The 144,179-nt window shown below is 36.5% G+C and overlaps 1 protein-coding gene and 1 pseudogene across 3 annotated transcripts; one reads left to right on the top strand and one right to left on the bottom strand.

Annotated features, from left to right (window-relative positions):
* Positions 1–23,963: 23,963 nt before the first annotated feature.
* On the bottom strand, positions 23,964–125,861 carry RB1CC1 (RB1 inducible coiled-coil 1). 3 transcript variants are annotated; one of them, XM_046010459.1, is made up of 24 exons: positions 125,487–125,861; positions 104,048–104,163; positions 102,767–102,876; positions 101,417–101,543; positions 101,077–101,247; positions 95,818–96,020; positions 94,044–94,470; positions 88,652–88,822; positions 79,652–79,836; positions 79,301–79,487; positions 79,134–79,215; positions 78,811–78,872; positions 77,346–77,449; positions 76,724–76,850; positions 74,735–76,635; positions 53,114–53,279; positions 50,631–50,739; positions 50,293–50,533; positions 41,866–41,920; positions 40,817–40,864; positions 31,508–31,566; positions 29,271–29,407; positions 26,245–26,315; positions 23,964–25,442 (listed from the first exon to the last, which is right to left on the bottom strand). In XM_046010459.1, the coding sequence occupies exons 3-24, from the start codon at positions 102,835–102,837 to the stop codon at positions 25,365–25,367; spliced, it is 4,782 nt and encodes a 1,593-aa protein (XP_045866415.1). In that variant the 5' UTR covers positions 102,838–102,876; positions 104,048–104,163; positions 125,487–125,861; the 3' UTR covers positions 23,964–25,364. The 3 variants fall into 3 exon arrangements, with proteins under 3 accessions (XP_045866415.1, XP_045866416.1, XP_045866417.1); XM_046010460.1 differs by having other exon boundaries at positions 29,280–29,407; XM_046010461.1 differs by having other exon boundaries at positions 53,114–53,258.
* LOC123927877 lies at positions 86,174–86,327 on the top strand (annotated as a pseudogene).
* Positions 125,862–144,179: the final 18,318 nt, after the last annotated feature.

Genomic DNA, 144,179 nt, shown 5'->3' with positions numbered 1-144,179 from the left:
TCCCAAAGATATGGAAGTGTGGAAAAACCAGATATAAGGGAACAAATTGGCCCCTCCTGCCCTAGCATCACCCAGCCCTAGCATCACCCTGACCTAGGTGTGAATGGTGGGTGTCTTTTTTATGATAATCATGGTTTATTTTTGATAATAAATTTATGGTAATCTGTGACCAACAAAGAATAACCAGACCCTATAAAGGAAGTAAGCCATTGAAGGTGTTGTCACTAGTCCTTGCTCAATGGTTATCAATAGAGATGTTAAAAGGATTTAAGTTCCTTGTTAGCTTCCTATAAAAGACCAGCCCTAAGTGCCCTCATTGGCAACCCTCTTGGAACCCCTTCCACTCTTGAGAGCTTTTTCTGTATCTTCACTATAAACTTCTATTGCTTTACCCACTCTTCACTGTCTGCGAGATTCATTCTTTGACTCCATGAGACAAGAACCTAGCTCTCCAGCTTAACTGTGTCCTTTGGCCCCTCATTGGTCTGCATTCTTTACAACTTTCAGAGCTTCCTATGTTTGTTTTATCTATAATGCAAAGGGGTTTTAGCCATACTTTATGGTAGGAAAGAAATGTGTCTACTCTACCTTATTCCAGAACAGGAAGTTTGTGTGGTATCATTTTAATCATGCTATTGTCTCAATTTTTTTCTTAAGGTAAACCATCAAGAGGGCTAGTAATAGTATGGCTACAAGATCCACTTCTGGATTTGAGATTTTTGTAATTTGATAGCAAACAGGCAAAACAAGACAAAACTGTTATGCATTTGATTTGAGAGTTTCTCTAAATTTGGTTCTACTTATCACTAATAGTTCAAAGTTATTCACTGCTTCATTATCTTCTGGTATAATTTGTTAAGCTGATGATTAATTCAAAGCCCTATTTCCTAAGAGTTCATATTTTACCATATTTTTAATTTTTTTAAGACTTTATTTATTTATTTGACAGACAGAGATCACAAGTAGGCAGAGAGGCAGGCAGAGAGAGAGAGGAGGATGCAGGCTCCCTGCTGAGCAGAGAACCCAATGCAGGGCTCGATCCCAGGACCCTGAGATCATGACCTGACCCGGAAGGCAGTGGCTTAACCCACTGAACCACCCAGGGACCCCCATATTTTTAAAGTTTTAATAAATAAGTTCTCAAATAATCAGTTTTAAAAGTACCTGCTTCCAAAACTCTTTTATATTTTAACTAACTTCTGGGGTGCACATTAAGGTTTTCAGAATGCCCTAATATGCATTTTTTTCAATTTTTCCTCAGCCCAGGAAATTAAGCCTTGTATAAAGTTAAATTATATATCCAAATTAATGGTGAAGTTGTGATGCATGAGGTAGTTTGTCTCCATATCTGAAGGTTTTCATTATGGGAGATTGTCCCATGAGAGAGAGGTATAAGCAAAACAATCTCTCACTGTCGAAAGAGTCACAAGACTGAAGAAAATGGCCAACAGGCCCAACTTGTTGAGAAATGTTTATTAAGGGGATTTAGGAACAGAAGCAGGCCTAGGGCAGCCACAGGACAGATAGATTTCCACAACCCCACCATCATTAAGACCTGTTTTTACAGCCCTGAAAGCTGGAGAATATGCTGAGCGATCAGGCTGCAGGAGAATGCTTGAGGGTAAGTATGTGCTAGAGTCCTATGTGCAGAGCAAATAAGGATGTTATTACTTAAGGGTGTGGTTAAACAAAAGGAGAGAATGGGGGTGGGGGCTATGCTCTAGAAGGTTTCAGGTCACGGAACGGTCATCATGGCCAGTTTGTCCAACATGGCATTGGTCTGGTTCACACAGAGGTGTATCGGAACTGCTCTGTTTGCCTTCAAGAAGACCACTGGATTTTCATTCCAAGGAGAATATTTAGGAATCAAAGATTATGCAACGATAAAATGAACTGCCCTGAGTGGTAGTAACTTTTTCCACCTCTGGAGCAATTGAAACATCACCTGGATGTTTCTAGGGAATTCGTATATTTTTGCAGATGAGATTTAAGCGTTGCTTAAGTTTGGTGATGAGGCTTTTATGGTTTCTGGTATTTTGTGACTTCATACAACTCTGATGATTTAGAATATGTTTGAATTCTAGAATACTGAAGCCAAGGCAAATGTTTGAATTCATGCTTTGCATTTAAATCACAATGGAAGAGATCATATGCCATTCAAAGAAATCTTAAACTAAATTTTGATTTTCCTGAGAAGTTGCCTGTTAATTAAGAGAACAGATTTGAAATTGTTAATTGCAGGAAGACTCCATCAAATATTTATTGTATGAATAAAGTCTGGATAATTAAACATGTACAGAAAATACATATTTGTATTAGATTTTTCATTCATTATTCCTCACCTTACAGAGACATTTGGGCTAGATGTATGATAGAAGCTTTGCTGTACTCTGCATGTGAGTATTAGCCAATTTTAAGAAAATAGGGTTAATTTCATTTCCTCTTTTGGTGCCCCAATTATTATTATTATTTTAATATTTTACTTATTTGACAGAGAGAAATCACAAGCAGGCAGGGAGGCAGGCAGAGAGAGAGGAGGAAGCAGGCTCCCTGCGGAGCAGAGATCCTGATGCGGAGCTCGATCCCAGGACCCTGAGATCATGACCTGAGCCAAAGGCAGAGGCTTTAACCCACTGAGCCACCCAGGCGCCCCTGGTGCCCCAATTATTAAAGCAATTGCCACTTTTATAACTGGTACTCGTAGATGTTAAGTACAAAAGAGGAAATAGAGTATCATAAACTTGATTACCAATAACTGAAACACCACACTTACTTTAGCAAGATAATTATTGTGGTTTTCAGTGGGACCATACTCTGACAATTGTGAGGTTTTGCCTAGTCTCACCTTCTGCCACTAGGAAACACGTCCAGGCATATTTTAGAGGAGCAGATGGGCAGTAATAATACATGTTTCCTAAGTAGATCACTCAAAATCTAAATGTTCATTCACTTATTTATTTCCTTAGCGTACTTTACAGGAGTTTAGACGACTTGAGTATTGTGGATAGCTCTCTCAATTACTTTTATGTAAGGCATCTCTCATCCATGGGATACAGTTTCAGTCATTCATATGGGACTTATTTTTTTTTCTTTCAGTAATTGGTGTTGAGACTAATAGGTTGACATACTTTAGAACGTATATTTAAGGTCTTTTTGTAAATTCGTCCTCAGGTTTTATTAGAAATTAGAATGAAAGGAAAAGGACCTTAAGCACTAAAGGTAATTTGGTGTGAAAATATCTTTCAGTCGTGATTTATCTCTGTAAATTAGATGTTTTGTCATTACTTCTGGTAAACTAATTTTATTTAAGTATTTTCTCTAAATTAAAAGAAAACTTTAATAGAACAATTTGAATATGTTTGTGAACACTAGCTTGAAAAACACTGGCTTATTATAATTTGTTTTAAAACATCTTTAGGATCTTTTAAAAATGTTTTAAAATGTTTTAAACATTTTTACAAATGTTTTAAAAATGTTTTAAAACAAATAAAAAATGTTTTAAAACATTTTTTAAAATGTTTTAAAAAATGCATATTTTAATGGGTATATAGCTATTGTTTAAATCATGTTTCTTTAACACAAACTTGTGAATATTAAGTTTAATAAAGCAAAACTGAATTTTTGAGACCATTTTCCATTGGCCCTGAGGGACAATTTCTATTAGAACATATTCTTTTTAAAAAAAAGATTTTATTTGAGAGAGAGAAAGAGAGAGCATGATGGAGAGAGGGGCAGAGGGAGAAGCAGACTCCCTACTGAGCAGGGAACCTGATGCGGGGCTCAATCCCAGGACCCTGAGATCATGACTTAAGCTGAAGACAGATGCTTAACCAACGGGACTAGCTAGGCACTCCCTATTAGATCATATTCTTAATTGATACTCACAAGTAAAAAGTTACTAATATAATCACTAAGAGGATTAAGCCACTAATGCTATGTATGAATGCAGAGTAATCTTACTAAAATATATCACAATTTATTCCTTCTATTGTCAATATATAGGAATTTGGGGGTAATGTGCTAATTATAGGAAAGATGAAGACATATTAAAATATGTACCTATGCTTGCATAAAGGAGGTGCATGTGGGCATAGAGTGATAGTAGCTAACCACATACCATGTAGATGATTTCAGCATCTTCCAAGCACTATGTATATAACAACTTATAACCTCACAGGCATGCTTTGAATTGTTGATATTACAACTATTACAACTATTCACATTTTCATTGTGTAGAAGGAAAAGTGAATCATGGAGAAGGTCACTGGTCCAAAGTCAGGCTCATACTTACTTGGCTGAGGTAGGACTTGAACTGGGTAGTCGGCTCCAGACTTCATGTTTTTATCTCTCAGATGATACTCTGTTAGTTTCTTCATTCTTCATTAATTTATTTGCTGAACATAATCATTGAAACCAAATCAAATTTCACTAGTTTTGCATGTCAGGAGGGTTCTTTTTCCTGATGTGTTTTAGGATGGTATTTGAGAGATTGTTATTAATTTGACTTTCCTGTCTACAGACAGTACATTTGCATCTCTGCAAAATTAGCAATTAGTACCTTGGCTTGGCTGCAAGCATTTTTACATAACTGCTAAGATAATAAACAACTCCTACTTTTCCATAAACAGAGTTATCTGTTGGAATGCAACAGCCACAAAAGGGCCAAAATGTTGAATGGCTAGTGATCATCTAAGAAACAGTATTCATCCATAAGGGTCCTCCCCCACATCCTGCAGGCAGGCAGGCACTCAGGGTCATTGTGCATGTCCCCTGTCCCCTGTACTGGGGCATCTGGAGCCACTTTTACTGAAAGCCAGTATGCTCTCCAGCCTGCTAGGCAATCACACTGGATGTTAAAGCATTTTCAAAATAATTTTTTTTAAGATTTTATTATCTGACAGAGAGAGACACACAGCGAGGGAAGGTACACCAGCAGGGGAGCAGCAGAGAGAGAGGAGAAGTAGGGTTCCTGCCGAGCAGAGAGCCCGATGAGGAGCTTGATCCCGGGACCCTAGGATCATACCTGAGCAGAAGGGAAATGCTTAATGACCAAGCCACCCAGAAGCCCCCTGGATGTTAAAGCATTTATGTGAGTAATGTCTATTATATTTGTTCCTGCCCTGAAGATGCTGACAAGATAATATTTACTGATGGCATGGTTTCTTCATTTAAAATTTTTTCAAAATTTTAGTCTTCCAAACATGTTAATTTAAAAATTGTTCCTAAACAGAATAGGACATATAGATGACAGGCAGTCCTTCAATGTTCTCATTAGTAGAATGTTCACATAAAGCTCTCTTCAGTGATGCGGGAGGAACAGACATAGGCTTTTCTGATGTTTGGTGTGAGGACCAACTCCTCTCTGGGCCACTGCCTAAGCCTCTGAGAGCTGGAGCAGACCACTTTTGTTTTCTAGATCTTTTACTCTGGGAAGTGGCAGTCAATTGCAAATGTGAATTTGGGGAGACATAATTAGTCTGGAAGGGAAGTCTAGGGCTGAATTTCCAAAGATAGAAAGCAATGATGGGCCTGGATTTGGCTCATCCATCAGTCTTCTGGATGTGCTGCCCAACATGCAGGAACATGAATCACTGGAATTCAGTTGAGAGGGTCTAGGTCCTGGTGCTGGTACTCTCAGTTTTGATTCTTGATAAAAGGCAGTTTCCCAAAACCCTTCAAGGATGATGACCTAACAAATTGTACAGCACTCATTAATCCAAGGTTGACGAGATTGCCAAAAGATTGTTGAATTTAAGACACCTAATTATACTTTTTGCTATCCAAACGAAGGTTCAGAGTTCTGAGATTGTCCAGAACACAAGCAGTAGTGCACGATGTAACTTTGTACCTGTTGTGCTAATGAACCAGATAGCTCAAAAACACTGAGCAGGAAACAGAAATGCATAGATTAGGAGAAAAAAAAACCCATAGATGAAGGTGATGTGGTTTTGGAATATAGGTGAGGTTTGTTGGGGGTGGAGTCCAGAGTCCATATCCAAGAAAGAATTCTTGAGACATCTTTGTTGTGAAATGGTGGTTTATTAAAGCACAGGGAAAGGACCTGTGGGCAGAAAGAGCTGCTGCCCCAGGTTGTGAAGAGTGGCTGATTATATACCATGGGATTGGGGCAGGTAAGGAAAAAGGGAGGTTTCAAAAGGATTTTCATATATTAAAGAAGACTCACAGGATATGGAGACCTTGCCATTGTTAAGTTAAGGTTGTTTTTCCCTCTAGCAAGACATTAACATGAAGATAGTTGGGAACTTCCTGGAGGAATGTTACACTCTGCCTGCTTCAACTATCTGTCAGTGGACTGCCAATTATAAGGACATTGCAAGGACAGAAAAGCTATTGCTTTTGTAAGTAAACTGAGGGGGACTCAGGTCTTGCAGGACTGTGGTCTCTATAAGTTAACTGTTCTCCCTTTAGGGCAGCCAGGAGTGCCTAAGGAATGTCACATATATCCCATGGGTTGAGGGGAGCGTTGTGGGGTGTCAGCTTCTGCTTTGTCCTCAGCTTGCCTTCTGTTACCTCATCAAAGGGCAAGCTTGAATCTGTAGGTAATATATCATGATTACTGAAGGTTTTTAAATCACAAACAGAAGTAAAACTAAACATTTTGATGTAACAATTTTGATGCTACTGAGAAATTAAGTTTCTCCTGGAAGAGAAATTGAAATCCACTAAGAAGTCAGTGGAATTAAAACTAGGAAGGGAACCATCAGAGTAAACAGTCTGTGATTTAGCCCCTGAGGCGCCAACATTTTATTGCTTTAACTTTCTTTTTTGATACATCCTTTTCAAAAGTTAAAAAAACAAAACAAAACAGGTTCCAGTGTGTTTAGAGAATTTCCTGGCCTCTTTTGAAGTAATTTGACCAATTCATCTATTGATTTTCATAATTTTCTTATTAACCTATATTTATTTTTAGTTGTATAAAATAGTGAGCTTTTATCATCATTATAGAAATAACATTTTTTGGTGAGCTGTTGACCATTTTATTTTGGTTTTTACATTCATTGAAGGTATTTTTTATTAGCATTGATAGGGAAAAACTGGACTCTAAGATGGCTGACCAAACCAGCAAGGGAATTCCAGTCCCTGTCTCAAAGCCCTTCTGGGTTCTTCTTTCCTACCCCGTTTCCCACACACATGCTAAAAGTACCAAGTATGCAGAAGTAGAAGGGTATAAATCCCCCTCCCTGCTTGTGCTCGGGCCTCAGACCTTTGGAGAACAACCTCTTCTGAGCCCGCAGGTGTTAAATAAACCTCCGATCCTGCAAAATCTCCAAGTGCCACTTGGTTCTTCTGCCAGGATCCAATTCAGGTCCCACAACAGCATAGGGCAAATATATCCTCTTTTCTTTATAATTTCTTCTCTCTGTAAGGTTACAAAATCTTTCGTCTTGCAGGGTGGGGACAAGTATTTAACTGCATTACTGCTTTTGTTTTTAAATGGTGTTTACAGTTTCTATAACTCATCTGGATGCAATTTTGGGTGAGAAACTTTTTTTTTTTTTTTTTTTTTAGCAAGGCTGCTGCCTTCTCTGGCTTATTTATAATGTGTTGATTTGGCTAACCTGGCCTCTTTTCTCTGCTGCTTTATGAAAGGATTCTGTGGATCCAGGTTCTTCATTTCTAGGGTGAAGGGTTCAGTGATGGTTTGACCAAGGGTAGAGAGAGGGGCTGGTGGGCTTGTCTGGGGCCCAAGAAAGTGATGCAGTCTGAGGTGTACTTAGGGTTTCATCTCGTGCTACCACACACCCAGACTGTGGCCCAGAGAGCCCCCTGTTGTGTGAAGGATGGGGGTGCTGGTTTAAGGACCCAGAATAAATCACCCACTCCTATTAATCTTTTATGGTTATCAAAAATATGAAACTGCCTTCCTTTTCATGCATACACCTCCTAGGCTACAAGCTACATCATGTAATTTGATTTAACTTGAATTTCAAAAAAGGACAGATCATTTGTTCTGAGCACTGAATCTTTTCTAAGGATGTTGTTAAGCATTGAAGCAAAGCACTTTTTTAAAGTAAGTTAATCAAAGCATGGCTTTCCCCTATCCTTTCATTTAAATTCCTTTTTTCTGCCATATTTATCCTGTGAACAGATATAAATGAAGGGTTCTGTTGTCTAAACTTGCATCAGAGGGCACCAGGGCGGTTCAGTCATTAAGCATCTGCCATCAGCTCAGGTCATGGTCCTGGGATTCTGGGATAAAGTCCCACACCGGGCTCCCTGCTCTGAGGGAAGGCTGCTTCTCCCTCTCCCACTCCCCCTGCTTGTGTTCCCTCTCTCACTGTGTCTCTATCTGTCAAATAAATAAATGAAATCTTTTTTAAAAATGATGAAAAAGAAGTAAACTTGTTTTGGGTACCTCTGCCAGGCACAGTTCTTGCCTTTCTGGAACTCATATAGAGTGATAGGCAGAAAACATAGGACAATAATTGCAAGATAAAGACACACAATGACTTGGGGTATCTGGGGGGCTCAGTCGGTTAAGTGTCTGCCTTTGGCTCAGGTCATGATCCTGGGGTTCTGGAATCAAGTCCAGTGTCGGACTTCCTGCTCAGTGGGGAGCCTGCTTCTCACTCTGCACCCTCCACCCCTTGCTCTCCCTCTCTCTCTAGCCCCCTGAAAGATACACAAATACAGACAACAAGTTTAACAGTCTCAAAGACATCTTCCATGTATATTGAATATTTTAAGATACTGGTTCAATATGATGTTTATAGTTTTTGAATTTCAGAGATCAGAGGGAAGATGAGAACAGTCAGATGGGACTGGAAAGAGGGAAGACTGGGAGACAGCCTCTCCACACCTACCCACTGGCCCACAGTGACTTGCATATAGTAGATAAAGAGTGAGGGTGTGAATGAAATAACACCGCTTATGCTGGAATGTGCAAAGCTGGAAATAGGTGTCCATTTGAGATGAGAGAATTTCCATCTTCCTGCAATAGTTGGATTGGTAATGATGGAAGTCATGGTCCTGATCCTGGGCTAGTCTATCCATCTCTCTAAGCATCTAACATAAGTGTCCTTATGTTATCTAGGGCGCAACAGATGTTACTCAATCAGAGAGCTGAAAACCAGCAGCAGAGGGGTCGTGGGGGAAGGGACACAAAAGGGAAGGGATATGTTTTGTTTTGGAGAACCAACAGTTCCAGCCAAGGAGATGACTTGCTGGGAGTTTCACCTGAGAGCCCTGTGCTACGTGTGTCTCACCCAATAATGAGCCACCCCAACTCCATAGGTGAGCCAGTTTGAGTGAGATTGGAACTGACAACCTGCACAGAAGTCCCCCTAAATTGTACTGAAGTTACCTTTTATTAATTAGAATACTAAGATCTCCTTCTATGGATGGAGTTTTCAAGCATTGTTTGAGGATATGGATGTATGCATTGGTGTATTAATGTGCTGGGCATGAGTAATTGAACCAAAGTGCCTAATGAAATTTGTTTAAGCTCCATAACTGTTGTGCATTCTCTCTGCCCTGGGACTAAGACATTGAGTAGAAGCTTCCTGTACTACCCCATAGGGAGACAGTGCTTTTGAGAGCTATTTCCCTGTCTCCTCATTTGTCACAAATAATCAAAAGTTCTTTGGTTTCAGCACTTCCTCTTCTGTTCAGAATTTGTGTTCAATTTAATGCACCTCAAGTGATGTGGTTTTGGAATATAGGTGAGGTTCAGTGGAGTGAGGTCTGGAGCTGATGACCAAGAAAGAATCCTTGAGATGTCTTTGGTGCGAAATGGTAGTTTATTAAAGCATAGGACAGGACCTGTGGACAGAAAGATCTGCTGCCCTGGGGCTGTCAGGAGTGGCTGATTATACACTCCGGAGTTGGGGGAGTAAGGAAAAAGGAGGTTTCAAGAGGGTTTTTGTATGTTAAAGAAGACCCTCAGGATACTGGAGGCATCAAGCTAAATTTGTTTTTTCACTCTGGCAAGGCATTAACATTAAGATAGTGAGGAGAGGTGGGAAGGAGTCAAGATGCAGAGGAATAGAAGGGTGAGATGACATCAGGTTGCAGAAGTGCTGTTAGATAGTTAACAAACCATTCTGAACACCTGCAAATCCAACAGGAGATTGAAGGCAAGAGCAGCAGTTCTAGAAACAGAAAATCAACCACTTTCTGAAAGGTAGGACGTGCAGAGAAGTGAATCCAAAGTGATAGGAAGATAGACCATGGGAGGAGGGGCCGGCCCCCAGCAAGTGGGGGAGCAATGGAGCAAAAAAATCAGAACTTTCAAAAGTCCGCTCCACTTAGGGACATCACTCCAGAGGCTAGGGGTGGAGCTCTCTCGGCGACAGCGTGGTCTCAGGTCCCAAGGAGCACAGAAGGATCGGGGTGTCCGAGTGTAGCAGAGCTCACAGATGCTAGAGCAGGGAAGCCAGCTACAGAGACGGAGCTGAGGAGTGAACTCTCAACTAGGTATTAACTTAAACTGTGATCCGTGGCAGTCAGGCCACTGCTCTTTGAGCAGGGATCCCACAAGTGGTAGATCCAGGGAGCCTCACCTTCCTTCTCTGGAGGTAGGACTCTGCTGGGTTTGGAGACTCCAAACAGGACTGTATGCCAGAGACAGAAATGCTCAGTCACAGGCTGGCTGGACTCAAAGCACTGCTGGAGACCAAGACAGGAGTAATTGATGTCTTTTCTCCAAGGGCACACTAAGGAATGGGGCCCTGAGCTCTTGGCTCCTTTGGGCCAGAGACTGGGAGGCTGCCATTTTCATTCCCATCCTCTGGAACTCTATGGAAAGCCTTTAGGGAACAAAAGTTCCCGAGAGCAAATGGAAGGAGATTACTTAGCCCGGCCCCTGGCAAAGGTGGTACAATTCCACCTCCAGCAAAGACACTTGGGAATCACTACAACAGGTCTCTTGCCCAGAAGATCAGCAAAAACATCCAGCCAAGACCAAGCTCACTGATCAAGGAGAGCAGTGGAATTCCAGAGGAGGGGAAAGCAAAGCATGGACTTCATGGCTTTCTCCCCATGATTCTTTAGTCTTGCAAAGTTAATTAAATTTTTTAAATTTTATTTGTTTTCTTATTCTATTTTTTTAAACTTTTATTCTTTCCTCTTTTAACGTTTTTTAACTAGTTTATCTTAACAATACCTTTCTTAAAAAAATTTTTTTGAACCTTCATTATTATAGTCATATTTTATCCTTCATTGTTTCTAACTCAATTTTTTCATACATATAGGGTATTTTCTTCTAAAGATTTTGGGATACAACTTCTTATAATAGATCAAAATATACCCTAAATCTAGCACAGGGCTTTGTTCTAGTCTCCAGCCAGAGCAAATTTTCTTCACTTTCTTTATCTTTCTTTTCCCACCCAACTTATCAACTCCATATATATATATATATATATATATATATGTATATATATATATATATATATGGAGAAAGAAAAGGGATAAATATATAAATATATATGTGGAAAAGAAAAGGGGTAAAAAGTTCAAAAAAATTTAAAAAAAATTTTAACATCAACAACCACAACAAATATATATATATATGTATACATATACATATATATATATATATATATATTTGGGATCTCTTCTGATTTGGTTAACACATATTTTTTGGGGGGGGGTCTTGCCACCCTTTTAGTATTTTATTCTCTCCTTCATATAGTCTTACCTGGATAAAATGACAAGGCAGAAAAACTCACCACAAAAAAAAAAGGACAAGAGGCAGTACTAAAGACTAGGGACCTAATCAATATACACGTTGGTAATATGTCAGATCTAGAGTTCAGAATGATATTTTTCAAGGTGCTAGCTAGGCTTAAAAAAGACATGGAAGATATTAGAGAAACCTGCTCTGGAGAAACAAAAGCCCTTTCAGGAGAAATAAAAAACTAAAATCTAACCAAGCTGAAATCAAAAAAGCTATTAATGAGGTACAATAAAAAATGGAGGCTCTTACTGTTAGGATAAATGAGGCAGAAGAAAGAATTAGTGATATAGAAGACTAAATAATGGAGAATAAAGAAGCTGAGCAAAAGAGATACAAACAACTACTGGACGATGAGGGAAGAATTTGAGAGATAAGTGATACCATAAGACGAAACAATATAGAATAATTGGGATTCCAGAAGAAGAAGAACAAGAGAGAGGGCAGAGGGTATATTGGAGCAAATTACTGTAGAGAATTTCCCTAATATGGCAAAGGGAACAAACATCAAAATCAAGGAGGCACAGAGAACCCCCTTCAAAACTGATAAGAATAGGTCCACACCCCATCATCTAATAGTAAGCCTTACAAGTCTTAGTGACAAAGAGAAAATCCTGAAAGCAGCCTGGGACAAAAAGTCTGTAACTTACAATGGTAAAAATATTATATTGGCAGCAGACTTATCCACAGAGAGCTGGCAGGCCAGAAAGAACTGGCATGATCTGGGGGCGCCTGGGTGGCTCAGTGGGTTAAGCCGCTGCCTTCAGCTCAGGTCATGGTCTCAGGGTCCTGGGATCGAGTCCCACATCGGGCTCTCTGCTCAGTGGAGAGCCTGCTTCCCTTCCTCTCTCTCTGCCTGCCTCTCTTGTGATTTCTCTCTGTCAAATAAATAAATAAAATCTTAAAAAAAAAAAAAAGAACTGGCATGATCTATTCAGAGCACTAAATGAGAAAAACATGCAGCCAAGAATACTATATCCAGCTAGGCTATCACTGAAAATAGAAGGAGAGATAAAAAGCTTCCAGGACAAACAAAAACTAAAAGAATTTGTAAACACTAAACCAGCTCTACAGGAAATATTGAAAGGGGTCCTCTAAGCAAAGAGAGAGCCTAAAAGTAGTCAACCAGAAAGGAACAGAGACAATATAGAGTAACAGTCACCTTATAGGCAATACAATGGCACTAAATTCATATCTCTCAATAGTTACTCTGAATGTTAATGGGCTAAATGCTCCAATCAAAAGACACAGGGTATCAGAATGGATAAAAAAGCAAAACCCATCAATATGTTGTCTACAAGAAACTCATTTTAGACCTAAAGACACCTCCAGATTTAAAGTGAGGGGGTGGAAAACAATTTACCATGCTAATGGACATCAAAAGAAATCTGGGGTGGCAATCCTTATATCAGATCGATTGGACTTTAAGCCAAAGACTATAATAAGAGGTGAGTAAGGACACCATATTATACTCAAAGTGTCTGTCCAATAAGATCTGACAATTGTAAATATCTATGCCCCTAACATGGGAGCGGCCAACTGTATAAACCAATTAATAACAAAATCAAAGAAACACATCAACAATAATACAATAATAGTAGGGGACTTTAACACCCCCCTCACTGAAATGGACAGGTCATCCAAGCAAAAGATCAACAAGGAAATAAAGGTCTTAAATGATACACTGGACCAGATAGACACCACAGATATATTCAGAACATTCCATCCCAAAACAACAGAATACACATTCTTCTCTAGTGTACATGGAACAATCTCCAGAATAGATCAGATCCTGGGTCACAAATCAGGTCTCAACAGGTACCAAAAGACTAGGATCATTCCCTGAATTCCCTGAATTCCCATTCAGACCACAATATTCTGAATCTAGAACTCAATCACAAGAGGAAATTTGGAAAGAACCCAAATACATGGAGGCTAAAGAGCATCCTACTAACAAATGAATGGTTCAACCAGGAAATATTAAAGAAGAATTGAAAAAATTCATGGAAACAAATGATAATGAAAACACACCTGTTCCAAAATCTGTGGGACCCAGCAAAGGCGGTCCGTAAGGAAAATATATAGCGGTACAAGACTTTCTCAAGAAACAAGAAAGGTCTCAATACACAACCTAACCCTACACCTAAAGGAGCTGCAGAAAGAACAACAAAGAAAGCCTAAACCCAGCAGGAGAAGAGAAATCATAAAGATCAGAGCAGAAATCAATGAAATAGAAACCAAAAGTACAGTAGAACAAATCAATGAAACTAGGAGCTGGTTTTTTGAAAGAACTAATAAGATTGATAAACCCCTGGCCAGACTTATCAAAAAGAAAAGAGAAAGGACCCAAATAAATAAAATCATGAATGATAGAGGAGAGATCACAACCAACACCAAAGAAATACAAACAATTATAAGAACATATAATGAGCAACAATACACCAGCAAATTTGACAATCTGGAAGAAATGGATGCATTCCTAGGGACATATAAACTACCACAACTGAATCAGGAAGAAACAGAAAACATGAACAGACCCATAACCAGTAAGGAGATTGAAGCAGTCATCAAAAATCTCCCAACAAACAAGAGCCCAGGGCCAGATGGCTTCCCAGGGGAATTCTACCAAACATTTAAAGAAGAATTAATTCCTATTCTCCTGAAACTGTTCCAAACATAGAAATGGAAGGAGAACTTCCAAACTCATTTTATGAGGCCAGCATTACCTTGATCCCAAAACCAGACAAAGACCCCATCAAAAAAGAGAATTACAGGCCAATATCCTTTATGAACACAGATGCGAAAATTCTCACCAAAGTACTAGCCAATAGGATCCAAGAGCACATTAAAAGGGTTATTCACCACAACCAAGTGGGATTTATTCCAGGGCTGCAAGGTTGGTTCGACATCCGCAAATCAATCAATGTGATACAATACATTAATAAAAGAAGGAATAGGAACCATATGATACTCCCAATAGATGCTGAAAAAGCATTTGAGAAAGGACAGCATCCTTTTTTTTTGATCAAAATTCTTCACAATGTAGGGACAACCAGCATAAGGTCACACATACGCCTTAAGGAAACGTGCCAATATATACATTGTATGTAAGTAAGGCTGAGGCTCCTCTTTGTACAGAGATATTAGTATTATACTGAGGTAAAGGTCATTGTTGGCCATGCCAAGGGCCAATCATTGTCCATCAGCGCAGACAAGAGTCAGGGGGTTAACTCAACACATCTGGGTGGTCTGGGCCAAGTGGAAGTCTCTTCAGGGCAATTGCTATCACCTGATGGGTGGTTTCTGGTTTCATCTGCCAGAGTTAATAGGCAAGTCATAAAGAAGTGCTTAAAGAAAAATGTTAAGACAAAGGTTGTGAATACAAGCAGTAAAGTGAGTACAGGAAATCAAGGTCAGGTCTTGGGGTCTAGCTGGTAACACTTTGTTGGAGATATGCATCACAAATATCTTCTTCCAGTCTGTGACTTGCCTTTTTACTCTTTTGGTGGGGTCTTTTGATGAATTATAGTTCTTATGTTTCAATGAAATGTAAGGTTTCAATCTTTTAGTTGCTTTTCATGGGTCCAATTTAAGAATTTTTTGTTTTCCCCAGGGGAAGAATGGGTATTTTTCTGTTTTCCTCAAAGATTTTTATTATTATACCTTCCACATTTAATTTCATGATCCGTTCCAAATATACTCTCCGTGTTTCAAATGCATTTTGTGCATAGTATGCAGGCAAGGTCAAGGCTCACTTTATTTTTCCATCTGGTAACTTTAAAAAAAACCATCCTTCCCTACTGAGTTGCAGTAGCTTTTTGGTAAATCAGGTAACTGTATATATGTGAATCTATTTCTGGACCCTGTTTTCTTTTCCATTTTATTCTGTGAGCAGAAACCAGGACTGTATTTGTGAGGCTATAGATAGTAATTTCCCAACATGCTATTTTTAGATTGAGACATGAATGTTTTTGCCTTCATAGAGTTCTTTTGATTCTTTTCCCTGACTTACTTTCCATCCCTTTATAAAGACAAAGATGGCAGTGAGCTCCAGGACATGCACTGGCAATGGTGACCCCAGAACTTTTTTACTATAAATTTTATTATGTTTACTTTTTCTAATAGAAAAAAAAATTATGTTCCTTAACCCAATACAGAAAAAAAGTACAATAACATGAAAGGAGCCTTTATTTTTCATTATTTATTATTCATTTTCCATATTCCTGACTGAATATGAACACCAACTAGAAATAGTTTACAAATGTTTTGAGATCTCAGAGAAAGTGTTATAATCCAAGATTTGGCTTTTCCTATTACGTGTAAAGAAAATATTGCATCAGTTTATCTTTAAACTTGGCATTTAATATAATAATTAGTATAGATATTGATGCAATCTCCATATTTGCAATATATATTTAAAATTATCTTTTAATTAGAAAGGTAAATGCTTAATTCTTGCTTATGAATGGAAACATTAAGTACAAGAAACAATATTTTTACATATTGTGGCTGTCATATTTTTATAAAATGGAATTCCATATATTCTTCATAAACTAACAAGTACAAAAAAAAAATCCCCTGATGTAAGTATTGATCATAGTTTCTCTGATGCATCCAGTGGAACTAATATACCAGATTGAATTACCTGTAAGTCCTCAGTCACTGAACACTTGCTATTTATGAAAAAAAAAATTTTAAAGATTCTATTTATTTGACAGAGACAGAGAGACAGTAGGCAGAGAGACAGGCAGAGAGAGGGGCAGAGAGAGAGAGTCCGATGCGGGGTTTGATCCCAGGACCTTGGGATCATGACCTGAGCCGAAGGCAGAGGCTTAACCCACTAAGCCATCCAGGCGCCTCTTATGAAAATCTCTTAAGTGTATCTCACTATGTACCTGGCTCCCCCTAAAAATATGTTCAGCAATATGTGCAGCTTTAATTCTGAAATTATGGATTTCTCTTTTCTCTTCCCTCTAGATTCACTTGTGCTTCCTCAAAATATTAGGTGAGCTTTTCTGAGGTCCCATATAACACCAAAACTTATTGATAAATGACAGCTACCTGAATCATGAAGTTTCTGTTAAGAGAATAAACTTAGAATTAGTGGTCATTGTCCCACAGAATCCAATTTTGGCTAATTTGTACTGTGAACAATGTGCAGTTTGTTTGCATTCACAACATATAGAAAGTAAAGATGAAGAGGGAGCACTTTGTTGCCTGAGGTCTTCAACAACTTTAGTGAAGGTAAGCCAAATAGAGCTAGAGGAGACACATTTGAAAGAAGTGATATAGCTCATCACTTTTCCAGTTCAGTGATTTTGAAGCATGTAAACTTATGTTAAGAAAAATTAAAAAGGCAGTTTTGTATCAATCCCGAAAGGGCTTATTTAAATTTCAAGATGGTTAATGAACTTCTTTTGTATGGAAATGAAAAAAATAAATCTAGACCAATATATATATATATATACTTTATTCCATTTACTGTGTAATATGATTAGTTCTCTAACATCTTTAATTCCTATGTCAAAAATAATTTTTCACATCATGTTTCTCATGAAAATACTTCATTTAGAGAAAAACAGAATTGTCAAAATAAAAATGGCTATAGCTAATGAATGATTCAAACTAAAATAGGGATCAAAATGTTTAATTTGTTTTCTAAAATTTTCTAGAAATACATATTCTAAAATTACTTTAATATACAAAATATGGATATTAGGTCATTTTTAAGTGCTTCTATACATTTTATTGCCTTTTTTTCCCCAAGCTTTTTGATTTTTGTTTGTTTGTTTTTTAAGATTTATGTATTTATTTGACACAGAGAGTGAGATCACAAGTAGGCAGAGAGGCAGGCAGAGAGAGAGGGGGTAGCAGGCTTCCTGCTGAGCAGGGAGCCCGATGGCAGGGCTCCATCCCAGGGCCCTGAGATCATGACCTGAGCAGAAGGCAGTGGCTTAACCCACTGAGCCACCGAAGCTGCCCCCCCCCCAAGGTTTTAGTTTTAGGTAATCTTTACACTTAATGTGGAGCTCGAATTCACAATCCTGACATCAAGAGTTGCAAGCTCTACCAATGGAGGCAGCCAGATGCTCCAAGTGCTGTTCACATTTAGAATGGGAATTAAAATTTTTATCTGCAAATTCTATGTTAAAATCTTTATCCCAAGGAAAAGAGGGAAGAGAGCAGAGATAGTTTTTAGTGCCTCTTTGTATCCTTAAATGCATCAGAGATGTCAGTTGCTACTTCCATCTGAGGTGCCACAGTTTAATTTTTGTGGGATTTTGGTGGTGGGCTGGGATTAGGGTGGGGTTATATGCCTTTTGTTTGTTTGTTTTTTAAAGATTTTATTTGGCAGAAAAAGAGAGAGCACGTGCACAAGCAGGGGGAGAGACAGGCCGAGGGAGAGGGAGAAGCAGATTCCCTGCTGAGCAGGGAACCCAACATGGGCTAGATTCCAGGACTCTGGGATCATAACCTGAGCTAAAGACAGACACTCAACCAACAGAGCCACCCAGGTGCCCCAATAATAGCACTGATGTAGAAACCTAGGAAGATCACCACCCTGCCATCCTAATTAGTGTTTTGAAACCACTTTTGAAGGTCTTTCTAGGAATGCATAGATATTTGTATGGCAATACTTTCACTTAATTTCTCTCATTGTGATCACCACAACAAGCTGTAAAGTTAATTTCTTACAGATAACAGAAATTCCTACAGGGAAATTAAGGCTAATTCTAACCCTTATCAGAATGTCACATTGTATCATATCTACAATTCTAAGCAGGAGGATCTGTGTAAAACATTGGAATTTTCCAGAGGAAACAAGTTCCCTAAATGCTTATATTAAAAGACTTATCAAATGAATAAGGATGGCTGTGTTCAAGTCATGTATCTTTGAGCTTCCACTGTAGATAATGATGATTTGGAGCTAGAGATAAATGTGGGTTGGGAGCAGTCCTGAAATTCCAACATGAAGAGAAAGTAGCTGACTGCAAGCACCTGACTCAGGCAGCTTATGGTACTCTTGGAGTGCACCGTCACTGGAGTTTTATCTTGTTAGAACTCAGCATCCCTGTGGTCTACTGGTTCACCCTATTGGATAAGGTTCGGAATTTTTCCTTGGAGTAAAGGTATATTTCTTTCAAGTACAAAGGCTGGATTCAGATAGACCATCAAAGTCAACCTTTCGAACTCTTGGTTTCTTGAGCATTATCTTTGAAAATGTGGACGGCTTCCTGTAATAGACTAGCAGTTCATACTATTGTAAGAGGCTTCCTACAGAAGGTAATTATTGACTAAACATACTCTTTGTTGCTAATGAACTATATCTTTGTGCTGTCTTTTAATTTGTAGAACTTTCTCCAAGAAAGGGCCACAGGACTGCTCATCACTTTCAGTAAGATCCAACTTTGTTATTATAGTAATCTTGAGTATATGGTTCCCCCCAAAATTTTGAAAAGAACTTGTGAGAAAATACTGTGCGAAGTAATGGTAATAAATTCATTGATATTAGTCATCCTCCATTTCACAATGTAGCCTTTTAAGGTTTTCTACAAATGCATTAGGAGGCATTTTGCTTTGACTCTTCTAATCAAACTTTTGAAGTTTACTACTATGTGAATACACAGAATCATCTTGATGTCACACATTATTTAATGAAGATTTTCTGAATTTCATTCTTTTTTAAAAGGTCTTATTTATTTGACAGAGAGATAGAGAGCACAAGTAGGCAGAGCTGCAGGCAGAGGGAGAGGGAGAAGCAGACTCTCCAGTGAGCAGGAGCCCAATGTGGGGCTTGATCCCAGGGTCCTGGGATCATGACTGGAGCAGAAGGCAGCCACTTAACCTGAGCGAGCCACCCAGGTGCCCTCTGAACTTTATTGCAATCATAACCTTGTAATTACAAGCTCTGTAATTAAAACGATTAGACATAATATGGTAGCGATCATTGAGGAGGTATTTTAGTATGTCTAAATTGCTGGAATTTTCAAGATTTATATGAAAATCTTGGAATTTCCAATTCTAGTTTGGCATATTCCAATAAACACCACAAAGAACATATGCAGAGGGAAACCAGGTACCACCTAGAACTTGAGTAAAATGAGAAAATTTTAAAGAAATAATTTAATAGTCATCTGGAGAAATAGTCCTAGAGGCTGTGGATGTGTGGCAGGGATTTTAAAACGATTAGTCCAATTAGACAAGAATTTGGTTATAGTCTCATGGAGACATGACTAGAACTCCATCACACTTTTTAAAAAAGCTAACACCTGAACAACTGAAAAAGGCAGCGTTGACTACAGGGGGGATGGGAAAGGTAAGCTAGGAAATGCAGCTGCGGGAGACTGGTGAGTAGCATTGAGAGGCGAGTCCCCACCTTGGACTCCCACAGCTGAACTGCTGTGGCCACCTGAAAGCCAATTTCTGGCTCAGTGGGCTACATTTTGATAATTCTGCTTCCAACAAGAGGCAGAATTCATGTTAGTATACTACATTCCCTTAGCAATCATATTACTGCCACAAGTGACAATGGTTTGGGTTTATACCAGAATCACACCCCAGTGACATGGCCTACCTTCATACAAGGATTCATTCATTATTCATTTATGGGAAAACAGTTTGAGTGAAGATATTTAGAATACAGAGCAACACAGGCATGCTTGTGAGGTAAGTCATTCAAATCCTAAGAAGACAACTTGGACACACTGTGAAAGTGATTTCTTGACATTCCAGTTACATCCACAAGCCTGTACCCACCCACCTCTTAACATTATGAACTAGGAATTATCATGAAGCTCATGGGGTGAGATTTCAACTAACTCTACTGTGAATACTCTATTGATAATGGTAAATAGCCAGTTACTCAATTAATCAAAACTTTTTTTGAAAAGCCTCTCCAATGTTTTAAGGAGTGCACAATTATTCAACACAGAGGTAATTTGGGAAATACCAGGTACCAAAGTTGGAAGGTGACTTGTCCAGCATCGTGAATCCACGCAGATGTTGAGATCAGAGTGATGACAGAATTCTTGTATAATTTTTGAATGCTCTTATTTCCAGGGTCCAGAATAGGCCACCGTTGTAAATGTTGCTCACTCATGTTTTCTTGCACTCTTCAATGCTACAGGCTAAAATATGTTGCTTTTAAGGATCTACTATGTATATTGTTGTATATGAAAACATAAGGACAGAGTATACATTACTAGATCATGTATAAACTTTTAAGTTAATACCTGCATATATGGTGACAGCTCCAGAAATCATACTTCTAAGCAGGTTGAAGAAATAAACTTGTACGTAACTGAAATTGATGAGGTAATTCAGGCATCATATATACTTGTGGGATTAGGCTTTACACTTATAGGAGTTAGCTCATTCTTTAAGAAACTAAGCAGTTGATGTTAGATGTTAGTTGATGTTAGTAGACATCCACTGATACAGAATTTCAAAGAGAACACAAGTGACACCTATGTGAGTTATTCACTCAGTAATATTACTGACTAGTGGAGGAATTAACTGATGGCATTTCTAAATCAGTCTAAGTATTACAACATCAACTGGGAATTAGACTGTCAGAAGCATTTTTGCTATTAGTTGTAGCACTTTTGCTACAAAACGTCTTGTAGAAGCAACATAAAACATTTATAAAAATAGCCTCTGAGAGTGCTGGAAATTCTTGGATTGTCCATTTCAAGTGATAGTTCAGTAAGAATGGGGGGATTTCTCCCTCTAGCAGGTCTAGCACCTGCTCTGAAGGGAAAAGATTGGGTGACATCTGTTAAAATGGCTGAACAGCACAGTATTTTAATGGGGGCACAGACACTAATAGGCATTGCTAGGTATATTATGTGATGCATACAATTATTGCTTTGATGAGAGCACATGGAGAATTAATCTTGCATTTTGTACCACTGAGGTTTGCCACTTCTTTAACAGGGGGACTGATAATGCTAGTAAGTCTTATTTAAGGTAGGAATGGAATAGGTGGAGCTTAAATGAAATGGTATCCAAGTCTGAGACACCTAAGAAGTATGTAAACCAAATAGTTTACAGCTGACTGTAGTCTCATTACCACTATGTTGAGAAGTGTTTGAAAGAATTTCCATCTTACTCATAAAGATAATAATTATAGAAAGCATTTTCAAAATTGGCCAAAGATGGCTTGTTTATATTCTGAGACTATGACTAATATAAAAGCTATTAGTGGACAATGACATTTTTAACTGCTTCCAGTTTTTACTACTAAGTAAAATTCATTATTTGTGGAAAATTATTTTAAACATTGAATTTTGTGGCTTTAGACATCATTAAATCACATTCCAGTCTAAAAAAAATTTCAAGTATCTGTAACGATTTCTAAATATCAAAGGGTAATAGCTACTTTGCATCTAACTTGAGAAAGAATTGTGATGGTTTAAAAAAGAAAATTTTTATACCCTGCTACTCCTTTAAATGTGAGTTGGTTCTGTTAGTTTGACCAAAAGACAAGTGACAAAATTTGATTTCCAAGCCTCAGACTTCTGCTATTTCTCTTTCAGGAATGCTGCATTGCTTAGAAAGCCAGGGTATTATGATGGAGGCCACACAGGGAACCAAAGTATCCCTGGTGACAACCCCAACTAATCTTTAGACACTTAAGTGAAGGCATTATGGAGCATCTAGCCTAAACTGAGTAAACAGGTGACTACAGCCATGTGAGCAACTAACTGTTTTGAATGAACAGTTACACAATAAGCACTTGATACAGAAATTGGTACCAAAACTGTGGGGCTGTCATAACAAAAGCCCAACATTTGGCACTGCCTGACCAAAGGCCAGAACAGCGAAGGAGTTGTCTGTGAAGGTTGGGAAAGTAGAGAAACTGTTACTGGAAGCTGGAAAGATGAGGACATATTTTGCAGTAGCCAAACAAATGGCAAAAGTAACAAAATGTGTGCTTCTGGCTAAAGTTTCCAAGAACTGTTCAAAGTGACATCTGATTCATTTTAGCAGTGTATAATGAGGCATGGGAGAGATGGTTTCAAAATGCAGGTCTCTGGGAAATGTGACTTGATGAAATAAAATACGAAAAAACATTTAAAAAAACCGAGGCTCTGGCAATTATACAATAATAGCACAAAAAGAAAAAAACAACAGAGAAGCTTCAAATAGACTATGGGCTGTACAAGGAAGGAAATGTAATCATAGCTCAGGACTTGGATCAGCAAACAGTATTTAGAGTCATGACAATGTAAATGCTAGTTGAAAAGTAATAGTAAATTATTGGAAAGAGAGCAGAGTTCATTCTAATGAAATAACTAAAATTTCATATAACAAAGTAAACTGATAACAAATTATCAAGTAAATTGCAGTATAGTCATATGATTTGGCATGTAAACTAAAAGTCTAAAAAGTAAAATTTTACCTCTAGGTGGTACAACTGGGAAATAGGACAAAGACTTAGGGGTGTATTAATTTTTTTGAAAGCATGTACATGTCTTATACCATGAAAATTTTAAAAAATGAAAGTGAAGGTTAAGATAATTTTTGTTCATTCTGTTCTTAGCACATGCAGAGGTATCTTTGCAAAAAGAAATTACCCACACATTTCGCATGTGCTTGAATTTTACTTGCAGAAAAATATGATTTAAACATTCATCCCTGGAATAAAGCTACATTTCTATTAGAGTCTGAGTAGTGAATTTAACAGCTTTTGACTCTGCAAAAAATCTTTACAATAGCTAATATTTATCCAGTATTTAATGTTTTTGAAGTTGTTCTACGTACCTTGTATTAATTTTCATCGCTTAACCTTCAAAATAACCTTAGGAGGTAGGTCCTAATAGTATACCGTTTTATACATGAGAAAACTGAGGTTCAGTTTAAGTTGCCCAAAGTTAAGGTTAGATCTAGAAATGGAACTCAGGAGTTCTGATGCCCCAAAGCACAATACACATTGACCATAACCATATAAAGGTAAGAACTCAGTGAGTTCTGACTTCCAGGTTTCATTTTTCTTTTTAACTAAGAAAATTGCATTTTCCTTACATGTGTTTTATAAAGGGATACGTGAACACTGATAGGATGGATATAAAAGAAGAAAAACTAAGAGCAATAAAATCCAACATTAAAGAGGAGCATTCATGAAACGATGGCTTTCATGTGTCAGGCCACTTTGAATCCACAGCACAATGGCCACATATTTATGTGTATGACGGGCACCAAATAAGTCAACGTAGTCCATCTGGCAGATTCATTTAGGCTCAACCAAATCTGTTTAACAAAACCATTCTGTATATAAAGTAGTTTATTGCTTTGGTATTTTTTGCATTGAGATGTCATGGAAGGATTGAATAGAAACATGTGAAATCATTTGCTCATTTATTCATTAATATCTTGTCAAATTCAGTTTTCTATACACTATGGTGTTTATTCCATTTTCTGTACTATTAGATATACATATTTAAAAAAATATTTAACTTATTTTTAAGAAGAAATTAAATATTTTCTGAAAAAGAATCATTTAATTATTGTTCTCTAGCAACAAACCTGAAACAAGCCTCATCCAACTCAAGTAACTCATTTAAATACCTTTGCTCCATAGCAATTTGTCTACATACCTAGTTTACACAATTCTATTCTACATAACACTGTTTTACCCTGTTACATAGTATATAGTTAAAGAACATTTTTGTAATAAACATGTTTCTCTTTTGATTTGATACAGGACAAGTTTTTTCACACTTCCCAGCAATCACTCAAATATATTAAAAATGTATCCTTCTTTAAAAGGCACACACATTTACAGGTTCAAATTTTTATTGTTTTAAAATTCTACATGTCTTTTACAATACAATACTTTGTTATTTAAATGACCTCTAAATGGTTAATTTACAATGAATATGCTTTTTCTGAAATCAAACCATGAATTACGATTTCATCAATATGACTATTCTAAACCAAATAATAAAGAGGTTGGGAAGTCTCCAGTGCTGCCTTTGAAACTGTTGATAGCACAGACTCTTCCCTTTAGAACCCAGGTGACCATTGTTGAAAGTGCTTTTGAAGATTGCTGATTATGGCTGATCTTAACATCAGTCACTCAAATTAAGAGTTTCTTTTTGTTCTGAAACACCAAGGGGCATTTAAAAAAATAAATGAAACAATTTGCTTTAGTAATTTACAGAGGCAAACTCAAAGTTATGATTATCTGCATGCAATAACACTCCTCTTTAAATAGTTTTGAAGAATTTATACATTTTATAAAGAATGTGTTTTAAGAGTGCAAGTTTTCTTCTGATACTGATTTCACAAAAGGACAAATGCTGGTAATAATAACTAACATTTAATATCTAAGTCCAAGCTAATGTATATGTAACAGGCAATTAATATGGCTAACCATAAGCCACAATGCAGGGTATGCCCTTTGAGAAAATGAACTAGTTTGGTCCGCATTTCTAGTTATTTGGGTAAAAAAACAAAAACAAAATCATTTTAATTCAGCCAAGGGTTTTGATGAATTTATTGTTCCTAAAACGTAGCCAGTTAAAAAGTAAGTGATATACACCAATGAAGTATATTGTCATGGTGACTTTTGTATAAAAAGATGGCCTGCTGTTTTTGGAGTGATGAATAAGCACTGTAGGACAAATCAGAAAAACATCACAGAATGTTTAATTTCTTCCATAAATTATACTTTCTTATTCCATGACACAGCTTTCACTCTGTAGAACTTTGTCCCCAAAGGAACTTTAAATCTGTTTTGTGCCTAAGAAGAGAAGAAAAAGAATCACTTAAATGGGTAAAACAAATTACAGAGGTGCTGTCCTATCACACTACTCAATGCTAGAGTACTGGGGGCTGAAAAGCATGGGTAAGAAGAAGTCTTTATAAAATTATACAAAATCCAGCCCTTACACATGAGAGTATACTGAACCACTAATACTGATGGAAGAAAGAGCTGGTAATCACTGCTCAAGAATATAGTACAAAGGGAGACATATGTCATGATTTTAAGTATCAAAGAACCCTCAAAACACTGTTTTAAGTTTCATTAGTGTTTTGGAGCAGAGGTGCCCCAAATTATAGTGAGTCAGGAAAAATGCTCATTAGATTCCATTGATTCTATAGCATTGACACTGTTGACATTACAGTCACGTACATTTTTAGTCATCAATTTTTTGCATTCTTTCTTCAATAGGGATAGCATATGAAAATCAGAAAAAACAACTCTACTACAAAGAGATTCACTTTTATTCACCAGTTATGCTGTGTGGTTTTTTTTTTTTTTTGCACAAGAAAACATAATGGTTCTAGAACAGAAACTTGCAGTTATTTTCATGTACAGGCTGACGAACTGTTGGTAATCTACCTACATCCACTCTTTAAAGATAAATAACAGATATTTATAAAATTGGTGGTTCGTACTCACAACTCATTAAATTCAAGGTATTAATGAAATGAGCTAAAGGACAAACCACTGCCCTACTAACAATTTCTATGTGAAGTAGTATGTGAATCTGAATCTTCTTGATAGTTTCTAGGTTTGTATCTTTTGACGTAGTTTTTACCTTTTTGGCTTGACAGTATTCCTTTTCCATTACTTTTCCAAGTACCCAGGGTCTTCTAGATGCACCTGAAGCTGTTGAATGAAATTGTTAATTTCTTTTTAAAAGTAAAGATATAATCACCCATGAAAATATAACTGCCAGAATCAAAACAAATGAAGCTCTCTTTTAAAGACTTTTAAAACATAGACTTTTGAAACAAATCACTAAAATACAAAATGATCTGTAAATCAAAAATGAATTCCTTTTACTCTTCAGCCATAATTTTGGCTTTTCTCACTAAATATAGATTGTAAATCTCTATCACAGAACTAATAGAGTTCAAGAAATACAAATCTAAGTACAAATCGTGAACAAATAAATCTAGGAATTCTAAGTTAGCTCAACAGTGCCATCTACTGAAACTGCTAAGGAAGATGACCATGTCCATTTCTGAAAGCAGACACTTACTCAGACAAAAATTTCTTTTCTAGGTTCAAAGCAAACCACTGCCCTTCTCTTTGGTGTTGGGGTGGGGAGGTGCTTTGAACACCAGTGCTCAAGGGCAGGAGTTGCATCTGCCTGGCATGCCTGGCAGCCTGGCATGCCTTGACATGGCAGTGCTTATGTGAAGGGGAAATGAAAAATGTGGGAGGAGACAGGCTGAAAACAATAGTCTTCATAGAGCCAAAGAGTGACAAGCTAAGAAAAGGAAAGTATTCCATTTTATTTTAAAATTCAACAGAAGATAAGTTTTTAAAAGAGTGGATTTCAAAAGTATTCGGCCAGTAAATTATCTGGTTAGGCTAAAGCCTTTGAGATTCCTAAGAAAAGACAAAACTGATTTTTATTCTGTAAACATTATTTGGCAACATATAAATGAAAGATATCACAAGGGGTGCCTAGGTGGCTCAGCTGGTTGAGTGTCTGCCTTCAGCTCAGGTCATGATCCTAGGGTCCAGGAACTGAGTCCTACGTTGGGCTCCCTGCTCAGCGGGGAGTCTGCTTCTCCTTCTGCCCCTCCTCACAGTTTTGCGCTCTCTCTCTCTCACTCAAAAATAAAGAAATAAAATCTTTAAAAAATTTTTAAAAAGATACCATGAGTAAGCTATTTGAAATAAAAATATAGAAATGTATCACATGATAGAAAGATAAAAGCCCCTAAGCCACAGGATATGGAAAACATTCTCAAGAGTAATATAGCACATCACAGACAATCCATGATTTCTGGAAAGAATGACCTAAAACTAAACACTTACGTTTTGTTTGAGGTGTAAGTCTCACTGTCATGGGCAAAAAAACACTCAATAATCCCCAGGGCAATGACAGAGGGGTAAGGGTAGCATCATCCCAAATTGGCATCCTCTGTTCTGTATTTCTCAAAAAAAAAAAAAAAAAAAAAAAAAAGGAGGGGGTGGAGGGGAGAGAAGGCTGGAGTTCCTTGGTAAAGTAAGATTGTTAAATTCTTTCCTCCAGACCTCTGAGAACCTTTAAAATGGTAATGTGCACTATAAATCTCTAAGAGTATATAATGTTTCTTAGATTTATTTTCATTTCATTATTTATTTTTAAAAAGATCTTATTTATATATTTGACAGACAGAGACACAGCAAAAGAGGGAACACAAGCAGGGGGAGTGGGAGAGGGAGACGCAGGCTTCCCGCTGAACAGGGAGCCCAATGAGGGGCTCGATCCCAGGACCCTGGGATCATGACCTGAGCCGAAGGCAGATGGCTTAATGCCTGAGCCACCCAGGAACCCTTCATTTTTTAAAGATTTACTTATTTGTGAGAGAGGGGCAGAGAGAGAGAATGCAAGCAGATTCCCCCTGAGCTTGGAGTCCAACACGGGCCCAAGATCACAGCCTGAGCTGAAACCAAGAGTTGCACATTCAACCAACTGCATCACCGAGATGCCCCCATGTCTCCTAGATTTAAGCACTAACTCTCCTATTCTTGGGAAGCATATTGAATTATTTAAAGATCCATGATATAACTTAGGCTCATATGGTTCCAGGCAACAAAACAAAACAAGCACCCATTTGTGTATATTTATGTGTTTATACATTTAGACATACACATGTAGAATAAGGCAAATGGGGCAAAATGTTAACAACGAATCTGAGTAAGGTGTATAGGTCTTCTTTTTTTGCTCTGTACTTACCATGCAACTCTTTGGTAAATTTAAAAATCATTTTCAAATAAAAAGCTTAAAGAAATGAGACAAAAGAAACCCATAGAAAATCGAAACAATACCAAGTTCACTGTTTTCAAGATACAAAACCAGTAAGCTGTAAGGTTATCTTCTCATTTTTCAAAGTTTTATGAAAACTATACAAGTCTATGGACATTCACCAACAGCCATGATGGACTGATTTTGTGACACGGGCCTAGTTCAAGAGTTGGTATTTGCCCATGTTGGTTAAGTCATTCCGAAAAAAAAATCAATGTAAATGGACATATATTCTTGTATTTTAATAATTCTATTTAAGCTAAGTATCCCAAGGTTTCTATTCTTTTACGATCAAAGTAATTATTATAATTACTTTGATCGTAAAAGAATAGAAACCTAGACATTGTAATTTAGTAAATCTTAACAAAACTATTTTTTAAAAAGCCTTAAAAAATTAAGTATTGACAAGTTTAATGAAAAACAAGGTAGGAACATAAGATGATAATAAATAAGACATTTTACAGTTGGAGAGACTATTTCTTCTAAAAGCAGTCTTTTTTGCCTTTTTAAATAAGTGAGTGTGAACTAAGCTTAAATAGTCTGCATTTTCATGGGAATTCTGACAATATAATTCTACTTTTGCTAGGGTAGGAGGTACCTGACCCAAGTGCACTAAATATACTCTAATCTTGAACTGTCCAGAGTCCAGGAAAATAATCTGTTTAATACTGATTTTATAAAAAACAAACAAAAAAAAATTAAGCAGAGTTCCTTCTTAGTGATTTAATTCTGTTATACTCAAACAAGAGGGTAGAAAAATCTTTGATATATTCTCTATACTCCAGGTTTAATATTTTAGTTATGGATGTGACACTTACCACCCTCACCTGGTTTGAGATCCAGGGCAGGCAGAGACTCCGAATGCAGAAAATACAAGGTTGGACTAACAGTAAATAACACATAATTGTCATGGCGCTCATCTAGGATGATGAGTACCAAATCTCCAACCTGAAAACTGAATAAAGGAATATAATTTATTGTCCTCAACAGTTACTGCCACACTCTTCTGAAAACTTTTAAGTATATATTCTGCAATGTTCAACTCTATATTCAAATATCAATGCATTATTAAAACTCATATTAACACATTTTTTTTTTTTTTTAACTCTACTCTGCTCCCAGTGGGAGTGCTGGTCATACATAGCACATGTTCAAAGGGTGATGCCCAATACACTCAAAGACCAAAATTTTTAAATTTCCAATACTATTGTTTAAAAAAACAAAAGTAATGCTTGGATGAGGGGGAGAAAAAAAACACTATTATAGTCACCAATCACAGGAAGAAGATATTCATCTTCATCTTCCATCTTAGAACATGAAACAAATTCCAAGAGAACTTATTTACAGTCACAGTGGAAAAGAAAGACTACATACTATTTCTTCTGTCTCCAGGTATAGAGCTCTTCAATTTGAAAGAAAAACCTACTGTGCTCAGTTCATGTACTTAATTAGGTTTCAACAAGACAGTGAAAATTAATGCTTTAGGGTGAAGGCCCGAAAGAAGGAGCAAGGAAAGAAAGAAGTGGGTACAACTGCACGTATAATTGGTTCTGTGTCTTCAGAATCATTTTTAGAAATGTTCAAAATATGAACAGGCATTTAAAGTTAATCTTTCAACCTTACTGAATTTATCAGTTCAAGCAGTTTTTTGATGGAAGCTTTGGGGTTTTCTATATAGTACCATGTCATCTGCAAATAGTCTAAGTTGTACTTCTACCTTGCTGATTTGGATGCCTTTTATTTCTTCTTGTTGTCTGACTCCTGTGGCTAGGACTTCCAACACTAGGTTGAGTAAGAGTAGTGATAGTTACCAGAGGGGAGGTGGGTACGGCAATGGATGAAATAGGTGATGGAGATTAGGAGTACATTTATCATGACAAGCAGTGAGGAACATACAGAATTGTGGAATCACTATATTGTACACCTTAAACTAATGTAACACAGTATGTTAACTACAGTGGAATTAAAAGTAAAAACTTAAAAAAAAAAGTTAATCTCAGATTTCTTAGTTGTCAAGATAATTTAATTTAGGAGGTCCTATACCTGAAAAATCATCAAAATCACTGGGAAAGCTTTTAAAGGATAATAACTTTTTCCTTAATTGCTCATCCTACAAATACCTGATGCCTACCTAACAAGATGTGGCAGGAATGGTTTTGGCTAAATACCAGAACATCTTCAAAAAGGCAGACAGGGGTCTCTCTTTAGGCAGTTAATTTTTTTTTTTTTTCTTTTAAAGCTCATCTCAAAACTTGATGATTTGACATACAGCTGATACATAAAAGCGGATACCAGCTACCTTTCTAACATCACTGAGAAAAGATAAAATTCTAATTAGAAGTTGAAGGCCAGAAACCACAGATGTCTGACAACCAAAAATTTAGTTGACAGACCTATTATAGACAAAAATAAACGGTCTTGTAAAAATATTTAGTTTACTGATTTTTGTATCTGTCCTGATAGGTATAGGATAGGTGCTCTTCATGTGTTCATGTGCTGCTGACAATGCTTTTGGAAAACTTTATTACAGAGATCCTCCTTTTAAACAGTCCATGCCAAAAACCAACATATTATGATGGGTAATGGGGTCCTGGAAGACTGTCTATGAAATTATTCAACTGATAAATAGCTTATTATGAATTTGTAGTAGTGTATCAATAAAATGAAGCCTGAAAAATAAAATGAGGAAACAGTACAACTTAAAAAAAACTATCTGACTCGCCAACCTAAAATGTAAAAAGAAATAGGATGTAAAAGAGGTGGCATTAGCTGAAAAGTAGAGTCAAAAGGAATATTTGTGTATAGTTGATAATAGAAGCTGTAATGACTTTGAATATAACGCTATTGTTCCCAAGAATAATTTAGAAAAACTATGCTTTTTAATAAAAAATTTTTAATACCAATGGGTACAAAACACTCAGCTCAATGCACTTGAATTTGAAGGATTACAGCCACTGAAAAATATTTTCATTAATAATTAAATAAATCAATAAATTTTAAAAAATCAATAAATTTATTTCACATGGAAAACAGAAAATATAAATATAATACTTACTCTCTAATAGCTATCTTTTCAGAATGCCTTGAGGATACTGAAGACATGCTCTGAGACATCTAAAAAAAAAAAAATGAATAAAGCTTATACAATTAAAGCACCACATATATTAGGTCCTTGTTCCAAAAATTTCTTTTGATGTCACACACACATCTGTGCCACAGCTTTTTTTTTTTTATTTTTTTCAGCGTAACAGTATTCATTGTTTTTGCACAACACCCAGTGCTCCATGCAATACGTGCCCTCCCTATTAACCACCACCTGTTCCCCGAACTTCCCACCCCCGACCCTTCAAAACCCTCGGGTTGTTTTTCAGAGTCCATAGTCTCTTACGGTTGGCCTACCTTCCAATTTTTTTTTTTTCTTAATAAACATATAATGTATTTTTATCCCCAGGGGTACAGGTCTGTGAATCGCCAGGTTTACACACGTCACAGCACTCACGATAGCATGTACCCTCCCCAATGTCCATAACCCCCTCCCCCTCTCCCAACCCCACCTTCCCCCAGCAACCCCCAGTTTGCTTTCTGAGATTAAGAGTCATTTATGGTTTTTCTCCCTCCCAATCCCATCTTGTTTCATTTATTCTTCTTCTATGCCCCTAACCCCCCATTTGCATCTCCACGTCCTCATATCAGGGAGATCATATGATAGTTGTCTTTCTCCGATTGACTTATTTCACTAAGCATGATACCCTCTAGTTCCATCCACGTCGTTGCAAATGGCAAGATTTCATTTCTTTTGACGGCTGCATAGTATTCCATTGTGTATATATACCACTCCTTCCTTATCCATTCATCTGTTGATGGACATCTAGGTTCTTTCCATAGTTTGGCTATTGTAGACATTGCTGCTGTAAACCTTTGGGTACACGTGCCCATTCAGATCACTGCGTTTGTATCTTTAGGGTAAATACCCAGTAGTGCAATTGCTGGGTCATAGGGTAGTTCTATTTTCAACATTTTGAGGAACCTCCATGCCGTTTTCCAGAGTGGTTGCACCAGCTTGCATTCCCACCAACAGTGGAGGAGGGTTCCCCTTTCTCCGCATCCTCGCCAGCATCTCTCATTTCCTGACTTGTTAATTTTAGCCATTCTGACTGGTGTGAGGTGATATCTCATTGTGGTTTTGATTTGTATTTCCCTGATACCTAGTGACGTGGAGCACATTTTCATGTGTCTGTTGGCCATCTGGATGTCTTCTTTGCAGAAATGTCTGTTCATGTCCTCTGCCCATTTCTTGATTGGATTGTTTGTTCTTTGGGTGTTGAGTTTGCTAAGTTCCTTATAAATTTTGGATACTAGCCCTTTATTTGATATGTCGTTTGCAAATATCTTCTCCCATTCTGTCAGTTGTGTTTTGGTTTTGTTAACTGTTTCCTTTGCTGTGCAAAAGCTTTTGATCTTAATGAAATCCCAATAGTTCATTTTTGCCCTTGCTTCCCTTGCCTTTGCCGATGTTCCTAGGAAGATGTTGCTGTGGCTGAGGTCGAAGAGGGTGCTGCCTGCGTTCTCCTCAAGGATTTTGATGGATTCCTTTCTCACATTGAGGTCCTTCATCCATTTGGAGTCTATTTTCGTGTGTGGTGTAAGGAAATGGTCCAATTTCATTTTTCTGCATGTGGCTGTCCAATTTTCCCAGCACCATTTACTGAAGAGGCTGTCTTTTTCCCATTGGACATTCTTTCCTGCTTTGTCGAAGATTAGTTGACCATAGAGTTGAGGGTCTATTTCTGGGCTCTCTATTCTGTTCCATTGATCTATGTGTCTGTTTTTGTGCCAGTACCATGCTGTCTTGATGACGACAGCTTTGTATTAGAGCTTGAAGTCCGGAATTGTGATGCCACCAACTTTGGCTTTCTTTTTCAATATTCCTTTGGCTATTTCAGGTCTTTTCTAGTTCCATATAAATTTTAGGATTATTTGTTCCATTTCTTTGAAAAAAATGGATGGGATTTTGATAGGGATTGCATTAAATGTGTAGATTGCTTTAGGTAGCACAGACATTTTCACAATATTTATTCTTCCAATCCAGGAGCTTGGAACATTTTTCCATTTCTTTGTGTCTTCCTCAATTTCTTTCATGAGTACTTTATAGTTTTCTGCGTATAGATTCTTAGCCTCTTTGGTTAGGTTTATTCCTAGGTATCTTATAGTTTTGGGTGCAATTGTAAATCGGATTGACGCCTTATTTTCTCTTTCTTCTGTCTTGTTGTTGGTGTACAGAAATGCAACTGATTGCTGTGCATTGATCTTATATCCCGACACTTTACTGAATTCCTGTACAAGTTCTAGCAGTTTTCGAGTGGAGTCTTTTGGGTTTTCCACATATAGTATCATATCATCTGTGAAGAGTGATAGTTTGACTTCTTCTTTGCCGATTTGGATGCCTTTAATTTCTTTTTGTTGTCTGATTGCTGAGGTTAGGACTTCTAGTACTATGTTGAATAGCAGTGGTGATAATGGACATCCCTGCCGTGTTCCTGACCTTAACGGAAAAGCTTTCAGTTTTTCTCGATTGAGAATGATATTTGCGGTGGGTTTTTCATAGATGGCTTTGATAGTATTGAGGTATGTGCCCTCTATCCCTACCCTTTGAAGAGTTTTGATCAGGAAGGGATGCTGGACTTTGTCAAATGCTTTTTCAGCATCTATTGAGAGTATCATATGGTTCTTGTTCTTTCTTTTATTAATGTGTTCTATCACACTGATTGATTTGCGGATGTTGAACCAACCCTACAGCCCTGGAATAAATCCCACTTGATCGTGGTGAATAATCCTTTTAATGTACTGTTGAATCCTATTGGCTAGTATTTTGGTGAGAATTTTTGCATCTGTGTTCATCAAGGATATTGGTCTGTAGTTCTCTTTTTTGGTGGGATCCTTGTCTGGTTTTGGGATCAGGGTGATGCTGGCCTCATAAAATGAGTTTGGAAGTTTTCCTTCCATTTCTATTTTGTGGAACAGTTTCAGGAGAATAGGAATTAGTTCTTCTTTAAATGTTTGGTAGAATTCCCCTGGGAAGCCGTCTGGCCCTGGGCGTTTGTCTGGAGGTTTTTGATGACTGTTTCAATCTCCTTACTGGTTATGGGCCTGTTCAGGTTTTCTATTTCTTCCTGGTTCAGTTGTGGTAGTTTATATGTCTCTAGGAATGCATCCACTTCTTCCAGATTGTCAAATTTGTTGGCGTAGAAATGCTCATAGTATGTTCTTATAATTGTCTGTATTTCTTTGGTGTTAGTTGTGATCTCTCCTCTTTCATTCATGATTTTATTTATTTGGGTCCTTTCTCTTTTCTTTTTGATGACTCAGGCCAGGGGTTTATCAATCGTACTGATTCTTTCAAAGAACCAGCTCCTAGTTTCATTGATTTTTTTCTATTGTTTTTTTGGTTTCTATTTCATTGATTTCTGCTCTGATCTTTATTATTTCTCTTCTCCTGATGGGTTTAGGGTTTCTTTCTCGTTCTCCAGCTCCTTTAGGTGTAGGGTTAGGTTGTGTACTTCAGACCTTTCTTGTTTCTTGCGAAAGGCTTGTACCGCTATATATTTTCCTCTCAGGACTGCCTATGCTGTGTCCCACAGAGTTTGAACCGTTGTGTTTTCATTATCATTTGTTTCCATGAATTTTTTCAATTCTTCTTTAATTTCCTGGTTGACCCATTCATTCTTTAGAAGGATGCTGTTTAGTCTCCATGTATTTGGGTTCTTTCCAGCTTTCCTCTTGAGATTGAGTTCTAGCTTCAGAGCACTGTGGTCTGAAAATATGCAGGGAATGATCCTAATCTTATGATACCGGTTGAGACCTGATTTGTGACCCAGGATGTGACCTATTCTGGAGAACGTTCCATGTGCACTAGAGAAGAATGTGTATTCTGTTGCTTTGGGATGAAATGTTCTGAATATATCTGTGATGTCCATCTGGTCCAGTGTGTCATTTAAGGCCTTTATTTCCTTTTGATCTTTTGCTTGGATGATCTGTCCATTTCAATGAGGGGAGTGTTCAAGTCCCCTACTATTACTGTATTATTATTGATGTGTTTCTTTGATTTTGTTATTAATTGGTTGATATAGTTGGCTGCTCCCATGTTAGGGGCATAGATATTTAAAATGGTTAGATCTTCTTGTTGGACAGACCCTTTGAGTAGGATATAGTGTCCTTCCTCATCTCTTATTATAGTCTTTGGCTTAAAATCGAATTGATCTGATATAAGGATTGCCACCCCAGCTTTCTTCTGATGCCCATTAGCATGGTAAATTGTTTTCCACCCCCTCACTTTAAATCTGGAGGTGTCTTCGCGTCTAAAATGAGTTTCTTGTAGGCAACATACTGATGGGTTTTGTTTTTTTCTCCATTCTGATACCCTGTGTCTTTTGATTGGGGCATTTAACCCATGAACATTCAGCGTAACTATTGAGAGAAATGAATTTAGTGCCATTATTAGCCTGTAAGGTGACTGTTACTGTATATTGTCTCTGCACCTTTCTGATCTACTACTTTTAGGCTCTCTCTTTGCTTAGAGGACCCCTTTCAATATTTCCTGTAGAGCTGGTTTGGTGTTTGCAAATTCTTTCAGTTTTTGTTTGTCCTGGAAGCTTTTTATCTCTCCTTCTATTTTCAATGATAGCCTAGCTGGATAGAGTATTCTTGGCTGCATGTTTTTCTCATTTAGTGCTCTGAATATATCATGCCAGCTTTCTGGCCTGCCAGGTCTCTGTGGATAAGTCTGCTGTCAATCTAATATTTTTACCATTGTATGTTATAGACTTCTTTTCCCAGGCTGCTTTCAGGATTTCCGCTTTGTCACTAAGAATTGTAAATTTTACTATTAGGTGACGGGGTGTGGACCTATTCTTGTTGACTTTGAGGGGGGTTCTCTGCATCTCCTGGATTTTGATGCTTGTTCCCTTTGCCATATTAGGGAAATTCTCTCCAATAATTCTCTCCAAAAGACCTTCTGCTCCCCTCTCTCTTTCTTCTTCTTCTGGAATCCCAATTATTCTAATGTTGTTTCGTCTTATGGTGTCACTTATCTCTCAAATTCTCCCGTCGTGGTCCAGTAGCTGTTTGTCCCTCTTTTGCTCGGCTTCTTTATTCTCTGTCATTTGGTCTTCTAGATCACTAATTCTTTCTTCTGCCTCATTGATCCTAGCAGTGAGAGCCTCCATTTGTGATTGCACCTCATTAATAGCTTTTTTTATTTCAACTTGGTTAGATTTTAGTTCTTTAATTTCTCCAGAAAGGGCTTTTACATCTCCCGAGAGGGTTTCTATAATATCTTCCATGCCTTTTTCGAGCCCAGCTAAAACGTTCAGAATCTTCATTCTGAACTCTTGATTTGACATATTACCAATGTCTGTGTTGATTAGGTCCCTAGCCTTCGGTACCGCCTCTTGTTCTTTTGTTTGTGGTGATTTTTTCTGCCTTGTCATTTTGTCCAGATAAGAGGATATGAAGGATCAAATAAAATACTAAAAGGGTGGCAAAGACCCCAGGAAAATGCGCTGTGTCCAAATCAGAAGAGACCCCAAATTTGGGGGGGGGAGAAAGGGGATAAAAAGAGATTCAGGAAAAAGAAAAAAGAAAGAAAAAAGAAAAAAAAATTAAAAAATAAAACAAATAAGGAAAAAATATAAAAAAGAAAGAAAAAGTAAAAAATCTATTTAGATAAACTAGTCCGAAAACGTTAAAGAAGGGTAAAAGTTTTAAAAAATTTAGTAGAAGAAGAAAAAGGAAAGAAAAAAAAATTGAAAAAAGAAGAAAAAAAAATTGAATTAACCGCAAGACTAAAGAATCATGGGGAGAAAGCCATGAGTTCCGTGCTTTGCTTTCTCCTCCTCTGGAATTCCGCTGCTGTCTTAGGAATTGAACCTGCTTTCCTTGATAGATGAACTTCTTCCTGGCTGGATATTTTGTTGATCTTAAGGGGCAGGGGCCTGTTGTAGTGACTCTCAAGTGTCTTTGCCCGAGGCGGGATTGCACCGCCCTTACTGGGGGCCGGACTAAGTAATCCGCTCGGGTTTGCTTTTGGGAGCTTCTGTTCCCTGAACACTTTCCGTAGAGTTCCAGAGGACGGGAATGAAAATGGCGGCCTCCTAGTCTCCAGCCCGGAGGAGCCAAGAGCCCGGGGCCCCACTCCTCAGTGAGTCCCCAGAGGACAGCACCCAATCACTCCCATATCCCCAGCCTCTAGCTGCGCTCCGAGCTCACCCAGCCCGCGACTAGTTCAAGGTAACCCCGAGCTGAGAGTTCAGTCCTCGGCTCTGTCTCTGTAGCCGGCTTCTCCGTTCTAATACCTGTGAGCTCTGCGACACTCCGACACCCCCGATCCTTCTGCTGGCCCCGCGTGGGCTTCACCCCGGTTTAGCCCCTGGAGCAATGTCCCTCAGTGGAACAGACTTTTAAAAGTCCTGATTTTGTGCTCCGTTGCTCCGCCGCTTGCTGGGAGCCGGCCCCTCCCCCGCGGTCTATCTTCCCGTCGTTTTAGATTCACTTCTCCGCCAGTCCTACCTTTCAGAAAGTGGTTGATTTCTGTTTCTAGAATTGCTGTTCTTCTTCTCTTTGATCTTCCGTTGGATTTGTAGGTGTTTGCAATGTTTAGATAAGCTATTGAGCTGATCTCCTGCTACCTGATGTAGTCTCAGCCTGCTACTTCTCTGCCATCTTGACTCCTCCCCTGTGTCCCAGCTTTTAAGAGTCCAAATATGATGTTCACTAATGTAATTGCTTTCCTTCAACAATGACTTTCAGTGGACAAATTCCCTTTTTTACATATTAAATTTTTACATATGGTATTTTCTTAATCAAATTTGGCTGCATTAAAAACTTTAAATATAGAATTGTAGTTTATTTATAATTACACAGTTAATATTAAAAATATCACAGAATAGAGACTGACAAGTTTTGGAGAAGCATTTGTCAATTATAACACATCAGTTTCAAATCTTTCATTTTGGTAAAAGAACAAACCAAAAAACTCTTTAGCAAAATCTTATTCAAAGGTCCAATATCTAACTAGGAAAAACAAATATAATACTCCTGTGGTTAAAATGGGGGTGGGGAAAAAAGTCCTGAGAGTTGGTAAAGTCCCTCACTTACCACCAACAGAACTTCTGAGAACTTCAGTTTAAAAACCCACTATTCCCAGCAAGGGCTAAATAATGTGAAGTGTGACTGTCCTCCATTTCCTCTCCTGATGAGCACAATGGAATGGGACATGCTAGCTGATGCAGTGTTGCCGTAGCTCAGCTGGGACTGCTTGCTCTTCAAACAGGCTTTACCTCATTATTTATACCATCACATGATACATAGGACATGTGTCCCATGGTCTTGGGGCCTGAAAGGATGGCAATGATGCCTATATTTCCCAAGCAGAGTGGGTCCATCACACAGTTGTACAAATCAAGGACAGATAAATAAATTTCTCTTTGTTTAATAAATCTAATTCTGATGCTCAGAATTTCTTCCATTGCCCTCTGAACATTATCTGGAACGATGCAGGGTCTCATTAGCATTTGGAAACAAAATAAAACGAATAAGAAATTGTAAATAGAAAGGCCTAAAAGTGTAGTAACTTATTATCAGAATCATCCAAATGGTCTATATGCTGCCAGTGAAGACAAGTTTGATTGTCCATTTTCCAGACCATATTCAATTTTATTTTGATTTTAAGTTTCTCATATATTTATTATAAAATAAACGAGGGCTTAGATTTAAGAAAACACTGTGTGAAAACAGCTGTAAACTGATATGAAAGTATGCTTTACACTGAGTTACCTCTTTGAGTGGGAGTGGGGTACTCTTTGGATCTGAAGGGCAAAAATCTTTCATTCATAAACACTTCCCAAGTATCAACTATGTACCAGCTACTAGTCTAGGTGCTAAGAACACAGAAAATTGATTATAATCCTTGCCAGACACAGCTTATATTCTACTGGAAATACTGCATAAAACAGCATATTAAATGATGTCTGGGATAGGCAATTCTTCTTAGTCTTTGTGAACAACAGTTTGCTCTACTTACAAAAAATAGCAAATAGCCTTAAGATTATCTCAGTGATAAATTAATAATTGACTAGAATGACTACAGACTAACTGACTATATGACCAATGACTGTAGAATTAAGATGTGATTTACACTGTTTGAGTTGGGGAAGAAAGGCATATGAAAGAAAGCAGATGATTCCCTATAAGACACAATTTTTTTTTTTTTTTTTTTTTTTTTACTGGATATTTGTAACCATGAACTTTTTTTTTTTTTTAGGTGCAATAGTATCATTTTATTTATTTTTTTATAAACATATAATGTATTTTTATACCCAGGAGTACAGGTCTGTGAATCGCCAGGTTTACACACCTCACAGCACTCACCATAGCACATACCCTTCCCAATGTCCATATACCCCCTCCCCCTCTCCCAACCCCACCTCCCCCCAGCAACCCCCAGTTTGTTTTGTGAGATTAAGAGTCATTTATGGTTTGTCTCCCTCCCAATCCCATCTCCTTTCATTTATTCTTCTCCTACCCCCCAACCCCCCATGTTGCATCTCCACGTCCTCATATCAGGGAGATCATATGATAGTTGTGTAAGACACAATTTTTAAAAAGCTCAATTCTAATCAGTACCTTAAAACTTTTCAAAAGTATTGAACACAGCCCTTAGATTATTCCTATTTTGTTGTAAATTACAATTATTAGAACTTGAAAAATGAAGTAATTCCTTTATTAAAAATGTAAGATCAACTGTATAACTGTTCAAGTAACTGGTTAAGTTTGTAGGTGACAGCAGAGCCAAGATTAATTCAAGACCATATAGTCTCTCATGCAAGGTGTCAAGGTCAAACAGCTTAAGTTAAATTAAAAAAAGAGAAAAAAAAGAAAAAAAGAGGAAGGGATACAATGTATTAATTATTCACACTTCCGTGTGAACATGTTAATTTTCAAAAGGCCTATGAAGAGTACCTCTAACTTTGTTAGGGACTTAAGAATCCTAACTTCCTGTTATAAATACACATAATTATGGAATCCTAAGTGATCACAGCTTTTAATCAGAAAACTGCCTTGATTTTATTGATTGATTTTAACATTATATTAGTAAGGTAGTCCACTTGGTCAGTTCTATGGCCACAGATAGTAACTCTGAAACAAGGTCATCACTCTGAGAATCAATTCATTAATGACCCACATGGCCCAATGAAACTACCAGAAGTAAATTAATCAAGCCATACATATCTCTGATGATATTTATAGTGAAAGATAATGCAAAACATTTTGAAATGTTAATATCTATTTGGCAAGAAAAATAACTTACCAGTCTTTGATTTAACCGCTTGTTTTCTTCTTCTTTCAACTGTAATGTCTGCAGGAGAAAAAAAAGACCCCTGTGGCTTAATCCCCTATACCTTCTCAAATTGAAACTTAGTAATTGTCAAAATTTCCTGAATCTTCACATTAATGTTCTGATATACTATGAAAAAATAGTGAGGATATTCTTTTTTATGGGTCTTTTCCAACTGTTTTAATTATTTACAGGCTTAAGAAAGAGTTAGAATAATTTTAGGTACATTTACCTAGGCCTAGAGTTCTCAGAATTTAACATGCATTAGAATTACTTGTGACACTTATAAATATGCAGTAAGTAGCTGAGATCTATCCCCAAAGACTCTGTAGGGAATAGATATGAGACAGCGATAGGAATAGGTATGGCCAAAGAGAAGGATTCTGTAGTTGTAACACACACACCCCTGATTCTGACAAAGGTGATCACACAACCCTTTAATAAAAAAAATGTAGAAAATCTCAAAAGCTTAAGGAATGAAAAGTGGTCTATGAACAAAGATATGTTAACTTTGAATCAAAATTACATATAACCTGGTAGTACAACTAGGCGGAAACCACTACTGCCAATTTTTTTCTTGTTCAATTAATCTCTTAAAAATCCCTTTTCTTCTTCGTTATTCATATTCTATTTTTGCCCAATTCTAGAAAATATCTACCTTGCTTTTGAAATATATTAAGTTCATAATTATAATGTTCTGTGCATTTTGAACTGTTACCGAATAAAACCATTATTCCATATATTCATTTTATAAAGAACACCAATCTTTCTTACTGAGAGAGACTTCAATTATTGGGAAGAAATGAAAATGAAAGGACTGAAATACTACTGCCAAACATTTAGCCAGTTGGGATAAAAAAAAGAATGACAGGATTTCTCAAAACGTTAACCATTAAAGTTACCATTAAAAACAAGATTAATTTATAAACACAACTGTGTATGTTTTCAATACAAGGTTTATGTAACTGCATCTCCGGAGTGAACATAGCAAACATTGTATTTCAAGAAAGCAATTTACTTACTCGTTCTAACAGCATTATTCTCTGTTTTTCTTCAGATAGCATATGAATATTTTCTCTAAAAGAGAATGATTTATTTTAGTGTAAGTTGTTTAAAATTCTGAACTTTACATTTTCCAATAAGATTTGGAAATTTTACACTAACTTTAACGATTAACACAGAGCATTTAAAATTTTAAAGGTCTGCACTAAATTTTCAAAAGCAGCCTATTTTTCAATGGCATATATTCTTTGTACCAGGTCTTGAATTTAGGTCTATAAACTGTTTGAAATTATAAGCAAAACTTTGTACATGCATTTTTCTAGAGATAAGGTCTTCTAAATTTTAAGTGTCCCTCCCCCCCACTCTTCTTCCTATTTGTGGGGTTAATCTATGTTACCAATCAAGTGGTACTTCCTGGGTAGCTTCACCATTAAAACTAGAAACAAAACAAAATGCTACACATCCTTGAGTAAGCTACAGAACTTGTAAAATAAAAACTTAATATAATATAAAATTTGTAAAAAGTTTTATTTTATAAAAAATAAACCAAATATCAGAAGTATTACTAAATGGCTATAAATGTGCCATGTGTGAATCTGCCCATCACACTAAAATACTCAAAAATTAGAAAAGAAAAAAAGGTAATAGGGTGTGGGCTTGTATTTTTATTTCTACTATTATTGGGAAATAAAATTGTGAGACATTCAAAGTATAAAATATGATTGTGAAAGCAGATCCTCCACTGAGTTAACTAACACCTCCATCACTTACCTTTTTTGCAAGGCAGGGAGAACAATGAAATTCTACTCTGCTATCACATTTCAAATATACGATAGTGTTTCACTTACTGTATGTATGTGTGTGTGTGTGTATATGTATGTATCCATATCTATATCTATATCTACATATCCTCAGGTCTTATTTGTAACTGAAAGTTTGTACCTTTTCCTCCACCTCCTGGCAACTACTTTTCTACTCTATCAGTCTGATTTATTAGTTAAAGGTTCTTCATATGAGGGATACTATGTAGTATTTGTCTTTCTCTGCCTGGCTTATTTCCCTGAGCATAATGGCCTTCAGTTTCACCCACACTGTTGCAAAGGGCAGGACTTCCTTCTTTCTTATGGCTGAATAATAATCCATTATTATATATATTTTATTCACCATTTTATCTATTCCTCTATCAAGGAATACTTAGGATGCTTCCGTATGTTGGCTACTGTGAATAATGTTGCAATGAACATGGGAGTACAAGAATCTCTTTGAGACAATGGCTTCATTTCCTGTGCATGTATATAACCCAAGATGAGACTGCTAGATCATATTGTGGTTCTACATTTAATTTCTTGAGGAACCTCCATAATGTTTTCTATAGTGGCTGTGCCAGTTTACATTCTCACAAATGGTACATGAGGGCTCCTTCTTCTCCACATCCTTGCCAGCATTTGTTATCTATTGATTGTAATAAGAGACATCCTGATAGATATGAAGTAACTTATCTTTGAAAAAACATGTTTTTTGCCCACTTTTTAACTGGTTTGTTTCTCTGCTATTGAGTTTTGTGAATTCATTACGTATTTCAGACATTGATAATTTATCAGATATATGATTTGCAAATATCTATTCCCACCCATGGCTGGACTTTTCATTTTGTTGATGTATACAAGCTTTTTAATTTGATGTGGTCCCACCTATTTATCTTTGTTGCCTTTGCTTCCAGTGAAAAAGCCAAAAATCAATGCCAAGGCCAGTGTCAAGGAGCTCACCTCCTATATTTTCTTCCATGAATTTTACAGTTTCAGGTTATGTTCAAGTATTTAATCCATTTTGAGGTGATTTTTGTGTATGATGTTAACACAGGGATCTAATTTCATTCTTTTGTATGTGGCTAACCAGTTTTCCCAGCACAATTTATTATTATTTTTTTAATTTTTTTTTTTAAGATTTTATTATTTATTTGACAGACAGATATCACAAGCAGGCAGAGAGGCAGGCAGAGAGAGAGAGAGAGAGAGAGAGAGCAGGAAGCAGGCTCCCTGCCGAGCAGAGAGCCTGATGCGGGACTCTATCCCAGGACCATGAGATCATGACCTGAGCGGAAGGCAGAGGCTTAACCCACTGAGCCACCCAGGCACCCCGCCTAGCACAATTTATTGAAGACTTTGTCCTTTCCCCATTAGTTTTCTTGGCTACCTTGTCAAATTTTAGTTGCCTAATATGTGGGGATTTATTTCTGGGGTCTCCATTCTGTTCCACTGAGCCACGTGTTTATGCCACCTGTCTGATTACCATAGCATTTTAAGGCAGTTTGAAATCAGGAAGTGTGAGGTCTCCAGCTTTGTTCCTCTTACTCAAGATCGCTTAGACTACTCGGTGTTTTGTAGTTTCACATGAATTTCAGAATTGCATTTTTCTATTTCTGTGAGAAATGCCACTGGAATTTTGATAGGGATTGCATGAAATCTGCATACTGCTTTGGTTAATAGACATTTTAAACAGTGTTAATCTTGCAATCTAAGAACACAGGATACCTTTCCATTTATTTTTGTGTCTTCTTCAATTTCACCAATTTGTTATACTTTTCAATGTACAAATCTTTCACCTCCTTGGTTAAATTTATTCCTAGGTATTTTATTCTTTTTGATGCAATTATAAATGGGACTGTTTCCTCAAATCTGTTAGTTCACTGTTAGCATATAAAAACACTAGTGAGTTCATTCCTGCAACTTTACTGAATTTATGATTAGTTCTAACAGTTTTTGGTGGTCTTTAGGGTTTTCTACATATGTCGTATCATCTGCAAAAAGAAAATTTCATTCTTCCTTGCCTGTTCGGGGTTTTTAAAATTTTCTTTTCTTGCCTAATTGCTCTGGCTATGACTTCCAATGGTGAGAGTGGGCATCTTTGTCTTATTCTTGATCTTAAAACTTCCAGTTTTGCACTAGTAAGTGAATTTTTCATATGATGTAGGTTTCTCATATATGGCCTTTATTATGCTGAGATACATTCACTCTATACACCTAACTTTGTTAAGAGTTTTTATCATGAAGGGACACTGGAAATTTTGTCAAATGCTTTTATTCTTTCATATATTCCAATGACTAAATGATTGTCATCCTTTGTTTTGTTAATGTATTTATCACACTGATTTGCAGATACTGAGCTACCCTTGTATCCCTGGAATAAATCCCACTTGATCACGATGGATGCTTTTATTTTTTATTATTTTATTTATTTATTTGAGAGAGAGAGCAAGTAAGAGAGATCATGAGTGGGATGAAGGGCAGAGGGAGAAGCAGACTCCCAGCTGAGCAGGGAGCCCGATGAGGGACTCCATCCTGAGACCCTGGGATCATGACCTGAGATGAAGGCAGACGCTTAACTGACTGAGTCACCCAGGCACCCTGTATGCTCCTTGTAATGTACTGTTGAATTCAGTTTAGTAATATTTTGCTGAGGATTTCTGCTCCTATTCATTAGGAATATTGCTCTGGATTTTTCTTGTCCTTCCCTTGTCAGGTTTTGGTATCAGGGTAATGCTGGCTACATATAATGAGTTCAATGGCGTTCTTTCCTCTTCCATGTTTTATAAGAGTTTCAGGAAGTTTGGTATTAGTTCTTCTTCAAAAAAATGTTTGACAGATTTCACCAGAGAAGCCATCTGGTCCTGGACTTTTCTTTTCTGGGAGGTTTTGATTAAAGATTCAATCTCCTTAACTATTAACTGGTCTGTTGAGATCTTCTCTTTCTTCATGATTCAGTCTTGTTTGGTTGTATGTTTCTAGGAACGTATCCACGTCTTCTAGACTGTCCAATTTGTTGGGAATAGTTGTAATCTCTTATGGTTCTTTGTAGGTCTGGTATTAGTGGTAATGTAGTATTATAATTTAATGTTTTAAATTCTTTTGCATGTGTAATTCACAGATTACATTTTAAGCAACCTGACTGAGGCAGAAATTCTATCTTCTAAATGTTAATTCTTGTAGGAAGAAGCTTTGCCTAACATAAGGTCACAAAGACTCATAATTTTAGCTTTTACATTTAAGTCCATGATCCACTTTGTTAATCTGTCTTGTAAAGTAAATAAAAGATCCAATTTCACTCTTTTCATATGGATATCCAACTGTCCCAGCACCATTTTTTAAAAAGACTATTATTTCTCCATTGAATTGTTGTATTGGTAGCTGTGACCATAATGCAAGGGTTCAACTGACTATAAGGGCTTATTTCTGGGCTCTCAATTCTATTTCAATGATTTATAAACATATACATTCACACAGATATAGATGAGGCTACCACCACTATCTTGATTGCCCTAGCTTTGTATTAATTTTTGTAATAAGGATGTGTCCACTTCCAACTTCATTCTTTTTCTTTGCATATGGTTTTGGTTATTTTGAGTTCACTGCATTTCCATATGAATTTTAGGACCCACTGTCCACTTCTGCAAAAAAGGCATACTTCAATAGCAAATATTGTGCTGAATCTGCATGTCACAAGAGTACTGCTACCTCTACAAGATGAAGTCCCCCCCCCACCCCCGCTTTTAAGATTTCATTTTTAAGTAATCTCTATGCCCAGTGTAGGGCTTGAACTTACAACCCCAAGATCAAGAGTAGTACGCTCTACCAACTGAGCCAGCTAGGTGCTCCAAGATTAAGTCTTCTAATCAATGAACATGGGATTTTTTTTTTTTAGGTCTCCAATTTTGTTCAACAATATTTTATAATCTTCAGTGTATAAGTCTTGAACTTCTTTTGTTAAACTTATTAAGTATTTAGACTTTTAGTGAAATTCTTGGGATTGTCAATAACAAGAATATGTTATAGATACAAATAAAGATAGTTTTATTTTTTCCTTTCCAATATGGAATGGATGCCTATAATTTCTTTTCCTTGCCTGAGTGCCCTTTATAGAAGAATGGATCTTTTTCTTCTTAATTTTTAGGGGAAAAGCATTCATTCTTTCATCACTGAGTACGATCTTACTTGTGGGTTTTCTTATATGCTTTTTATTAAGTTAAGGAAGTTCTCTTCAATTCTTGCTTTACTGAGTGTTTAAATAAAGTATCTCTTTATTGATACTGATAGGGCATATTATATAAACTAATTTTTAAATATTCAGCCAATATTGCATTCCGGGGATAAACCCAGTGAGAATCCCCTTTATGTATTGTTGGATTTGGACTATTAGTATTTTGCTGAGAATATCTGAATCTACAGTTATGAGATATTTTAAGTTATAGAACTGAATTCGATGTGGAGTTTCTCATTCAGTAGGACTTGGAAGGGTTCTAAGATTTTAATTCCTAAGGAGTTTAAGGCTAGTTCTGATACTGCTTATTTAGAGAAGGAACCTGAAAAGAATGACTGTTAAACTATCATTTTTAATTTTTCTGAAATAAGCATTTAAAGTTATTTAGACTTTAGAAAGTCTAAATAACTTTAGAAACACAAACAGAAAATTAAAGGGAAACTCCTAAAGTTGGCTGAAATAAGTAGAAACCCAGCATATTTAACAAGCCAATTAGAAAAGGACCAAGTTGGCATTATTATCCCTAGCTTCAATTTTCTTTCTTTTTCTTAAGTTTCACTGAGGTCTAATAATTGATAAGCAAAAATCTGCACATACATTTCATATACACATCTTGATGGGTCTAGACATATGCATACACCATGATACCACCACCACAACCAAGAAACCAGATATATCCATCAAATTAAAAAATTTCTGTGTGTGTGTATAAGAGAAAGGAAGAGAGAAATTTTAATGTAACACTTACTAGTCTTTTCCTCATGCTTCCCTACTCCACATTCAAAGCAGTCTACTTTAAGAAATGCTACTATGTTAAAAAAATCTTCAGTCTTTAATACATCTGTAGTATTTTTTGGTATATAACATAAAATACAGGTTACCCTCCACCAAAAAGTAACCAGTTATTACTCCAATGTCTCACATCTTCTTCCATACTCATTTAAAATGCCATTAATTTCCATACATCCATGGGTTTACTCAAGACAACCAAATCTACTAAGCTATTTACCTGTGACTTTATCAACAATATATAGAATTATCATCTATATAGATTAAGACTGCATCTTAACATCCAGCAGGATAAATTCTTACTTGCTGATATTTTCGAAAGTTATCAACTTCTTTTTTGCACATTTATTTTTCTATATGAATTTTAACATCCAACATCAAATTTTACCTACTTATCCTGCAGAAATTTTAAATGGGTATAAATAACTGAATAAATCTGATGAAAAAACAGTATCTTTATAACACGATACTTTCATCATCTTTAACTATCAAGCCTTTAAGTACCTTTAATATAGTTCTACAGCTTTCTCCACAAGGGTCTTGCATATTTTTCGTTACATTCATTACTAACAAATTATTTCCTTATATTTTCATTGGGATCTCATACACACACATACACACACACACATATTCAGATCAGCTTTTGCTGGTAAAGAGATGCAAACTGCTCTATTTTGATATATTTAAGACACACACTCTGATGCAGTCTTATTACTTTTAATAGTCTGTTAGGTCTATGTGGTTTGAAAAGGATATTACCATGATATCATGACAGTTAAGACTTTACTTGCCAATTTTTATTGTTTATTGTCTTGCAGAAGGGTGTTGGTAACAGCTGGCATTCTGGCATTCTTCCTAAAATTATGGAAAATGCTTCTAAATGCTTCAACATTGAATATGTTTGCTATGTCTCATGTATACTCCTTCAAACTAACAAAGCTCACTTCTATTCATAGTTTACTAAGTTTTTAATTATTGCATTCCTGAAATACTCCACTGAGTCATGATGATCATCTTAATACTCCATTTTATTTGAAATGCTGGAATTGTCTTGTGGACTTTTTACACTTGTATTAACAAACCTTTATCTTATTCTGTATAATTTTTAAAACCATACCTGCAGTTATGGTTCTATTCATTCCACATATTTACTTGTACCTACTTTTTGCTTGATATTTTATTTATCATGTCTCATATACTTTTATCAATTTCATTTTCTAATACATACACCTGAGATCATGTAATTCTTCCAGTGTTATCGCCTTCTTAGTATCTCTCATTTTTTGATACTTTTGTTTAGATTTAAATAACTAAATTTCCATTTTCTTATCAATACCTATGCTGAATATACAGGTATTCAGATTTCGAAATGTATAAACTTCTATGTTTGTTACTGATTTTCAATCACTTATGTTTAGTGGCTGGAACTGTATCAATATTTAGACCTTTGAGACTTCCTTTGTGACCTCGTATGTAGTGAATTTTCTTGACTGTTTCTCTATTGTTTTATTTTTTACTTCACTGTGCCCTGAGGGGAAGCTCTACTGTTAATATGGCTCTGAAAAGTTCTCATTCTAGTTTTGGTTTTCTTTTTTAAGATTTTATTTATCAACAGACAGAGATCACAAGTAGGCAGAGAGAGGGAAAAGCGGGCTCCCCACTGAACAGAGAGCCCGATGTGGGACTCGATCCCAGGACTCTGAGATCATGACCCGAGCTAAGGCAGAAGCTCAACCCTCTAAGCCACCTAGGCGCCCCTCTCATTCTAGTTTTAATCCATTTTTCATTCATATACAAGTGATCGAAGTTACATTTTCAAACATCTACAAGTTAACAATGAATTGCTTATGGTAAAATTGTGCCCTCTAAATATGAAAACTTCATATTTATAAAAAGTATTGCTTTGAATAGATTATATATTTTTCCCCTTATTTTTTTTTAGGTGCTTCTCATATGTAGAACTGGATCCTTTTTTTCTTTTTTTCCTGAGGTTTTTGTCATTAGGTCAGTTAACTTTCCATATATTTTGACTTATTTCTGTCATTTACATTTTCTAATTACCATGGGTTCTTTAGAGGTTTGTGCCTTGCCTTTTTGAATTAGTTCATTTGCTCTATTTTTCACATACAGTCTTAAAGCCTTATATCTTTCCAAGACTCAAGTTAACCAGTTTCTACTACCTTTTTTTTAAACCAAATGGAAAGCTGCTTTTTTACTTTTTAAAAAACTCCTCTGCCTTCTCCCACCCAATACACACTCATCAAAATAAATATATTTATTACTATAGTAATGCCTTTTCCTCAAGTTAATGGGCCTCAAAATTTAAACAGTTCTATAAATAAAAATAGTCTGACACTACTGCAATGATCATTATCTTGGAGGCCTATGAAAAGTCTGGTGCACATAAAAAGTATGATTCATATACACACAATCAGCAGTATTAAGATTATTTCTCACATCTACAGCTTAAACGAATTTGAATGGCACAACTTTCAGATATATGGGCTGTGGGCAACCAGTAGTGCTACACATATTTCCTATCTTGAGTGCTTTCAGCTTAGAGAAGTGCACTAGTGCTGTAAAAGCATGTATTACTTAAGGCAGTTGAAAACATATGTACTTACTGTACAGACATCATGCTTGTCTCCATTGCTGAATCAACTTTTCCTTCATCTTGTGTTTCCATGGCTGATCTCTCTGTTTCACCTGGGAGTTCAGGTGCACAAGCTCCATAAAGTTCTGGGGCTGCAGCTACATATGCTGAAGGAACAAAACTGCTACTTCGCAGCTTACTGACTTCTTCTTCAAGTTTTTTCTTTTCCTCAAGCAAACGAGCTCGATCTTCAGATAGTGACTCTATCAAATCTGAAGGCCCCCCAAGTTGAAATAACATTATAAAACATTTCATGTGATTTTTTAATTTTAAAAATAAACTAAAAATATATTGTGAAATATTACTAACCTTTATCTCGCTCTTGCTGTTGCATTGTACTTTTCAACTTATCACTAAGATCACTGATTATGTTTTCTTTTTTCATTTTCTCTCTTGTTAAAACAGTGTTAAAATTGGTCTGGAACAAGAGAATGACAACTACTTAAATTACCTGCATGTACACAGCAGCTAGGGCTAAAGAAACTAGCAAATATTTTTGCATGGTGCATTTGTATGTGGAAAAGATAAAGTGCAATTCACAAATGATGTTAATTTTTGATAAGAATGTCCTACTGTGGTAAAAACAATGTCACTGGCTTGTCATGAGGTTCCATATTAAGATATGCTCCAATTTAATACCTTAAAAATGAATTTGATTTTTTCATTATTATCTACATATCTATTGTCAAAGGAAAAGCGTTAGCAGATGATTTTAAAATTGGGAAGAAAGAAAACAAGTGCTGTTATCCACTTTACTTTTTAATAATCTTTCTGCTTCTGGAATCTTCCTTTTGTCTTACAGCTAAGTCTGGATTACCACAGTAGTATTTTATAGAGATGACTTTATCCCATCTTCTTCTCCTTTCTGGACATTTGCAATAGCCACTGCACATGTAGGTAGTAATAACCGGATCTGTTACTCCTTTAATTTTTTTTAAAAACTTTCCTACTGTGAAACTCATGTATATCAAAGTGCCTACAAAGATCGCATAAGCCCATCTGGCAATTCTAACCACAGTTTCTTTTATAAAGATAACTGAATTGTTAACAATTTCATTTATAAGATCTGCATTAAGATCTTCCTTAAACTTAAAAGCAATAGCTGAATGGTAAATGATCTAAATTGACTCTTCCCATCTGCCCAGCATTTCCAATTCCAAATTTAATAATCTATGATCTTTCAATCAATGCATAATGCCAATAATGCTAAAAACTGGGAGACGACTTAATACGGCATTTTTATTATTTATTTTTATTTATTTTAAAAAAATATTTTATTTATTTATTTGAGAATGAGTGAGAGAGAACATGAGAGAGGAAAAGGTCAGAGGGAGAAGCAGACTCCCCATGGAGCCGGGAGCCCGATGCGGGACTCAATCCTGGAAGTCCAGGTTCATGATCTGAGCCGAAGGCAGCGGCTCAACCAATTGAGCCACCCAGGCACCCCGTATGGCATTTTTAGATCAAAATTAGTTAATTCATTAAAGATTGAGTTAAGTATCATTTCTAGCCAGAAAGCATACATGAAGATGCCTCGAACATTTATGATGCTAAGCCATTTCTTTTGTTAAGCCATTTCTCCATATATTATGTATGTATAGAAAATTAACAAATATTTATAATAGTGTTTCAGTTAATTCATCCCAAATATTTATAACAGCATATTTCAGCCAATTAATCCATCCCTTATTTACTAATCAAAAATTTCATATTAGCTCACAAAAGAGCACACAGAGGAAAAGTGAATGGAAGATAAAACATATCTATATATAAAATATATATAAGATACATATACAAAGGAATTTTTAAAAACAGAGACATCACTAATGATCTCTTCATTGGTAATTCTTCCTTAAAACAGGTTGCTACTCCACCTCCCTGAACACTTCATTTTGTTGGCTTCCATAAAGCCACACTTTTCCTTTTTCTAGTTATTTTTTCTTATTCTCCCTTTCAGGCTCTTCTTTCTTTCCCCAGGCCTAAGACTTAAAATAGAAAGTTCCTACAGGTTTTGAACTACACTTCTACACTTTTCTTGAATTCTACAAAGACCTAAATGTAATCACACCACTACAGGAAAAGGAAAATACCACATATATTGAACAAATGTGTGTATCAACTGCAACATGTTACCTGTTTCAGAAAAGCATTCCTTGGGGTAAAAAAAGCAGGTCATTATTCTCCCTGCCCTGAGCTGTCACAGCAGACATCCACTGTCCCCACAGCTGCCCGTGTCTGGCAGTTCTCCACTCTTTCTCCCCGCCCCAGTAGTACAAATCCAACTGTGGATTTCCTTTTCTCTCCAGGTGCCTGAGGTGAAGCACAGCTCTCGAAGAAGGCCACCACCTAGTCCTTAGTGGTCTGTGCCCGTTTCCCACATAAGCTTTACCCTCTCACCATTCCTCAATATTATTAATAAAGTGAATCAGAAAAATTCAACAGTAGGCTACGATTATGTACTACTAGCCTGTCACATGGATAAAAATTATAGAAAGCCTAAGAAATTTGTACAGATCGGCATGTAATTTAGAGTAATAAAATCTGAGAGCTTGGGGGAAACATTTCAAATATCATGTGTGAAGTAGTAGAAGCACTTTCATTTTACAAAAAAATCTAATTTGAATCGAAAATGCTTTTATCATGAGGATATTTAATAAGTATGACAGGGTCAATGCAGGAAAATTAGATCTAAGATATAAGACGCCCTGAGTTACACAAAAAAATTGTATTTGTTAATTTATGTTTATCTTCTTTAGACCTAAAATAAATGAAACAAAGGTTGGGGAACATACCTGTTGTTCAGCAATCAGAGATGTTCGAACATTTTGCATTTCTTCATTCTTTCTTTTCTCTTGCTCTTCAAGTTGTTCTAGAAACTTTGCTTTTTCTTCCTGAAGCTTTTCTTGAAGTTCAGCAACTAGGCTTGAAGAATCTTCTCTGGTAGATTCAATGGTAAGACTTGAAAATTACATACAGTATTAATTTTTTTTGAAAATAACATATAATCATAAATATATCAATTATCACAATTAGTTGGCATCAGAGAGGCTATGTATCTTCCTTAAACCTAATAGTAATTAATTACTGTTAGAGATAATTCTATGTAATCCTCCACCCTTTTTATCTACTAAGGAAAGGGAAGCAAGTGAAAGCGAAAGTTTAACAGAGGTTATATACTGACACCAACATGATAAATGCCTATAATGATTATATTTGATAAATTGAGGATAACTTGCTTCTACCAGCACTGGGAATGTTTTCAATATAGAAAATCAATATGCCTCTCAAGAGCTCTGCTTCAAATGTCAGTTCTGCTAATCCCAGAACTGTAATGCACATGACAGAGAAAGAAGAAAACAAACACATATGCAAGGATCACATACATTGAAAAGTCCTTCTTAATTTTTTAAATGGGTTTTGGTTCATTTTGTTAACTAGAGAACAAATAACACAAAACTAAAAGGGAACTTAAATGTTTACACAGCAAATCTACATATTGATAATTCATATTCACCTCCCTCAAAACTAGCTACCCCCTAAGGGGTTGCGGACAAAACACCAGAGGTAAGAGAAGAGAACACGCCAAGGAGAAAAAGCCCAAACACAAGTTAGTAAGTATTGTAATTTCTGATATAGAAGTTAATTTTATCTTTCAATCTAATAATTTTTAAAATTATTTTTTATTAACATATAATGTATTTTTAGCCCCAGGGGTACAGGTCTGTGAATCATCAGGCTTACACACTTCACAGCACTCAACATAGCACATACCCTCCCCAATGTCCATAATGAAACCACCCTCTCCCTACCCCCCACCCCCTAGCAACTCTGTTTGTTTTCTAAGATTAAGAGTCTCTTATGGTTTGTCTCCCTCCCGATCCCATCTTATTTCATATATTCCTTCCCTACCCCCCAAACACCCCACCCTGCCTCTCAAATTCCTCATATCAGAGAGATCATATGGTAACTGCCTTTCTCTGACTGATTTATTTCGTTCAGCATAATACCCTCTAGTTTCATCCACGTCATTGCAAATGGCAACCTAATAATCTTTTACATCAAAAAAGTTTGCCGGGGCGGCTGGGTGGCTCAGTGAGTTAAAGCCTCTGCTTTCGGCTCAGGTCATGATCCCAGGGTCCTGGGATCGAGCCCCGCATCGGGCTCTCTGCTCCGCGGGGAGTCTGCTTCCTCCTCTCTCTCTCTGCCTGCCTCTCTGCCTGGTTGTGATTTCTCTCTGTCAAATAAATAAAATATTAAAAAAAAAAAAAAAGTTTGCCCATGAAGTAGATAATTAATCCCACCAAAGGAGTTATAAATATGTTAAACCACAGGAAAGAGGCTGCCATGTTAGCAAATATTCCTTAACTATTTTAGTGACTAAGTCAACTGATTACTTTAAATGTACATTTACACAATTTAAAATTACATTTTAATGTTTTTGGAATCAGGAAGCATAAAATTTATTTGAAAGAGAGAGAGAAAAAAAGAGTGGGGGAAGAAGCACAGGGAGAAGGACAAGCAGACTCTGTGCTGAGGGCAGAGCCCGATGCAGGGCTGCACCCCATGAGCCTGACATTATGACCCAAGCTGAAATCAGGAGTCTAATGCTGAACCAGACACTCAACCTACCGAGCCACCGAGGTGCCCCTTGGAATCAAGAGGCATTTTCTAGACAATGTGGATACTGAAATTATTTGCTTATATTTATTCCTGAGGTAATTTCGTAATCTATAAAATTATCATACTATTAATATTATAGTAATTGATAATCATACAAAGAATTGTTGTGATTCTTTTATTCACTCTTACAACTTAACTGATAAAATCTAGCAATTCATATCAATTTGTTGCCCATTTTCCTCTAAGGGATGGTTTTAAATGGCCAAACATTTTTTACAGAAAGATTTCAATTGGGAAATCACCTAATCCCTTAGGCAGTAGAAAGGATAAGGTAAAAGATTTGTTTTCAGAGTTCTTCCTTTAGGGCTAGAGGAGTATGGAAGGTAAAAATTAGAGCACAGATGGAAACCTGACAAGCTACATAAATCAAGGTGTTACTCAGGAACCAGAATACAAATACGGACTCAACATACTAACAAAGTGTTAAGGATTCAAATTGGTATAGGCAGGGTTTATGTATTAGGTTTTCTTCAACACTGCCTAATGTCTACCTTTGGCAAATGAGAGTTATACTTTGAGGAATTATCCCTACAATTATAGGATAGGTGAGTTGTTACGGGAAGAACAAAAAGCCAGGTTTCAGGCAGGTAAGCAGGGTGACCACAGTGAGGAATGAAGTTAGAGAAGCAGGGGTAAGCCAGATCACGAACAAAAAGTATTTTGGATTTTCTCAGCAGTACAAGTCATTAAAGAATCTTGTCTAGAGAGAATGACAGAATATAAATTTAGGTTTGTCAAAGACTGTTATGAGGATTGGTGAGAATACGGAGCACAGTAACGAAGAAAGAAGGAGAGATTTCAGCACGAGAAAGGATGCTAAGAATCCTGTAAGAGTGTGGTGTGTGTGTTTGTGTGTGTGTTATGCACAAAGATGGGTAGTATCTATAATTTCTAGAGGTCTTGTAACTTTGGCCTGCCTGATGCACCTTTACTTCAAGTGTCAGTGCTGTGCTAGGATGAGGCAACTAGGGGAGAAGACAGTTCTAGGCATATAAGAATGTGGAGACATCATTGTCTCTTTGCACTTTTTTTTAGATTTAAAGATTATTTATTTGAGAGCGAGTGATAGACAAAGACAGAGAGAGAGCATGAGCCGGGGGAGGAGCAGAGGGAGAGGGAGACGCAGACTCCCTGTTGAGCAGGAAGCCCGACATGGGGCTTGATCCCTGGAATACAGGATCATTACCTTTGTAAATATAATCATTCCAAATAAATGATTAGGTATATTAAATGATTATATACTGATTCATAGGGTAAAAGACTTTTTTTTTTTTTTAAAGATTTTATTTTATTTATTTGACAGAGAGAGATCACAAGTAGGCAGAGAGGCAAGCAGAGAGAGAGGAGGAAGCAGGTTCCCTGTGGAGCAGAGAGCCCGACGCGGGGCTCGATCTCAGGACCCCGAGATCATGACCTGAGCCGAAGGCAGCGGCTTAATCCACTGAGCCACCCAGGCGCCCCTAGGGTAAAAGACTTTTGATGGCAAAAGCAAATAAAGGTGAGCTTAAGGCACAAAGAATAATAATCCTACTGTGTTGGGGACAGGGGTTTCTTGTGATTATATATGCTGTGTCACATTGAGGCTCCTGTTAGAAAAGGTTCCAGGGAACTGTTAGTCACATCATTCTGCTGTATTTTATACTACTCTACAACCTCAAATGGCTCTGTCATCAGGGGGAATTAATCCCAGCAATGGAATAGTAACAGCTAAAGTAAATTTTGTTTTTTGGTTTTTTTAAAGATTTTATTTATTTATTTGACAGAGAGAGATCATAAGTAGGCAGAGAGGCAGACAGAGAGAGTGAGAGGGAAGCAGGCTCCCTGCTGAGCAGAGAGCCCGATGTGTGACTCGATCCCAGGACTCTGAGATCATGACCTGAGCTGAAGGCAGCAGCTTAAACCACTGAGCCACCCAGGCGCCCCTAAATTTTGTTTTTTATAGCACCACAGCCACACTTTCTTTGGGGAGTAAGGAGATACATGTGTGCTGGGTCCCCCCAATCTAAACTTACATAATCCTGTTTTATACTAATACCCAAAAAAGGCCTGGAAATTAGAAATGAAGGAAGCAGATACATTTGTTATCAGTTGGAAGTTTCCATACTCTTACATATAACCTGAAATAAATAATTTCTGGTTGATAGGTTACCCCACCATTAATAAATTAGTGTATGCTAGCCAAAAGATTCTTTTATACCCAACATTTCTAGGAACTAGAAAATTTGCATTGAATACAAACTAGACTGTCATGATGCCTGAACTATTTCCTATCATTAACTATATTAGATTTGGGCCTAGTACACAAATATTGTTTACTGTGGGTTTTAAACGTTTTTAAGATTGTCTGTAAAACTGAAATGCTCTTCTTATACTCACCCAGATCTGTATCAACCACTCCCTGGAGGCACAGCTATAAACAGTATAGTAGGCAGATTTGTAACCACAGACACACACACACACACTCATTCTCTGCACTCATTTTCTTTGTACATAGGTGTATGAGAAAGCCCCTTCCCCTATTAAGAATAATGTATACTACTGATTTAATTTTTCCCTAGTTATATGGGAAAAAAATGTATCTTACTTTAATTTTGCATTTCCTTAATCCCAGGTAGACTAAAAACTATTCACATATTGGCTATTTGTATTTCTTCATTGATCTGGTTATTCACATACTCTGTCCATTTTTCTAATGAATACCTTGCCTTTTCCTAACTGATTTCTGGGAGTTCTTTAACATTACAGATACAATTAATACTTTTATTTATATCTTGCTGATGCTTCTCCCACACAGTTGGTCTCTTCTTACTGCTTCTGGCATCTACACAACCAACCAAGTGGTGGAAAGCAGGGAGGTGTGCTGGATCATATCATCATCCCAGCATCATTTCTGCTCAAAGATTTCCACATTCTTTTTCAAGTGTTTGTCCTGCATGACAGAGAAGTCTAGAAACTTGTCAACTAGAACCCCCTTCCCAGTAAGCTTGGAGTTCAAGTTTGCCAATGAAAGATACACACACAAGATCTGGAATGCTAAGGAAAAGAGGGAGTTTGTCATTCTGTAGAAGTGGCTATGACCAGCTATGTGGGCTATTCAATTTATGAGGGGTTTTCAAGTGAACTACTTGCACTGGTGTTACAGTAGACAACTGGTGGACATCTCCAAGAAACTGTAGCAAGTTTCTGACTAGCTAACCACTTCTGGTGCTTCAGATGACTTTGAACCTACAGATTTTCAGGTCTTTGGCAGCAATTCCTTTACCACGTCCCTCCCTCAGAACTTCTATGAGTTTGGGAAGACCTAATTCTAATATTAAACCCTTTAATCCTGGAACATTTAAAAGAGATTCTGTTTTCTAAATTCAATTCTGACAGATACAAATATGATCCTTGGGGGAAAAAGCATAAAGACAGGAATCTGGAATTGATTCTCTGATCTGCTTTGATCTGAAGGCAGTAATGATCTGTCAGTGCAAAATAGAACTCTGGGAGATTAGGGCATTCCATGGCAGAAGAGCTGATACCTATGCCTGTGTGGATCAGGTGATAAAGGTGGCAAGGTTTTAGAAATGCCACAGCTGTCCCTAACAATTCCACCAAGTCTTCCTTGCCAACAGCAACAGCCATTATTCCTTTATCTGAAAAGATTAGTGCCAGTTTGCCTGAGGATCCATCTCAACAAGCTGATCCTTCTCAACTGGCTCCCCTACTATTTAATTATTTCTAGATCCATCTCTACTTCCAAATCCCAGATCCCAGGGGAGTTGAACATCTAACCAAGGAGGAACTGCAACTGGAAAATTTTTCATTTATTTTGATAGAAATATAGGAAATATGTATAGCGATAGAGCCAACAGGAGTTAGAAAAGGAAAGGCAAATGTAATGGTAACTTGGGCCAAAATTATCTGTATGGATACAATAATCAGAGACTCCAGATTCAATGTTAACAGACTGCTAGATTTATTGCCTGAAACCTGGAAGTGATGGCCCACATTAAAGAAAATAAGATGTAAAGACAAGATATGCTAGACCATAGGCAAACAAACAATGGCCTGCAGGGCAGATCCAGCTTTTAATTTGTTGGGTAGTTGAACTTTTACTGCAAAACTTATTTTACTGCAAAACTTACTTTACTGCATTCATTTATATTAACTCACTTCTCTCTTGCTAGTTGAGTAGGATGGATAGAAACTATATCACCTGCAAAGCCTAAAATATTTACAATGTGGTCCTTCACACAAAGTTTGCCAACCAATCTCTGTATCAGTGATTCTCAAGGTGTGATCCATAGACCTTGGGGGTGACTAGAAACAGTATCAAGGGATCAGTAAGATCAAAACGATTTTCATAATAATACTTAGATGATATTTGTCTCTTACACCTTGTTGACATTTGCACATATGATAAAATTGCTGACACCTAAATATAAAGACAGTAGTGCCAAACCGTACTTTTAGTCATTGTTTCTTTACACCAAAGCACCCAAAGTGGAAAAGAAAAAGGCAGATTTATTTTGAAATATCCATGATATAGTAAGAATTATTATTACTGAATCCTGACCACTGACTATACCCTTTATAGTACTCAGTGTGATGAAATGAGTATATATAAAGTCCTTCTGCCACTTACAGAAGTATGTCTATCTCACGGAAAAGTACTTGTATAATTGCTCTGGTGTGTGCTGAATTAGCTACTTTTTCATGCTGTACTATTTCTATTTGAAAAATGACACTCTGGGGCACCTGGGTGGCTCAGTGGGTTAAGCCTCTGCCTAAGGCTCAAGTCATGATCCCACGGTTCAGGGATCAAGCCCCATATTGAGCTCCACATTGGGCTCTCTGCTCAGCAGGGAGTCTGCTTCCTCCTCTCTGCCTAGTTATGATCTCTGTCTGTCAAATAAATAAATAAAATCTTTTAAAAAAATAAAAATGACAATCTTTGGTTATTTAGATTTGAGTTTTCAACATTTTCTTAAAAACGACCAATGTGAGCTTATTAATGTCAATGAACAAATTGCAATTTATTACCAATGGTTAAGATGTGATGCTTTAAAAATAAATTAAAATTTAGAAACCCTGAGGTGCCTAGCTAGCTAAGTTGGTAGAACATGATTCTTGATCTCAGGGTCATGAGTTCGAACACTACTGGGAATAAAAATTATTTAAAAATAAAACTAAAAAACCAAACAGAAAAAAAATTAGAAAACTTGTACCTGCCACTATGGGCTTGAGAATTTTGCGGACTTAAGATCTTTCTCATAAAATTGGTAGGTATAGTAACACATCGTATTTTTCTTTCAATAAAATATGAAACTATTTACAAGATCTGCATAACTCAGTGAACCTGTGTTTTTCAAATGGACAATTCATTGTGCTACAAAATAATGCATGAGTGAAATAGCCAAAGTGTAAGACAGAGTTCAATAAATATTAGCATAAAGAGCGTGAAAAAAATCCATCTGACAGTTTCATATTTCCTCCTGAAACTAATGTCTAAGAACTTATCATTTAATGAGAGGGAGGAGTCAAGATAGCGGAGAATTAGCAGACTGAGATGACAACAGGGAGCAGGAGATCAGCTAGATAGCTTATTATAAAACCATTCCGAATACCTACAAATCCAACAGGAAATCCAACAGGAGATCGAAGAGAAGAAGAACAGCAATTCTAGAAACAGAAAATCGACCACTTTCTGAAAGGTGGGACCGGTGAATAAGTGAATCCAAAGTGACGGGAAGACGGACCGCGCGGGGAGGGGCTGGCTCTAGGCAAGCAGCAGAGCAACGGAGCACAAAATCAGAACCTTAGAAGTCTGCTCCACTGAGGGACATCACTTCAGAGGCTAAGCTGGGGTGAAGCCCATGCGGGGACAGCATGGTCTCAGGTCCCGCGGGGTCACAGAAGGATGAGGGGTGTCTGAGTGTCACAGAGCTCACAGGTATTAGAGCCGGGAAGCCGGCTACAGAGACGGAGCAGAGGAATGAGCTCTCAACTCGGGGTTACCTTAAATTGTGATCCGTGGCACAGGCCACTGCTGTGTGAGCAGGGAGCCTACAAGATCCAGGGAGATACCCCTGGAAGAGCGCAAGGATCTGCAGGACTTGGAGATTCCAGGCGGGGCTGTGTGCCAGAGAGAGAGACGCTTGGTCACAGGCTGGGTGAGCTCGGAGCGCAGCTAGAGGCCAGGGAGAGAAGTGATTGAGTGCTTTTCTCTGAGGGTGCATTGAGGAGTGGGGCCTCGAGCTCTCGAGGAGCCCGAGATTGGGAGGACGCTATTTTCATTCCCGTCCTCCGGAACTCTACAGAAAGCATTTGGGGAACAAAAGGTCCAGAAAACGAACCTGAGCAGATTACTTAGCCTGGCCCATGGTAAGGGTGGTGTAATTCCGCCTCAGGTGAAGACACTTGAGAATCACTACAACAGGTCCCTCCCCCAGAAGATCAGCAAGAAATCCAGCAAAGACCAAGTTCACTTACCAAAGAGAACAGTGGAATTCCAGAGAAGGAGAAAGCTAAGCATGGAATTCATGGCTTTCTTCCCATGATTCTTAAGTCTTGCAAACTTAATTAATTTTCTTTAATTTTATTTTTTTCTTATGCTAAAATTATTTTAATTTTTTTAACTTTTACCTTTTCCTCTTTTAATGTTTTTTAAACTAGTTTACCTTAACAATACCTTTCATTAAAAAAATCTTTTATGAACCTTCATTATTATAGTCATATTTTATCCTTCATTGTATCTAACTTTATTTTTTGGATACACATGGGGTTTTTTCTTCTAAAAAAATCTGGGATACAACTTCTTCTAATAGATCAAAATATACCTTAAATCTAGCACAAGTCTTTGTTCTAGTCTCCAGCCTGATCAAATTCTCTCCATTTTCTTTTTCTTTATTCTCCCAACCAAACTTATCAACTACTTTTTTAGAAAATTTTCTTTTTAAATTTTCATCTTTATAAGTCATATTCCACACCTGCGTCATGTTTACCTTTATATATGTTTTTCATTCTTTAAAATTTTGGGAGGTAGTTTCTTCTAAGAGACCAAAATACTCTCAAAATTATGTGGGTGACCCTGTTCTATTTACCAGTCTAATATATTTTCTTTTTTATATCTTTTTAATTTTTTTTTTTCTGAACTTCTTTTTACCCCCTTTTTTCCCCCCACGATTTGGGGTCTCTTCTGATTTGGTTAAAGCACATTTTCCTGAGGTCTTTGCCAACCTTTTAGTATTTTATTTCCTCCTTTATATATTCTTATCTGGACAAAATGAAAAGGCAGAAAAACTCACCATAAAAAAAAGAACAAGAGGCAGTACCTAAGGCTAGAGACCTAATCAATATGGACACTGGTAATACGTTAGATCTAGAGTTCAGATTGATGATTCTCAAGGTGCTAGCTGGGCTCGAAAAAGGTATGGAAGATATTAGAGAAACGCTGTCTGGAGAAATAAAAGCCCTTTCAGGAGAAATAAAAGAACTAAAATCTAACCAAGTTGAAATAAAAAAAGCTATTAATGAGGTACAATAAAAAAAAATGGAAGCTCTTACTGCTAGGATAAATGAGGCAGAAGAGAGAATTAGTGATATAGAAGACCAAATGGCAGAGAATAAAGAAGCTGAGCGAAAGAGAGACAAAGAATTACTGGACCACGAGGGGCGAATTCGAGAGGTAAGTGACACCATAAGACGAAACAATGTTAGAATAATTGGGATTCCAGAAGAAGAAAGAGAGAGGGAAGCAGAAGGTATATTGGAGAGAATTATTGTGGAGAATTTCCCTAATATGGCAAAGAGAATAAGCATCAAAATCCAAGAGGTGCAGAGAACCCCCCTCAAAATCCATAAGAAAAAATCCACACCCCATCATCTAATAGTAAAATTTTCAACTCTTGGCAACAAAGAGAAAATCCTGAAAGCAGCCAGGACAAGAAGTCTGTAACATACAATGGTAAAAATATTAGATTGGCAGCAGACTTATCCACAGAGACCTGGCAGCAGGCCAGAAAGAACTGGCATGATATATTCAGAGCACTAAATGAGAAAAACATGCAGCCAAGAATACTATATCCAGCTAGGTTATCATTGAAAATAGAAGGAGAGATAAAAAGCTTCCGGGATAAACAAAAACTAAAAATATTTGTAAACACCACACCAGCTCTAGAGGAAATATTCAAAGGGGTCCTCTAAACAAAGAGACACCCTAAAAGTAGTCGACCAGAAAGGAACAGAGACAATATACAGTAACAGTCACCTTACAGGCAATAATATGGCACTAAATTCATATCTTTCAATAGTTACCCTGAATGTAAATGGGTAAATGCCCCAATCAAAGACACAGGGTATCAGAATGGATAAAACACCAAAACCAATTGATAAGCTATCTATAAGAAACTCATTTTAGACCAAGACACCTCCAGATTTAAAGTGAGGGGGTGGAAAACAATTTACCATACTAATGGTAATCAAAAGAAAGCTGGGGTGGCATTCCTTATATCAAATATAGCCAAAGACTATAATAAGAGACGATGAAGGACACTATATCATATTCAAAGGGTCTGTCCAACAAGATCTAATAATTTTAAATATCTATGCCCCTAACATGGGAAGAGCCAACTATATAAACCAATTAATAACAAAATCAAAGAAACACACCGACAATAATACAATAAGAGTAACATCCCCCCCTTAAGATCCCCCTCACTGAAATGCACAGATCATCCAAGCAAAAGATCAACAAGGAAATAAAGGCCTTAAATGACACACTGGTGTAGATGGACATCACATATATATTCAGAACATTCCATCCCAAAGCAACAGAATACACATTCTTCTCTAGTGCACCTGGGACATTCTCCAGAATAGATCACATCCTGGGTCACAAATCAGGTCTCAAATGGTACCAAAAGACTGGGATCATTCCCTGCATATTTTCGGACCAAAAGGAACTGAAGCTAGAACTCAATCACAAGAGGAAATTTGGAAAGAACCCAAAACATGGAGACTAAAGAGCATCCTTCTAAAGAATGAATGGGTCAACCAGGAAATTAAAGAAAAATTGCAAAAATTCATGGAAACAAATGATAATGAAAATACAACTGTTCTAAAATCTGTGGGACCCAGCAAAGGCGGTCCTAAAAGGAAAATATATAACGATACAAGCCTTTCTCAAGAAACAAGAAAGGTCTCGGGGCGCCTGGGCGGCTCAGTGTGTTAAGCCTCTGCCTTCAGCTCAGGTCATGATCTCAGGGTCCTGGGATTGAGCCCCATCAGGCTCTCTGCTCAGCAGAGAGCCTGCTTCCCCCTCTCTCTCTGCCTCTCTGCCTACTTGTGGTCTCTATCTGTCAAATAAATAAATAAAATCTTTAAAAAACAAACAAACAAACAAGCAAGAAAGGTCTCAAATACACAACCTAATCCTACACCTAAAGGAGCTGCAGAAAGAACAACAAAGAAAGCCTAAACCCAGCAGGAGAAGAGAAATCATAAAGATCAGAGCAGAAATCAATGAAATAGAAACCAAAAGTACAGTAGAACAAATCAATGAAACTAGGAGCTGGTTTTTTGAAAGAACTAATAAGATTGATAAACCCCTGGCCAGACTTATCAAAAAGAAAAGAGAAAGGACCCAAATAAATAAAATCATGAATGATAGAGGAGAGATCACAACCAACACCAAAGAAATACAAACAATTATAAGAACATATAATGAGCAACAATACACCAGCAAATTTGACAATCTGGAAGAAATGGATGCATTCCTAGGGACATATAAACTACCACAACTGAATCAGGAAGAAACAGAAAACATGAACAGACCCATAACCAGTAAGGAGATTGAAGCAGTCATCAAAAATCTCCCAACAAACAAGAGCCCAGGGCCAGATGGCTTCCCAGGGGAATTCTACCAAACATTTAAAGAAGAATTAATTCCTATTCTCCTGAAACTGTTCCAAACATAGAAATGGAAGGAGAACTTCCAAACTCATTTTATGAGGCCAGCATTACCTTGATCCCAAAACCAGACAAAGACCCCATCAAAAAAGAGAACTACAGGCCAATATCCTTTATGAACACAGATGCGAAAATTCTCACCAAAGTACTAGCCAATAGGATCCAAGAGCACATTAAAAGGGTTATTCACCACGACCAAGTGGGATTTATTCCAGGGCTGCAAGGCTGGTTCAACATTCGCAAATCAATCAATGTGATACAATACATTAATAAAAGAAAGAATGGAACATATGATACTCCCAATAGATGCTGAAAAAGCATTTGACAAAGTACAGCACCCTTTCCTGATCAAAACTCTTCAAAGGGTAGGGATAGAGGGCACATACCTCAATATCATCAAAGCCATCTATGAAAAACCCACTGCAAATATCATTCTTAATGGAGAAAAATTGAGAGCTTTTCCGCTAAGGTCAGGAACATGGCAGGGATGTCCATTATCACTACTGCTATTCAGTATAGTACTAGAAGTCCTAGTCTCAGCAATCAGAGAAGAAAAAGAAATTAAAGGCATCCAAATTGGCAAAGAAGTCATCAAACTAGCACTCTTTGCAGATGATATGATACTATATGTGGAAAACCCAAGACTCCACTCCAAATCTGCCAGAACTTGTAAAGGAATTCAGTAAACTGTCAGGATATAAAATCAATGCACAGAAATCAGCTGCATTTCTGTACACCAACAAGACAGAAGAAAGAGAAATTAAAGAGTCAATCCCATTTACATTGCACCAAAACCATAAGACACCTAGGAATAAACCTAACCAAAGAGACAAAGACTCTGTACTCAGAAAACTATAAAGTACTCACAAAAGAAGTTGAGGACGACACAAAGAAATGGAAAAATGTTCCATGCTCATGGATTGGAAGAACAAACATTGTGAAAATGCCTATGCAATAGACATTTAATACCTAAAATTTAATACCTAAAGCAATCTACATATTTAATGCAATCCCTATCAAAATCCCATCCATTTTTTTTTTCGATGAAATGGAACAAATAATCCTAAAATCTATAGGGAACCAGAAAATACCTTGAATAGCCAGAGGAATATTGAAAAAGAAAGCCAACATTGGTGGCATCACAATTCCGGACTTCAAGCTCTATTACAAAGCTGTCATCATCAAGACAGTATGGTACTGGCACAAAAACAGACACATAGATCAATGGAACAGAATAGAGAGCCCAGAAATAGACCCTCAACTCTGTGGTCAACTAATCTTTGACAAAGCAGGAAAGAATGTCCAATGGAAAAAAGACAGTGTCTTCAACAAATGGTGCTGGAAAAATTGGACAGCCACATGCAAAAAAATGAAACTGGACCATTTCCTTATACCACACATGAAAATAGACTCAAAAGGGATGAAGGATCTCAATGTGAGACAGAATCCATCAAAATCCTTGAGGAGAACACAGGCAGCCATCTCTTTGACTTCAGCCCCAGCAACTTCTTCCTAGAAACATTGCCAAAGGCAAGGGAAGCAAGGGCAAAAATGAACTACTGGCACTTCACCAAGATCAAAAGTCAAAATGGATATGGATGAAAGACCTCAACATGATGCAGGGATCTATCAAAATCCTAGAGGAGAACATAGGCAGTAACCTCTTCAACATCAGCCACAGCAATTTCTTTCAAGACATGTCTCTAAAGGCAAGGGAAACAAAAGCAAAAATGAACGTTTGGGATTTCCTCAAGATAAACATCTTTTGCACAGCAAAGGAAACAGTCAATAAAACTAAGAGGCAAGCCATGGAATGGGAGAAGATATTTGGAAATGACATTACAGATAAGAGGCTAGTATCCAAGATCTATAAGAACTGCTCAAATTCAACACCCAAAACCCAAATAATCAAGTCAAAAAATGGGCAGAAGACATGAACAGACAATTCTTCAAAGAAGACAGATGAATGACTAACAGACACATGAAAAAATGTTCAACATCATTAGCCATTAGGGAAATACAAATTAAAACCACATTTAGATACCACCTTACACCAGTCAGAATGGCTAAAATTAACAAGTCAGGAAATGACAGATGTTGGAGAGGATGCAAAGAAAGGGGAACGCTCCTACACTGTTGGTGGGAATGCAAGCTGGTGTAGCCACTCTGGAAAACAGCATGGAGGTTCCTCAAAAAGTTGGAAATAGAGCTACCCTATGACCCAGCAATTGCACTACTGGATATTTACCCTAAAGATACAAATGTAAAGATCCGAAGGGGCACGTGCACCCAACTGTTTATAGCAGCAATGTCAGCAATAGCCAAACTATGGAAAGAACCTAGATGTCCATCAACAGATGAACGGATAAAGAAGAAGTGGTATATATATATACAATGGAATACTATGCAGCCATCAAAAGAAATGAAATCTTGCCATTTGTGACGACATGGATGGAACTAGAGGGTATTATGCTTAGCGAAATAAGTCAAGCAGAGAAAGACATCTATCCTATGATCTATCTGATATGAGGAAGTGGAGATGCAACGTGGGGGGCTTGGGGGGTAGGAAAAGAATAAATGCAACAAAATGGGATCGGGAGGCAGACAAACCATAAGAGACTCTTAAACTCACAAAACAAACTGAGGGATGCTGCAGGGAGGGGGGTAGGGTGAGGGTGCTGGGGTTATGGACATTGGGAAGGTATGTGCTATGGTGAGTGCTCTGAAATGTATAAACATGGCTATTCACAGACCTGTACCCCTGGGGCTAATAAGACATTATATGTTAATAAAAAAATTAAAAATTTAATTAAAAAAGAAATTATCGTTCATTGGACTTTGACTTAGTTATCAAGGAAATGTCCACAAGTACCTGAAAGTTATTCAAATATTCCTCTTTTCCAGTTACATGTAAGTAAGAGGGAAATACAAAATGATAGAAGTTGGCGAGAGAGGGAGACAAAGCGTAACAGATTCTTAACCTCAAGAAACAAACTGAGGGTTGCTGGAGTGTAGGGGGTGGGGAGGATGGGGTGGCTGGGTGATGGACATCAGGGAGGGTATGTGTTGTGGTGAGTGCAGTGTACTGTGTAAGACTGATGAATTACAGACCTGTACCTCTGAAACAAATAATACATTATATGTTGATTTAAAAAAAAAAAAAAAAAAGCTTCTCTGTAGTATTCTGCAGGACAGGGATAGCAGAAGGAGAGAAAAATCACTGAAATTCAATGAATTTATAATGGGAATGCAGAATTCTGGAGTGGTAGAGGCCCATTAGTGGCACTTAACTTAAACCAGAGACATGATGCAGTACTCTGCTGATACAGGCAGCAGAGCCAGAGCAGCAATCAGGTCTGACCCAGAAAAATCTTTGGCACTGGCTGTCCACAGGGCCATAACAGAGGAATGACAAAGGATTATTAAAACTTTTTTTTTTTTATTGTTTTTTAAAAACTCTTCATCACCCCTCACCTAATCCCAACATCTGAGTCAGTCATCAACTACAATGCCAAAGTTTTATAATGCTGTCTCCATAGTCTTTAGCATAGGGACCTGTGTTCACTTCTCAGGCTTAGTGTGTATTCTGGTAAAGCAGTTTACCAACGTTTGGGGGACAAATGAATACTGGCTCTGAGAGGGTTCTGATGCCACTGTGGTACATCAAGAGATTACTGATAGCCAAGTGATAAATGGGGTTTGGGTCCAGTAGGTCCTTCATCATGGACAAATGATAAAATACATCCTTACATCCAGAATCCAGTGGAATATACATAAAAGTTATTGTTGGAGACTCCTTGTTGGTTCCCTTACTCATGGAACTAAGGAACTATTATGGTAAAAAAGCCAAGTAAAATCTCTAAAACAGTCTCTCATTGACGTAAGGGCAATTTTTATAATGTTCTTATTCAACTTAACTATGTGTCCTATAGAAAATATACAACAATAAGCAATGGATCCTCATAAATTTAATCAGGTAGTGACTCCAAGGAAACTGTTATTTCACATATGACCTCTCTGCTGGAGTAAATCAACAAGGCCATTACTGCCTGACATGGAGCTAGTGACTTAGTGATTTTGTCCCTCTTCATAATACATACTACAGTCTGACAAACTTTTCTAAAGGGAAAAAGTAAACATTTTAGTGAGATGATCTGTCATACCTACTCAACTCTTCCAAAAACAACCACAGGTAAAGTAGGTAAAGGTAAATAGGTAAAGGAATGGGCATCTGTGTATTCCAATAGAGCTGTATTTACAAAAACAAGTGATAAGCTGGATTCCCACAGGGCAGTTTGCAACCTCTAGTACAGACCACAAGCAGCAGTTAGATTTAACCTACAACAGCAACACACTTTCCAATGTCTTATCTCTGGATTATACCAGTTCTCTAGTTCTCTGCTAAATTCTAGCATTCAACACACACAAAACATAATCATGTCAAAAAGTGGGAGGAAGACATGAACAGATACTTCTCCAATGAAGACATACAAATGGCTAATAGACACATGAAAAAATGTTCATCATCACTGGCCATCATGGAGATTCAAATCAAAACCATATTGAGAAACCACCTTACACCAGTTAGAATGGCCAAAATTAACAAGATAGGACATACTGTGTGTTGGAGAGAATGTGGGGAAAGGGGAACCCTCGTACACTGTTGGTGGGAATGCAAGTTGGTGCAGCCACTTTGGAGAACAGTGTGGAGATTCCTTAAGAAAGTAAAAACAGAGCTTCCCTATGACCCTGCAATTGCACTACTGGGTATTTACCCCAAAGATACAGATGTAGTGAAAAGAAGGGCCATCTGTACCCCAATGTTCATAGCAGCAATGGCCAGTCACCAAACTGTGGAAAGAACCAAGATGCCCTTCAATAGATGAATGGATAAGGAAGATGTGGTCCATATATACTATGGAGTATATATGCCTCCATCAGAAAGGATGAACACCCAACTTTTTTATCAACATGGACAGAACTGGAAGAGATTATGCTGAGTGAAATAAGTCAAGCAGAGAGAGTCAATTATGGTTTCGCTTATTTGTGGAGCATAAGGAATAACACAGAGGACATGGGGAGCTGGAGAGAAGGGAGATGGGGGAAACTGGAGGGGTAGACGAACCATGAGAGACTGTGGACTCTGAGAAACAATCTGAGGGTTTTGGAAGGGAGGGGTGAAGAGGTTGGGTGAGCCTGGTTGGGGGTATTATGGAGGGCACATATTGCATGGAACACTGGGTGTGGTGCATAAACAATTAATTCTGGAACACTGAAAAGAAATTTAAAAAATAAATAAATTAAGAAAAATCTAGTTGGCAGGGATACTGGTCTTCATGCTATTCCTCAAAATATTAATAGTAATTTGAGAGGGAGTGGGGAAAACGAGGTGGGGGGGGGAAGGTATCATATTAATCCAATACATTTATGGCATTTATGCTCCTTAGGCTGAGTAAATAGGAAGTAGCAACTACCTCAGCTACCAGGTGACAACAAAGGAGTGCCAGAGGATGAGCAATAAGGACCATGAAAATTCAGGAGCTTGTCAGTACAGTGAAATTTCTAAGTATTTAGTGGTCCAATCATATGAGATGTCCTCTCTAAGGTGAAGGGACAAGCTACTTTGTAGGTGAGCATCTCTGAATTTTTTTGGAGGCAAAATGTATAATACAACTCAGCGTGCTGCTCTGACTCATTAATGAAATAATTCCCTATTCTGTGTAAGGTCCAGGGCAACATGCAAGTTGCTTTGCCCTTTGACCCACACCTCCCAGAAGATGCTTGAAGTGTCTGTAGCGGAAAATAATAAAATATAGGACTTTTGACAAGTCATATAGGAGAATCACAGTTGAGACCCTTAGAATTTTGAAGTGCATAACTCTTTTCCTTTTTCTTTTTTTTTTAAGATTTTATTTATTTGACAGAGAGATCACAAGTAGGCAGAGAGGGGGAAGCAGGCTACCTGCCGAGCAGAGAGCCTGATGTGGGGCTCGATCCCAGGACCCTGAGATCATGACCTGAGCTGAAGGCAGAGGCTTAACCCACTGAGCCACCCAGGCGCCCCCATAACTATTTTTCTGTTGTAAAGTAGCTTGCCTCTGGGTCTGCAGAGATTGAAAGACTGACCATGGTCTCCCAAGGTACTGTGTCCTGAGCTGCCCAACATAAGGTAATGCTGTCTAGGTCACGAAACCATAAAGTTGGTATACACGGCAATATTCTATCACAAGTTAGATGTGGCATACATGACATCCAACAAAATATGGCACAAGTATGGCACAAACAGATCAAGAGATTTCAGGTTCCCAAGGGGCCTTCTCCTGCTACACTGCCTTTTTCTCCATCATGAGTCTGACACTGACTGAGTGAAAAAAAAAAATTGGCAGGCCTGGTTTCATCATGATTCTGTAAAATATACTGACACTATTCAAAAGTACAGTTGAGGTATTAGAGCCCCACTAAGAAGTGGTTCTAAAGAACAGTAGTGAAGTGGAATCTTTCCACTGGCAATATGTTAAGCAGTGTACCTAAAGTTACTAAAGAGGACAAATGGTCAGGGGCAAAGATTTACAGTGATTCATGGAGACTGGCCAGCCTTTGGGTGGATAGTGAGAGACTTTAAAGAAACTAGATCGAAATCTGGTGGGAAGATTTCTGGAAAAGAAATAAGGACCAGCCTACTGAAATGTGCAGGATATGTAAGTATGAGGATATGTAAGTTCTCTGAATACATTATGTCTGACTGTGAGGAACCTCTTAATAATCAGATGGGCAACCTGAACATTCTGTGAGTATCAATTAGTCCTATTCAAAAGGCTGATGAACAACTGTACAGGCAGGAAGTGAGGTTACATATAGGCTCAGCAATATGGACTTCTATGTATTTAGTAACCAGCAGTGAGCCCCCTGATATGGTAGTGCTCCTCTGGAAGATCAGCCAGCTACTTGGTGGCATGCTTGCATGCTTATTACACTGGACTGCTTCTATCAAAAAGAACAGTAATCTATCTTCACAATAACAGTCTATTACTCTCCATATAGAATTACTTTCCATGCCCACAGTATTTCTGCAAAAACTATCATCCTGAACATACAAAAAGGCTTATTCACTGCTATGATATTCTACTAGAATTGCTTCTGAACATGGAATTTCATTGTACAGTGAAAAATATGTAGCTATAGCCTCATGCGCATGGAAATCACTTATCTTACCACAACTGCAATCATTAAACAGCTGGTTTGATAAAACTGTGGATCAAAACATTAAAAAGTCATTATAGTACCAGATGGGTTCCCTGCCCAGTGTGGAGCCCAATGCAGGGCTTGAACTCATGATCCTGAGATAAGACCTGAGCTGAGATCAAGAGTTAGACCTTAACCGAATGAGCCACTCAGGCATCCTGTCATTTTGAATAGCTAGAGGAGAGAATGCAGAACATACCCTGAATCAGATTATTACTATGTGAAACTAATTTTCCCACAGTTAGAATATATAGGTTGGAGAACCAAGGATAAAAACTGGAATAACACGTATGTTAAACTACTAGAATTTAAATAAAGATTTAATACAAGAAAAAAAAAATTGGAATAACTATTATTTCAATAAGCCAAGAGCAAAAATTTTGCTTCTCAACCCTACAACTTTGGATTGTGCCAGTCTGGTTCCCCCCAGAAGAATTCCTTTATCAGGAGATACAAGCAGGGTCCCACTCACCTGGAAGCTTAAGCTACCACAGGGACACCTATGGCTCATCACAGCACTGAATCAACACACAAAGAAGGAAGCTGCAGTTATGTATTGATATTTAACTTAACTATCAATGAGAAACAGTTGTTCCTAAACAGTAAGGCAGAGGAATATGCCTGGAAGTCAGAAGCTTTTCTAGGGTATCTCTTGGCACTTCCATATCCACTGATAAACAGTCAAATGAGAAACTACAGCAACTATATTACAGGAGGAATCATTATTGGCAGCCTCTTCAGGTCAAGTAAAAATCAGCTGAGGTAATGTCTAAGGTAAAAAATAGAAAGAAGCTGTAAATACCTACTAGGGTTATGAGACTAGTTATAGAAATAAAGACTACCACAATTAAGTCTATACACATGGATGAATTATTTTTTTATCTCTTATACCCTTCTCTTGGTATCTCAATATGTAATAAGTATTATGACAATTGTAATTAAACCTGTATTTCAGTATTTAACCTAAAGAATATCAAACGGAGATTGTGTATATACAGAAAGAAAAATGAACAGAGTTCTAAGATGGCTGCAATGACATAAGTTATTTGTAAGAATAACTCCTCTGGAAGAGGGTGAAACTATCTGAGGAGATATGAAAGACATAAGCTGAATCATGTCCAACAGAAGGATGACATTTTAAGTGTCTTTATTTGGAAGTTCAATATGGGTAAATGAAACAAGGACCCTTGGGTTGGAAATGGGGTATATACAGTGCTGGACTGTCATCATCCATCCATCACTCTCATCCCTCTTTTTGAGTCTCATCTACACTGTACTGCAGAAATGTGTATTTCCCAGAATCCCCTTCTAACTGCAAGTTTGTCAATAAAAAGAATATGTACAAGATTGGAGAGCAGGAAAGCTTGGTGCACCCAGATCAAATTTCACAGGAGCTTCCTGTCAAGTAACTGAGAACTACCCTTTGTGTTGCAGACTGAGCCACATTACTGGGGCTCTGAAGAGATTCTTGGTTGCTACAGCAATTTTCCAGTGAGCCATGAATAACTCTCAGCTTTGGTGGGTACCTCAGTGTCTATTTTCCTGATATTTCACCCAGAGCTTTCCTTATTTTCAGCAGTCATTCCCTTGATCTTAGCTCCCCCAGTTCTCTAAACATTTGTGCAGGCCCTAATTACTGTATTAAACACTCCAACCCTCACAAAATACATAAAGAGTTCTTGTTTCCAAAACAGAGTGGGAGGTTTAACTGAATGCCAGTATATGAAAAGTACACAGCAGAGTATATCACAAGATATTATAAAAGTGATGAGGCAAGAAATAGGTTAAAGTATACAAGGTATTCAAACCTACAAATATATTCACTGAGAATTAATGACAGAACTAATTGATAATGGTCTAGAAGTTATTCATTAGGCCATAAAGCCCGTCAATGAAGTTTAAAGAGCAGAAATACTGATCAAAAGGTAGTAATATCAGACAGTGACAATATTAAAAACGCAAAAAAACCCCAAAAAACAAAACAAAAAAAACCATCACTGAATAAAACCTGGAATTTAAAGACATTATCTTTTGAACCACAGAGGGAATGACCAAAATTGTAATATCAAGGGAATAACAGTGATGAAACATTTAGCCAATTTGGAATTTACTTTAATAAGTGAGCACTACTCAGATGAAACTATTATCTTTCACACATATGCTATTTAAAAGGAATGGTAAAAAGTAATTTTCAACAGAAGAAATTAGGTAAAAACAGCAATAAACCAAAAAAGGGAAATTAATGAATTAAAAAGAAAGAAGTCCTGGAAAACATTTGAAATTTTCAAAAAATAATTTCTCTGAAAATCCAAGATACTCAGCCATTTTTAAAAGCCACTGATGAGCTTATGCAGTCTATTATTTTTTAAATGTTTACAAGAAACACTGAATATAAAGGAAAAGATTTTAGTTTATAAAAATATCTCAATTACTATATTGGCCTATGATAAGGAAGTAAATCAAGGTACTGTGATTATATAAATAATTAAAATTTGAATCACCAATATTTTAATTTTAAATTTTAAAGCAATTCTTACCTCTTTGCTATCTGAGTCTCAAGATGTTTAACTTTTTCTAGTAACTCTTTCTCAACAGCATCTCTCTCCAATTTAAACTCTTTTAGGGCAGTGTGAATAGCTTCTTCTTTTTCACAATTAAGCTTCTGAATTAACTGTTCTCTGTCTTGTTCCTGGCTCATGACAAGTTTCTCTTTGTCTTTCTCAAGTTTCTGAATAATGGCTTCATACTTCTCTTCCTGTTGGGTGAGTTTTTCATCTTTTTGTTTTTTAAGAGCACTCAATTCTGTGTCCAATTTACTCTGCAGTTCAGCTATTTCTCCTCTCAGGTTTTTTTCTATTTCAAGTGCTTGGTGATGCAATGACGTTACTTTGTTTAATTCAGCTTTAAGCATATCAGATTCTTCTTCATGTCTACTAATTAACTCTGAAATGCACTGATCTTTTTCAATTGTCATTAAAGTTCTTAGCTCTGCCAAGCCCACCTGATAGTTTTCATTATTATCCTGAATCCTTTGGTTTAGTTTACTTATCTCTGTTCTCAAATTTTCTGTTTCTTGTTCAAGGAGAGATTTTAAGGTCTCCTTCTGCTGGGCTCTGCATTCTTCCAGCAAAATTTTTATTTCATCGGTTTCTGCTTCCTTCAATGCAAGTTCAACCTCTAATTTACATCTCATGTCAGACAAATCTGAAACCTTCAGTTTTAATTCCTGTAGCTGTTGTTCTTTCTCCTGGATAACTGTGGCATGAGACTCTTGTATCTGATCGATTCGTTGTTGATTTTCTTTTTTTAGTTTCTCCAAAGACACTTTATGGTCTGCCATAACTTTCTCAAACTCCTGAGTATGCCTGACACGCAGAGCATCCTCTAACTCCTTTAGGTGACTTTGCTCTAAACACTGAAGTTCTGTCCGCAACAACTGCATCTTCTCATTATTTTCAACATGGAGCTTCTTTAAGTCTTCTAACACTATCTCTCGTGACTGTTTCAGTTCATTAATTTCACAATTTTGAGTGTGCATTATATTTTCCATCTCTAACAACTTCTGATCCTTTTCATTTTGCAAGCAGATGACAGCTTCTTTTTCATGTTTAACCAAAGCAAATTCATTATCTTTATTTTGTAAAACCTCCTCAAGGCATACCAAGTCTCCTTTCAGCTTTTTAATTTTGTTTTCATTTTCTTCACTTTCTTTTATTAGTGCATCAAGTTTGCCTTCATATTCACTTTTTAAAGACTGCAGCTCTTTTTGATGTTTTTCATTTAGTGTTATTTCCAGAGAATATTTTACTTTTTCAATAATGTTTCTTATTTCTAGTGCTGTACACTTTAAAGAATTTGAGAAGTCACACTGTTCTTTCTGTACAAATGTTCTGAAGTGGCAAAGGTCTTCCTTGATGGTTTGTATACTGAAGTGTGAGTCTTGGGCAACAACTCGACATTTTTCCAACTGGACATTTAGAGAAGTATGATCTCCTATATCCTCTTTACCACATACATTTGTATCCTGCATCCGTCTACTGTCTATCGCATTGATAACAGATGAATAAAGTGATTCCACCATCATTTCTGGACTCTGTGGATCACTTATAGGATTAGGAGATGACAAATTTTCTTCTATTACAAACTCATTTACAGCAGACATAAAATCTGATTCAGGGCTTTCTGCTAATGAATCCAAATCTAATGAAACTTGGTGAATAGTCTGTTCTATGTTTGGATGGGGGATAGTTTCAAAATCAAATGTATGTGCATCAATGCTATCTGGAGATAATTCTTCTAAGGGACATACTGCAGGACATAAGGGATCCTGAACAGTGAGTGGAGGAGGAGTTCTTGGTGAGGTAGTAGTTGCAATTCCTGTTGCACTTTCTATCCTTGGTGACGAAGCCGACTGTGGGGATGTCTGACTCATGGATGTCTGGAAAAGAGAGGGGATAGGCTTACAGAGCTGCAGCAACAAATATTTTACGCTAATGAAACAAACCATTTGAAAGAACTTAATTTGCCTTTTGTTCACTCAATAGATCTGTAATGGTCTGTGACATTTCATCCAAACTTTGTGCTGCTTTTACCAAATTATGTAGAGCAAGTACATGCTGGTGTAGAGGTTCAAAGTCACAAAGTAAAGGGACCCTGAAACAGAATGCAATATAATTAGATTTGTGATTTCACAATGAAAAGATGGATACCTACAACCAAATATTTCCATCTATGTAAAAAAAAAAAAAAAAAAAAAATACAGTACTATCATCCCCTTTTAATCAACACCAGAAAATAGGTTAAGAGACCTAAGACATAATCATTTAAGTGATGAAACAGACATCTCCCACACTATACACAAAGTGAGAATAATTACTAGAAAAAAATTAATTACATGTAAGGCACTAATTTCCTTTATCTTCATTTTCTAATCATTTGCATATTCCCTAGAAACTTCCTAAAGCAGCATATCAGTCTATCATAAAATATTTCTATATTATGGCATCTCCTGAGACTACTAGTGCTACTTTCCACAGCTCCAAAATAATTAAAATATTTTAAAATGATAACTAAAGTTAAAAATAATCCTTTCTCGGCCTTTTGGCTAAGACCAAGTGTACTAAAGTTAAAAATGCTAATGATACTTACCTGAGGAGTGGCTGAACTTCTGAAGGACAAAATGATTGAAGAAACTGTAAATCTTTTAATGAAATATCTGGAAGTTCACAGTCAAACTTTCGAGGCTTCTGTGTCTGTACAAAAAAACAAAACAAAACCAAAAAACATACAGTACAAATTTATAACTTTTTACTATGATTAATTTCAATATTAACAAAGAAGCCAAAATGCTACAAATCATCTACTGACATTTAAGAAATAGGATAAAATAAAAATGAACTATTCAATGACCAACATGGTATACTACTTTTCTGAGTTGTAAATGACTGGGGATCATAGCTGTTGGTGATCCAACTGCTGTGGCTGTTACTCCCTTTCTCGTCAGCTTTTAAAAAATGGGGTAGTATCCTGTCAACATTAAAGAAACCCATTTGTTTCACCAGCATATAGGTAGTTCCTAAATTTTTCTTTAACTTATAACAAGACCATGAAGATCTCTCTACCCTTAGCCCTATGTCTATTCCTATCATTTATTAGGATGCCTTGGTGTTTTAACATGGTAAAAAGTTTTTTCCTATGTAACATGTCCTTCCTTGCCTTTCACTTGGTCTTTCCATTATTTTCCAAAATAAAAAACTCTTAGTAAATTTCAGTTTCTTAAAAAAAATTACCTGGTAAGTCCTACCATTTCTTTATAATATTGCCAAGAAATACAACTTTTAAAGTGACTCTAATCATTTCAATCATTACCTAAGCAGATTTAGAGATGTCAAGATCCTCTTCATTAAATGGGGGTCCTAGATATATGAGTGTGGGAAACCCTATTATATCACTCATTTTTAGATATTAAAAGATTCATACATTTAGGGCCTAAGAAATCCTGCAGTACAGAAATATGTTTAATAGCTAAGCAGTGCATCTGAAGAGAAAACAAACAAAAAGCCTACAGCATTTCCCAAACTTCTCTGACCCGTGGAATCATTTTTTCTCATGAAATAAAACGAATGGTCCCCAGTAATCCTGGTTTAAAAACACATTTATTTTTCAGGATTTCAGTGAAGGCCACCTGAAGAGTCACCCTATTCTGATTTGTAAACGCAAGAATAAAATGAGGGTGGTGGTCGTGGTGAAGAGAATGAAAAGAGGAGAGGACAAAAGGAAAAGAAAGGACAGGGATGGGGAGAGAATGAGGGAAGGGAAAGATAAAGAGAATGAGAGGAGAGCAAAAGGCAAAGACAAAATAAGAAGACAATCTACTCCTACCAAACAATATCTTAACAGTGTAATATAGCTTATCCTCCTGTGTTATGAAAACTCTTCATCAAAAACTATGAATATACTTTAATGAAGTTTCATGACAAATGGCTTTTAAAACCAAAAACATTTTTATAAAAGTTGATAAGAAAAAATTCTATGTTTCTGAAAATATCTCTACTTCTGAACTAAGGTTTGAACATATACAAAATTTAGTCATAGTTAGAAAATTAATACATACACAAAAGGATGGGGGCCAGGAGTCCAATCCCCTAAACAGACGATTTCTTAAAAAGGACTTCTCTGTGCAAAGAAATTAACAATATGATCATTTTATAACTTTGTATTTCAGAAGAAAAGAAATTTCTGGTTTTTGAAAAACAAATTAACAATTCTTCATAATTAAGTTTTAACAATGGATTCAACTTTATAGACCTTAAAAAGAATATTTCTCCAAATTTCAATGGCAACTTAAATCACATAGATGCTATATAATAACACATTCATATTGACAAATAAAAACAGCATTTTTCATTAAAAAATATATTAATAAAGAACACTTACTAAATAATTTCCCAAAGGATTCCCTTTTTGACTTTTCAGCTTCATATAATCGCTTTCCATCTTTGACTAAAGCACCAGCCCACTAAGACAAGGAAAGCTTACGTTAATAATCATACACCAACTCATTAAGGCTCATATACGATGAAAAGAGAATTCAACTTGCATACCTCCCTGTAGTGTTTTATGAACATTTTTCTCCTCACAACCTCAACAACAGCTATGCAGTACATCTGAGGAACTGTACTAAGAGCTTCAACAATTTTGACTCTTTCTAACAGTTCTATTACAAGGCGGAGCAAAGCTTGCAATTTCTCTCCATCTTGATCAGCATGAAGCATTACAAAGCAACACCACCTACAGAATGAAATTGAGACACAAAACTCTATAAAAATAATCTAATTCCAAGTTAATCAACCAATCGAGTATTTCACTGTAACAATAAAAGTACTCCATTACTTGGCAAAATTTTAAAAAATCACTTTGAAATATCCAAAATTAGATGTAAGAGAATCACTTACTTCAGTCTGACATGTAGGTTATTTGCTAGTTCCTGTTTGGCAGTGGTACACTTCTGTTTAATATCCAACAGTTTTCTATGATTTTGCAACATAATCATCAACTGATTTGCGTGACTCAGGCACAAATCAGGTAAAACAGATGCATCCTTCAAGTTTTCAGCTCTCATCTGATTAGCTAAAAATCCCTTTGAAAGAAAATATTTTAAAGGACATTAACCTGGTTTTATGAAAGATATCAACATTTATTTAAGAGGAAAATCTTTGTTAAACATGAACTGTTCTACTTTTAAAGATTTTATTATCTACTATCCTGAATGTAGATATATTCATAAAAAAAGATTATTTTTAAGAACTCTGCTCATCTAGTTGTTTCATTTTCTAGCTAGGAAAAAAAAAAAACCCCACTGGAAAGAAAAAGTAATTTATCCAAGGACAGACACTCTTAATAGTTAAATTAGAACTAGAAGTTATGTATCTAGACTCCTATTATACCATGGGTCAGTCAGATCATGTATTAAGTAAAATATGGTCACTGATTTTAGCCATGAAATAACTGACCTAATCTAACTAATGATATTCATAGTACTTCGTACCCTTCCCTAAATGAATAACAATCAATTTACTGCACTTTTTATTAAGAAGTCATTCCTCTCTCCAGTATTTCTGGACTATATTTTGTTCCACTATATATATATATATATCATTACTCATATTAGAATAACTTAAATGTGTAATTTTATAATATATTTTATTATTTGATAAGAAAAATATTATATTTTTTTCTTAGCTATCCTTATTCATTTATTTTCATAGGTGAACTATGCATCACTCTGCTAAGCAGGAATTGTGTTTAGGCTCTAAATTAATTTAGACAAATTTAATTTATAATTAATTTAAAATAAGATAGTTGTGTGTACAAAACATAAAAAACAAAACAAAACAGCAAACACATAAAAAGGTCCAAAGATATCTTGTTAAGGTTATTACTAAGTGTTTTTATTGTACTTATAGGTTCTTTTTCCTACTGCTTACTGAACAGTTTTTGTGTTACAGGAGTTTTATAATTTGCATGTCCATCTGACAGCCATACTTGCTACTGTAAATAATTATCTGTCTAGGAACTTAACAATATGGCTGGCAATAGCATGTCTTCTAACTTTTTGGTAGTTCTCTCTGTTTCATGTCTTCCTAAATTTCAAGAAAATATTTAAATTTAAATGACATGTACTAAACTCAAAATCATTTAATATCTGAAAATAAAACAATTTCAATAGGAATTTCATATCTTATTTCCTTTTCAATATGCTATATGCTCCACTGTGGCTATATTTTTTTCTGAACTTAAAAATAACTTACTGCTTTTATCAACTGCATTAAAATCTTAATAGATTTCTACTACTTTTTACTGAATTCAAGAAAAACATATAATCAATCCCCAAATTAAATTCTAAAGCAATAATGAGGAATTTCCTGACACCAAAAGCATATACATGCCAAAGTTGCCAAAAGAAAAAAACGTTTAGGGGCACCTGGGTGGCTCAGTGGGTTAAAACCTCTGCCTTCGACTCAGGTCACGATCCCAGGGCCCACATCGGGCTCTCGGCTCAGCGGGGAGCCTGCTTCCTCCCTCTCTCTCTCTGCCTGCCTCTCTGACTACTTGTGATCTGTGTCTGTCAATAAAATAAAATAAAATCTTAAAAAAAAAAGAAAAAACGTTTAAATCTGCTTTCAATAAAATAATTTCCTTACTTGTTAAACCATCCTTAGTGTAATATTTAGACTAAGTAGTAAAATACCTAAGAAGTACAAGCTTCTTAAAATAAGTCATCAGAATGAAAAGTACAGCATAGGGAACATAATCAACAATACTGTAATAATGTTTAATGGTGACAGATGATAATTACTTATCATTACTTATCATGTTGAGCAATGAGTAATGTAAAGAACTGTCCAGTCACTTTCTTGTAGACCTAAAAACTAATGTAACACTGTAGTCAACTATACTTCAATAAAAAAAGTTTAAAAAAGTATAAAAATCCCTGATGTCATTTCGTATTAGTATTTTTTATGTGTAAGTAAGGATAGATATATACATGATATATAAGTTTAAAAGAAAATTACATAGCTGAGTGAAGATGGAAGGCAGAACTTAAACTATATCACATCCTAAGTCTGAATTTTTAATAGGTTATCTAATAAGAATTAAATAATCATGACAACATTCAAAAGAAATCTAACTAGCTGTTAGTTACTACAGTACTTACAACTCCCCTCAAGATGTATTCTGTGAACTTTTGGTTTAGGGAGCAGATTTCCTGTTATTTTTTTATTTTGCTGATAATCTTTAAAGATAAAAAGATTACTAGAGAAATAATACACACTGAATAAATTTTCAGGGTTCCAGTGTTAACAAAGCTTCACAGATCTGGTTAAGTTTCTCTGTCAGTTAAGGTAGAAGTGTCTAGAAACCTCCTCAAAAGTGCTGTGGTTTTAAAAAAATTATCTCTTAAAGCTGCCTGAACTGGTCTTTATCATATAAGATATTTAGGCAATAAATTTCCTTCCATTGTCTCATCCTTTCTCTCTCTTTCTCCTTTTTTTTTTTTTTTTTGAGAAAGAGAGCGCAAGAGAGCAAATGGGGATGGGGGCAGAGGGACAGAAGAGAGAAAATCTTCAGCAGAGTCCATGCTCAGTATAGAACCTGATGTAGGGGCTTAATCTCACAACTTTGAGATCATCGCCTGAGCTGAAATCAAGAGTTGTACACTCAACTGAGGTACCCAAGTGTCCCCTTTTCTTTCCTTTAAGAGTGGTTAGAAGATTTAATTGCTATGTAGCTAGAATGAACTATACAAAATTGTGTTTATACAAAATCTAAAATCAACTCCTCAAACTGATTAATCTGAATTTATTTACTTTCACTGACCACATGCTGAAGGAAATACTGATTAAAAAAAGAAGAAGAAGAAAGTATCTGCAATGGACAAAAAATACTTAGCTATAATAAAACTAACAGATGAGACATCTGCAAATAATGAAAAGGTCCCAGACCAGATTTTTATAGAGAAGTCTAACATTTCATAAACTCAAGGCTACCCTACCCCAAATTCTTGCTTTCTCTCTCTGTCTCTATTTTTTTAGTGGGGAAGAGAGAGAGAGAATCATAAGCAGACTCCACGCCCAGCTCAAAGCCCAACTTGGGGCTCAATCACATCACTCTGAGATCATGACCTTAGCCAAAACTGAGTCAGACCATAACCGACTGAGCCAGCCAGGCACCCCTCATTCTGTAAATACTGACTGCACTTACTACAAGTAAGGAACCGGAAAGGCACCTTGATTAGGGCAGTGAGGAAGAGAGATTAGAATCCTGGTTTCTTGGAGCTTATTATTTTTTTCTTTGTTTTTCTTAATTTCTACACCCAATGTGGGACTCAAATTCATGACCACAAGATCAAGAGTCATGGACTCTTCCAACTGAACCAGACAGGTGCCCTGGCGCTTATGTTCTTAAGAAATTTCATTAAAAAAAAAACCAGCAACAACATATTCACTTAAATGTAATTATGACATAGCCTAAGTACAATCTGCTAAGAAAAAATATATCTGATCTGATCAAGACTGCAAAATCAGAGAAAACTTGTCTGTGAAAGTGATGTCTCAGTTAAAACCCTTGCCTCTATACATCCCTTGGCAGTCAAACACATAAAAATATAGGAGTGAAAAGCTGCTCCAACAGCCATGTATACCTAACTTCAACAAGTTATCCCTCATCTCTCATAAGCACATTTAGAATTATCTTATTATAGCCAATTTCTCTCAGTTATTCACTCAGGCAAGCCCAGCTGACATCCATGGATCGCTGGGCCTTGATTTCCATCTATTTTACCGTTTTATTCTGAATATGTAATGCACTTACATTGAAGCATATGTAGGAACACTAAAAATATTCACTGAGGAATAATTAAATAAAATTTAATTGCCTCTCAATGTCAGAAAGGATTATACACTATACTATTTGAGGTATCAATATCCAAGAAAAACATAAACATTTTTATTTGAGAGAAAGAGAGCTAGAGAGAAGGAGCTAGGGGAGGGGCAGAGGAAGAGAGAGAAGCAGACTACCTCCTGAATGGGAAGCCTGATGTGAGGCTCAATCCCAGGACCCTAAGATCATAACCTCAGCCAAAGGCAGATGTTTCACCGACTGAAACACCTAGGCCTAAACCCCAGAAAAATCTGTTTTTTTTTAAAGTAAGAGTATTATGTTTTAAAAGTTAAATTCTATGAGCTCCTGTAGCTTAAAACATTAGCAAAAGCTGGGAATAAATTAGAGGGAAAAAAGATGGTTAGAAAAGGTACTTCTATGATCACAGGATGCCAAAAAGTAGTTTTCAAATTTTCACAGGAACAGTATAGGACGTATCTACTAAATTTTTTTTCAGTTTGGGTTCAAGAAACCCTGGAAGGGTTCAGCCCTGAAAAACAAAAATAAAGGAGCAAACAAAAAAGGATCAAGAAATGCTTTCTCTGTCTTTTAAGAAAATAAAGAAGGACTATTAGCTCCTTTATTAAGCAAATACACTTCCAGGAAAATGACCTATTCTTGTATTACACAACTCCATTTGCTGAATCCAATGCAGATGAGGATAACATCAGCATCATTTTCTTTTAATATAACCAAATGCAAAACCCTTCCTTTTAGCTACCTGATTGTAGTAGAGCTACTATATACATATTCCCCCCCACACCCTCACACCAACCACCCAGAGATTTGAAAGTAAAGAATGGAGAAAACAGATTATCTAGATAAGAAAACAGTTAGTGCTGGTTTATTCAATCAGAGAAAGAGGTATAAAGAAATCTGGAGAATTTTAAAGGAACTATGAGTTCATTAAATTAAAGACGAAAAAATGACTAATACATCTGACTCCAACAAAATTTAAAAATTTCTGTTTAACAATTTTCATAATACTATCAACAAAGAGACAGTATCTGTATTATTTACAATAGGCAAAGGATTATCCAGATTACATATAAAATAAATTCTTAGAGAAACATTAGGATAAAAAAATTGGCAAATGAAAATTCAGAGGAAATAGATGGCAAATACTGATATAAGGGAAACTGCTCTTCTCATTAATTACTGGGAGTGTTGACTGATTTTTCCTTTATGGAGGGTATAACATTACTAATTAATATTTAAAATGCACAAACACACCAGAATCTAGCAATTCAATTACTGAAGACTGTCCCAGCATGCACATAATGACAGAGATGTACTGGGATATTAAAACAATGTGACAAGAAAAACTGGAAGCAACCTAAACGACCATCAAAGAAGTCTGGTTAAATAAATTATGTTTGATTCATTCTATTGAGGGCTAAAAAAGAATGACTTTGGAGAAACAATAAAAAAATCAGAAATTCAAAGCTTTCTCAAGTGATGGTAAACTATAATTTAATGATAATGTAGATCAAGCTTCCTATGGCATTAGTTACTAAAGACCTAAGAAAGCAGTGAAAGAGAAGAACCAGGATCTAGAAGGAGGAAACCTAGGGAGGCCAGTTAAGCAACTAGGAATTCTTTGCCTTAGAGACAAGTTCTGATTCCTGAAGAGGAGCCCAAAGCCAAGAATTAAAAAAAGCAATCCTTCTGACATTCTCAAGGAGCTATGAAATAAAAAATTGGAGTTCAGGGCCAGCCAAAGGAAGTGAAGATGGAAAACACTTTGTATTAGTACCCCAAAAAGGTATATTCTATGGAGTAAGAGTCTGCAAAAGTAGACTGGCCATCACAAGGACTGTAAAATCAACTTCCCATCACCTAAATCCCTGAGGTTGGATTAAGATAATATAAGACTGTGATAGCTGTGATAGCCCCTACCACATGCAAACAAATTCTCTCCAGAAGTGTTATCTTAAGCTTCATATTTTCTGTTTCTATTTTTTTTTTAAGATTTGTCAGAGAGAGAGAGGGAGAGAGCATGAACAGGGGGAGGAGCAGGCAGAGTTTGGAAAAGCAGTTCCCTGCTGAGCAAGGAGCCAGATCCCCACCTGAGCTGAAGGCAGATGCTTAACCAACTGAACCATCCAGGCATCCTCTGGGTTTTTCTTATCAAAAATAATTAGGCACATGAAAAGGCAAAAACACATGAATTTCAACTATAGGAAACAACAGAAAATATACACAGACACACAGGCACAAGTAATGGAGTTAACAGATAAAGAGACTTTTAAATTACTATATGGTTAATGTAATCAAAGAGATGATAGATGAGTCGAGTATTTTGGTAGATAATTTGAAACTATATAAACAAAAGAACCAAACTGAAATTGGAGGGCTAAAAAAAATAAACAAAAATTACATATCAATAAATAGGTTTAATAACAGCTATTCACAGCTAGAAAAAATTAATCTGGGTCGAAAGAAGTACCTGGAATAAAGCACAGATGGATATAATGATGGGAAATGCAGGCTATAATGGTAAATGAAGAGAATGAGATGAAAAATCTAATACAAGCTTTGCACAGTGGCAGTATCGTAGCCAATGAGGTTTATCCGAGGCGCGATTATTGCTAATTGAAAAGTCTAATACATGTGTAAATGGAATCAATGAATGAGAAGGGAAAGAGCAAGGCAAAGGCAAAATTTGAAGAGAAACTGGCAATCTTCCCAAAAGACATGCCATTATACCACAGCTTCCAGTAGTACTACAAGCACAATGCAAGGAGAAATACAAAGAAAACCACATTTTGTCATTTTAGTAAAACTGTTAAAAACCAAAGGCAATGTGCTAGAAGTAAATCACAGACAGCCTAGATTCTATATCCAGAGAAAAAAAATCCTTCAGAAATAAAGGTGATTTAAAGAAATTTTCAAATTACAAAGACTAAATTTTCCACTAAAGGATACTTTAGGATATTCTAATGCCTATCAAACTTACAAGGATGCATGTATTACTTAAAAGAAACAAAGCTAATATGGAAGATAAAATAATTTTTAATAAGTTTTTAAATGATATGTATATGTATATATGTATCATTTTAAAAGAGAGCAAATGACCAGAGGTGATGGGGCAAAGTAGGAGAGATTTTAATCAGGCTCCATGTCCAGCATGGAGCCTGACACGGAACTCAATCTCATATCCCTGAGATCATGACCTGAGATGAATTCAAGAGTCAGATGCTTAACTGACTGAGCCACCCAAGTGTCCCCCAAATTTTTAAATTTTATTTTTAAATGACAAAAATAATCCAAAGGGCAAAAGCAGAAAGAGATATAATTGGAAGAAAAATTAGAAATAATAGACTTAAAAACAAATAGTAATTATATTAAATAAATGGACTGAATATTCTTTTTTTAAAAGATTTTATTTATTTGACAGAGAGAGATCACAAGTTGGCAGATATGCAGGCACAGAGAGAGAGGGGGAAGCAGACTCCCTGCCAAGCGGACAGCCTGATGCAGAGCTCAATCCCAGGACACTGAGATCAGGACCTGAGGTGAAGGCAGAGGCTTAACCCATTGAGCCATCCAGGTACCCCTGGACTGAATATTCTAATCAAAAAATTTCTCGACTTACTTTGAGGCCATCATAAAGTCAATTCCCAACTTGACAAATAAATAGCTAATGAATAATACATCACACAATATAATTCAGTTTGCCAAAATGTTACACTTAATTCAGGATTACATGAAAAAGATAATATATTATGACCATGTTGAGTTTATTTCAAGAATCCAAGAATGGTTCAAGATTAGAAGCAGACTATAACTTTCTTAATCTGATAAAGGGTTTCTATTAACACAAAGAGAAAAAACTATTAGAAACATTCTAGTTGTGAAATACCACTTTCTATGGATCAAGAATTAAATAATGACACCCGCTATCACCTTCTACTCAGTATTGGTACTAGGGGATTCCAAGTCAGTGCAAAAGCACAAGATAAAGAGGTTCAGTTCACAATAAGGTGGCCAGATCCAAAATCAGGAGAAAAAAAGAAAAGTCGGAATGACAGATGAATTCACTTAGGAAACTATAAAAATACAATAAATATTTTAAAATTTATTTTAGAAGAACTAAAGCAAGGATATACACACTTTATCTACCTACTGCACACTGTATAATGCCATGCAGGTAAAATAAAACATTTATACCCATTTGTATGTTTTTTTTTAAATTTTTATTTATTTATTTGACAAAGCTCACAAGTAGGCAGAGAGAGGGAGGGAGAAGCAGGCTCCCTGCCGGGCAGAGAGCCCGATGTGGGGCTTGATCCCAGGACCCTGAGATCATGACCTTAGCCAAAGGCAGAGGCTTAACCCGCTGAGCCACCCAGGTGCCCCCCTATTTGTATGTTTTAATGTTAAGAACACAATTGGAGGAAAAATACTGAGAGAAGAACATTAAAGTAGAAAAGTATATTTGAATCAAGATTATGCAGGTCAACTCTTTTGCTGTTCTGCCAGAGTGGAAGAAGAACAAAATCATCAGTGTGGCAGAAAATGCCTACAGTAACCACTCTTTGCAATTCCATTTTGTTTTGGTTATAAAATCCAGAGTTCTTAGAACACTGCAATAAATTAGACTTAAGATCCTAAGTATTAGTTATCTGTAAGATTTCACATTTTCCTCCTATCTTTTATAAATCTCATGTATTCTTTTTTAGTTTTCTGAGGGGGGAGCAGGAAGTACTCAAATGTTTAGTACAGTGACTGCTTTATCATGTTCTTTCCACATGTTTTTTCCCCCAGCTGCTGATATCATTTTCATGGTTTATCTTTCAGTTACTACTTAAAGTGGCCTCAGCTCACTTTATCAAACCTGAACATTAAGAATGTGTCTTCTTCCTTATTACATGCAAACAATACTATTCATTAACAATAATCAAGGATGTGGTAAAAATAATGGTGTATAACAAACTGATACTACATATAAACTACTGCTATAGAGAAACTATAAACTGGTTTTCCTGAGAGAAGATTGAAATGAGTACCTGAGCGAGTTCCTTCTGTTCATTCACCAGTCGGCTGCAGCTAGCGATCATCTGGTCCAGGGCATAGAGCCGGTCTTCAAGTCCTTTAATGGCTTTCATATTCTGATTATCAAGTTTGGCAATAGTTTGACGGCACTCTGCTATAAATGGTCGAATAATCCTTGGATCAAGCTAAAAGACAACAGAACATATGAATGAAGTTTTCAGCAAACAGTTTAAAATATATTTCTCACTATTTTGATACACAGTTTCAGAGGAAAAAAATTTAAAAATATAGAAAAGTAAAAGCATGGGGAATCCTACTTATACTTTCACAAAATTGAGAGCAGGATAATTATGTTAATAAAAAATTACTGATTATGTTAGAATACATAATTAGGAATATAGTGCCAGCAGGTACCTGGAGGTATCTTTATTATCAGTCTAAATCTTCTAAAGGAATTTCCTTGATCAACCCAACTTTTTTACTCTTCAATCTCTCCTGTTCCCTGGCTTTATTTCTACAAATTTTCTGGAATTCATGGAATCTAACAAATTTCTCTCAACACTGTTCCCCTTCCCTTGAAAGAATACATTAGTAGTGTTTTTACAGATAGTCTCCATAAAAAACATTCTGTCAAAGATGACCAATGACCTCCTTTCACTTGAGGCTCTTAAATACTAAAGACAACCTTTCACAAACTCTGGAAGTCTGCAGCATTACTTCACTGGTTTCTCTACAGTGCCATTCTCTGGCGCCTTTTCCTATCTAATCCATAAATACAGATAATCCAAAAGGACTCTGTGCTTATTAGCCTATCTTTACTATTTTATATGATTTCAGCATTAAGCATAATTTCTATGGAGCTACCAACCCTTCTGTAATCACTAATCCTTCTCACAGATTTTCAGCTTGTGTTTCTGACCACCTACTAATATCTCTATGTGAATATCAACCAGTTATCGTCTATTACTATCTCATTATAGTTGTCTTCTGTTGAAATCCCTAAATGGCTTCCTTCTGCCCACAATGACATCCAAAAAACACAGCATATAATAAAGGCTTCAGTAATTGGATACCACTAAATCTTTCTAAGGCCTATCCTCTTTTCAAACTGAATTACCCATTACATTCAGAAAAGCTGTGTTTCTCTAGCTCTGATCTTTCTTCATACTGATCATCCTGCCTAGCTGTTTGCAAGCCCATCTTTGCCTCTACATAAGGGACCTAGTCAAATACTGCCTCCTTCATGCTTTCTCTGATCACTGCAATTGAAAGACCATAAACTATTCAATGTAGGGTTCAGCACAGAGAAAACATACAAAGGCAGTTAAAACCGAACTATTTTATTGTTATTATCAATAATCCAGTGTAATTAATAAGAGGCTGCATTTGCAATGCTACAAAAAAGTTAACAAAGCCACTACTTATATATAGGCAGCAGTTGCCCAATATAAATGAAAACCTTACATATGTTAACATTTTCTCACTTTTCTTAATTTCACTGTAACTAAGTCCAATTTGCACACATTTCTGATCCAAAGTATTATACAAACCAAAGTTTAGCTATAAATCTTTAAGGTGATAAAGGGCTACAAAAGAGGATTAAAATAGATTTGAATTTTTAGCTTGTGCAAAATTACAACTACACATGGACTTTACACAGCAATAATTTAAAGAAAAAACAACCCCAAACCAGGGCTCCTGATTATGATAGTTCTGTATTTCATAATTCATTGAAAGTATAATACAACTATACTGGCAATGTGGAAGAGTATTTTGTAAATCACTTGAGTAGCAGGTACATAACTTGACTTCCTAAAATCTTATTCTACTTAATATTTTATTTCATTTGTCCACAGAGTCTCTGGAGAAATTTTTTTTTTTAAAGATTTTTATTTCTTTGTCAGAGACAGAGCTCACATGCATAAGCAGGGGGAGTGGCAGACAGAGGGAAAAGCAAGTTTCCTGCTGAGCAAGCAGGCTGATGTGGGACTTAATCCCATGACCCTGGGATCATGACCTGAACTGAGGTAGATGCTCAACCGACCGAGTCACTCAGGTGTGCCTCTGGAGACATCTTTAAAAATATGTATTTTAAACCACAGAATTCTATTAATAATTATTTAGGAAATTTTCAGTAACTGAACACAGTGCTACACTAATATTTTACTCTTGGGCTTTTCCACTGGTATCTAGAAAGATTAATATTATTGTTGTCTTAAAAGATAGGAAACTAGAAATTTTCTTACCCTCTCCATTCTTCCCATCCCACCTCTAAATCCACGCCCACTGCACAGACCAAACAATATTTCAGTAACACACAAAAATCTTGAATGAAATAACTACAAGATTCAATACATTATGCTGGTATTAATCTGAACAGCTTAGAAATGAGCTAAATATGCATATTTCCAATTATTAATCATCAGATATACAAATGTTTGCCTTTTATAGTATAACCTAAACTAAAATATCCAAGATTCATTCTAGTATGAACACACCATAACCTAAAAAAATATCTGAGTACACAAAAATCCAGCAACAATTCTAAATTTTACCTGGTATACGAGGGGGAAAACTAAATAGGTCATGAAAATGCCATCTATTAATCCATCCAAGTATTATAAAACAGAGAATTCAACTGATGTATGGATGAGATGAGTAATAAATGAACGGCAGTGCCAGGATTTGAGCCCTAGGATGCCCAATCTTAGGCAAGTTCCATAATGCCTATGTTTTAACTAGTTTCTTGAAAAAGATATTTGATTTAGGCAGTTGAAAATACATGTTACAAATACTACTGAAACTGGGATTAGTATGTGAAAATGATGGCTTTAAACAGGATTTGCTTTTATAAGAACATCAAACCTTAGCACCTTTTAAAATTCATTGGCAAAGAGCACTTTGTACTATCAGATAATCAAGTAGGTTAGCTGTTATGGGTTAACTATGTAATACATGTAAGATAAAAAGGAAGGCATCTCTGGTGAGAGAGAAGTCCCATACTCCTTTTAATGAATCTTTAGAAATGCCATTAGTGGTATTAAGAATAATACATAAAACTACCAAAAGGAGGAAAACATTAATCTAATAAAAAAATTTGACAAGTGATATTTATTATTCGGTATATCCCACTAATAGATCATTCCACACTGCAGAATACAGGCAGAAATATATAAACAAATATTTAGGGGCGCCTGGGTGGCTCAGTGGGTTAAAGCCTCTGCCTTCCGCCCAGGTCATGGTCCCAGGATCCTGGGATCGAGCCCCACATTGGGCTCTTTGCTCAGCAGGGAGCCTGCTTCCTCCTCTCTCTCTCTCTCTCTCTCTCTCGGCCTGCCTCTCTGCCTACTTGTGATCTCTCTCTGTCTGTCAAATAAATAAATAAAATCTTTTTAAAAAACAAAACAAAACAAAACAAAAAAAACACAAATATTTAAAGAAGTTCTTCAAAATGTGTTTTCATTGCTTTTGAACAAAATTTTTTAATCTAATGGGCATGTACAACTGAAAAGAATGCTGTATTATAGACAGTATTTTACATTATGCTAAACTCATTTTATAACAAGTAACTATAACCAAATAAAAATTTATATTTTGCCTTCAGAATATAATAGCCATGTAATCTAACACAAAGACTTCAGATACTCTTGGTATGTACTATGAAAGTAAATATTAACTTAGGTAAAAAATGTGACACCCTAGCAATAATACTATAGCTAACTTCTGTATATTATTTCTGTAAATATAAACTCTTATGAATTTTCATTAAGTCAGAAAAGGATCACTATTTCTTTTATCACGTAAAGTGAATAAAAATTATATGGCTGTGGTGGAATTCATTTAAACATGCAAATGCAAAGCCAATTTCAAGTCCTTTTAAAAGGGGATTTTCCTCATAGTCTATAACCCTATTCTGACTCACGCAGAATTTTATATATATATATATATATATATATATATTAAATACACATATACACACTTCAATCACCCTAATTACCTCACGTATTAGAATTTTTAGGCTACTAAAATACCAACATTTTAAACAGGAACACAAGTTTTCAACCCTTTTAGGCAGTAATCTTTGCATAATATATTACATACTTTCATGCCCTGCAAATGTCTTAATTGAAGCTTTCTTCGATGACATTAAGTGGCCAAAAAGAAATTCCTGCTTTAAAGGATGTCATCAAGGAAGTGGAAATTTAAAGACGAAGAAACCTAGAATTTATTTAAGTTTTCCATTTGGAAAGATATGTGCTATTTTCTAGGCATTCCAAACAATGCACTGCCTTTTTCAATATTCAAAGAACAAATCTTTTTTTCTAATTGAGTACCCTTTTAAAAAAGGCTAACTACATGCCAATAATCTTTAGACAACTGCAGCTGTCAAAATACTATTTTGTTATTTCTATATAACTCACTGAGCCACCCAGGCACCTACGAATCATATTTTAAGAGATATTTATTTCCCAGGTCTAAAAGCTTTTAGAAGTGTATCTGGAGAAGAATTTAATCCAAAATATGAGCTCACTATAATTACAAAATACAACCAAGAATACAATGTTGAAATTTTGAATTTGAAAATATCTCAGGCAGATACAGTATTTAAAACTTCTTTTAAAAGTCAGAAATTGATTAGATTAGAAAGATGCACACAGGATTTTCAGGGAGAAGAAAATGTTCAGAATCTTCTTTTGGGTGGTGGTTATTCTGTGAACTAACCACTAAAGAACCTGTATATTTCACAGAATATAAATCTTTCTTGCCAAAAACAATTTTTTACTGTAAAAAACAAAATTTTATCTTTAATATTTTCCAAAAGATCTTGAAAGTTCTATAGCATTTATAAATGTGAGCATCTGATCCACTGTTAATATTAACTTAAAAATGTGGCAGGCTAGAAGTGGCCAAATATTACCATTTATCTATTTACTTATATTCAGTGAGTGCTCCATGCTTAGAGCACAAGAATGAAAACAGTAAGACTACTCAAGTTTTACCTAGAAGATAAAAGAGCCTAACTGTAGGAACAAATTAAAGGATAGGAGATAGTAAAACATCTAAGTAATATTACAAGGTCAGAGAGAAATATATTTCAAAGTGCTACCACCAAAATCTATACCATTTGAGTGGACACTTCAACGTTCTGCATTGCAGTAGAAATTTTACATATATGACCTCTAACAGTTTTCACAAATTTACCAACAATTCATAAATTAGGTTACAAGTGAAAAGGTTTGATTTGTCCAAGGTTGAAACCTTGGTTATAAAGTCTCATATCAAGGCTCAATATTTCTACTGTTAATAATGTGTTGCCATTCTCCCATTATATAAAACATTCAGTACAAATAGTATAATTTTGAGTAGCTGAAATGACCCAAGAAATATCAAATTAACATGACTTACTCTGCTCATGGAATCAAAGCATTTCCTGACCAACGATTCCACATCATTAGGTCTATCTTGAACATTTATCCAGTCTAACAAAGAAACATTAAAAAAAGGCAGATCACCGTCTTTAGCATCTACTGAAGTTTCATCCTGCTGGACAGTACTTTGACAAGATTCCCTAATTTCTTTTCCATTTTCAGCATCTGTGGTATCTGGGGCTATATGTTCCACTGACTTGTGAAATGAGGTTAACAAGGATTGGTTAGTTGTTCTAGGCATATCAGGAGAGAGCACCAGTTCAGTGGAGGTTTTCATTTCAGCCTTTTCTGAGCCTTCATGTTCAGGTAAAGAATCCAGTCTTCCCAAACATTCCCTGTAACTATGTCTGGTTAGGCACTCCAACAGTGGAATCTTGGCCATTACTGAAACCGCAGTTCCTAAACTTAAAATACAAAAGAGCTGTCAGTAAAATTATGAGACTGCTCTAGTTAGAGAAATAGCATTTAATTATTATACACACAAAAACTAGAACCTCTTTATTACATTATGCATATATAGTCTGTGTTCTTTTTAAAAAACCCAGTTAGACAGAGAAGGGTATCATTAACACATTAAAATACCACTCTCAAGTAAAGGGAGCCAGCTTACACTAAACAAGTGGACACATGGTTTTCATCAAACCTTAAGATATAAAAAATTCAAATTAAAAAAAAAAAGATTTACCCACAGCAGTCCCTTAAAATATAACTTAAAGCCAAACAAGTATTTTTTGATAAGTTGAAAGCACAGGATAAAATTAATAATCCCAATAAAGATTAACATAACTCTCATATTCATTTCACACTATAGACAGATCTATGTTGTCAAAAGGCATGCAGAAGATGAACTATTGATGATTTGATAGAACATTTGTGAAATAACTCAGGATTCTATGAGAAATTAACATATCTAAAAGAACTTCTCAAACAACAGTTACTGGAAGACTGTTGTATAAACTCTTTCTAGTCTTAAGTTATCACTGCCTTCCTTCCCAAGATCAGTCCCACTTGCAAGGCTAAAATCTTCTAATTCGTACCACAAAATAGAAAAATTTCAATTAATGAGATTCATTTTAATTGAAAAAGATGTCACTTCCCTCCAATTCAATTCCAAGTAACAAAAAATATAGAAACAAAACTAAAAAATGAATGTAAAAATTGAAAGCATACACACAGACAACAAAGGGCTATATTCATGCTGAATTATTACTGTATTTTTACATTCAGTATAGTCTTTTTCAAAAACAAGCACTGGCTATCAGATGTGCTTATATGAAAGCAACCAGAAAACCATCTAAATGGTTTCTTTCCATCTTAGCAAGCCTACATCATGGCAATATTTAAAAAGGAAAATAAAAATTTCCTTGATTGCTGAATGTTTGAAAACTTTTCCATTTCTGTTAGATGTGTTGTGTTTATATTTTGCCTTTACTTTAATGTAAAATTGGTAGCAGGGCAAGGAGACAAACACACTCAGGTTTGAAAATCATTCAAAAGTATTTTGAGTGCTTTACATAAAGAAAACAAGGTAAGAAAAAGAAATGTGGGAGATCCATAAAATAGGAGGTGAATAAAACTGAACACAATTTTAAAATTTTAGAGTCTATAAAACTCATCATAAAAAAGTCTCAAAAAATGAACAATTATAATAAACAGTTATTAGAAATGAAATCACATTTACTGAAACAACTGATAAATTGCAAAGGTATTTCAAACAAACATCTTATTATCCATTTTAATGGCAAACATACTGAGTAAGTTTTAACTTGATGTCTTCTATGGATTGCAGATAATTTGAATAAATACTTTCAAACTTGAAAAGTAGCTTTTGGTAAGAATTTGAACAGTCCTCCAGATTGGCCATAATTGCAGCCCAGCCTTGGTGCTGAAGATGTTCATCATGGACCAGACCTTCACAGAAAGAGCAAAGTTTCTTGGCAACTTCATACATTTCCTGAAAACAAAGAAACACACCAAAAGAAGGTAATGTTTTCAACAGTTAAATGAATTGTAGCATATTCATACAATGGAATACTATGTAGCAATGAATACAAACCATCAATTCATGCAATTACATGAAGAATCTCAGGAACATAATGTTAAATAAAAGAGGGGAGACACAAAAGAAAACAATGATTCCATCGATTTAAAATTCTAAAAGAGGCAAAGTAATTTATGGTTTTAAATTCAGGATACTGGTTTATTTTACAGAAGAGGAATGATGGGGGGCGCCTGGGTGGCTCAGTGGTTAAGCCGCTGCCTTCGGCTCAGGTCATGATCTCAGGGTCCTGGGATCGAGCCCCACATTGGGCTCTCTGCTCCGCAGGGAGCCTGCTTCCTCCTCTCTCTCTGCCTGCCTCTCTGCCTACTTGTGATCTCTCTCTCTGTCAAATAAATAAATAAATAAATCTTAAAAAAAAGAAGAGGAATGATGGGTACTGATTGCAAGAAAACATGAAGTAGGGCTTCTGGGGTGTTATATTTTAAGATTTCACTTTGTGAAATTTGCACAATGAATTTGCACAAATGAATGTGCAATGATCTATACATTTTCTAATATGTATATATCTCACTAAACAAAAATCTATTATTAATTTCACTAATGAAGGTGTCTGAATCCAAGGTCACACCACAATTGAGGTGACCAAATTTAAACTCTGGCAATTTGACTCTAGAAGACCATACTCCTGCCATTATTACAGAACCTCTAATTCCTATTATAGAGCCTTTAATTCTAATTCCTTATAATATGCACTGTCTGACATATTCACTGTTTTGGTTACCGTAGCTTTTGAGTACATTCTAAAATCTGAGGAAGATGTATTGTTCCCTCCACCTTTCATTCTTCTTTCTCTTTACTTTCTTAACTATTCCTGAACACTGATCCTTTCCCATAAACATTTTATCTAAAACAAACAAAACAAACAAAAAATTCAAAGTTCCTCCTCACTCCCCAAAGCAAAAAACGCTTTTTTTTCTCCCTACACCAGTGCTTTCCATGGCAACTTTAAATGCAATTCATTAAGCTAATGAATAATATTAAGATTATGACTGTGAATATTAAGAACGATATTAAGAATCTTTTTTTTTTTTTGCTGGTTTTGATTACTTTTTTAAAAATTTATTTATATTTTCAGCGTAACAGTATTCATTGTTTTTGCACAACACCCAGTGCTCCATGCAATACGTGCCCTCCCTATTACCCACCACCTGGTTCCCCCAACCTCCCACCCCCGCCCCTTCAAAACCCTCAGGTTGTTTTTCAGAGTCCATAGTCTCTTATCGTTCACCTCCCCTTCCAATTTCCTTCAACTTTTTTAGGGTGCCTGGGTGGCTCAGTTGTTTGAGCATCTGCCTTCAGCTCAGGTCATGGTTCTGGGATCCTGGGATGAGTCCTGCATCAGGCTCCCTAGTCAGCATGCAGCCTGCTTCTCCCTCTACCTCTGCCTCTTTCTTTCTCTCTTAAATAAAATCTTTTAAAAAAGAGTCTTCTGGGTGGCTCAGTTGGTTAAAGCCTCTGCCTTCCGCTCAGGTCATTATCCCAGGGTCCTGGGATCGAGCCTCGCATCGGGCTCTCTGCTCAGCAGGAAGCCTGCTTCCCCGTCTCTCTGTCTCTACCTGCGTCTCTGCCTACTTGTGATCTCTGTCTGTCAAATAAATGAATAAAATCTTAAAAAAAAAAAAAAAAAGAGTCTTCTTTTATTTCAGAGGTAGGATTTAGTGATCCATCAGTTGCATATAACATCCAGTGCACATTACTTCAAATGCCCTCCTTAATGCCAATCACCCAATAATCTTTTCCTCTCATCCTCTTCCCCTCTAGTAAGTAACTCTCAGTTTGTTTTCCAGAGTTAAGAATTTCTTATGGTTTGTCTCCCCCTCTGATTGCATCTTGTTTTATTTTTCCCTCCCTTCCTCTATATTCCTGTTTTGTTTCTTAAATTCCACTTTCGAGTGAAGTCATATAACAACTGTCTTTCTCTGACTTATTTCACTTGGCATAATACCATCTAGTTCCATCCACGTCATTGCAAATGGCAAGATTTCGTTCTTCTTGATAGCCAGGTAATATTCCATTGTATATATACACCACATCTTTATCCATTCAGCTGTCGATGGACACTTGGGCTCTTTCCATAATCTGACTATTGCTGATAATGTTGCTATAAACAGCACGGTGCATGTGCCCCTTTGAATCAATATGTTTATATCCTTTGGATAAATACCTAGTAGTGCAATTGCTGGGTCATAAGGTAGCTCTAAAAATTTTTAACTTTTTGAGGAACCTCCATACTGTTTTCCGGAGTTTAAAAATATGTCTTTCCATTGGCCTATAGCTTGTGTTTTTCTTTTTTTAAAGATTTTATTTATCTATTTGCCAAAAAGCAACCGAGCACAAGCAAGAGGAGTGGAAAAGGGAGAGGGAGAAGCAGCTTAGCAGAGAGCCTGGTGTGTGGCTTGATCCGAAGACCCTGGGATTGTGACCTGAACCAAAGGAAGATGCTTAACTGACTGAGACACCTAGGCACCCCTATAATTTATATTTTTGAACAGAATTTTATAATTTTTGTTACTACGTAGATTGTAATACATTTACATTTACATTCCAAAGCAGGGCCCAGTACTGAGAAATGTGAATGTTTATGTATTTATCACATACCCAGTCACCTTACCAAAAGTCTTTCTGATAGATTATTAAAATACTCTTGATATTCCAAATATACAACCATATATCACCTAAAATGGAATTTTTTCACTTCTTTTCCATTAATTTTGCCACTTACTTCATTTTCATTTTCTTATTTTAGTGTATTTCTCAGAAGTTCCAAAACAATACTGAATAGACTGATTCTGATTTATGCAAAAATGGCTCTAATATTTTGTTGATTTAAAAGCTGATTAGCTTCCATATTTTGTCAATTCTACATTTTATTTATTTTGTTTCCTTCTAGAGCTATTTTACTATTAAGAATAGCTGCTAAATTTTAACATATGCCTCTTCTGGATAATATTAATATGACTCCATGTTTTCTCCTATAAAGTATTGTATTACCAATTGAGGCAATTACTATTAACACATTTCCAAATACTGAAGCACCCTTGTATTTCCTTAATATATCTTTTGCTATTAATATATTACTCTTTTGATATTCTTATTCTGGTTTTATCTGTAAGAAAAAATGAGTATATTTTCCATTTTCAGGATCCAAAATATTAAACATTGGCCCATAAGAGCTTTCTGATTATGAAAGAGACATATTAAAACCTCACATTTTTAAAAATCTCCCATTTTAAAATTCTGATAAATACACATGAAACTTACTGTTTTAACCCATTTTAAGTGTATGGTTCAGAAGCATTAAGTTTTTCACATTGCCAGGCAACCATTACCACTAACCTTCTTCAGAACTTTTTCATCATCACAAAGTGAAACTATACCTAATACATAATTAACTCAACCTTCCCCTCCCCCTCAGCCTTAGGTAACTCTTCTTCTATTTTCTGTCTCTATGAATCTGACTCTTTTAGGTACCTTATATAATTGAGATTGCACAATATCTGTCCTTTTACATTTGGCTTATTTTGCTTAGCTTATTTGTCCTCAAGTTTCATCCATATTGTAGTTCATATCAGAATTTTCTTCCTCACAAGGTTAAATAATGTCGCATTGTATGTATGTATATACCACATTCTGTTGATCTATCTAGTCATCCACTGATGGACATTTGGGTTGTTTCTATCATTTGACTACCAGAAATAATTCTGCTATGAATACTGGTGTTCATCAATATGTTTTATTAAATTTTCCTGCAATTATTATCATTTAGCCTGTGTTGATAGGAAAATACAGATCTGACTTCTCTTTCTCACAAATTAAATCTTTTATTATAAATTTTACTTTGTTCTGTTTAATGCTTTAACATCCACTTTGTCAAGTATCAATACTACCATTTAAATTTTTTGTATGTAGGGGGCGCCTGGATGGCTCAGTGGATTAAGCCGCTGCCTTCGGCTCAGGTCATGATCTCAGGGTCCTGGGATCGAGTCCCACATCGGGCTCTCTGCTCTGTGGGGAGCCTGCTTCCTCCTCTCTCTCTGCCTGCCTCTCTGCCTACTTGTGATCTCTCTCTGTCAAATAAATAAATAAAATCTTAAAAAAAAAAAAAAATTTTTTTGTATGTAGTGGAAAGATAATTTGTTCTCCTCAAGGACCTAAATATGGGTATGGAAGTAACAATCACATTTTTAAGAGTTAGTTAAGTCTTTTGTTTCTGTATACTCTAACACAGATAATTTTATTGATTATAGCAATATTCAGAAGCCACTAACTGCATACCATCATTTAGGAAAGAAGTTGAACAAATCATGTTTAAAACTGCTTTTCCACTCTAACATCTTATAACTCCTTGCAAGTGCAGAATGACTAACAATTTATGAGTCTGAAAATTTAAAACCAAGACACATTAGCCAGCAAAATATTCCCCCCAAACTTTATTTTTATCTTTTTTTCATGCTTCCCCTGTAATTCAGACCACCTTGCTAGCTATTTATTTATTTGAGTATAGTTAACACACAATGTTAGCTTCAGGTGTACAACACTATGATACAACAACTCTATACCTAGGCTATGCACACCACGAGTGTAGCTACCATCTGTCAGCATACAATATTATTACAGTATCACTGACTATATTCTTTATGCTGTACCTTTAACTCCCATTTATTCATTCCATAACTGGAAGCCTGTATCTCCCACTCTCTTTCAACTATCCCCCACTTCCATCCCTCTGGCAATCACCCATTAGTTCTCTGTGCTATTTAGATTTGAATGCTTTTAGGAACTATCAATTTGTTAGAGCATTCACTGATGCCTAAAACAGGCTAATACTTCATGAAAATATTACCAAGTATATGAATAAGACATCATTTTGTTAAGTAACCAATTTTTAATTTTAAATTGTACTACATGTAAGTATAATAATCTCAAAAAACAATTATTTTTATCTTACCACTGCAAGTTGTGTTCTTGAAGCAACAGTGTGAAAAACTGCAGGCATCATAAGAGACTCTTCAACTTTTATTTCCATGTCATTTTCTGTTGAAAAAGTAGTTTTCGGAATAGCAGGTGGACGATCACATAAAATCATTTCTTTGTTGAAAAGAAAAATTGGATTTGTGTCCTACAGAAGTAAAAAAGCAAAAGAAACTGAAGTAAAATGTTATACTGGACATGAGCACTGCCTTCAATATATGAAGCAGATAAACCTTACTTTTGAACGTTGAGTTCCCAATTCCCTACGCGATATAAAATTGGAGCATGTTTGTACGAAAGCATTCATGGACACATACCGTCCCAGCACTGTAGGTGCACACTCTTCGATCTGCAGCCATGCATTCTCCTCCATTGACCACCAGCACCTGATGCTGAATAGCAATCTTGTATTTGCTATGAATGGCATGCTTGAGATCTGCCACACTTTAAAAGGGGTGGAGGTAGGGCAAAAAATTAGTTACACATACTTCCCAAAGACAAACTTTTTACTATCAAAGTAGCACTGTGTAAAAATATTTGATAGACATTAATTTTCCCCAAAACAACAGCATAAAATATAAACTTTTTTCTGGAATCAGATTCCACAGTCATCTGGCTGATCTTAGGTGAATAAATGACCCACGTGGCACAACTAAAAGTGAGTCTATAAAATACAGGCAGTAGACATATTTATTTCTGTGCTCTTTATATAACATAGCAAAAGAATATGCTCAAATTAGCATCAGGTCTGTTAAAGTCCTCAGAACACAGATGTCTGTTAAAATCCTCACATCACATTACACAAACTACATTAAGTATAAACCATAAAATTGCTTCCTTCCCCTACCTTTCAGAAAATCATTCCTTCACAGGTAAAATTATATTTTATAAAAACCAGAATTTTTAAAAAAGAATATAATTTCAAATTCCATTTTAAAACTAAGATTATGAATTCCACAAATTATTTATAATATTTCCAGTGCCAGATCTGTTTAGTCTGTATTACATTAAGTCTTTGCTCTCAGGTCCACTACCAAAATACAAGTATACAGGAATAGCTGTTACTATTCCCTTCCTTGCTGTTTGCCCTAAAAATATATCCTCCCTCCCTAACACTTCTCCCCACATTTCACAAATACAACAATATTCATTAGTCAAATATTTGAATATCCTACAAAGCTGGATAATTATTAGGTAACATGAGTCCTACAAACTTGGTTAAAAATATTAAGCTGATTGTCCTCTTGAATCAACAAACAAAACAACTATTACTGACTTTATTCATACAAGGGAATAAAAACAAATCATCAAAACACCTAGGACTGACACGTTACTTAATATAGCTAGCAATAATTTCCTTAGCAATGTCCTGGGAAACTTAGAAGGGCAATCAGGTATGAAAACTTCTTCTATTTGATAGTTTTAATTTGAAATAAGTTTGTTTATTGTGAATAATATATTCACAAAAACAGACAAAGCACAACTTTATGAACTTCAGTGTTTTAGTGAAAGATGACAACTATATAAGTAATATGCTAAAAGACTTAAGATATTACTACTTTTATTTTCTTATTTAACAAAGGAATAGTTTTCTGCAAATCGATTACTTTAACTTTTTGCCTACAAAAAAATACAGAAGTGATGAGACTGAACGAAATACAACTTACGTTTGCACTGTAAGTTCAGTGTCAAATGTCAGGGTAGTTCCAGTGTTAACCAGAAATACATATAACTTCATGATGATTTCTCTGGATTCTGTGAGCTTATACCTCACACTCTAATCCGGTTATTAAAAGAAACAGACAAGAAAAATGGTTAGTTATATAAACATAACTACAAACACAAATACCCTCACATAAAACGTGTTATTTATGTACTACAACTATGCCAACAACTAAAAATTAGTTTTGGTGTCTAAGATGGCTAACTGGACAATTTGGTAAATTTGCTGCTTAAAAAATAAACAGTAATGAGACCAGTGAAAAGCATAAGTATTCTAATTAAAAATATTTGTGTTAAGGAAGAGGCTAGCAATCAGAACAAAAATTATATGTACACTTCACACTGTCCTCATGTACCCTTCTACATTAAGAATTAAAATTAAAAATTTGATCAAAGATCTTCCTAACTCAAAAAGTTCTTCCCTGATTGCTTCCTTTAGCAATAAAAAATTGTCTTGAGGTTAGACTTACTAATAGCAAATACGAGTAGCCACTACTTGCTAGTTAGGGAAAATGAGTTAATTCCAATTCCTTCTACCAGCTGTCTCTTAATCTAAATTCCACCTCCACTCTGAGTTAGAGATGCTCCATAAGAAACTGTGACCCTAACAGTTATATCATCTCCTTGAGCAGTAGAAAGTGCACAGGTCTAGAAATCAAGATATTTGAAACAATTGCTATTAACTAGCTGTCCAAGTCAAAACCTCATACATAAAATAAACTTCTTCAGGGAACCTGGGTGGTTCAGTCACTTGAACATCTGACTCGTGGTTTGGGCTGGGGTCATGATATCAAGGTGGTAAGATCAAGCCCTGTGATGGGCTCCACCATCAGGAAGTCTGCTTGAGATTCTCTTTTTCTCTCACTCCCTCTGCCCTTCTCCATCCCTCCCTTGTGCATCCTCTTTCTCTCAAGTAAATCTTAAAAAAAAAAAAAAAAATGAAATAACATAAACTTCCTCACCTACAAGGGACAGATTTAAAATCTAGCATTTTATTTTTTACAATAAGAGCTAAAAATCCCCCAAATTAATGAAAGCGATGAAAGACAATAAATTAACAGATACTAGAATATATCTTTCCTTATGCTCTTTCCAATGAGCTTCAGAGTTAAATTATCAGGGAAGAAAGAAAAAAAATAAACAACATCTTAAAATCAATGTTTCCAACACCAGTTTTTTAAAAATGCATTAGATGAAAAACTCAAGAATTTAGAACTGTGACTTACCGTCAGGCACTGTGAAAAGGACTACCACTTTTCTTTAAAAAGCAGATTAAAACTGGCTTATGTTTGCTTTGCTTGATATTGGCAGCTGAATGGCATTACTGGTTAAACTCAGTGAACTAGAAAAGAAAAATTTCTGGATTATCATAAAGAGAAATAATTCAGTATATGACAACATATGATTATTGTTCTTTCTTTAAAAATTCCCTTCTGAAAAAGTAATTTCTACTCAATCTCTCTTTCTACCTGCACATTCACTGAAACCATAAGAGTATAACTTTGATCCATACCACTCCATTAAGAGACATAAAAGTATCTAAAAAACTCTCCAAAACTGCCAAATTCTACAGCCATTTCTTAGTTCTTAAGATATAGTGGTAAAAAAAGAGCCTGGCAGCTTTAACACTGGCAGCATTAAACCCTGAGGCAGGGTTTAATCCTGGCCCCATTACTTGTACATTATCTTGGGCTACCTACTTATATGTCTTGATTTCTTGTTTTGTAAAATGAATAAAAATGGTAACTGTAGCAGGCAGGCTGTAAAAACAGCCCTTCCACCTCTGGGTATCCTTACTCCAATGAAATCCCCACACCTACTGGGTATGGGTAGGGCCTATGATCTTTTTCTAATCAATGAAATATGGTAAGGTTAATGAAATGTCACATGATTGCTATTCAAGATTATAACATCCATCATGCCAGCTGACTCCCTCCCTTCCCAGCTTTGATGAAGTAATAAGCTGCCATGGAGAGGCCCATGAGTCAAAAAATTGAAGTTAGCCTCAGCCACAAGCTGAGAGTCTCAGACAAGCCGTACGGAACTGGTAACCACTGCTGAGCTTGGAAGCAAATCACTCCTTGGTTGAGCCTCAGACAAGACCTCAGCTCCTTCATTGCAATCTTCTGAGAGACCTTGAGGCAGATGACCCTGTCAACCTATGCCCAGGAAATGTGAACTAAAACATTTCTTATTCAACAAAAGATAATACAGTACCCCACATTGCAGGGGTGTTATGAGAATTAAGGGAGAAAAAGTATGAAAAAAAAATTTAACATATTAGCCTCATGTTCTGCAGGGATTAAGAATTCAATGAACAGGGCGCCTGGGTGGCTCAGTGGGTTAAGCCTCTGCCTTTGGCTCAGGTCATGATCCCAGAGTCCTGGGTTCAAGGCCCGCATCGCACGCTCTGCTCAACAGGAAGCCTGCTTCCCCTTCTTTCTCTGCTGGCCTCTCTGCTTACTTGTGATCTCTCTCTCTGTCAAATAAATAAATAAAATCTTAAAAAAAAAAAAAAAAAGAATTCAATAAACAACCCTAGCACCCCTTCTTGGGCTTTTTCCTCTGCCAACTCTCCAGTGTTTGGGTGGGACCTCAACACCACACTCAAATTCAAAAGTATATTTTATCTTACAAGTTAAAGGAGTTCCTCTGTTTTCTGAAGGATTAGGTAGCTATAAGTATGGTGACTAAAACAGAAGGAATATTGGTAGCAGAGATGATTCATTCATTCATTCATTCATCCAAATAGAACACTTATTGGGCTTGTGTGTCAGGACTGTATTTTGTGAACAAAACGGACACGATCTTTGCCCTGATGGAGATCACGGTCCTGAAGTAGAAAAAGAAATTAAACAACAATGAAAAAACAAACATGGTATAAGTTGGAATAAATGCAATGTGAGAGGAATGGGGTGGCAAGAAGGACCTAAAAACCTATTTTAGATTTGGGGGAAGCAAAGAAGGCCTCCACGTAGATTACATTTAAATAGGTCATGCAAATGAGACTAAGACTGTTCTGTAAGGTGGGGTAAAGCAATACAAGAAGATACAACATTTGTGAGCCTAAATATAAAACCCTTATAGTAATCACAACTGTATTCTAAGTTTTTACTTTTCTTTCCTCTTGAATATTATTTACCATTTCTGTTTTGGTGTAACTTCACACTTAGAAAAAAGTTCAGAAATAGTACAAAAAACAAAACAAACAAACAAACAAAAAACCAAAAACCTCCCTGGCACGCTTTACTTAGTGTTACCAACTATGTACACTGTGCTCCATGCCTGCTCCTTTCTTTTTCTCTCTCTATATACACATACGCTGTACACACAGGATACATTTTTCCTGAACTGAGAGTAATCTGCAGACAGAATGTCTCATTATCCATAAAAACTTCAGAATGTGAGTATCTTAACAGAAAGAATTTTTCTCATACATGACCAAAGTACATTTATCTACTCATCAAATTTAACATAGATCCGTATTATCACCTAATCCACTGTCTGTACTCAAATTACTGCCCCAATAATACTCTTGACAGTTTTCCTCCCTCGATTTAGGACTCAATTCAATGATAATATTTGGATCTAGGATCCAACTCAGGATAGTATTTGATAATATTTTAAATTTAACATCTATTTAATTTCCTTCAATCTAAAACTTCATCCATCTTTTTCTTTTCATGATCTAGGTACAATACTGTTCTCAATCCAATAATCCATCAGAAGCTTCAGAAATTATTATAAAGATGGACTCAGTGCCATTCCCCTGTTCCATAATACTTACAGTAAATGAGGAAAACTGATAAATGCAGCAGCTACTATGTGCCTTTAAACAAACACTAATCTCTTCACCAGGCATTCACCCTAAGAAACAGCTCAACGTAAAAACTACAATAATTAACAATGCTTACAAAAACAGCTGCACGAACGAAGCTTATTTGAAAATTAGTCTATATGTATAATTCATGAATAATGTAAAACAATCTCAAGGACACTTTTTATTGCTGTGACTCTAGAACCTAGGTTAGTTTGACTCTACTATGTAGGCACACTATATAGGCACACTTGATACTATCTGTTATTTAGTTCATTTCTTTCTTTCTTTCTTTCTTTTTTTATTTAGCTCATTTCTAAAAGTTCCCAAGTGACATTATCGCAGCATCCTTTAGAGAATCACCTCGTGACCTACCCTGATGTAACATCCCACATTCTCATCCATTATCCATTGTGTGAAGCCATCGCATGGGCAACTTTAACCAGAAGCATCCCTCTGAATCTTAACTCTCTATGTCCTCATTAATTATCATCTACCACCCAGGGCCTATGCTAGAACAGCATAAGAGAAAAATCTAACTAGTGAAACGAATCATTGTCCCATGGGTCTCACTAGCCCTGGTGCTCTTTATTTATCTGACTAAAAAAATAAAGCTTAATGGTAATCCTAAAATTTGTATGGAACCACAAGAGACCCTGAACTTCAAGGAATCTTGAAAAAGAACAAAACTGGAGGTATCACAATCTCAGATTTCAAGATACACTACAAAGCTGTAGTAATCAAAATAGTATGGTACTGGCACAAAACTAGACACACAGATCAACAGAACAGAGAGCTCATAAATAAGCCCATGATTATATGACCAATTAATCTTCAACAAAAGAGGCAAGAATATGCAATGGGAAAAAGTCTTTTCAACAAATGTTGCTGGGAAAACTGGACAGCTACACAGAAAAGAATGAAATTGGACCACTTTCCTACACCATACACAAAAACAAACTCAAATGGATTAAGACATAAATGTGAAACACCAAACTGAAAAAAAATCCTAGAAAAGAGCACAGGCAGTAATTTCTTTGATATCAGCTATAGTAACTTTTTTTCTACGTATGTCTCCTGAGACAAGGCAAACTAAATCAAAAATAAACTATACAAAGTAAGAAGCTTCTGCACAGTGAAGGAAGAAATCAACAAAACTAAAAGACAACCTACGGGATAGGAGAAGATACTTGAAAATGATACTTCTGATAAATGATTACTATCCAAATACATAAAGAACACAAGATACAGTAAATGTTGGCAAAGATGCTAAGAAAAAGGAATCCCTATGCACAGTTGGTGGGAACACAAACTAGTGAAGTCACTGTGGAAAACAGCATGGAGGTTCCTCAAAAAATTAAAAATAAAAATTACCATATGATCCAGTAATTCCACTACTGGGCACTTACAAAATATGAAAATATGATAATTCAAAAAGATAAATGCAACCCTATGTTTACTGCATTATTTACAATAGCCAAGATATGGAAGCAATATAAGTGTCCATCGACAGATGAAGGGATAAAGATGTGGGGTGTGTACACGTACACAAACACACACACACACAAATTACTCAGCCATAAAAAAGAATGAAATCTTACCATTTGCAACAACACAGACAGATCTAGAGAGTATAAAGCTAAGAGAAAGAAGTCAGAGAAAGACAAATACTGTATGATCTCCCTCATGTGTGGAATTTAAGAAACAAAACAAGTGAATGAAGAGAGAGACCAACCAAAAAACAGACTCCTAATTACAGAGAAAAAAAACGATGGTTACCAGAGGGGAGGTATAGGAGGAGATGGGTGAAACAGGTGAAGGGGATTAAAGAGTACACTTACCATGATAAGCACTGAGTAAAGTGTTGAATTGTTGAGTATCATACACTTAAAACTAACAGAACACTCTATGTTGAGTATACTGAAATTGAAATTGAAAAACAAAACCAGAAATATAAAGTAAAAAATAAAAGGGAATAATCAGTGTGATAAAACTGCCTAGTCTCATGAAGAGTACATCTGACTGGGCAACCTATACACAAACTCCATGATATCTACTTTCAAAAGAGTAGCTATAAAATGCAATTATTTGTAATTAAAAGTAATTCTAAAATATATGCTTGCATTTTTCTATGTTTTATTCTTTAAAGATATTGATATTGTTGACTTAACAATAACCACTGATTGTTAACATGAAATAAAAGCCATACCAGTTACGTATCCTCACAATTTCTACTGTGAGAAAGGCTATTATCTCCAACAATCAAATGATAAAACTATGGTTCTAAAAAACTTCAATAATCTCTCAAAGTCATACATCAAAAACAACCAGAGTTCAAATCTATGGCTGGGTCAAGAAGGAAAGAAGGTCAACAAGGAAAGAACATGAATGTACTACTAAACAGATGCAGTGAATACATTCCATGACTTGCCATTTTACTGTTCCTGTAGAAGTTCCAATACTTGTTTCCCCCACCAATTCTACCACTTTTAAGTCTTCATTTTCTTGAATGCAATATAAAAAAAATTCTAAAAGTAAGTAAGGGGGTGGGATGGCAGAACACTTCCAAAATTTGACATGGTAAGGTTTTCACATGAAAAATAAGTTGCCCTCCAAGAACTGATGTGATCCTAGGTTATGGGAGAACAAGATACCCTTGGGTACACAGATAACATGGTTCCTTGCATGTGGCAAGACTGGAAATTCTTCCATGCTGTGGATCACCTGTACACGGCGATTCTCTGAAAACTTTATAGCTAGAGAAATGTACCTAAAAAACTTACATATGGTAGCCAAGAAAACATACCTGAGTGAAATACTCAAAGTGGCCTTTGCTCTGTAGCCCCTGGGCTGTTTAGGCACTGTTCTAAGGGAACAGGAAAGTTGCGGAGACCCATTCTACTCCCAGTGCTGCCTTTCCACTACCTGTTTAATCATTTAATCCAAGTATCAAAAGATGGGATCTGACTTTCTCCCCAAAACTGGTAAGTGGGACACTGTTACAACAGAGATTAAGGGTAAACAGCTTAAAAAAAAAAAAAAAAAGAAAAAGAAAAACAATTCCTATGAATTAGTAAGAAAATCATAAAAAATCTGTTAACAGTGCATGAGAAAGTAATCCAAATAGTTAACCAATGAGGAAAATAAAAGAAACCTCAAAGAAATACAAATCTGAAAAAGACAGAATTTTCACCTATTAAATGAGCAAGAGCTTCAGTCTAAGAGTCCTAGACTTTCAATCTAAGAGAAAAGAGATACAATAAAGTAAAAAAAAATTTTAGAGATGTCAGTGTAAACAAAAATTGTTCTCTTTGCATAAAACACGTATTTCACACTCCCACTGAAATAAAGGCAGTGACAATCCTAGAGCAGTAAGTACCCATCTCCCTTGTATAGTAAAGAATTAATCTTATCCAAGTTTGGACTTTATCCTTGGCGATGAGGAGGGGAACCTGAAGTCTCTAGGATGTCCTATTTGACAGGAAAGTCTCTGTTTGGGGGCTTTAGAATAGTATAACAATGTGATTTATGATGGGGGCTTTGGGATACACAGTACCAGTTCCCATCTCCAGAAGAAATGGAGACTAAAAGACAGGAGGACCTCCAGAAGAGCTAGAGACTAAAGGTTAGCTACCATGTAAAGATAATAGGACCTCAAAAAAAACTCCAGACACCAAAGACTCAGGTAAGCTTCTTATAGGAAAAATTTCTTATAGAAAAAATTTGAAGTACAGTTGAAGTATATACAAAATACTTCACTACTTGTGAATAGAGTTAAAAATACTTCTAGTACTGGAATTAATAATAATCTAGTAAAACAATTTGCTGCCAGAATATTTGCTGGCAATTTATTGCTAAATAAATAATCTAGTAAACTAGATAAAGTAAATAATCTACTAAAACAATTTGTTGCTTCCTGATTATAATCTGACCTAAAGTGAGGGAAAAACAACTGACTTTTATATAAGAAGAGCTTAATAGACTTGGTTTAAATTTTTTTTTTTTTTTTAAGATTTATTATTTATGTTTGAGAAAGAGCGTGCCTGTAAGCAAGCTAGAATGGGAAGGGGGAAGGGACAAGCAAACTTCCCCCTGAGCAGGGAGCCTGACACAGGGCTCTATCCCAGGATCCTGGGATCATGACCTGGGCTGAAGGCAGCTGCTTAACCTACTGAGCCACCCAGGGGTGCCCTGATTTAAATTCTTACTCTGCTATTTATAGGCTGAGTGAGTTGAGAAAAGTAAAGAAAACATTTTCCTTGCTGGACTATTATGGGTGTATCTGTTCTTCAAATTTATACAACTACAGTTGCAAGAGAAGGTAAAGTAGCAGCAGGAGCTGTGGGGGGAATATCATGGCATATAATTGAAACAAGATTAGGCCATGAGATAATTGATACAAAATGACGGTTACATGTGGCTCAATATTCCATTGCCTATTGGTGTTAACTTCCATGAAATGTAAATATAAAAATACAAGAACAAAATAAAACTTACAGAACACTTTCAGAAGTTCCTCACCCCTACAAGAGAAGAAAAATAGTACAGCTAAAAAAGCTTGGCTCAATAACCTGGTTTTCTGTATTTTGGTTATGTTTCTGTTTTTGCTTTTTTGAGCAAAGCTAGGAGTTATTCTCAAAAGCAAGTCCATTCTATAAAAGCCTGCTGTAAAGAACTTTGTTCTGAAAACTAACTCCTGATAATGCCTATATAGGGTGCCATGAATGTTAGAAATTACGTGTCCCACACTTTCTGCTATTCATACTGGACAAAATTTTTTTAATTTCCTCCCACACCTAGTGGTCATATTTTCTCATGTTAATAGTGAGTTATTGAAATACTTTCTTAAAGCAGCTTCTCGCTGTGGTGCTACGGGAATTTCTTTTTCCTAATTTCTCAAAGAGAACTGTGAACTTGTTAAGTAAGTTCGGACCCTGCATTACAGCAAATCTCAGCATATCATACTTGCAGCGAGTCCATGAACAAGAGAATATACAAATAATGGGGGCGCCTGGGTGGCTCAGTCCTTAAGCATCTGCCTTCAGTTCAGGTCATAATCCCAGGGTCCTGGGATTGAGCCCCCAATCGCATTGGGCTGGGCTCCCTGAGCAGGGAGGCCTGCTTCTCCCTTTCCTACTCCCCCTGCTTGTGTTCTCTCTCTCACTGTCAAATAAATAAAAATCTTTAAACAAAAATATACAAATAATGTGTAATATTTAGGGGCTTTGTGGACAATAATTGCAAATAAAATGAAAATCACAACTTCCTATAAGTAAGCACATATATACAGAAATATACAAAGCCAACTTTCATGTTACACCAACGCCTAATCTATATACAATATAAAAGATATGCAGTGCTTTCTTACTCTCAAACTACACCTTCAGCCTTTAATTTTTCAGCAAAAATCACCACAGACATGAAAAATAAAATTTACTTTCAAGTTAAGAGATTTCCTGGACTTGGACTATCACTGCCAGGAGAAGAAATCTGACTTTGAGGATACACAAAGTGCCTGCCTAGTCAAGATTCTGTTAGAGAAAGTTTATGTACAGGGTTCAAGCCATCTATTTAAGGAAACAGACAAAATGCAATCTCTGTCTTGAAGGGCTGTGCAATTTTATGAGGTTAACAAAATGTAACTAACAATTCAAAAAGCCAGATGTGAAAGAAATAGTAAATGTCCTGAAGTTTCATTACTCTTACATGAGCACTCTGTCCTGTTCGATACAAAGGGATATCATATAGATCACCATTTTTCCCATCATCTAAATCTCCTCATAATCCTGCCTGACTTAAATTCTTTCTTCTGTACCTTAGCTCCTAAGTCACAAAAATCTTTTCTAAAAATCTGCTCTGTCTTTAGCTGTTACTTCAACTCTGGGTTACTAATTTCTAAGTGATCACATCACAGTTTCACAGCAAGATTTGTCTGGTTTAAGAACGATTTCTACATTTATTTTTTTTTCTGTATTTCACATACTGGACACATAGGGTGATGGACATAAATTTTTGTGTAAGCAAAAGTTCTGATTCAGATTCTACCTGTAAAGTATGGTTTATAAAAATTAATAAAAATTATTTTAAAAAATCATTAAATGCTCTAAATGGGTAACAAAATAAACGTGTTCATACTATTTTAAATTCTCTTAAGAGAAATATAAAACTTCTATAAAGACTAATTTTGGGGGCGCCTGGGTGGCTCAGTGGGTTAAAGCCTCTGCCTTTGGCTCGGGTCCTGGAATCAAGCTCCATCTGGCTCTCTGCTCAGCAGGGAGCCTGCTTCCCCCTCTCTCTCTGCCTGCCTCTCTGCTACTTGTGATCTCATTCTGTCAAATAAATAAAATCTTAAAAAAAAAAAGACTAATTTTGTGTAATCTAAATCAGTTATAAAATTTTATTGAATTACATGTTCTCCAGACAATCCATGAGTCACATGACTTTACTATCAACTAAAAACTTGTGGCGTTAAAAAAAAACCTTCACTACACATCTAGATTTCTGTTTGCTAATGTGTACAATGGGAATGTCAGCAATACCTGTCTCCTAAAGCTTTTTGGAAAACTAAAATATCTATCCAAAGAGCTTAATATTTAGCACAAAGCCAACTGCACATTATAAACTCCAAAATGTTACTTAGGAACAGGAAGTAACTCTTGCTACATAACAGAAACTATTCAAGAACATCTATTGAGAGAATAGACTCTCACAAACAAAAGTACTCTCAGAATACTACTTGCAGTAAGTAAATAATAAAACAGTTCAAATAGTTAATTGAGAGAGATCTCATCCAACTAGCTAACTATTGGTAATTTCCTTAGAGCCAAGGTATTCCAAGGCTCTCTAATGAAAAAACAGAAAAACAAAAATAGTAATAATCATCTCTACTTTAAATATCTCCAAAGTATTTCTCCTACTGACCTTTCTGGGTTCACCAATGGTAATCAACTTTACCATGTCATATGTGAATAAGTACTCTTTCATCTCTGTACTCCTCTTTCCCACTTATTCCCAATTAAGCTATCTAATTCAGTGCTTACCACTGCATACCCAAGCCCTGACAATAACCTAACTGAGCTCCTTCTACCCAGTGGATTTCATTTCAACCCTGGAAGACACCACCAACTAAAAAATCTGAGGTCTTATTTTAATGTCACTTTACTTCTCCCCAACTAAAAACGCTTTATAACATTTACTTGTCTAAATCCCTTGGAGTAAACAATCCAATACTGCCTTTCTGTGTCTCATTAATGAAGCTCCATATCATTTAAAATGACCTCCTGATGAATGAATAAGCCTTGGTCTTTAGTGTCTTTACTCATGTCACAACACTGCCTCCATTTTGTGACCATGATGTCACTCACAAACATCCTGTTGTAAAGTCTTCACCAATCTACTGGCTGTTAACAATCTTCCTTAAGCACTTAAGGCCCTCAACTTCACATTTCAGCTAATCAAATATTAGTGTCTATATCCAGAACGTAAGTAAATGTCTTGCTCTATATTTTTCCCCATGTGCCAAATGCCTTACATTCCCCAAACTGTATTGTAAACAGCTAGAGAAAACTTGGTCATGCTTACACCTTTCTTCAAGACACCACAGTGTCTTCTACACCTACTACCAAGACATGAGACAGTTAATAAATGAGGCCAAGGCTATGGAGAAGGACTAGAGCAAGAAACATAATTGAGAAATCAGTAATACAAAATGGTTCAAACAGAATCCACAAGAGTACTTTATTTATAAGAATGTACAATTTAGGGGCACCTGGGTGGCTCAGTGGGTTAAAGCCTCTCCCTTCAGTTCAGGTCATAATCTCAGGATCCTGGGATCGTGGAGCCCCACATCGGGCTCTCTGCTCAGTGGGGAGCCTGCTTCCCTCTCTCTCTGCCTATCTCTCTGCTTACTTGTGATCTCTCTGTGTCAAATAAATTTTTTTTTTAAGACTTTATTTATTTATTTGACAGACAGAGATTTCAAGTAGGCAGAGAGGCAGGCAGAGAGAGAGGAAGGGAAGCAGGCTCCCCGCTGAGCAGAGAACCCAATGCGGGGCTCGATCCCAGAATCCTGGGATCATGACCTGAGCCGAAGGCAGAGGTTTTAACCCACTGAGCCACCCAGGCGCCCCAAATTTTTTAAAAAAAATCTAAAAAAAAAAAAGGTACAATTTATATATCCAACAAAGCTGAATTCACTCCTTGCTATATAATTGTTAAAACATTAAGCAAAAAAAGGGGCATTAGTAATAGTAACCACACACACACACATTTGATTATCCTGAAAATGAAGAGAATCCTTCCTGAAAAAATACTGGAACAGAAGTAAAATAGATGTAGGTTTTATGCCTAGATTCACATCTTTACTTCTGTGACCTTGAGAGCCTAATTTCACCAAATCTCATTTCTTCACCTAAAAATTGAAAGCGCAGACTGGTTAATTCCTCCAGGTTTTTATAAAATCTTTAACTGATTTACGTTAAACTCATTCTAACTTACTTAATGTGCGAGTTTCTAAAGATTAAAAAAAAAAGTATATGCTATCTCCTTTCAAGGAACTTAGTCACATAAAAGGAATATGAAACTACAATGCAATACATAATACTATAGTTGTACTGAGAAGAAATGGGCAAAAGTTCACAAAAAGGAGGTGTCGTTTCAAAAAAAATACCAAAAAAAGGTTATGTAAAATTGAATTCCTGGTAAAAACCAATGATTTAACCTCCTCGATTACATTTGCTAAAATTTAAGAGGATAAGCTTAGCAAATCACAAATTTCCATGAAAAAATAAACATTAAAAAGAGCTACCCCTTTCATCAACTTAGTAAGTTAGGATTGCTAATTAAGCACATTTTCCCTTAACTTACATAAAATCTATCAAATTTCTAAGTGGATTGCATCTAAATGATCTAGAACTAAATTCTTACATGCAATGGTAAAGTGCCACCATATAAGTCAACTGCTGCTCAATTAGAAATTAACTTTATGGCATAAAATTTCAGCCTTAGTACATAAGTATATACATGGTATCACTTTTCACCAAATAGTCAAGATTTTCTAAAATTTGCCACGACGCTTGTTTTTATAAAATGAATAGTATGACACAAGCTAGCCCAATTTAAAATCAAAAGCAATAGGTTAGTAACTCAATAATGACAGATTCTCTTAAACTTATTATGTGGTCTTTTGCCTAAAAATGTCTGTAGTTTCTGTCCATTAAGTCAGTAATAAGTGGCCATTATAAATACTTATAAATGTACATACATGTATATTTGGGGGAGTGAAATAGACACTATAGGAGAGAACATTTATCGAAACATGTCATAGTCTAACCAGTTACTAAAACTGGGATTCTGGCCCACTGATAGATAACTTACAGAACAAAACCGATACAAATATATCTTCATACACACATGTGCAGGTAAAAAATAATAGTAGAATTTCAAATTGGGGGAAAGGATAAATGGTTCAAGCAATAGTACTATGACAAATGACTGGCTATAGCATACAGAAAAATAAACTTTATCAGAAATGCCATCAGTTTTTACCCTTTAGAGGTTACTTTTATAATGACTGAAATGAACGGTGTTGATTCTTGTTATCTCACAATGAGCACACTGGCAGTTTTAACAAGAACAGAAATCCAGGGAAGCCTGGGTGGCTCAGTCTGTTAAGCATCTGCCTTCGGCTCAGGTCATGATCCTAGGGTCCTGGGATTGAGTCCTGCATTAGGCTCCTTGCTCGGCAGGGAGCCGGCTTCTCCCTCTGTCTCTGCCTGCTACTCCCTCCGCTTATGCTCTCCCTCTCTTTCACAAATAAATAAATGAAATCTTAAAAAAAAAAAAAAGAATAGAAATCTGCATAATTTATAGAGATTTTAATCTGGCAGTATGTATCAAAATTTAAACTGTGAAAATTAAAATGTACAAACCAACAATTATATCTTTGAAAATATATTGGAAGCAAATAAACAGACAAGTATACAAAGGCATATATCCAATGAATTATTTTTAACAATGAAAAATCAGAAAGCTGTCAATCATGATTGGTCAAATAAATGATGGTGCAGCTATATGACATTATTTAGATATTTAAAAATGTTAGCTCCATACATACTGATTAGTGATATATTTATTATTCAGTAAGAAAAACAAGTTACGGTATATGTGATTCTGTTTGTGGATTTTATTGTTATTTTATTAACTAATGGTGAGGAAGTACATGTATATACAAGCACTAAAAAAGTCTGAATCATTAAAAAAGTCTGGACTACATTTTCCAGCTATGTCTCCTGAAGCAAAGGAAACAAAAGCAAAAGTAAACTATTGGGACTCCATTAAAATAAAAACTTCTGTACAGAGAAGGAGACAACAAAACTAAAAGGCAACTATGGAATGGAAGGTATTTGCAAATGACCTATATGATAAAGGTTAATATCCAAAATATATAAGGAACTTACAAAACTCAACTCTGAAGAAACAAATTAAAATAAAAAACTCAACTCTGAAAAAACAAATTAAAATAAAAAACAGGCATAAGACATGAACAGACATTTCTCCAAATAAGACATACTGATGGCCAACTGACACATGAAAAGATGTTCATATCACTTACCATCAGAGAAATGCAAATCAAAAGTACAATGAGATAATATTTCCCACCTGTCAGAATGGCTAAAATCAAAAGCACAAGTAACTAGAGTTGAACAGGATGTAGAAACAAAACACTCCTGCACTGTCTGTGGGAATGCAAACTGGAACAGCCACTATGGAAAACAGCATGGAGGTTCCTCAAAAAGTTAAAAACAGAACTACGATTCAGCAATTGCACTACCGGGTATTTACCCCCAAAATATAAAAACACTAATTCAAAGGGATGCGTGCACCCCATGTTTACAACAGCATTATTTACAATATTCAAATTATGGAAGGAGCCCACATGTCTATCAATTGATGAAAGGATAAAGATATGGTATACACAGACAGACAGACACACACACACACCCCACCCAAGATTATTATTCAGCTATGAAAAAGAACGAAATCTTGCCATTTGCAATGACATGGATGGAGCTAGAGAGTATCACAGAAGGACACAAATACCATATGATTTCACTCATCCCTGGAATTTAAGAAACAAAACAAGTGAAGGGGGGGAGAAAAACAAGAAATGGATTAATTAAAGAACCGATGGTCACCAGAGGGAAGGGAGTTGGGGAGATGGGTTAAATAGGTGATGGGGATTAGGGAGTACACGTATCTCGATGAGCACTGCATGATACATGGAATCATTGAATCACTATACAGTACATCTGAAACTAATAACACTAGGTTAAGTAACTGGAATTATGAACAATTTAACCATCAATCTTTTTATAATGGCTATTTCTGGATGCAGGACTTTCATTTTCTCTGATCTCCTTAAAAATCACATTTATAAAGAGGTAAAGATACTTATTTCAATTTTGAAAAAGACGGCACTTTAGGCATCACAAAGAAGTAAAGAACCTGAAATATGGTGCCCTAGAAGAGTTAGTCCACTAAAAGAACAAGACAATGACCACCATCTGCTGCTCCCATTCTAGCCTCGAATCTGCCATTCCAGTTTAGATAATGCCTTCTGACTCTCTATCTTCCCTACATGGCCATTCATATTTAGCTCTCAAACGTTTATCTTTACTACATGTAAGAGGGAAAACAGGACTGTGAAAAGAACATGAGTATGGGAATCAGAGAGCTATATTTAAGTCCTATCCTCACTATTGACTATGTGACCCTGATTAACCTCATCAACCTTAAATTACTTCTTTTCAAATATTTTTTTATTTAAAAAAAGATTTTTTACTTTTTTATTATTATTTTTAAAGATTTTATTTATTTAATTTGATAGAAGACACAGCAAGAGAGGGAACACAAGCAGGAGGAAGGGAAAGGGAGAAGCAGGCTCCCCACTGAGCAGAAAGCCAAGTGAGGAACTCAATTCCAGGACCCTGGAATCAGGACCTGAGCCAAAGGCAGCTGCTTAATGACTGAGCCACCCAGACGCCCCAAGATTTTTTTTTTTTTTTAAGTAAGCTTTACACCCAACATGGGGCTCAAACTCATTCCAATTTCAGGAGTCATACGCTCCACAGACTGAACCAGCCAGGCACTCCTAAACTTAAATTATTTGGACTACAAAAAGACACTCCCTATCTCAGGGTTGTTGTGAAAATGTAAAGAATCTAAGTATAAACTACAGTTATGCAAAATGAAGTGCAATACAAACATCAGTTACTGTTGTTTAATTCAGATCTCCGCCCCCAGGCACAGGACTAGCACTCACCTGATGCTAAGTATCTCCCATTAGCAATCATGTTGTTACCACAAACTTGATATATCCACATTTCAATTCAGTGCTTTTCCTCTAACTGTTCCCCAACTTCTTTTGTCAAAAAATCTATCATTTTCCCATTTTTCAGAACTTCAGTTTTTCCTAAAGCCTATCCATTTTTCCTCTAGAGTTCAACCTTTCATTTTCCAATGACATAACCCTTATTTTAGAGCCTGGAAACTCTTCTCACTGCCTTTAAGTCTCCATCTTGCTCCAAGTCTTCCTGAGCATTCCTACCACTTAAAACCACTGTCATCAGGCTGCATCTCTCCTCAAGAATCTTCCCCAGAGCTTCATAGTTGCCTACAGCAGAACACAAATCAATGGTCTACCATGCTCTGTAGCTTGTTTTTTTGCAGCTCTCTTCTGTGACATCAGTATAGTACTTCACAGTTTCAATGAATTTCATTATCTGTCTGCTCCGTTAAGAACATGAATTTGCCAACTCTGGCTTAAAGCTACATTAACATTTAAAGGGCAGACTTTGAAGCAAGATTTACCCTTATGTGAATCCCACCTTTCCCAATGAGGCTCAGACAACCTGTAAACATCAGTTTATCATCCACAGACTGAAAGGATACATTTTACAGAGTGTATTTCAGACTCCTTTACTGTGCAAGGACTAAAATAAAAGCTCTAAAGATGGTGGCGATTATAACTTTAAATTCCAACATTCATGGACTTCACAATTACACCCTAGTTTACCTTTCTAGAAATATCTCCAACTACTTCTTTACAGGAAACTTATATTCTCTCACTTTATATAGCTCTGCCAGATACAAGTCCCCCAATTTCTATTATTATGAATTTTACTCAGACAACTATGGTCCAAAAACATGGTTCTGTTAGCACTTCTGGTAAGTTTTCCCTAACCACAGGTGGCCCACTCTTTTCCCTCTGAATTCACAGAGCTCTTACTAGCTATATAAAGTAGTAGGAATTATCAGGGAAAAAAATCTCACATCATAGAAGGACATTTGTTCCACCTGGATCCTCTTGGGATACAGTCAGCTATAAATGAGGGGGAGATGGGAGATATCAAACCATCTCCTACACTCGTGAAAAACAGTCTACCCAATTTATCAACTGGAGATTAATTTACAATTTCCTCTTTGAGAGACAGCAACCATAATGATTAAGTCAACTGTTCAGTTTACTGTCAACTATTCAAAATTTAGAACTAGCTTCCTTGGGTCACCTGAGTGGCTCAGTGGGTTAAAGCCTCTGCCTTCAGCTCAGGTCATGATCCCAGGGTCCTGGGATCCAGCCCTGCATCGGGCTCTCTGCTTGGCAGGTAGCCTGCTTCCCTTTCTCTCTGCCTACTTGAGATCTCTATCAAATAAATAATAAATAAAATTAAAAAAAAAAAAAAAAGAACTAGCTTCCTTATGGAGAAAACAAAGGGAAAAACCTCAATTTCTGAATTCCCAAACTGAACACATTTAGTCATTATTTACTCTCTATTTGTTAAATATCCAAGATAAGCCAGAAACTGTGCTAGGTGCTGGGATTACAAGTCTCCACAAGTAGCTTTCAGATCCAGCAGAATAGATAAAATTTGAACGAACTAGGTATGTTGGACCAAAGTTTCACAGAAAAAGAACAAGAATTAGGAATAATTTTGTTTGATTTGCAATTCTGGAAATTGCAATTTGACCTCACTGAGGGCTAACTGTGTACTGCATCAATGAAAATGTTCGCCACAAATGGAACATCTAGGTTACCCAGGGGACTGAAAACTGGACTTCAAATCCTCCAAATCAGATTATTTCCATCTGATCTTACCCTTTTTCTCTGCAGAGGAAAACAAAAAGAAAAAAAAAAAAAAAAAAGAGTAGGTCAGTCAATTTCCTCACATTCCCCCAAAGAGAACTTTTTCCATAGAAGTTTAGAGCCTCCAAAATGAAGCTCCAAGTAGACAAGCAACTTCATGTAAGATAGCACCCAAAGAATGCAGACAACAGGAATACTTTTAATAGCTTGGCTTTAGGTTTTTTCCCTGCGTATACAGAAAAAAAACCATGTGTATATATGTACAGTTTGGTTTTACAAAAATGAGAAAACATTATGCATACTGCTATACACCTTGTTTGAGCTGAATAACATAATGTGGGAATCTTTCCATCAATACATATAAATGTATTACACAACTTGCTGTCCTGCCATTCATAAAAATTATGTAAAATGCATGACTTAGATAACCTGACTTTGGAATATTAGTAAACAATCTAAAAAACAAAAGCCCCAATACAGAATATCAATAGATTTGTCATTCTGAATTCATCTCTTTCATAAAAACTTAATTCCCTTTGTATTATTGTATTTACACATGTTTTTTCATACATGCTATGTTATTTGATAACTTCTGCTTACCAGAAATTAAAAAAAAAAAGCCATTAAGATGAATTTAAGTCAAGTTTGCTAGAAAACAGCTCTCCTGCCTCCAAATTATACCAATTATGGAAGCCACATCCATTTTTTTCTGTATTGTCACCAGCTGAAATATAACATCCAGGACTGTGCATGGTATAATTTTTAAGGAATGGCAAGATCAAGTTGTGACATTCCCTTTAAATGTGAACTCAAGTTTTCTAAACTCCTAATATTCACCTAATTATGTCTATAGCAAAAGTGTTATAGTTCTATGCTTCATTTTATAATGACTTAATTTAAAAATGAAATCAAAATTATATATAGCAAATATTGAACTAGCTTAGTTCTATTAAACCATACGTAAACATACAGCAATATCAAAAAAAGGATGTGTACAACTCAAATTCACAGAATAATGGCTAAAACAACCATGGATATATTAACAGTATGGTACTGCTCTGACTAACATTTCAACAGATTTTCTGGACAGTTGCTGATCAATTGTTATGTGTAGAATGAGGGAAAAATAACGTGTATAGGCCCAAACCAGTAACAAGAAATGGAAATGGGTCACAGTTATTTTCCTACCTTAACATAATTACAAGCCAATAAAGTATGAGAATTCAAAAGAGCAAAAACATGGGAGTGGGAAGAGTATGGGGTGTCATTCCATAATCCCCAGGGCAGTCACTGAACAGCTGTGAAAGAAACAAACCAATGAGAGAACTGGTGCATGAAGGCACTCACATACTAGGAAAAAGTAATTAAAAAGGACCTCAACTTCACTGAGGGATGGAAAGAAATGTTACCCTCTCAGGGACCACACAACAGAGGTCTGGTTATAGGCAATTAGGTTATTAGGCTCACAATAATAAACAAAACAGAAATGTGATAATTAAAAATTTACATACTTTTATCTACAACAGTAAATATACCTCTTCAACCCAGCACTCTACAATCTGCTTCTCTAGCAGTATATCTACCCCAGTGTCTGAAAATAGCCAGCATTTGCAATCTATCTTTTTAAAAATTTCCCATAGTTCAAAATTTCCTACATTCTTATATACAAAGCTTTACACACAAAGTTCTTATTCATTATTGCAGGAGCTAAAATTATATATTGCAGGGGTTTAACATTTCTTGAAAATATAAATGAATGTTAGGTACAAGCTACCTTCTGGCCTTGCTGGGTTTCCTGGAACAAACCTCCATGCCTTTGCACATGCCGGGTTATAGTACATGACTGTTTCCTCACAATCACCCCAAAACCCTGAGTATCTGTAGAGTCCTATCACCATTCTCAGAGCCCCCTCATTTCTATTAGTACACCCTGAGTAACCTTTTCACTTTTTCATGTATATGCCAATTATTTCAGAACCTTCCTATTTACTATTCCTGCTGCCGAGAATGTTCTTGCCCCAGTCACACAGCAGCCTTCTCACCTCTCCTGGGTCTTCATTCCAAAGTTACCAACCAGTGAAGACTTCCTTGGCCACTTTATCTAAACCTCCCAATCCTGATACTCATCTCCTCCCTTGGTTTTTTTGTGTGTGTGTTTGTGTGTTTTGTTTTGTTTTTCTTCCTAACATGTATCTCTTACTCCTTATTTTTCCTGAATGCAGGATTTGGTTTGTTCACTGCCAAGTTCTCAACATTTCTTGACCAGTGCCTGACACATAGTAGGTACATGATAAATCCTAAGCCGAAATTTGTTGAGGTGTCTTGGACATCTTTTTTTTTTTTTTTTAAAGATTTTATTTATTTGACAGACAAAGATCACAAGTAGGCAGTGAGGCAGGCAGAGAGAGAGGAGGAAGCAGGCTCCCTGCAAGCAGAGAGCTCCATGCGGGACTCGATCCCAGAACTTTGGGACCATGACCTGAGCTGAAGGCAGAGGCTTTAACCCACTGAGCCACGCAGGCGCCCATAGGACATCTTTTTAAGGAATAGTGAAATGACTTATCCATGTCAGATCATGCTTCTAAAAATATCCCCTTACACTCCATAAAAACCCAAATCCCCTATCATAACTTCTTTCAAACTTGCAATAATGCTCCAAAAGTGTATTTATATTTATACAGGACTCCAATTTCCTATTATAAGGCAAAAACAATTTCTTACATATTCTTATGATCCTTGTAATAACTAGTTCAATGGTCTATTTTAAGTAATAACTGTATGAATGAATGTGTGTAGAAAGGGACTGCTAGATTTTCACTTGAGTTTCTTCAGCCACTATTACCTATACTACAAACGAGAAGCTTACTTGGGTTAGAGAACAGCATTATCCAAAAAAGAACATTTTACTAGACATTCCTGTTTAAAAAAACAGTTTTAAGTTTCATACATCTGCAAAGTAAAGCATATAGCAGGTGTTAAAACGTTTGCTGAATGCATGAAAATTTAAAGACAGTTTCAAAATCAGAAGCCAAATAAAAGCTCTTCTCAAGCTTACACAATAAAAATTTAGGCTCAGAAATGTGGCTTTTCAAAAACAAAGGTCTTGTGTCCTCTGCCCTTCTGGACCTTACGAATTTGATTTGCTAAGAGTCAATCTGCCATACATTCTCAACTTGTATTTGTTAGCAAGGGCCAGAAAAATTCTGAGACAAGAGTACTGCTTCACCATCTTCCCTGTCATCCAACACCACCAGAAGAACCAGGCCAATAATCAATACCAAATTTGACTAACAAAAGATTTAAAATCGACTAAAAAAAATTACTTTTAAAAAGTCGACTGAGTCCCTATCTAATTTCCATCAACATATATTTCTTAACATAAACACCAACAGAAAGCATCTCTTTTATAAAACTATTTTAGGTTTTAAACACAACCCTAAAATTAAAAAAAAAAAAAAAAAAACACGACAGGAATGTTACTGAGAAAATGTGTTCATTTAGGCCACATTCTGTTACAACATTAACTACAAAAAGCAAAAATACCTTCCCACCTAGCTTACAAACCAAATAACCCCCAAAATAAAATCCTTATGGTACTTCTGCTTCTCATGGTAATATCCTATCGGAATGGGAAAGACCCTCTTTTTATCAAATACCGAAATAATGTGATTCCTAATTAAACACAGATTTGTCTATTTAAATAATAAAGTCGTCTCCTCGTAAGTTGCTAACTCTCCAACCCTTCGGATAAATCACACAATCAGCATCAACACACAACGTAGAAACTATACAATAAAAACGATCAGCACATTTTCACAGGGCCCAAATCATTGCTCTACGTATAGTAAACTCGAGGCAAACACTGTTATCTAGCTTAATGACTTAGGCAGTAAGGAGACTCTATCAACAGTGACCACATTAGTCTTCCCTGGTATGCAGGCACACACCACTTCGTGGTATGACCACACTTTAAAGAGTCATGATGGAAAAGACTAGATTACGAAACCATAAACAATAAACATAGTACATCCACCAGGCGGTGGAAGAAACTATTCCCCTCAAAAGCTGCCATTTCTCCTGTTCTCTTGCTTCTACTAAGGAAGTTGTGAAATCCGCAAACACACCCCATCCCAAATCTATCGGTGGGGCTGGCGGAGGCTGAGTCATTCCTAGGAGTAACTTTATACCGATCCTCGCACTCCGGGGTCGGGACAAAGGCATCTCTCCGATCCTCCCGCTGTGCGCTCGGTTCGGCCTCGGCCCAATTCCCCTCTCCGGTTTCTCAAGTCAAAGACAGTATTAGGCTAAGCCCGGTAGTGGTGACGACAAGGGAGGGTACAACCCGGTGGGTTGGGCGTCCCTCCCCCTCTGCCACTCCCGAAATTCGGCCTGGGGCGCGTACACGGAGGGACCTTGGCGGCCCTGGCCAAGGAAGCCGCAGGTAGGCCTGCACCGGGCGAGCCCGCCCCACACCTCCCGTAGCCCAGTGGTGCTTCGACTCGAACCGCGAGTCTCCTCAGGGGCTATCGCACCAGGGAGGCAGCCGCAGGGCAACACCTGCCGCGGCCGGATGCGCCGGGCTCGCCGGCTCACAAACCTGGTAGGTTGCGGTGGGACCCGGCCGTTCCCGGCCCACTGTGCCCAGGCTCGCCGAGCGGCCCCGGTGCCAGATGGGGGAAGGGGCCACGGCGGCGACGGCACTTACCTGGAAGCACCTCCTCCTCCGCCGGCGACAGCAGCAGAGCCAGCAGCCCCTGGCACCATCTTCCGCCACCGCCTCGTTGTCGGCGGCGGCTACCAACCGCCCATCGGGCACCGCCAACCGACACAACCGCCGGTGTCCCAGGTGCCGGTCGCGGCCCCGAACTCCGGGCGGGAGGGAGGGGTCGGGGCGGAGGGGGAACGCTGTCAGGCCCCTCGGCTCTGGGTCGGGGGCCGGGGGTCAGGAGGCCGCGGCCAGTCAGAGCCGAGGGGCCGGAACGACTCGGGGACCCCAAGGCAGCGCCGAGGGTTCGGCAGGGCCGCGGACACCGCCGCGGTTGGGTTTGTTATTGTCGACTCCGTCCCTTCCTCCGCGGAGCATGCCGGGAAACGGTGGGCGGGGGGAGGGGTGCGCCGGGCTGCCCTGTCGGCGGAGAGACGCGCGCGCAGGTCCGGAAGTCGGCCGGCACCCGGGAAGGGAGGGCGCTGTCGGCGAGCCTATGACTTGGCTGTCCTCTAGTGACCCGAGGAGAACGCTGGGGCGGCCTGTTGCGGTGAGAGCCGTCGTTCGGGAGCGCGTTGCTCCAAGGTGATCTTGACCTTTCTTGCTACAGCGAGCTGGCCTGGGCTGGGCCGACACCACCGAACTTTGGATTAGCCCCAGGTTAAACAAATGATCTCTTTGAACCTGTCGCGGAGGAGCGCGGTCCACTGAGGTTCCGTGCGCTCGTCGGCTGCCCGCACACTCGGCCAAGGTCTGTAAGAGGTTGACGTACCTGGCCGTGCCGCTGGCAGGCTAGACTGCCACCACCACCTCCATACCCGCCACCGCCGGGACTGCGAGCGGCTGTTAAGTGTCTCGGGTAACTCTGCAAGTGTGGGGCGGCACAATTTTTCTCAGACCAGGTAAGGCAAAGAAAACATCCAGGAGAGGAGAGAGTTAAGGTTTGGTGGATTGGAATGAAGGTGTAAGCTTGGACCACCAATTTTCAGCTCTGTAAATACTGAGTTTGTTCTCGAGTGGGTTAGCATGAGCACTCTAATGGGCGGGAAACAACTTCGGTGGAATCCTGAATTTGTGAAGATGAACACTCACAAGCGATGACTTGAAGCCACGAGGCTTTGAGTATTAAAATGTGGTTAGCAAAAGTTACACGTAGAATAATTATATAATACTCTAAAATCCTATTATATCCAGACATGTATGGTACGAGTCAAAGTTTAGAGGTGCTGCCAGTGTCAGAGGGCTCTTGAATTGGGTTTGCATAAAAATGAGTATTATCACTGTTTTCAAGAGCACCAAAACAATAAATATTATTGGGAAGCAAAGTTTGCAGTCCTTTAATTGTTACGTGGAAACTGACAAAACTAAACATTGAAGGACTGATAAGCATTAGGGATTTTCAATTTCCTTCACACTTAACCGGTTTCTGAAAGTTATGTTTAAGAAGGACTTAATTTTACCACTTGCTTTTTAATTTTACATTCCTGCATATCCCAGAGAGAATTTTGTCTTTGGCAAGTCATTTCACTTGTTTAGTTTTTTTAGGCTAGAGTTTTATACACCCAGCAAGATACAGCAGAGAACTGAAAATTAAGAGACTAAATTGTTCTTATGCCTTGCGGGGAGGTATGAGCTGGCAAAACTGAAGAAGAAGGATGCTGATTTTATTAGTCACAGCATAGTACCCAGCACACAGAAAATAGGTGGTGGAGAGATTTTGCCAGAAAATTGGTAAGCAAAACAAACTACTTGGCCTATAAAGAATATAGGGTTGCTTAAACTTCTCTTAGTTACCGTTGACATTCATCTTTACAAATATAATACAGCTTAGAATGTAGAAACATCACTGAACTATGTGAGTGGTAATCTATTAAATAATAAAGTGTTTTAAATGTTATTTGTCTCTCTGACCTCTTTCTTGGGGGAATAAAAATTCACTCCTCATCTTCGCTTAGTCATAGGTTGGAAGAAATGATCAGAAGAGATTGGTTCATACCTTAAAAGTTGACATCTTCTCTGGAGTGTAGAGGTTAAGAATTTGTATGCATTCAGTGTCACTTCTTAGTGATAAGTTTAAGTGTGTTAACATTAGCTTTGTTATATATATGCAGGTATCTGGAGTAAATACTGTTACAAGTTACTGATACTGCTTATGTCCGTAGTAATAAGTTTCAACAAGTTGTATTTTCTCCTACCAAGGATATTGAAAATCCAATATACTCTCCTTAGTAAATTAAAGCAGCCAAAATCCCTCATGCAGCATTACTTCTCTATCAAGCTTCTTTGTAGGAAGTCCACATTCTACACTCATTTCTGCCTACTATTCTTCCCTCACTGAAATTGCAAACGGGTTAATAGAGACCTTCAAATTATTGTGCTAAATGGACAGTGCTGATACTTTATTTGAACTTTCTGAAGTATTTTGTATTTTAAATTATTCAATCTTTAATTCCCTTCTGTTTTTCAGTGTCTCTCTCTTTGCTGTTATATCTCTGACCTTTCATTTGGTCCTCTTCCAATTTCTCAAGTAATTGTAATAAGATGTAAATGATGCAGATATTCTCTATGGAAGAAGAGATGAGATACTTAATCTTGTCCTCATTACATGATTACTTTTTAATTTAATAAACATTTAGGTCTTTTAATAGATTTATAGTGAGGGTAAAAGAAGCTAGTTCTTTTTAGGATTATGTAGGGATCACACAGAATCTGCAGGGAAGCATTGGAAATACTTCAACTCAATTCAGATCTTTAAAATCCTATTTTTCCTTCAGGTCTCCATTTCAGGGTTTCTTTCTTTCTTTCTTTCTTTCTTCCTTTCTTCATCTGTCAGAAAGAGAGAGCTCGCAAGTAAGGGGAGCAAGAGGCAGAAGAAGAAGCAGGCCCAGGATCCTGAGACCATGACCCAGACCAAAGGCAGCTGCTTAACCAGCTGAGCCACCCAGGTGTCCCTCAGTGTCACTTTCTCAAGAGAGTCCTTCTGTAACATTCCTGTATTTCCTCTAGATTATTATATCTTCTACTATTCGTCTAACATGCTGAAATATAGGTCCTTTTTTAATAGAGGAACTGTTTCCTTAATATATGGTGTACAGTGATCTGCATGCAAACATTTGTTGACAATGCCTACACTTTTTTTCCTTTAGTTTATACTTGGACTCACTTTAACTAGTCTCCATCATTTACTCTATCCAAGACCAATCTGATTATGCCTCTTCCCTAACATTCTTCATGGTTTTGTTTTGTATATTGGATACAATTTAAATTTTTTAAGGTAGCATAAGAATCTTTTCATTATGTAGCAACTCATCTCTCCAGCTATATCTCTTGGCACTTTTGCCCTTCACACCTGTGTTTCTTCCTCTAGGAATATTAATTCCACCTTGTTCCTTTTTCAAAGTCATTTTTTAGAACAGCTTGAACATCAATCAGCTTCTGACTTCTGGGCAATATAGTGATCCACACATCCTACTACATCTGCTCCACACCACAGAACTATAAATTTTTGTCTCCCCTCTAAGCCTATGAAACTTAGGTTTAGAAGCTATGAATTACTAATTTTTAAGTTCCTGGAACTTTCTAGAGAGCTTGGCACAGACTTAGCAATTACTATTGAAGACTGAGAAGTTACTATGGAAAATTCCTGTCCTCAAATATCTCAACGGCTTGTACAGGCGACCATTCAAAAATCACTGTAGTGACAAGTTTAAATGACATTAATTCCTTATCCATAACAAATCAATTACTGGGGAGATTAATTTACAACTTAATTTTGTTTACTGCCTGATTTGGGATTTTATTCTGCATGCATTAGATGCTTCTCAACTTTTTGTCATTACACTCATTTTCTTTCAGGTTCTGTTCAAACAGCTAGCAACTGTGATTAACATAATTTGACTTTTTTCAGAGAATGAATCAGTTAGCCATTTTTAAAGGTTAACTCCTTTTAAAAAGTGTTGGATTTTGTTTTTAAGATCATAGCTAATGATGTATAAAACATGGTCATGCACTACTTAGAGGCTTCTGGGACTATGATTATTAAGTTAATGTTTTTAGTACTCTTTACAGACATTAAAGCTGCCTTACTCTGTCTGTTGGTACTCACGTATTATTAATGATAATGATGATAGTAAACTTGGTGAGTGTTTATCTTCAAAGCTAGTGCTGAGCTTGATGAGCTAGTGAGCAACACTGATTCTAATGCTGCAACACATACAGTACTTCTAGCATGCTTAATTTTTCAACAGATTTAAGCAGTAGATGGAGATGAAATACTTTCAGTCATTTTTCACATTAAGTTTTTGTCTCTCATTACTTTGAAGAGCTTTTTAACAAAATGTCCAAAGATAGAGCTGGACTTTTTTTTTTTTTAGTTATTTATTTATTTGAGAGAGGGAGATTAAGGGAGAGAGAGAGAATCTGAAATAGACTTGGCATTGCACACAGAGCCAGACTCAGGGCTTGATCCCACAACTATGAGATCATGACCTAAGCCGAAACCAAGAGTTGGACATTCCACTGACTGAGCCACCCAGGTGCTCCTCAGCTGGACTGTCTTTTTTTGTTTTGTTTTGTTTTTGTTTTTGTAAATTGTTTTATTGAGTCACAGGTACATCCATTTGTTTACATAGTATCTTTGTTTTTTCCCCCACTACAATGGCAGAGTTGAATAGGTATGACAAAGACTACATGGCCCGCAAAGCCTAAAATATTACTCTGTGGCTCTTTACAAAAAAAAAAAAAAAAAAAAAACACAACACAAAGTTTGCTAACTTTTGATTGCTTTTGCAATAGACTTTCTTTTTTTATATAAATTTATTTATTTTTTTCAGCGTAACAGTATTCATTGTTTTTGCACAACACCCAGTGCTCCATGCAATACATGCCCTCCCTATTACCCACCACCTGGTTCCCCCAACCTCTCAACCCCGCCCCTTCAAAACCCTCAGGTTGTTTTTCAGAGTCCATAGTCTTATGGTTCGCTTCCCCTTCCAATTTTTTTTTTTTTTTATAAACATATAATGTATTTTTATCCCCAGGGGTACAGGTCTGTGAATTGCCAAGTTTACATACTTCACAGCACTCACGATAGCACATACCCACCCCAATATCCATAACCCCCTCCCCCTCTCCCAACCCCACCTCCCCCCAGCAACCCCCAGTTTGCAGCTGGACTGTCTTAAAGCAAATCTTGTCAGTTCTGCAGATATAGATTAGACTGAAACATCAAATGGTAGTAGTTGGATTTCAAATGGTGTCTTTCAAAGATCTTTTATTGTGACCCACATTAAAAAATACATTTTAACATTGTGACCTGGTGCATACATATAGGCCTCTATTGAGGAAACCATATTTTATGAAGATAATAACTTACGATGCACTCAGATTTTTTTTTCACTCTGATATTTCCTATTCTATTTTTGTTCCAGTGCTAGTCTTGACCCATAAAATTGACTTTACCACCCTCCAAATGGCTTGAAAGATCTTAGATTCAGTGACATAGGCCTCAAACCTTGAGATTCTTTGTTTCTGATTTTTCTATCAGTTTTTCCTATTTAGACTATATCCCTCCGTAGTGAAGTTTGAGATTATGTTTATTTAAAATAATAATAATAACCTAATTGAAGCCACTGCAACACTAGTGAGTGTATCTTAGATGACAAACATGGGCTTTACATTTATAAACCTACTTATTTGTCTTAGTAGCTCTATCCAGTTTCTATTAATTTTCCCCATATTTACAGATGGGGAAATGAGAATTTAATTTACTGATCCCTTCTAGATAATGTTCTTCAGCTAGTAACTATTATGGCTAATATATGAGCCCAGCCAATTCAACAGGCTGTATCCAAACACTATACTATGCTGTCCCTTAATTTAGTGGACTCTTGAAGGAGGGGAAAAATTAAAACATTTTAAGTCTAGCAGTAGGCTATAGAATCTCAGCACTTAGCATTTTGGGCCATGGGGGCTGTCTTCTATGTTTTAAGATGTTTAAAAACATTCCTAACCTCTACCCACTAGATGCAGGGGCACCCCCAGTGATGACAACCAAAAGTGTCTCTGAACATGTTGTAATGTTCCCAAAGGGATAAAGTCACTCCCTTCCCAGAACCACAGGAAAAGTATGGTACATCTATATAAAGAAATGCATTGAAATCTTTAAAAATGTATTTTAGAAAAATATTTAATGACAAAATATTCTAAGTTAAAAATATAGAATTACTGGGGTGCCTAGGTGGCTCAGTGGGTTGGACCTCTGTCTTTGGCTTAGGTCATGATCCCAGGATCCTGGGATCGAGCCTCGCATAGGGCTCTCTACTCTGCTGGGAGCCTGCTTCCCCCTCTCTCTCTGCCTGCCTCTCTGCCTACTTGTGATCTCTGTCAAATGAATAAATAAAATCTTAAAAATACAGAACTACTGTATTCTTTTTAAGGTGTACTTTTTTTCATATTTTAACATCTCTGAAATCTGGGTGCATTTAACCATAGGTAGGGTCCTACAGTCTTGTTAACCAACTACCATTCATCACCTGTTTATTCAAGATATCAAAAAACTAGCTTGGGGGAAAAAAGCCCTAAAAACAATAGTGGAGCATTCTTTTGAACACAAGGTTTCACATAATTTGACTTTTTTAAAAGAATGAGTCACTTTCACAAAAGGTTGTGGAGAGAGATGGGAAAGATGATGAATCAGACGTGTTGGACAGCATAATGAAAGGCAGTCTAAAGCGTGCCCTGTCCAGAGAATTGCAAAGCCAGTCAGTACAGAAGTCTGGAACCATGACACTTGCTCCATTACTGATTCACAGGAAATACCTATTGCCAAAGCTTTCACTGGTGAAAAGGATGAGTTGTATGAAAAAACCATTGTATTTTATTTACTTATATTTTCCTTTTTAGGTATGCACAAGAGCAATTATAAAAAACACGTTAGTAAAGTCTAACAAAGCTTTTTTAAGAAGTAAAAAGTATAGGTGATGTTTTCTTTCTGTGCATACATATTGCCGTATTTTCCAAACTGCAAGGTCTTAAAAATGTGTCCTTACTCTTTCAACTTTAAGTGGTTCTATATTGGTTATTACACAAAATTCAAGATTTTCTAATTAGTTGAACTCTATTTATTTAATTAATAGCATAGTTTTTTACTATTACTTCCTCTGATCATCATTTTTAGTTAACAGTGCCTGCTGTCCATGCATGCAAAAACACTTTTCCCAGTAGGCATTCTTTTTCAGTGTGGTTTGTTTATTTATTTATTTATTTTGAGCATAATTGACATGCAATGTTATATCAATTCCAGGTGTCCAAGTTAGTGATTTGACAAGTTTATATATTATGGTATGTTTGCCACAAGTATAGCTATCATCTCTCTCATTACATTTCTATTCAATGTGGTGTATTAGAAGGAACAATGAACTGGACATCTGGAAACCTCAAGTCCAATCCTGCCTCAGCCTTCTGTGCTATGTTCCCCTATTGGTCACCTCCTACTCTGTCGAAATGTCTGGACTGTTCTTAAATCTTTAACCCTTACCACTTTGCAATTCTCTCCTTCTTGGTAAATAATCTCACCTAATACATCACTGAGGAAATAGAAGCTATGAAAAAAAACAAAAACAAAAAAAAAACTTGTTCACCCTTCTAACAAAGTCTGCAAACCCATCTATACCTCTTTAGTCTCCCCTCTAGTCACTGTTCTGTCCCTGCTATGGAAGATAGTCATGGGCTTTTAACTCCATCCCATCATCTCATTGTGTCACTTTGTGGGGCTACTTGGTACATGTAAATTTTGCAGAGTTTAAAGAATATCCTTAAAATTGGGTTTATTGTTAAGTGCTTATTGTTCCATTTAATTTTTTTAAAAAAGAAATACATCAATAATATGATTTAGTGTTCACCTAAGGTATCTTTTGATGTGCCAGTTTTATTAAAATTAACTTCTTAGTTACTAGACAATTATTTACATAAAATGCCATATTGATCTGTTGAGATCAAAGTTAAGACTCTTAGGAAGATACGTAAAAACTACTGAAAAGTTTTTCTTTTCCCCCTTGTTTCTGTAATATTGTAATTTTTTTAACTTTTAACTTTTGACTGCCTTGATCACATGAAATCTCTTTTCTTTCCCTAAGTTTTTACTTAAATTCCAGCTAGTTAACATACAGAGTAATATTAGTTTCAGGTATAGAATTCATATGAAATTATTAAAAATTTTCACTGTCTCCTCTAGCTATTATTGTTAGTTTCATCATTGTTACTGAAACTAATTTTATTGTATAAAGGAGTGGTGTGTTAAAAAAAATTCTCCACTTTGAGTGTCACGTACACTATACAGTGACAAGGCCCAGGACTCACTTTTTAAATAAGCTCTAGAGGGAATTCTAATGCAGACTTGGCCTCGGGAAACAAAAGACTGAATCTATACAGATCCTTTTAATCCTAGTAAGTCTTCCTTCTCCTTTAAATCTTTTTTTTTTTAATTTTATTTATTTATTCGACAGAGAGAGATCACATGTAGATAGAGAGGCAGGCAGAGAGAGAGAGGGAAGCAGGCTCCCTGCTGAGCAGAGAGCCCGATGCGGGACTCGATCCCAGGACCCTGGAATCATGACCTGAGCTGAAGGCAGTGGCTTAACCCACTGAGCCACCCAGGTGCCCCTCCTTTAAATCCTTTAAATCCTTAGTTCTTACCCTTTCTCAATGAAATAAACAGATGAATCCTAATCCACTCAGTATTTTCTGTATCTTTGTACTGTTACCAAAGGATTACTTTGAATTTGTCATTCTCAAATGTACCTTAATTATTTTGGAAGTGTGCACATTGTTTCTGTATAACTAAATCATAAGGTTGTTTGCATATAAGAGTTGGAAAAACTGAGATCTCATTTGGATTTAGAAAATCACTTAATATGTATGATTTCAGTTTCCTCCTTTGATAGTGGTGTTTGTCATATTTTAACTTTCTCATTACTCTATAGGTTAGAATGAAAATTGCATGTAAAATATACTGCACTTTCAGCATTTTGTATAGTCCCAAAATAATAACAATGGTTTCTCATACTTTTTGAAAAATGCAATTCCATCAGTTCTTAAAATTAATAAAGTGCTTATATGTATTTTAGTACAGAACATCTAGTTACATTTAAGACATAAAAGAATTACTTAATTTTATATCTTTCTTGTTATTTACATTCATATTATGAGTTTTTTGCCTCCTTTCCTTCTCCCCTTCATTCCTTTATATCTTTGAAGTTCTGGAAACCAAAGAGATGGTTGTGTCGAATGCTCATCTTTTCCTTTCTATACTTAAGGCTCCCAAGAACATTTTACATTCCTGTTTCAGGAAGGTTGTCTTTTTGAAAATATCCAGCATCACCAAGAAATAAGCTGAGACTCACAGGTTTCCTGAAAGGAAGTTCATCCAGCCTTTGAAAAGAAGTTACAGTATGTATGTCTTCAACACAGTGGATAATACAGATTCAAAAGAAAAATATATTTTAAGTAATTCAAGAAATATATTGTTTTTTTCTATTTCATGAAACTCAGTAGTAGGAAATTTTTACATAAAAACGTTTATAATAATTATAATTGTATATTTGTATACAATTTGTACAAATGCATAATTGTAATAATTCAAAACATGAAATTGAGAAAATGTTCATTTACATAGCATCTATTTTAAGAGAATATAATAGGAATAAATTTAATTAAAGAAATGTAAGACTTGTACACTGAAAATTGCAAAACATTGTTGAAAGAAATTAAGACATCCCAAGTTCTTGAATCAAAAGACTTACTGAGATGGCAATACTTTCCAAATTGATACACAGATTCAACACAAGAAATACAATGCTATAAATTTAGAGTTAATTAAAGGTACCAAGACATTTCAATAGAGGAATAACCTTTGCAAGAAATGGTGTTGGGACAAGTGGATACCAGCAGGAAAAAAAGTGGGACTCCTACCTTATACCATATACCAAAATTTAGCTGGATTGAGAACCTAAATGTAATAGCTAAAACAATAAAACTTAGCATAAAGCATAGAAGTAAATGTGACCTTGGATTTGGCAATGGTTTCTTAGCTATGGCACCAAAAACGCATGCAACACACGTGCACACACACACACAGTAGATAAAAAGCTTTTGTGCTTCAAAAGGCACCGCTCAGAAAGGGAAAGGCAATACAGAGTGTGAGAAAGTGTGAATTAAATATCGTATGAAGAACAAGTATCTAGAATATATAATGAACTCTTAAAACTTGATAGTAAAAAGACAACCCATTTTTTAAAAATGGGCTTAAGATTTGAACAGTCATCTTTAAAGATACGAAAAAGCCAATAAGCACATGAAAAGATGCTCAATCTCAGTCACTATGGAAACGCAAATCAAAATCACAATGAGATAGCACTCCACATCCCCAGGATGGCTAAAATCAGAGACAGATAATAATAAGGATGTGGAGAAATTGGAACTCTGCTATTTTGCTGATAGAGTTGTAAAATGGTGCAGTCCCTTTGGAAACCAAATTGGCAGTCCCTCAAAAGAGTTAACAGAGTTACCACATAGCCCAGCAATTCCACTCCTAGAAAAATAAAAACGTATGTCTCCACAGATACTTGTACATAAATGTTTAAACTGTATTATTCACAAAAGGTAAAGGAAACAATCCTAATGTTCATCAACCAATTGATATATAACCAAAATGTGGCATATCCATACAATAGAATATATATGATGCAAAAAAGGTCCATTCCTTAGAGTAAGCAGAAGTACCATATGGCCCAGCATTTCCACTAAAACCTGTGTTCACAGAAAAATGTTGCAAATATTCATAGCAGCATTCTTCATAGCCAAAAAACATGGAAGCATGCCAAATGTCATCTGATGAATGGATAAACCAAATGTGACCTATACATACAACTGAATATTATCTGGCAATAAAAAGGAAAGAAGGACTAAGTCATGACACAACATGAATGAACCATGGAAATATGCTAAGTAAAGGAATCTAATCGGAAAAATCCACATACTCCATGATTCTGCTTATATAAAATGTTCAGAATAGGCAGATTCCTAGATAGTATATTGGAAGTTGTCAGGAGCTGGGGAAAGGGATGAATGGGATATGACTGCTGATGGACATGAAGTTTCTTTTGGGAATATTGAAAGTGTTCTGAAATCAGATAGTGGTGATTTTAGAGTCTTATGAATATCCAAAAAGCCACCACATTGTACACTTTGAAGTGGTCGATCTTTGGTATGTGAGTTTTATTTCAGTAAAACTTAATTAACATTTTAAAATTATATTTTTAAAAATCTAATAAGATAAGTAGCAGAAAGCAAATAGCCCCATAAATCACTTTGGTTCTAGTCATGACTGAAGTGGTCTAAAAGTACTTTTAAAGTAGAAGTCTGATTTAACCCTCATTTGAGGTGGCAGTCCTTTAGAAGAGAATCTAATGGAAATGTCATCGTTAGCCCTGGGTGCAAGCATAAGGTAGTGCTTGTCTACTTAATTGTTTAACAAATAATAAATACAACTGCCATCAGTCTTCTTTTATTATCACCATGTGCCATGAGTCTTAAACAATGCCAATGAAAAAATACTCCCTAAAAAATCTTTTGTTCATACAAGTCAGGGTTTATCAATCTTGTCATCTGGAGCCAGATGTGGCTTTGTTGTGGGAGGCTGTCCTGTGCACCTTGAGATGTTTGGCTTTGTCCTTGCCCCTACCCGCTTATTTACCGTAGCACTCTCTTACCCATGGTTGTAAAAACCCAAAGTGCCTCCAGACATTGCCAAATGTCCCAAAAGGCAAGATCACCAAGGCATTCTAACTAAACGCTGTGGTTTCAATTAAATTTTAATTACATATATGTAAACCTCAATAATAAGTAATTTTTCTTTTTCTTTTTTTAAAGATTTCATTTATTTGTCAGAGAGAGAGAGCAAGCACAAGCAGGGGGAGAGGCAGGCAGAGGGAGAAGCAGGCTCCCCGCAGAGCAAGGAGCCCCATGAGGGACTCAATTCCAGGACCCTGGGTTCATGACCAGAGCCGGAGCAGATGGCAGCCGCTTAACCAAGTGAGCCACCTGGCATCCCAATAATAAGTAATTTTTAATATCTTTTTAATAAACAGTGTATTCTATGGGGAAGTTAATTCATGTCTCCAAGTCCTGCAGTACAATAGAAACCCTACATTTAAACAGTAGACTCAAATATACAATGATAGTACCATGATTATAAAAATACCTAAACAGAAATGAAATAATTTAAATTCTATCATTCTGTGTATGGATTATTCTTTAAACCTTAAAAACCCTTTTTGAAGCATTTCTTTATCTTTATCCTTTTTAAAAAAGATAATGAAAAGCATTACTCTATTTTTTCCTCTTTTATATCATAATTTTATTTTTTAACTTTTCATTTAAAAAATTTTAATGGCATTTTTTTCAGTGTCTACATTTCTATCAGGCTCATATTATTTCCTTTCATTTCAAGATTAATAAACTTTCTCATTCAGAGGAAGGTGTTAAGAATGATGTATATTAGGTGTTAAATGTGCTAGATACACCACTGATTTCAGAGAAAGAGAAAGTAGTTAACAAAATTGAGTGAGCATGTGTGAGGTATCATGCTGAGTGCTCTGTACCTTATTTAATCTAACACAACAAACACATTTACATATGAGGAAATAGAAGCTCAAATTTAATTAACTTTTTCCTCAAATTCTATTTAAAATTCCAAGTAGCATGAACAATTTATATTGGCAGAATTTTTACTATCTCAGTCTTGGGCTGGTTATTGCTAACTCAAAACCAAGTAAGATAATGGTGTATTATTTATATAATATAATTAGTAACTTTTTAAAAACACGTGTATCTGATATATAACGTTGTGTTAGTTTCAGGTGTACAACATAATGATTTGATATTTGTGTGCATTGTGAAATGATCACAATAAGTCTAGTTAACATCTGTCACCGTACATGGTCACACACTAAAATCTTTTTTGTGATGAGAACTTTTAATATCTACTCTCTTAGCAACTTTCAAATATGCAAAACATATTATTAGTCACCATGCTGTACCTTATATATCAATGACTTACAACCGGAATTTTGTTCCTTTTGACCCACTTCATCCATTTCTCCCAGCCCCCACCTCTGGCAAACACGAATCTATCCCTTGTTGCTATGAGCTCATTTTTTTGTTTTTGTGTTCTGTTTTTTTAGATCCCATATATATAAGTGAGATCACATAGCATGTCTCTATCTGATTTATTTCATTTAGCATAATGCCCTCAGGGTCCATCTATGTTGTTGTAAATGGCAAAACTTCATTTAAAAAATGGTTGAGTAAAATTCCATTGTATACATATACTGCATTTTCTTTACCCACTCATCAATTGGTGGACACTTAGGTTGTTTCCATATCATAACTATTATAATATAATTAATAATTTTAAACTTGTGCACTTTTATTAATTCTTCATTTAGTAAGAATTCCTTTCTAGAACATTGGTATACCTCACAGCAAGACTACTGTCTTAAATTGTGGAACTATTAGTATATATAAATATTTTGAAAGGAACCTTTTCAGACTTAAGTACTTGCATCTCTGGTAGATGCCTAGTCTGGTGTACATTTAATTAACCCTTGTTGAATGAATAAGGGGTTAAGTTGGTGGCTTTCCTACTCAACATGAAGTCAGCTCAAAGAAAAATTGTCCAAAAATGTTTCTATCAGCAAAGCCTTAGTACACAATTTTAATTTGAAAGACAGATTATAATAATAATAAGAGGCAGAATCATTAAGATGAAGTCCTAATCTAAAACTTAGGATGGGAAAGAAGCAAGACTGGCATCTTTTAAGTGAATCATATTTCTTGGGCAGAAAGCTAAATAACAAGAGGAAGTATGTGTGACATTTTTCCTTGGGATCACAAATTTCTTAATGTGGCCTCAGTAAAATTAAGCATAGTAAGTGCTCCTTTGCCCCAGGCACAAAATGCAACATATCCAAATATTAAATAATGTCCTCTGCCAAAACTTGCTATTGGTGGTTAGTGTTATAAAATTCTTACGTAGAAGCTGCTCTTATCATGATATGAAAATCAACTGAGGTATCAGAATATATGAACTTGAACTTGAGCTTTAAATAATTGGTTTGTCCTTTTAACAACAAAGCAACCTAGCCAGATATATTCTTGACTCAGTAAATACAGACAGGGTGTGGTGGCCCTTAGCTAGCTGGGTGTATCTCTGCAATTCAAAAGATGACTAATGAAATACTGTTTATATTTAAACTAAAAAGAGAATTATCCTGATGTGTACTGGTCTACTAACTGGTGATTGAGGCTATTCATGCAAATCCTGAAAACTGAAAAAGGTCAGAGTTTTAAAAGCAATAAAAGGCTATTCTTCCTGAACCCCTCCCGTTTACCTCTAAGGGCTTAAAATGACAAGAGGACTGGGGTTGGATTTCCCTGGGTATTCAACTATTTGGCTACGTTTTCCCTTGGACACTGTGATCCATAGTGGAGAATATCAACTATAGTCCCGCGTAGTTCATACCAGCATGTTTAGCATGCCTTGCAATCAGTTTCTTATTATTCATGGATTCATTTGTTCATCCGTTCACTCAAGAAACATTCATCATGGGGGTGCCTGGGTGGCTCAGTGGGTTAAGCATCTGCCTTCCACTCAGGTCATGATCCCAGGGTCCTGGGATCGAGCCCCACATGGGGCTCCCTGCTTAGCGGGGAGTCTGCTGCTTCCTCTGCATCTCTGTTTCTTTCACTCTTGCTTTCACTCTCTCAAATAAATAAAATCTTTAAAAAGAAAAAAAAGAAATGTTTATCATGGATCAGGCACTCTAGCAAGGAAAAAGTGACATGGGCACCTGGGTGGCTCAATTGGTTAAGCATCTGCCTTCAGCTTGGGTCATGAACCCAGAGTCCTGGGATCGAGTTCCACGTAGGGCTCCCTGCTGAGCAGGGAGTCCACCTCTCCCTTTCCCCTTCCCCTCTGCTTGTGCTCTCTCTGTCAAATAAATAAAATGAAAAAAAAAAAAAGGGATAAAGTGACATGAGACAAATGATGAGACCCACATCAGTGGGTGTGTGGGTAAGTAATTTGCAGTATATTCAATTTGTGCAACTGAACACTACCCAGTAGTTAAAACTGCATGAACAGTGGCTTACTTCGTGTACCACTATGATGTCTCAAAAACACAATGTTTAAGTAAAAAATAAAGACATTTGATAATATGCAGTATTGGAAAAGGTGTGAGAAAATGGGCACTTACTTCAGGGAAATATAATATATTACATCCTTAAGGAAGGACAACAAGCCATTATGATTAATATTACCATAAAAGTGTCAACTGTAATTTATTCTGTAGATATATCTTGATATATGGGAACTGACATATGAACAAGAGTAGTTATTTCAATATTATTTGCTGTAGTAAAAGATGGATTGTTCATTCATAGAGGACAGGTTAAATAAATGATGTCCCAATGCATCTGGGGCAAAAGAATAAGGGATCTCTTTATACATTTTATGTAATTATCTCTAAGGTGCATTGTTGAATGCACAAAAAAATAGGTGCATTAACAGCATGCTACCTTTTTTAGGTTAAAAAAAAAAGCAGGAATATCTCTGTATTTGCTTAATATGCATAGAACATTTCTGACCTAGGGAGCTTCAGTTGTATATATAATGTTTCTTTTCCAAAAAATCTGAAATACATATAGTAATATGTTAAGATGTGTTAAACGTGTGGGGCGCCTGGGTGGCTCAGTGGGTTAAAGCCTCTGCCTTCGGCTCAGGTCATGATACCAGGGTCCTGGGATCGAGCTCCGCATTGGGATCTCTGCTCAGCAGGGAGCCTGCTTCCTCCTCTCTCTGTCTGCCTGCCTCACTGCCTACTTGTGATCTCTGTCTGTCAAATAAATAAATAAAATCTTTAAAAAATAAAAAGATGTGTTAAATGTGGATAATGGATACATTGAGTGTTCATTATGTCAGTATCCTTTTGTGTTTGTCTGCGATATTTCCTATTTTTTAAATGGAGAGTTGTGATCAGATATTCATATGTAGTCGTATTAAATATTTGTTGGCATTAACAGGGATCATAAAAATAAGGAAGAAATAGTTCCTCCCTTTTAGAGATTTAATTCCAATTAAGAGGAATAAGAATATTATTGAATAGGCTACACAACTGATGGGAGAGCAGAGCACCTCACCTCACCTGGGGGCAGCTCACTTTCTCTTTGGAGGGCAGAGGCATGAAGAATTGTAACTTCTCACAGTGCAAAACTTAGGTGAACTTAACCTCTCACAGTGCTGGAAAGTAGATGAAGAAACTGGCCCTTCCATTTTAATCTCATGATTTCTCATCTCGCCCAAGTAATGCCTTACTGTCTACTCTATTTTAAAGTGTCCTTAGGTAGCCTTTTATGTCCTTCAAATGAAGATCCTGACCTACGTGAGGGAGAACTGTGGGAACACTAAGGACTCAATCTGGCTTGGGGTTCTGCCAGTGCTTCCTACGGGCTGGCTGATCTTGAGCAAGTACCTTACTCTGTGATTCTGTTTCTTCCACCCTAAAATGAAAACCAGAGCAGTACTTTGTTGGTATAGAGTGAAATAACATTTGTAAGGAGTTGAAAACAATACCTACCATGTGGTAAGTGCTCAATCAATATTGTCTGTTATTATTCATTCTAGATATAATCTTCCCCCTTTTAGCTTTATGCCCTTGCTCAGGCTATTACTTTTCCAGGAATTTTCAGAGGTCATCTGTCAATAGGCTACCAATTTTTCAAAATTCTTTTTTCTTGATCTGCCCAATTGCATGTCATTTCTTTGTTCTCTGAGCCTTCACACAACCACAAACCTTCTATGGTACTTCTACTCTGCCTTTCTGAAGTTATCTGAGAACTTGTCTCCTTCCCCATTTTATATCTATCTACACACACACACACACACACACACACACACACAACCCCCTAGCAGGATTCTTGCTGATGGCCGACCAGGGCGATCAGACATTACCTGGGGGATAGTAGAGGTGATTTTATATATATATATACCCACCCACCTACATACATACACATATGTACCCACACATATCACATACATACATGTATCACTGGACAGATTTTATTTAATTTCTGTTAATGTCTTTATAGTCATTCTATGTACTTTCTCTGTAAGCATCTTTACCATAAGCATTTTGCCAAGAACATTTTTGCTATGTAACTAATTGGCTGCAAGGCAGTTTTGCTAGAAAATATTAAAAAAAATAACTGGTATGACAGTTTGGTTTCATTTAGCCATTGATGCAGTGTTCCCATTTTTATATAAATGTCAGCCCTCATAGTGGTCTACACAGTGGTGCAGAGTTTGGAGCCCACATTTCCCATGGAATTTGAGAACATCAATAGACATGAGGCAATATGCCAATAACAAACAGTGTAGAAGTCTTTCACAGTGCAATACTAAGTTCAGTTACAAATACACATCCTAGTATTTGGAAACATACCTCTCAATGAAGGAGGAAATTTTAATGAAAAAAGAACAGAGTGTATTGCTGAACAAGGAGATGTATCAACAAGCAAACAAATGTGTAATACTGTGAGAGGTGAAATAAAATGAGCTAACTTGTGACAAGCAGTTTTAAAATGGAGTTGGGAGGACATTAATGAGATTGGCCTTATGCATGTCCCTAGCCATGGAAACATGAACTTTTGAACTGGGCAAAACTGCAAATATTCCAGGGATTCAGCCTGGACACCTGCAACTTGCTACAATAAGAGATTTTGTTTAGTGACAACCTTAGCCACCAGTTATATTAAATCAAGAGTAGCTTTCTGCCATCAACACCAATCAAAAATTCTTTTGTAAGCAACATATATAAGCGTTCCCTTTTTGCTTTAAAAACCCTTGACTTTTGCTCCCTCGTGGGACACTATTTGGGCTGCTACCAAAATCTGTGTGCCCAAATTGCCATTCTTTGAACCCAAATAAATGTTCTTGCTTAATTATTACTTCTTGACAATTTTAGGTTGACAGTATTATGAACAAAAGACTTTTGAAGATAAGTGCTTATGTAGAATCCACAAAATTAGTTTTTTGCTGTTTTGCCATGAGTCTACATACACTTTAAATGCATTCTAATATTTTGTATTTTGTGATATCTTTTTAATTTTGTTGTTTATTTTTCATATTTTATATGTCCTTTATAATATCTTTTTGTTTTTTTGTGTGATTTTATCTTGTACAGCAAAATTACCTTATGAGGTAAAAATGAGGAGAAAATGTTTTCAGCAAAGATGCTTATGGCAAAAATACTGCACATGCTTTGTAGTAGTCTATCAATTGGGGAGGGTATGTGCTATCGTGAGTGCTGTGAAGTGTGTAAACCTGGCGATTCACAGACCTGTACCCCTGGGGATAAAAATGCATTATATGTTTATAAAAAAAAAAATTGGAAGGGGAGGTGAACCATAAGAGACTATGGACTCTGAAAAACAACCTGAGGGTTTTGAAGGGTCGGGGGTGGGAGGTTGGGGGAACAGGTGGTGGGTAATAGGGAGGGCACGTATTGCATGGAGCACTGGGTGTTGTGCAAAAACAATGAATACTGTTACGCTGAAAAAAAAAATAATTAAATAAAT

The sequence above is a fragment of the Meles meles genome, chromosome 1 (genome assembly GCF_922984935.1).
Source record: "Meles meles chromosome 1, mMelMel3.1 paternal haplotype, whole genome shotgun sequence".
In the NCBI taxonomy this organism is placed as follows: Eukaryota; Metazoa; Chordata; class Mammalia; order Carnivora; family Mustelidae; genus Meles; species Meles meles.
Note: the sequence above shows the minus strand (reverse complement) of the source record. Positions and strands in the feature narration are given on the sequence as shown.

What these genes read in the sequence shown, in the direction of transcription:
- RB1CC1 (XM_046010459.1), bottom strand. Translation starts at nt 102,837, where the DNA reads ATGAAGTTATATGTATTTCTGGTTAACACTGGAACTACCCTGACATTT. An exon ending in CTCTGATTGCTGAACAACAG is followed by an intron (nt 50,740 to 53,113) that starts GTATGTTCCCCA and finishes CTCTTGTTCCAG; the next exon opens with ACCAATTTTAACACTGTTTT. An exon ending in AATACTGTCAAGCCAAAAAG is followed by an intron (nt 25,443 to 26,244) that starts GTAAAAACTACG and finishes TTCTCTTCTTAG; the next exon opens with GCACAAAACAGATTTAAAGT.